This window comes from Diplotaxodon limnothrissa, linkage group LG11, assembly GCF_057381915.1.
Source record: "Diplotaxodon limnothrissa isolate DT_005_m linkage group LG11, D_limnothrissa_male_GT1.1, whole genome shotgun sequence".
Lineage (NCBI taxonomy): Eukaryota > Metazoa > Chordata > Actinopteri > Cichliformes > Cichlidae > Diplotaxodon > Diplotaxodon limnothrissa.
In genome coordinates, this window is record NC_140606.1 from 28,243,710 (window position 1) to 28,381,995 (window position 138,286).

The following is a 138,286-nucleotide window of genomic DNA, read 5'->3' on the forward strand; positions in this document are numbered from 1 at the left end:
TCACCTGTGGAATAAATGCTTTGTGTGGTGTGCAGGATTCAACAAGCTCAACATTTGGCCTGCTCATGCACACACACACACACACACACACACACACACACACACACACACGCACACAGAAACAGAAAAACACACACTCACAAACAGTCTACCCCCACCTGCACCTGTGGGCACAGGCTGACTTTAATGCCAGATATGGTTCAGTCTGTGTCACCAAGTGTCTGAAGGTGCCTGTACTCTGCCAAAACCACACTCCCTCAAACACACAGCTGTACACACACAGACACACACATGCACGCACGCACACAAAGACACACACACTCCCCCCCCCCACACACACACATTGTGATTCTTCCAAACTCTAATTTCAAAGTCTTGCTCCTCTTGCTTTCTGCTCTATTTGCCTCTCCTCTCCTATCCTCTCCTCCGATATTGTACACCTTCCCAAGGCTAGTTGGCATGGTGACGCTAATGGGATGGCCGTTGCTAGGAGATGCAGAGAGCGGCCAAAAAGAGCATCGTCACGGTGAGAAGAAGGCGATCCCTGGATGGGCTGCTTCCACTGACGCTCTTCTCCAGCTTGGGAATAACAGGATTAAATTCAGCTTGAAAAATAAAAGAGAATGAGAAACTATTAGAACGCAACAACAACAGGAGAGAGACAGAGAGATCTTAATTATAATCATGTCAGATGAGAATTTTTCTGTACTTTTAATCCAAGGTTTTATTATTTGGTCATTCAGACGCCGTCTTTAACATCGGCAGCGCTCCTTATATTAGCTGCAAAATTTCTATGTCTGATCTTAGACCATGTTAAGGACAATTTTTTCCAACTTTCCGATGTATCACCACTATAACCACATGCCACTTTATTAGGTACAAATGTTCAGCAATTTGTTCATGCAAATATCTAATCTAATAATAATATCTAATCAACCAATCACATGACAACAATTCAAATGCATTTAGGAACATTAGACATGGTCAAGTAGTATTAGGTAGTTTCTTTGTACATTTTGGGCTCCTTAACATCAAATGAGCATCATTTAAACACCACAGCGATCCTAAACATTGCTGCTGGCCTGACAATCCCTTTATGACCACACTGTACATATCTTCTGATGGCTGCTTCCAACAGGATAATATGCCACGTCATAGAGATCAAATCATCTCAAACTGGTTTAATGAACATGAAAAGGAGTTTATTGTACTCAAAGGACCCCAAAATCATAACCTGAAATCCATCTCAATACAGTAGAGCCCCTTTGAGATGTGGTGGAACAGGAGATTCGCATCATGAATAAATGTCAGTGCCTTGTTAAATAGATGCTCTCTAGGCAAAAGAGGTTCAACCCAGTAATACCAAGTGGCTGGAGTACACAATAATACACTAAAATAACAGATAATATAAAATATTAGCAAGAGCCTCTACTAATTGAGACTTCAGCTAAACTTCGGGGTACAAAATTTAGGCACTTTTTCCCCCTCAGGTGACGTGGCTGGGATGTGTTATTCTGTATAGCAAAGTATCACAGGGTGCAGTACCCAAACACACTGAGCCTTTCAGGATTTCTGTTGGTGTGTTTTTAGTTTTAAACAAGCATTGTTATTTCAGCTAACTGCTATCTCTTGTTACCTGGCCTCTGTACCAGGACTACAGCTGGCTTCAAATGGAGCACTTTGTTTTACAGTACACTCCACTGACACAAAACAGTCACAAGTCCTAAAGAAATATCTTGATTTTTGAAACAAGAATACCATGCTTACGCAATCCACAAAGCATAAGTCTGCATTATGTTGTTGTTCAAAGTCTGGCTCTTTGTCTCAGACGACATGTTGCCCATCCCTGTCTTAGATCATCTGACCAGATGCTCCAGGTGGTTTCAAGTCCAAGTTACAAACAAAGAGGTTTTGTACTTTTTCAGCTGGCACCTCTAAGCATCGGAACAGACTACCCGTTCATATCAGATCTGTCCTACATTTTTCCCCTCTAAATCCTCGCTTAAGACCTACCTGTCTGACAGAATTGAGACCCGTATGTAATTGGGTAGGCAATGTAATAAAGCGATTACTCTTTAGATTATCTATTGCCCAGTTGTCTTTTTTCCCTGTGTTTTGGTGGCATACTTCTGCAACACTTTTTTGCTGCTTTGAAGCGTTCTCTATAAATAAAACTCGGCTCATCCTTCAGTGGAACATTTAAAAGCGTTTATCTGGCTTCCTAAATGTGCTATAATCTGGTTTCACAGCACAACTTTTTCTCAAATGTGACAAAAAAAATGATGACAGCCCAAGAGAACAAAAGGCAGCTTTCAGTCTTACTCCCACTGAAATATGGTCAGTCTGCACTAAAAACAACACAAAGACTGCAGCTGTTACCAGACAGCATTCATTGTTCTAATAAGGTGACACATTGCCCATCATACCTGAGACATAAATCTACTGTATGCACTGTAATAGCCCCAATACCCCTGCACTTACACCTGGAAACAGGCTAAAAATAGGTTTCTTGAGGGCAACACACCAAACTTTGATGTCTAGTCAAAGTGAGAAACACATGACCGAGCAGACAGTTTGCTACAAGCCTGCACCTATGAGACACACGCAGGGGCAGACACTCCCTCTGTAGTCATTTGATTAATAAGACTGGAGACCAGACAGGAGCACAATTTTCTGTCTGTACAGAAGGTCCCTGATGCTGATTAGCAACTATTGTGTTTACGGTCTGATGGCATTGAAATAAAGCAGGGCTGCTCTCAGTGTTTCCACTCGTCGCTGTATCTATCTCCAGAATATTTCCAGCTGCTCCGTGGGTCAGACAGGAGAGTAATGACTCTCTGACACCTGGTTTTAGAGATGGGCTTCTCTGGTATGCTTTGCCAGCCAGTCTAATGAGGTCCATGCAGCAGCGGAGCTCAGGTTAAATGCTTTGACCGTGGTGTAACTGAGTATGCAGCTGAGGGGTCAGGACACTGTGCGGCTTCAAACTGTTGTTTTGGTGCTGACTGACAGAGGAATGTGGTTTTGTAGACACCAACAGCAGACGGCAGAGCATCTCGTACAACTGGTTCCAAAGTGAGGCTCTGCTAATCGCCCCATTACACAGAGACACACAGACACTCATAGTCTGCCACTGCTGTTAATAACCGTATAATTATTGGCGTACAAGTTGTTTGTGCAAAGGTCATGTGAGGTGCATTGTGACCTTCTGACATGCTGGGCTGAGCTAAACATACAAACGTCTGCATGTACATATTACAGTGCACAAAAAGCAAGTAGCATCTACCTAATAATTAAGCTCAGACAGCTGTAAGTGTCTATAAATCTGGAAGTCACGAAATGCAGTGTTGTGCAAAAGTCTTGAGCCACCCATCATATTTCCTGGGAAACTTGCCAAGACATTTTTGAAACATGTGTAAACCGAAATGGAAATATAGTATATTAGGCAAAAACAACGTTTTTACAGTTCTAATGAGCTTGAAAATCACCACCTTTATACTTCTACACAGCCTGAATTCTCTGAGACAAGCTTTCCTGTCATTTCTTCAGGAATAGTTTTCCAGGCTTCTTGAAGGACATTCAAAACTCTTCCTTGGATGTTGGCTGCCTTTTCTTCTGTTCTCTGTCAAGATGATCCCACACTGCTTCAATAATGTTGAGGGCTGGGCTCTGGTGAGGCCAATCCATGATTGATGGTGTTCCACTGTGTGTTTTTCTATTTAGGTGTGTGTTTGCAGCACAGGCAGTGTGTTTGGGATCATTCTCGTGCCAATCAGATGCTTTGCAGATGGTATTTAATTTAAATCAAATCAGAATCAGAAATTTCTCATTTGGATTCATCACTCCATCAGACCTGTTGCTCCCATTTTTGTGTAATTTGGCCTTTTCTCCCTGTTTCCCTTCCATAAGCTTCTTTAAGAGTGGCTTCATTACAGCCACTCTTCCACTGAGGCCATTTCTGATGAAGCTTCAGTACAGTAGATGGAACAGCTGAATATCTAGATGCATCTTTCCTGTCAGGTCTTTGCATGATTTCCGGATGCTGGTGTAGATACTATTTTAGAGCTGTCACTTGTTTGTCCACCACTTGTCCAGTTTCCTCAGTTTTTTTTACAGAAAGCACTACACACCCGAAAGAGATATTTTATTCTGTCAAACTATATTATCTTTGACATTTTTCATAGACTCAGATAAAGAAATGAAAGGAAATCGTGTGTTTTTGCTACAGGCTGCTAATAATAAAGAGTCTAAAGATGTGCCAACACACAATACTGGTTCATCCCTTGAGTTAAATAAATAAATTGAGTGATTAATAGCTTAGTGATAAAGGACTTAACAAAAAAATCATCTGACATTTCCCTCAGACAGAAAGACTGTACTGAAAATTAGTGAAAAATCAGCCAATGCCCAAAGAAAAACTTTGAAAGACTTTCAGGAAGCCTGGAGAACCATTGCTCACGGCCGCTTTTTAAAAACTGCAAGAAAGTCTCCTTGGAAGCCAAATATAGAGTTGATCGTCAGCTTCAGGAGACGTGAAGAGGAACCTGCTCCGCTTTGCATAAGTGGAAACATTGTAGAGAGAGTGCCCAGCTTTAAAATCCTCGGCACACTCATCTCACACGGACTCTAAACACAACCTCTCGCGTGAAGAAGACACAGAAGCCATTTGACTTCTTAGAAACACTGCAAAGAGCAAACCTGCTCAAACAGCTGCTTGTGTCCTTCTACCACAGCTCGGTGGAGTATACTTAGCCTGGCATCTTGGTGTGGTATGCCAGCTGCACCGAGGCTGACAAGAAAGCTGTTCAGAGAGTCATTAAATCAACATAGAGGACAACCAGCTACCTTCACTCGAGCAGGTCTACAGACAATCAAGGTCCAAACGGCAATCTATCCATCTGTAGCACTCAGAGACAGGCTTCAAATTTCATTGTACTCCCATATAATCAAAAATAAAGGCATTCTATTCTAAAATATAAGAAAATAAGAGTAGCTTTTGCACAGTGCTGTAGCTTAGACTGGATTACGTCTGTCTAATCTGTGTTTGTGAAGGAGTGTGTGAGCTAAATCCTCTTTTATACACATTTTATACTACATTATGTTACTGTGGGAGTATAAATCTGACCTTATTCTGTATTTTATGAATACTGAGTAATTTAAAAAGAACTTTTACAGCATTATGCAATTCAGTAGAAACGTCCTGGCATAAATAATTTAAGAGTGACTTTGTTGACACTGTGAGATGTGTTGAGTCTTCTCAGAGCTTATAATTTGTGGCGCTCTTGCATCAGAAAGCCCTCATTAAAGGGGCACTGCAGTGATTTAGTACTGCATTTTTACATAGTACTGAGGCTTCAGAGACGCAGGTTAGAAAAAAAACAAACACACAAAAACTGTGACCGAGACTGTTACAAGAGCGCCTTTCATCAGATCCCGCCTGACTGGTTCATACACACGTCTTTCATCATAGTCTTTATTTAACAAACATCTCGCAGAGCCTCCGAAGACAATAGTCAACTGTCTGCAAAAGCCGCGCAGCTCTCTGCCTCTGACATGCTAAATCAGAGGCAGGTTACTTAAAAATAAAGAGGGAACGTTAGCTAAACAAACACTGGCTGTCCAAACAAACGCCACAAACAAACAGCTGTTAGATTGCTGAAGAAATTCAAAAGAAACTGACAGCAGACCGCATGCATGTATGCAAATAATTACGCTTTCCAGGAGTTTAACTGCAAGTAAACAGAATCATTAGCAGTGACATTTGGAAGGGATAAATGGTAAGCTCGAGTTATTCATGTTATTGGGCAAATAATAAATAAAACACATTTTAAATATTTACTTATTTGTTACACTTTGCTCCAGAATGCACTCGACCATCTCGCTTCTGTTTTTCTCGTGTAATCTTAGCTTTGTAAACCAAATATTTAAGGCGTGTTTAAAGGTTGCAATTGTGTTATTCAGCTCTCCCATACACCACAAAAATGCACAAATAGGTTTGCACGTTACAGCAAACGTGTAAGCTTGCCAGATAGAGATCGTTTAAACTGGTTGAGTGCAAACTGTCTCACAACTCTTTCTACAAATTGACCTAAAAAACAGTGACAGGTACTTTCACACCTAAGTCCAGCTAAAACAGTTGTTTTTCACTTTTGGGGCAGTTCGATCGGAGAGGTGTGATCACGTACAGATAGACCCCCGCTTTTTTTTTTCTTTTTTTTTTTTAGAAAAAAGGTCCTCACAACAATCCGAAATAAGTTTATTTGTGATGAGCACGGGCTCTTGACCTCGATGCAACTACCGGGTGACCTGGAGTTTGAGCTCCTGTAGCCAGGTGTGCTGTAATGTAGCAGGGCTCACAAACTGCCGTCCTAAACACTTGACTTTCCTCTCACCTCTGCTTTGCCAGCTATATCTTAACACCCAGTGGGCTGAACTTTCACACATCCCTTGCAGTGGCACATCATAATTACCTGCTACCTTTTTTCCTCAAAAAGAAACCACAGCATAGGGAGAATTTACAAAATTTACAAACTGCAGGTATGAAAACGTTGATCTGTAACTGTGCTGTCTTCTGATGCCAAGTACCTTAAACACACTGTGCTCATAGGAATAGTAATTGCTACAACAAGCCCCATTAACAAGAACACGCTACAGATTTTTCTACTAATGGCCAGAGCTGATCATCGGATGCAGTAATCTGAGCCAACAGGGTGGGAAAATGAGCGTCCTCCCACTGAAAGCCTTCAGTAATCGCACGGTTGCACGGGGAGCAGCTAGCGCCATTCCATCTGCGTTGTAAATGAGATCTAAATGAAATCTAATGCTAGTGGCCGTATTCAGCAGGGAACCACATTGATTGAAAGGGGAAGGTGCCCAGGAAATAAACTGCGAGGAGAGAAGGGGGGAGAAAGACACGGGTGGGTTCCAATACGCAACATTTGAGTTATTTCAACATTTCTACACACAATAATCAGGCAGATTTGAACTGCGCAGTCTGTGTGAAACTTCAGTAACAGTAATTAAAACTACGATGTGAGGACATCTAACCGGCAGCCAGGAGGACTGAGAGCGAAGGAGGAGAACAGGAAACTGTACCACTTCTTTGTCTTCAGCTCGTTTCGCAGCTCCCTGCTGATCTTCTCACTTCCTCTCACACCACTTGGGTTATCGTATTAATTTAATTGGCAACACAGCACTACAGGTGAAAAAGACCCATAGGGGCTGGGGTAATTTCTTTTCAGCTATTGTGTTAGCCGCTCACTATCAACAGTACAGCTAGAGTGCCATGTCCTCGAGCTGTCTCTATCAGTTTAACACATTAAATGTAGATATTCTTCTGTTGAAATGATCTTTAATGTCCTTTTCCTTCGCATAAAAAATCTGTACATGTGTAGCGAACAGATTTTATTTTGCAATAATCATGTTTTGCATTTACTGTATTAGAAAAGAAAGCAAGGAAGGACCAAGTACTGAGGAAATGTGATAAGAATATATCGTACATATTGTAATATATTGTTGCTAAGTAGCGAATGGGAATTTTTAGCTCTAAAAATTGTTTTGGCATAAAAAGATTTCAAACTTTTTTTAATATCACTGTGATAGTGTTAATGAATACCATAAAACCTAAGATAAATATCGCTTCGGGGCGGGAAAAGTATTAAACGAGGGAAAAACTCAATTTCACACATCAAAAGGTGAATAAACTGAGTTTAGGTGGCTTTCTCCTCGACTGCATTGCTACTTGTGCTCTCGGAGGAAAAACGGAAGATGGGAATTAAAAGGCAGAGGCATGAGGAGGGCATAGAGAAAGGAGATGGAGTGAGAGTGAAATAAGATGAAAGAATGATGAGAGGAAAAAGAAGCGAGGGAGCGGTATCTCACAGAAACTCGCATGACCTGCAGCTATTTGCCGCAGCCAGTCATGAGTTTTCTTACGACAATTATTAGAACAAACTGACTTACACGCGTGCGCGCATGCGAGCGCGCGCACACACAAACACTCAGGCACACGGGGAGATTAACAACAACGCAACGCCATATTTTACAAGATACCTTGGAGGAGAGCGTGTGATAGCTAGACAGGATTATGATTGATACCAGCATGCCTGGTTGTGTAACGGCTGCTGGATAGGTAGGCCAAGCTACCTGCATGTTGTTACTGTGTTGCTATGCTGTTGCCACAACACTAAAAATCAACAATATGAACAGGTGATCCCAAAGTCTGTCATTTTTTGATTTACTTCTTCGCTTCTCTCTTAAATCGCTGCCAACAGATTTCACATTATACACACGATCAATTTAATCATATAACTCCAAATCGGAGCAACACAACGACAAACAGGAAGCAGTTCCAAACGGGCAGGGGCTATCTGAATACGGGATATCTAAAGAGGCCCCGCTTTTCTGAATGAATTTTATACTTTTTGTTGTAAATTTTCAAGAAACTCTGTGTTCTCTGCTCATCTGGGTGAAAACGGCATGAAATGTGTGAAATGAATATTCATGTCGTTGTTTAGCAGGATCAGCAGCTTGCCAAGCCAGCTGGCGCTGTGAAGTTAACTGCGCTGAATATCATTTCACTTGGTTAGCCACTTTTGATGCTGCACAGTCGCACTGCCATCTATATCAATATCATTGGTCAGCCAGCTGACGCGTTCAAAGAATAATGCTGATGATCTTCTACCATATGCGTTTTTTAAAAAAATTGCAAGCAAATCCAATACAAGCGTGTCGTATCCATGTTTGCAATAATCCACTGCTGAAAATACAGCGAGCAGCATTAATAGGAAGTTGTTATTCCATATTTTCAGTCACTTAATATTTCAGACTAATAACTAATACATTGTTGCTTGTTTATGAATTTATGAACTCTGCTTTAACTTCAATGAGACGTTGAAGGCAAATAATCTGATTTCCTTGATTTGGTACTAAAGTGATCAAAATCAGAGTCTGTCGCTGTTTTTGTGAATCGAGCTGCAACAGACAGATGTGTCTTACACTTCCTGAACTTCCTGTGTGTATTACTCACCAAGCTCATCAATTTTTAGGCCTGGTCTAAGCGTGTAGACTCCATCTGTAGGCCCTGGCTCATCGTCCACATCAGAAGCTGTGTGTGTGAGAGAGAGAGAGAGAGAGAGAGAGAGAGAGAGAGAGAGAGAGAGAGAGAGAGAGAGAGAGAGAGAGAGAGTGAGTGAAAAGTAATTGAGCTGAAAAAAAAGGGAGCAGGGGTTAAACTATTGCTCCAACCAAGAGGACTTTAATTACTTCCAACATGACATCCAATAGAGTGGCATGACAAGGGTGCAGGGTTGAAAAACCCCACAGCATGCCGACTGACAAGCCACAATATCACAAGAAGCCCTGACAAAAAGATAGAGAGAGACGGGGAAAAGAGGGAATGTGAGGAGAGGCAGATCAAACTGAAGAGAGTCAGTGTGTGAAAAGGGATGGAGAGTGATGGAGTTGTGGGGGTGAAAGAGGGAGGAGAGGTTAATACTACAAAGGACCGGACAGGCCAGGGATCAAAGTCTGTGTGTGTGTGTGTGTGTGTGTGTGTGTGTGTGTGTGTGTGTGTGTGTGTGTGTGTGAAAGTGAGTGAGAGTGGGTCGAGAGATTGAAGGGTGGCAGGAGAGCGAGAGAGGATAACACTACATATACATAGCCACCCACTGACCGCACACGGCAATAAATGGATTCTGACAGGGAGAGAGGGAGGAGGGGTGGAAGAGAGAGGGAGAGGAGTGGAGAGGAAGCAGGAGGGGGTTGAGGGCCTTCAAAGCTGAAGCTGCTCCCTTTTTTGCTGCTGTAAAGAGAGGGAGAGAGAGAGAAAGTGAAAGAAGAGTGAGACGGGGAAGAAGAGAAAAAAGAGGAGCTGGGACGTGGGGGGCTATGCTGTGAGTGAAAATGCTGCAGGAGACTCAGCAGCAGTATTAATAGCTCTGCCTGTTTTAGGCTGTATTTAGATTGTGTGTGCATCTGTATGCAGAGAGTGTGTGAGTTCGTTGGGAGCCTGGTGCTTTCCAGATGGGCAGAGTGGCCAGATGGGTCCAGGTAAAGCCTGCGAACAAGTCCAAGCATTATAGGTCAAACATCACCCCCCCCCCCAAACACAAAGCAGGAGACTTACCCGTGGAGCAGCAGACGTACACTCGTAGTCTCAGACAGGCGCGTCCGTGGTGATGAGTGGGCGTGGCTGCACAACAAAATAACACACAATAAATTAAATGCCGTGTGCACTTTTGTTACAGAGCTTGTACTTAAATATAGCCAGAATTAACCGTTTGGGTCACTATTATCATGCATTTGTTAAATAGAAAAACAATCAGCCAGATGTTATGTTACTACTACTTGACTAATCAACCGGCTGGCAATCAGCGACACAAAACAATGACTCGAGAAGGTGGGTAGAATGTTTTATTGCATGTGGTCTGAAAATGTTAGGATGGCACATGATTCTTGTAGATTTGCTCACTTACCTACCAGAATCCTACGTTAATATTACCAAACCCACAAATACACACAAATATGTACAGGAGTAAATGAGTACTGCACCGATTATACAGTCAGTAATATCTGTTTTGGCACTGTTTTATGACAGGCTAAAAGTTCATTATTTATACAGTGGCTTGTTGGCACAAGGTGCTGCAAGTTAATTTGATTAGCAATCAACAAAATGGATGAGCCTGCACGGCTGCAGGGCGATATGATTAAATGTGAGGCTGCAATTTGTCATCCCCATATTACTCGAGGACATGACTTGGATGATCGAGCCGAATATTCAAAGATAAAAGTTATATGTGTAATATTGTAACGAGCAGGGTTTTTTTTAACCTGCTGCTCTGACCTCAATAACATCGTTCTTTAATATTTATATCTAGACATTTACGACATTAGTGAAATTTCTTTTATAAGATATACAGGAGGTTCGATTCCACTCACAGATGTAGTAATACTCCTGGCCGACGTGGAACTCGTAGCCCAGCGAGAAGGCGCTGTAGCGCTGGAACTTCTCGGAGAACTTGATGGGCGCGTGGGGGGCGTGAGGCCGGTTACACTCCCACCGCTTGAAGCCCATCTGGGGATCACAGCTCCTGTAACCGCGGTAGCTGACCATGTAGAGGACGTACTGCTCTCCGGTGCCCACCATGCGCTGGCTGTCGTTGTAATGAGGGCAATAGATGTCCAGGTAGTCGTTGACGTTCACCTGCATTGTGTAGCCCTCCCTACGCAGACTGGACAAGCAGAGAAGCAGCAGAGATTAAATTATTAAACACTCAAAACAGCTACATATAAATATTACTTGAAATTCTGGCACTTTCTGTCATCATTTACATCATTTTTTTGAAATCAGTGCCATTGCAAAGCTGAACAGAGGTGTTGATGAACACACATTTTACACTCTTTATATTATGAGTGCTAATTTTTGAGTATGTTCGTACACAGATGACACAAACAAACATAAACATGCTTTGGGCATTTCCTCAACACTCAGTATCACATACATCACTGCACAGCAGCAGCAGCGATGTAACATCTCAGATCACTGCACGGGATTTTGTCTTTCGGATGCTTTCTGCTTGAACAATCACCGGGCGTAACACAAATCTTTGTTTCAGAGGTATCGAGTTATTAATACCAGTAAGCAGGTGTGTGCTTAAGGGGGCGAGGGTGTGTATTCGTGGCTGCGGGGCTGCTGCATGCAAAGAATGCGGAGCTGGCTCTTCAGAATGGACTCAAGGCCCCAGGGCCACAGCTCCTTCTCCTGGTGTCAGCGCAGCGTTGTCCCCTAACCCCACTGCTCGTACATCAACCTGAGCGCAACGTTGCACTCACGTCAACCGTCAACGTCCCGGCAACGTTTCTTACCCCCCAAAGCTCATATATCAGCGTCAACCCTAAAAAAGATTCAGCTTGACAGGAAGATAAGGTCTGATTCTGTGTCTGGGAGCTTGTGTGCGCGCCTATGTGTGTGTGTAGTTTCTGTGACAAAGTGAAATAGGTTCTTTCCTGACATCCAAAAGCCCCTTTTTTTCTCCCCATCACAGACACGGGCCCATATCTGTGAGACTGAGACAGGCTGCAGTTGTAAATCATGCACACTCCGATGAGCATGTGCGTACACACATCCGCTCTCGTTCACTCAGACGCTCTAGTGGTGACACCATAAAATCACAAGGGGGCAGCAGTGTGTCATCCTCAGCCCGACTCTGCCTCGCTCCCTCTTTGCCAGTTCTAGGTCATGTCTCCAGGGAGATTATTATTCAATTATTAAATGAAGATCGAAACACTGCTCTCAATGTCTCCTTCTCTCCATCACTTCTTACCGCTCTCTTTAAATCCATCCTGAATTTCTTTTTTCTCTGACCTCTTCATTTTTCTCTCATCTCTTTCTTTCAGAGCAACCTAAGACTAATTGTTCGACATTCATCCTTTACTCCTTTTGCCTCGTCTCCTATCCACCCCTCTCACTTTCACTCATTGCATCACTTAATAGCCTGCAGAGGAGATTTACTTTTTCTGGCATTAGTGGTAGAAAAATGCAGAAAATGCTTTAAGGGAACTATATTTATAGTGAATGCAAAAGAGAGAGACATGGAAAGCAAGCGAGAAAGGACTCGAGTGAGCGATGAGTTTGGTTCCACTAGGGAGGTGTGAATGCAAATTGAGTAGAAGAGGAGTGAAAGCCAGAATAGAGCAGACAAAGAAAAAAGAAAAAAAAAGAAGCAGCAATTGGCGAGTTTTATGATACCAAAGAAAAGCAAGTTTTGAAAGATGAAGTGATAATGGCAGAAAAGAAAGTGAGAGAAAATGAGGGGGAGGGCATCTCAGGGCATCTTGAATAATCTGAAAGCAAATCACTCCTCCAAGATAAAAGATGCCACAGGATTCCCACTGTGTATGTCCTGGTTTGGTGTGTAGTAGGTACGAATGAGCATTTCTCCGAGCGTACAGCGCTGCGATTTGCCAGCCATTTATTTGATATCTTGACATCTTTAGGAGCCCCATCTCTGACACGCACACATGTACGCACATAAAATCCTACATAAGTGACTTAACAGCAAAACCAATCTTATATAAAAGTGGCATCAGATCATATAATAGCCTTTGTTTCACGCCGTGGATAATCGGAAAATCAGACCAATTTCAGAGTGAGATTAAAGAGCAGATAGAGCATTGAGGGGGCTTGCATGATATATCATATATCACAATAATTATACGGCTCTTGCATAAGCAGAAAGACTGATTGCATTAAACAAAAATGATCCAAATTCTGAACTATACACAAGGATTTTTTTATTATTATTACTCGATTAATGACCAACTACGTGACACAGAAGACACGAAAAGCTGAAGAAAAAAAAGCAAAAACCACGCACAATAAATGCAATGTGGCATTTTGAACAATTTTAACAACACAATCAGATTTCATTATATGTTGCTCATATAATAAAAAATACAGTGTGTTTGAATATTTGCTTTAAATGTAGTTATGAATTATGTGAACTGAGACTCTCTCATCAGAAGAATGACCCCGATGAATTTGACAAGTTGAGATAAATTTTAATCAGAAAATATGCAGGTAATAAAAATGAGCCAATAAAGCATGTTTTGGTTTTACTCGAGTGCGTTACACAGTAAGGCATTTTTACATTTTAGTCGATGCATATGTCAGTAAATATAGAAACGTTTCAGTATAAAGCAGTTCAGTTTAACTACGGCTCAAAAGATGTCCAATAATGTGGCCAACAAATAAACAAAAAGCTTTTAAGCTATAATTTACTGCATGAGTGCGACACTGCATTAGAATCCTGGGTCAGCATTTCCAGTATATGCAAGACGCTGTTAACATGCTTTGCTCACTATATTTTTAACCATAATGGTACACACTAATGTACTCATGTTTTTAGAGAAATGTGTTAATTCTTCTATAAAACACTTTTTTTATTCATTTTTATTTACCAACAAAAAGTCGACTCACAGTTACTGAAATATTGACGACTATCATTCATGTACCAAAACATTCTTTTGAGCAAAGAAGCTGCGATAGTCACGTACCAGCCATATCGTTCCTGCCGTCTGCTTCAAGTCCAAAGAAAATGCAATAAATATTTTAATTTTAAAAACAGATTTCCCTGAGAGTCGTGAGCGAAAGTCGCTCTGGCTGAGAAGACTATCACAAAATGTTCAGCCTCATTTTGGAATTTTCTTTTATTCCCCTCTATGATACCGGAGTTTATTAGATCGTAACGCTTCCTGAAATTCCAAACAAAGAGAGACGCAGCGATACAGCCCAGCAGGTTATGAAAAGTCAGAATGTGCTGCTTGCTGATGCTGCCTCCTGATGCCTCAGTTTCCTTTTGTGTTGAGGCACCACTAATTTCCTCTCTTACAAGTGATACCTGGCTAGGTGACGCTGATAACAGCCAGAGACCTGATGGGACATTTCATCGGCCTGAGCAAAAGTTTCCAAGAGCAAAAGATCACTTGTATACAGATCCGCCAGAGAGATGGAGCGATGGAAAGACGGAGAGAAAGATGAGAAGATTTATAGCATGAGACGAGGGGTAGTTGGGGTTAAAAACAGCAGACTCTAGCAACCAGAGAGCCAAGGGTGATAGCTGGAGGGAGTGAGAGCGAGCAACAGCTAAGAGCAAGATCAAAGTGGGCCTGGATCAATGTCACTACTGTAAAATCACATCAGAGAGTGTGAGGGAGATACAGAGAGAGAGAGAGAGTATGTTGCCTGTATAAATCAGTCATAGGCAACATAATGCCACAGAGTTACCCTCTATCTACTTATTATCTGTGTGGACTGTTGGAGCATCATATATCAATAAAGCACTTGACAGTAAGCGCCATCGTTCCTTTTTGTAACAAGAGCTAGTGGGACTGGCTTACTGTGCTCTTCTGTTGGTTACATGGAAGATTTTGTGGACAGCGGAGGACAATAAGGATAGGTAGAAGCTCAAATATTTAATTCAGCGAGAGGGTCTCCCCCTTAGGACCATGTTTTTTGTGAGAACAGCACATTGGTCAATATGCTGCATAGTGTATGGCACATCTATGTGATTCCCATTACGTGGGATACGTGTCCAGGCATAGCTCCACTATTTCACTGTACCAGCAGTGTTTGATTAACTGCTGAAAATGCTCTCATTTGTTACAATTATTCTAATGCAGGGTATTTTAAACAAGGGATGGTGTGAAAGCTCGCTGATGCCCCGGCTAAGGTGGAAAATGTTACTTATTAAGCATATTTTTCTTATGGCTTATTAAACCTTGCCATGACAGGTAAGCAAATGTGGGAGAACGTTACTTTGTAGCAAAGTTTAAAATAAAAGCTCAATTTCAGCAGTGGGCTTGAAAATTGCCATGGAAACAAAAGGAAAGACATTAAAAAACACAATGTAACAGTTAGCAAACATTGTTTCTGGGAATAAACTGTCTTTTTTACTGAAGACACTTTGCCACGTTACAATTAGTTGTACATAGATATATAAAAAAGAATAAAAAAAGAAGAAATCAAAGAATATAAAAGTAATGCTGCTTTGTTTTAGTGTTCTTAGGCTGTGGATCGCCTGGTTTACCATCACGCTATTACAGAAGTTTGTGGCGCTGTCATTACAGTTGTTCTATTAGTCACACCAGTGTTTTTTCTGACATGATTTTATACACCAAGTCAAAATGCTTGCTGCGAAGAAGGCCATCTGATTGATTTTTCCTTATTAGGGGAATCAGATTTACTTTTAGAGATATCTCTGAAAATGCAACCATGACAGACGCACAGTAATTTGGAGACGTTACATTCTGCCCCTTTCAAAACTATGATAGTGTCAAGATAGTTAAAGAAAGGCCAAGTCTGGCTGTAACAAACTTTCCCTCAGTAACTCTGACTCACTTAGTTTCTGAACTAGAGCTTTTGAACTTTAATACAACATGCTCAATCCGTTTGCTATAAATGACACAAAATGTAACATTGTGGGTTCATGTCAAATACATCACACTCATTTGAATATCCGTCGATGTGTACACATGGTAGAAAATTTTCAGAATAAAAGTTGAGCCGACTTCACGGATGTTACCTCAACTTTGTGAATGTTGTCTGAATGTCCTTGTTAAACTTCCTGGAAAGAAAGAGTTTGTTTTCTCCTACTCTATATCGATTAGATCAAATTTCACTGGGGGGGATAACCTCATGTTTTGCTTGGATTCTACCAACTTGGTAATACATGCTGGGGGTTAGCTGAAGCCACAGTAAATACTTCAAATAAGGGTTTACAGTTTTTAAATTCTTTGGCAACTCTTACTCTTACAATGTACTCTGGAGTCCACTGTCTAAGCTCTCATTTGTTAACCTTGGGTGGACATCCCAGACCATCGGGAGTTCAGTACCAAAATTTGGCAAAGATGTACATCTTAAGTTTCCTGATGGTTATCAGTGTAAAACATTTTAATGTCATCATGTTGCCAACATCCACCTAGCAATGGATGAGTTAAATGACCTGTCTTTTTTTTTTAGCTTTTATGCACCTATAATGCCTTGAACAAAAGAATTATATAACTTTTATCATACACCATTTAATTTATATCCACAAAAGTTAAATTATACCTTATATAATATGCCATAAAGCTCCCTGGCAAACAATTAGTAGCAGAAGAAAATGACCTGTGTTTACCTTTTATTACCTACGACACTATTGGTTTATTTCATCACAATAACATCTCATTTATAGCCACAAAACTTGAATAAGACATCCACAACCACCTAGCAATGAGCTAAAATGACCCATTTTTAAGCAACAACTACCCTTGCTATTTTGTTGCCAGCAGCACATAAACCAAACAATATTGTCACACAGTTAGATCTTTAATAATAACACTACTCTGTAAAATATAGTGTTACAGTCCTATTTTCTTTTTTACCTAAGTGGGTGTTTTCACCTTTGGAAGGTGGGGAGGAGTGAGGAGTGAGGAGGAAGACAAAAATTTCTCATTTGTCGGTGATTGATGGAAATTAACGTGTTGCAACTCTCTCCGAGTTGTAGCCATGCACAGCTGCCTACTCTCCCACTCTCCAGTTATTTAAAATAAAATTTTGATCTAAATAAAAATTTAACTTCAGGTGCATCAGAAAGCGTCACAGCTGTACCGTCCAATGATAAAAACAACCATCTCCCTGCACGCTGGAGAGATGGTGTTATTTTATTACTTATTAAAGTATGTTTATGTTTTTAAATGCTGACAACAAGGCAAAAATAAATCATTTATGCTTTTTCCCCCTTTGTAGTAATACATTTTTTAAAAAGGATGTCAGACGCTGTATTTTATTAAGCTTTTTAACAACTTTTTTCTTTTTCCATCAACCTTCTTTGACGATTAACCATTTTGAAGCTGTGCTTCAGCAACACAGCTTTCTATAGTAACTCGGCACAGTGAATGCTAACTTATCTTTGGATTTAAGTATGAAGCATTCAATTTAATTTTTCTAATCATTTGCTGATCAAAAGTGGAAAACCACAGGTGGCTGATTGGGTTGTAAGACTTTAAGTGTGCGTTACTGTTTGCCAAGATAAATCAAGGTTAAAGAAATCAAAAGAGACACACCTGATGGGCACAAGGTAGGGCTGGATTAAAACTTGTCCAGCAGTGTTACAAATGATTGCCAATCAGGACTTAAAAGCCACTTTGCCTCCAGAGGCCAGACTTCTTAATCCCATCTCGGCTCGCTACAGAGATGCTAACATTGTTGCGGGAGGACTCCAATCAGCCAGCGGAGTGGTCGGTGTAATTGAACGGCTCCCCCGGTGAATGGAGACTCCCAGAGATCTGTAGCATCAATGAGGCCCTCATCAAAGGCAGACACGAGTCTTTCCCACTGCCTTGTCATTCTACTCTGCCTTTCCTTCTTTTCTCATCACCTTCATCTTCAATCTGTTTCTGTCTACGTTTAACACCGCATGAGAAGAAGCGCGCAGACAAATTTTGATTAAAAACTTGCGTAGAAGCTTGCTCAAATGATGCCGTCTCATTAAATACTGGTTGCAGATGAATTTATCCCTTTATTTGAATCCAGCTGGATTAGTTGAAGAACATGTACAGTATGTGTGTGTGTGTGTGTGTGTGTGCCTGAATGTGTGTGTAAAGTGGTGTTTGATAGGGTGTAAGGATTGAAATGGTTCTAAATTCTCCCCGTTAAAATCAATAGCTGTCTTGAGTGTGTCCAACAGCCTGGAATATGCTCCCTTTTCTCAAGGCCACTGCACACACTTCCTCTCTCACACACATACAGCCCAGGCCTGCTGAGCGATGTTTCATCGTTGGTAATTGATCAAAATATTACAGGTAACAGGATTTATTCCCAGGTGGCCTCACACACACACACACACACACACACACACACACACACACACACACACACACACACACACACACAAAGCACCGAAATGATCACACAAGTAGCATTGTCCAAATCACTCCCTCTTTTGCTTAATTTCTCAGCTCTCATTTGACTTTTTCGCTGTCCTGTCCGCTCACTCCGTCTCCCTTCTTCCCTTCCTCTCGGTGTCTGTGGATATTGACTGCACGGTGAGAGAGAGAAACTGTCCCAGCAGCACAAAACCTAATGGCGAGCGTTATTAGCCCTTTGAACCGAGCCGTCTCGCTCGCACACAGAGCCACATTCGGCGAACACACTCCCACACCATTATGTATAATAATAAGCATGTTCTCTTCCACACGTGTGTTTCTGCAATCAATCATACATGCGCTTTTTGTGGCTCTTGTTCAAACACTCGTGACACAGATGGATGAATGTGAGGAAATTAAAATGAACAAACGCACATGGAACACCAGATGGCAAAAGCCGAGGTCGGAAAAAAAAACAAAAAGAGGGAAAAAAAAAAAACACATGCTGAATAAGACAAAAGGCAAAAAAAAAAACAGATCAGAGACGAAGGCGGATAAAAGCGTGAACGACAACACCAGGAAGGAGGAAAGACAGAATACTTCAATTAAGAAAAATGTTGTTTAACCTGTGAGTAAGACCGGGACTTGTGGTCTTTACCTTAATTTGCGTGTTTATTGATTTTGTTTTCAGCTTTAATTTATTGTCCATTTCACCACCATCCCACCCACACAGCCTATTTTACGCTCCAAAGACTTTCTTCACTTTAAGGCTTCTTTTATCTCCCAAACCCCAAGTGTCACCCTCCATGTGTCTGCCAATACAAACCCATCTTTCCGTCTTATTCTGTCACTTTGTTGCCATCAATCCACCCTGCGTTGCTCTATCCCTCTGTTTCCCCACATCTCCCTCTGTCTCTGTTCCTAAAGCCCTTACATGAGCAATAGTGATCCCATCAGACACTGGGCCAGCAGAGGCAAAGAGACGCACTGAGAGCAGAGAGTGTATGTTCCCTAAGCTCTCCCATGATTGATAGTGATCCTGTCTGATGGCTGTGTATAGACTCAGCACTCAGTGAGACATTACCCTCTGACCCAGCTATTGATTCTTGCGTTCCCCGCCCCAAACACACAACTCTAGCCTTGACCCCCAAACACTCATGCTGTGTGTACAGTCCTACAGATTGATAGTTTTGCGGTGTCCTGTGAAACCTGATCAATCTGCTGCATAACAATCGCTCTCCCTGCCTGCCTCAGCCCACTTCCTGGCCGAGTCACACGGCACCAATGTCCTGTTGACTGATGTGTTTGGGTCAAGGAGGCTTGAATATCAGGGCTGTGGGGAAAAGAGCTCCAGCACTGGGATAAACGGTTCTCAACAACAACAAAAACATTACTCAGATCCCTCTCTTGAGCCACTTTAATAAGGGATCCGGGGCAAGAAACGCTGCTTGCCAGGCGTAGGGACAATGTAGAATGAGAAGAAACGCCATCCATCAAGCAGAGCAGGGTCAGGCAGATAATTCTTTATCTGCTTGAACTTGTTTTAACCTACTTGAACTGTAAGGTGGGTGGGGTCTACCATATAGAAGCTGGAGCTACTTAACCAAACTCTTTAAAACTCAGTGAGTTGATTTTCTGTGCCATACCCAGCTGTGCTGCTCTGTGAGACCAACTCGGGTGATGCAAGAAAAAGTATCCCTCAACGAGCACTTCAAACAAGGTGAAACAAAAGCTCAGAAGAATTTAAAACCCTTATATGACCCTCAGCCAATATCGCAAACTCAAGTTAAAACCAGAGAGACTATATTTCACCATTGTAAGTCAAAGGAGGCAAAGCCACAAAGAAAAAAAGAAACCGAGAGAAGTGCCAACCGAACTCCAGCTTAATGGGCTGCCAAGACAAAACCACAGCTGGCTTTCAACATTAGTCTCCATGACGACTGAAGAAGCCCTTGCTATGGTGCTATTGTAGCAAAAAAAAGAAGAAGAAAAAAATAGGAGAGGGGGCGGACTACAGGGGTTCATTGCTTTGTGCAAAAAACCCATCCCCTCTTTATCCACCATCTCTAATGGCTAATTAAGTACCACTTATTACTCTTTGCCATTATCACAAATCATCAGCTATTACTGTGGCAAATTTGGTTTCACACTGTTTTTAGGTGGAGAGTTTCTTTTGTTACGTCTCAGTCCGGCTGCAAAATGAACATAAAAATAAAGGCTAAAAGCAGTGGGAGAGAGCAGGGGTGTGTTTTTAACGGCTACAGGCAAAACTCGAGTCGGTCACGTCCTTTACGACCAGTCAGACATACAGTGCTTCACTTGTACATAACGGGGGGAGGGGATTGCCCCAAAGAGAAGCGCTTTTTCCCGAAAATGTACAATTAACTTACCAAGACATGGCAACATATTTTAATTTTTTACGGACAAACCGGATTAAATATTGATATTTTTATTAAACACAAAGTCGAGCTAAATGGATTCAGCTGACGGGGTTGACTTGCCAGATTTACTCCTTTATGACTCATCGAGGTGGGCGCTTATAAAAAATATATGAGAGAAAAGTTGAGAAAAGTTTACCAACATGAGATGGAGAAGAAACTGATTGGGAAGGAGGGATAGGCAGAGCAGACAGCGAGAGAGAGCTAATTATGTGAAATGACACAAGAATGATGATGATATACCCACACAATGATAACACAATACAGTGAATAAACACATAACTCATCCTATTTGCCTTTTAGGGGTATCTTTCCTCTTCTATTCCACAGATATTGTCATATGCCCATGATTACTGCCTTGAATTGTGCTGGGCATCGCTGTGCTGTGATACGAGGTTTAGATGGCACTATTGCAGTTAGTATATAATGTGTTTCTCTGCGATTCCCACGTCTTCTGAGTACTATGTCATTATAACAAAAAGCCCCCTGTGACCTTTCAATGTTCTCAGTAAAAAAGAAAATAACATCAGAACAAGCACATTTTAAAGGCAATTATAAGCTTTGTTACTCTCAGGGTAAGATACATCAAAGTGGCGAGACACATAGTGGACTTGGTTGGACAAGCAGGCGCCAGCATGAAGTATTTAAGTGTTTAAAAGCGTCTGGGTATTCTTGTCAGATAGGAGATGACATTGAGCTCTAACATTTCTATTAATGCATTGTGACGGGGAGAATTAATTACATATATTCGCATATACTAGCTCAAAAAGGCCTGAAATTAAAGAATGCAGACTGAAGCGCGGTGCTAATCGAAACAGCAAGCATTCAATTAGCCGTTTAGGAAAGATGGAATCAATGGAGTAAAACAATGAACGGAGAGAAAAAAAACCTGCACAATGTTCTGCCTCACTTGATCTTGAGAGTTTTCTATTTTTATTCTTTATCAAAGCTGAACATAAAAGACAAGCGGAGCACAGATGTTTCAGCGTTAAGACCTTCTCCAGTGTGCGGGCCAAAGTGATAACAGAAACAAACGGATTTTGTTGGGTGATAAATGAGCTAAAAATCTATCAATGCCAGTTTTTTAACTCAACTCGGTGACTGGTGCGGAAACAGAAACTTTGACTTTGGGGAGTATACTTAATCACTCAGCGACTGTGTGCAAGGAAGTGGGGGTGGTCTCTGTTACTCATTGCAACTGTATATGCTTTGCTTCACTATATGCTCAATCATTCCCCCTAATCAGGCCTGAGAAATGCTGAGAGCCAATGGTCAGCTCTGAATAGGGCCTGCTGCACAAAACCTCCTCGCACTCGGGTATAGTGCTTTTCAGAGAAACGCCATTTTAATTTGCAGGACAATAAACCAGTAAAGTGGACTATTTGCACAGTATCACTGCGGTGTTTAGATAATCAAAGGGACACGGGCTAGCCTCGTTTGCCATAGTAATGTAAATGCACTGAAGTACAGTGAGTGAAACTGATAGTGTAGGATTATGAGCTAGAAGCCTTAGATCGTGTGGATTTTATAAGCTTATCGTGCATCTGTCTGTGCACGTTTGCAGTTGTCGTTGTCTGATGATGTGGCTGACTCTCTCTGCTGAACATGAGCAGACTCTGTCAGACTCGACAGTCTATCAGTGCAACATCCGTCTCACATCCCCTCCTACATCCCCCCAAAAGCACACACACACTATCACTCGTTCTGCCCTACTCTCCCTCCTCTGTCTGTCCATCCTTATCAGCGTCCTTCCATCCGTCTCCTGTTCAATTTTTCATTTCAGGTTCAATCTTTCTGACGTCTGCTTACTCCTCCTCTGACGACACCTCTGCCTCCCTTTCTGTCTTCCTCTGTCAATCTGCCCCCACCCCCCCAAACACACACACACACACACACACACACACACACACACACACGCTCTCTCATGAAGTCGATACACCTCTCGATGTGGCGGCGACCTGCCAATCATCATGTGACAGTCTGTGCTTTCATCTGGACTTTGTGTTTGTGTGTCTCCCAGGGGTTTACTGAATGCACACATAATAATCACAAAGTTCTTCACAACAAAACACAAGAAATAAAAGTGTAACATATAACAACGTAAAGCAATAGAATTCAACATAAAACAACAAGTTAATTAAGGGCTTGTCTGTATAAAAATGTCTTCAACTGCTTTTTAAAACAGTCAGTGGCGTCTATACAGTGTAATAACAGTGGAAGACAACCTTGGTGCCACTGCCTGAAAAGCCTGATCACCACAGGTTGTGTGGGGCTAGCAGCAACCTCTGGAGCCAACACTGGATTGATATGCGATCTTCTGCTGATGCACAGTCTGAAGGCGATCCAAAGCTGATTTGTTGAAACGACTACAAAGCGCATACTTGGACACAAGTGTACAAGTAGGGATGGGTACCGGTGTCCGGTGCCATGATGGCACCGGTTCTGACATAAACGGTAGTAACCAGACCGAAAAGCAGCGCACATTTCGGTGCTTTATTTCGGTGCTTTTTTTTCCTGAGCTGTGATACACTTCTAGCCAATCATTTTACGTTTCCGAGGATAGTAGGCGGGCCCAGGTACGTACGTTCTTGTAGAGCAGAGCTACAGATTAAAAATGTCCAAGGCGAAGCGGTCAAAAGTCTGGCTGTACTTCACAGCAAAATATGCAAACTCAGCAGCAACAAGCTGATACTGTGATACTGTCAAAGGAGGTAACACCTCAAATCCGATGAAACACCTGGCGACGCATAGCGTTTTTTTTAAAAGCCCAGAAATGCGCCGTATTTGATAGCTTGCTGCGAGACCTCACACCGAGCGCATCTACTGCGGGTGGGTTGCCTGTTATGCAACATCCCCCAAAAACACGAAGAGGAGAGTCCTGGCCCCTAGCCCTGCCAGTGTAGCAGAAATGATGACGGATGATGATGGCAGCAGCAGCCGTTCTTCTCTGCGTGAGTAGCTAAATGTTGTTCGTGTGTAATTTACGTTGAGTAGGCTAACCACGTTATTACATTAATGCATGTAAGGTGAACTAGCAAACATCATCATAGCTACATGCGGCTGTCTTCTTGTTTAATGGCAGATACTCCCTTCACCCTGGCCAAAAAGGCTAAAATAACCAAAGAAAAAGTGGAAAACAGTTAAACATGAGAGGTTTTGGACAAAGTTTGTGTTTTTTCCATTGTTTAAGCACTGCTTCCAGCCAAGAGTGATACCATATATGCCCCATAGCTGCAGAAAAGGCTAACATTGTTATCTTTTTACAAAAAACAGCTGAACATAAGAGGTTTTTGGACCAATTTTGTGTTCTCCATTCTTTTGAGCACCGTTTGAGCACCGGCACCGTTTCAAAAGTACCGATTTGGCACCGGTATCGGATAAAACCTAAACGATACCCATCCCTATGTACAAGTGGTTCACAAATGCAGAACACCTGCATTTGAAAGGAGTATAAGACTTCTAAAAAATAAAATAGTATCATAAACATGGGAAAAATATCAAGTTTTCTTTTCCTTCTATGTTCTTGTGCGTGTACTTCATGTGACTTCACATCTTTTGCAGAGACTGATGAGAAAAAAAACCAACAATACATCATGGTGATATGGTTTTTCTTTGATGAGCTTTTCTGGGTTTCAATCTTTTCTCTCATTCTAACTACTGAACTCTTCATCTTTTTATTCCAAAAACAAACTGCAGTTGCTGCTGGAGGCATAAAAAGCATCACATTGCATGTGCCCAGAGGTATTTCTGAAGAGAGAAGAGAAAATGAAAATGGAATCAGTTCAATCACTATTGTGTGTTTTTTGTGTGTTTTCTTATGTGGGAATGGAAAGAAGCAAAGTTAGCATTTTTATGTAAAGACTTCAAGTCAAGTGATGTCCTTTGCATTAAACGACATGCAAACGTACACCTGGTAAACCAATGTTAAATCATGTAACCGATGGCCACATGGGTCCGTTTGAGATCTCGTGCCTTTGCCCAACTTTAAGGTTTATGGACATCTTTCTGAAATGTGTTGTATTTATTCGTACTCGGGCATTTATTCAAAGGGGACAAAGCTGTGGGATGGGTATATGAGCTCTCATAAAGTCAGCCCACGTCCCAGTGCAACATCCTGGCCATATAAGCAATGCCTGCTCTGCTCTGCTGCTGGAATATGAAATATGCATGGGCCATAAAGAGCATATGGACCATCCGTCTCAATACGCGCCACAGAAAACCATCAAAAAGATCATTAAACCTAACACACACTGGTGTGCACGCACACACTTACAGTATGTACACACCAAATGGCACACAAACATGCACTCCCACGTTGTGCATAATGGTTTATCAGTTTCAACACCAACTTTCTGCTGACAGCGCACACGCAATAACAGTCAAAAGCACGTACACACAGCCGAGCAAATACTTTTTAGGAGAGGGAAGAGATTTGACACTGATTCGTGTACATTTTTCACTCGAAGTTCCTCATGTTGATGTAAAGACATTACAAAGAGCAGCAACATAACAACAGGCGAAAAGAGTCCTCACACAGAGAAACACAAGCAAATGTCTCGACTGTCTCAAAGACATAAACAAACACACATCCACATGCATGTGCCACCCCACTAAGCTGTCACACTGTCTTTATTTTCTTTGCCACACTTCTGTCAGGCTCTGTCACTGTCAGGCTCTCCGGCCCTCCACTGCAGGGAATTAAAATTTAATATAAGCCACGCAGGGAGGGGAAAAGAGTGAGACACGTGGACAGACAGACAGGCAAACAGATAGACAAACAGACATGTTAGCATACCGGAAGAAGAAGAGGAGAAAGGCATAAAAGAAGCGAGGGCGAAGAGGAAGAAAATGAAAATTATTTGGGCAGAAAGTCCATTTTCATTTATTCTAAAACTAAAAACACAGCCTACCACAAAGCACTAGTGCATCCAAATCTATCCATCTCTCTACTTTCATCTCATCCCTTTTTTCGTGCACATCTCTCTAATCTTTAACTACACTATGTGTCAGCGAGGAGTCTGACACTAAGTCAGCGTCAAATTCCATCATCCATGCAGACAGAGACGGGAACACACACAAACAGGACAGCTACAAGACGGGCTTCGTTTCCATCTAATCTCTTTACTCTTTCAGTCAGCCTTCCTTCATCCAGTTTCCCCTAAAAGTTGTCAGCTCAGGTGAGCATAACATCAATCTGCTAATGGGCACTGCTCTCTAGTTACTGCACTCTGCAGGCTAACGAGAGCATTCCAGTCAGCAGAAAGCTCTCGCTTTATTTTATTTGGAAGAGCGAGGTGAGAATACACGGCCGACAAGATGCGAGTGTTTGTTTTCAGACTTTATGTGTATGTGTGGAGGTTCAAAGTTGTAGGAACTCCTGGTTGGAATTAGAGATGGCACGATACCACTTTTTTATGTCCGATACCGATACCGATATCATAAATTTGGATATCTGCTGATACCGATATGAATCCGATATAATGTTTTTTAATCAACAAAACTGTTTTTTTTTTAAATATCTTGCTGCATTTTGTATAAGTTCATACTCAAGTTTAAAACAACAACTACACTAAAGCTATTCTGTTATACCTGTATGCAAAAAAAAAAAAATTTCATAGTTCAGCAATACTGATCAATCTAATAAACTTAAACCTACACCATCCTCCCTATTCTGGTATTTTAAAGAGTACTTAGCGTAAATATTAAGCAACCTAACTAATAGGGTTCCAACTCCCAGCAACAACAAAAATAAATAAATAAAAAATAGGGAACCACCCCTCACACTCCACCTCATGATGCTTAATCAACGTAATCAACCTTAATTTGATGCAGTGTGAAAAAAAATGCACAGAAATCAATTATTTTTCAAGAAATATTAAATAGATTCAACATCTTTCTTCAACAAAATTGCAGACTGCACAGATGGTACCTTCCCAAAGGAAAAAGTACTATAGCTTACTAGGGTATATATATTAGACTTAATAGTTACTATATACAGTAATTGACTTCTATTCATTTTGCATCAAATTAAAACTTTGGGTGTCAGATAATTATTTATTAAAAGCTAGACATTTTAAATGAGAATAAGAAAGAAAAGTATGTCTTTGTGCCCCCTTTTCCCTGTTAATGCCCTATCGGCCCCCCTGGCTAAACTTTGCTAGATGCGCCCCTGCACAGTTACCAGCGTCAGCTACGTAGAAAAAGATCCTGGAGTAGAAAGTAATATTAAATAAATTCTAACAACAGCTTATCAAGCTTAAATGTGCTGCTGTTGTTCAGCCGCTGGTTTCCTCTTTCTGGTGCAAAGTGGGCCAAAAGCAAACTAGAGACACGGACTCGTGACAGAAAAGCCGATCAGCTGATCGTTAAGCAGTTTCATGATTGAAGTAGCAGCAAGAAGAGGCAGTCGCTCCATATATCGTTTGGTAAGCTTAACGCAGGAATGCTTTACAAACATTCAGAGATGGACTTACACACTTGCTATACTTCTCTCGGGATAACTTTGTCGGAGATGAAATGCCGGGTTGCTAGCGAAGCTCCACATGCTATCCAGACCACCGACAGGTCCCGCATGCCACAGCCGCTCTATCACGTGATGCATACTGCTCCGACGTGCTAACGTTCTGAGGTGAGTTACGGCGTGTTGCAAGTTTTGTGAGGTGCTTTCATGATATTTAATGGATCGGATTACATTTTTTATTTTTCTCCGATCCAGTAATTTAGGTCAGTATCGGACCGATACCGATACGTAATATCGGATCGGTCCATCTCTAGTTGGAATTCACACTCTCTACAATTGGGAACGTGGGAAAACACGCATACACAGGAGGGTACAGTTAATATACATGACAGGTTTTATGATCCAAAGAACAATTTTAAATATTTATTGTCCAATTCTGAAAAAAAAAATTGTTGCCACTTTGATATTGCATGGGGCGATCGTGGCTCAAGAGTTGGCAGTTCGTCTTGCAATTGGAAGGTTGCAGGTTCGAGCCCCGGCTCCGACAGTCTCGGTTGTTGTGTCCTTGGGCAAGACACATCACCCTGCTCATGGTGGTCAGAGGGTCCGGTGGCGCCAGTGTTCGGCAGCCTCACCTCTGTCAGTGCGCCCCAGGGCAGCTGTGGCTACAATGTAGCTTGCCATCACCAGTGTGTGAATGTGTGTGTGAATGGGTGGATGACTGAATGCAGTTTAAAGCGCTTTGGGGTCCTTAGGGACTAGTAAAGCGCTATACAAATACAGGCCATTTACCATTTAACTTTAAATACTGTAGTGTACTGCACTCTGCTTTTTTTGTGTAGTTTATTTTTACTGATGTACTTTTCAGTTTCCAGAGAAATCTGCTATAGTTTGTTTTTTGGGGGGTTTTGGAAAATGTTTAGTTTTAGGATAGTTTGCATTATTTTCAATTAAATTTGTTTAATTGTTTTTTGTTTTTTTTTAAAGGTGTGTATTCACAAGAGCTGAAAAAAAAACAACAAAACCCCAACCTATGAACATTTATTAAAATAAGACAAGTAATGAGATGCTCCATCGCAGTATGTTTCATAATACTGACAAAGACTAAAACTAAAAACAAGTAAAATTAATGATTGATCAAAAACTTAGAATCATACACTTGCATGATTCTTACAAGTGTGGTTTGTATTGTCAACATATAGAAAGTACTGTATAAAGATTTAAATATGATGCTATACATGTAATATATGTATATATATAGTATAAAGAATAATACAAAATAATTATATTAGAAATTATGTCATGTATGTCAAAATGGATTTTGAAGTAACTTTGCACTTGTTTTTACTCCCCTACAATCTTCTTGAAGTGTATTTAAAAGGAACAAAAAACAAAAAAACAAAATGAATATATACAAAATACAATACTATTTTCTTAAAATTAAATACTGCCCTAAAGTAAATACTGTAACATTTTCACTGCAATTAAAGTGAACTTACTGAACCCGAACAAACTAAAAAAACCTGATGAAAAACAATTATTTAAAAGAAAAACATGTCAGAGGGACTTGGTGGAATTATTTATTCCAGAGAAACAAGACAACATTAAGACATGCAGGGACAGCCAGTGTGATTGTTTCTGACCAAATTTCCAGTGTCCCCAACTCCTATTCCCATTAGTGCACATTCCTTGCACAGAGTATATGTGGATCTTCATGCAGCCAGGAGAACATGGCCTGGTTGATCATTCTCACAGGAGCTAACTGAACTAAGTCTGTTCATTCTTCATTAAATTCAGGTCCAACTGTACTTTTACACTGATCTTGTACTCAGCTGTGTTATTCATCGAGTCAAATACCTTCTTTATATTCAGTCGAACATACACAAAGCATAGTTTTAACCCTGATATCACCAGACACTGATGACACTGATTTCCTTCTTGTCATTTGACTTTAAAAAAAGCTCTGACTCATAGTAAGCTGACTTTCCCAGACTTTACAGCTATCCAGGGATGCACTACACCTCCGCTTTCACTACACTATCCCCCACATATTGCCAAATGCTAATTTTACATGTGAATGCAACAATAGTAAAGGAAAGTCATTGGTATACTGCTCCTTTCTGGGTTTAAAAATATCTCTTTTGAAACCAGATGTGCCACCTGCTCACCTCAGCTGCTGTGGAGCTCTCTTGACACAAACCGACTCCCTTCTTGTAAAAAGCACTTTGATTTAGCCAATTTCAGGATTATGAAAAGACGCTGGTATGTCTTGGGAGACCGTTGTTGTGCTGTTACGGAAGGTGCTGTGTATGTGCGCACCTGGCTAAGGTTTGATGCCGTACGTAGGCGTGTGTAGTCCTTCAAAGATGTGTGTCAGAACACAAACAGCCACAACTGACATCCAGGAGCGGAAAAAAAGGAGAGAGAGAAAAAACAAAAAAAACACACACACACAAGAGAAATGAATCAAGTGTTTGCTATTTGACGTTTTTGTCCCCTCTGGCAAGGACTTTCTCCCTCACTCTTTGTCCTTACTCCCCTTCAAACGCGCTCTTTTTCCAGTCTTTTCTGTCTGACATCACCTGCTCCTCTCGTCTTCTGTGCCACTGTCCTCCCCCTGTCTCTCTCTGTGTGCCACTACCAATCTAGCCACCATAGTGTAAAGTTATAATCCCTTTCCTTTTCATTCCTGTCGTTTACATCCTTCTCTATCTTTGTAATTATCTCTCCACCCTGTCCCCTTGTCGCGCCTCCTGTCAACCATCTATCTGCCTCTATGTAAAATATCTCCATCTGTTTTCGCTTTCATACTCCATTTCGCATTCCCTGCCCTTCCTTATCTCACAGGACTGACCCCTTCATCCTTCCCTTCGTTCCTTCTATCCCTCCTCCCCTCATCAGCGCCCTCCTTCTGCTTCCCTGCCTCCGTCTTTCCGTCCCTCCCTCCCCCCGCTCACGGCACGACTGAAATTCAAACCCGAGCTTTATTGACGGCCCGTGCGGTCAGTGATTTGCTTAGCGCACATTCCTGTCCGGGGCCATGGAGGTTGTGAGCAATCTGGTGTTGGGTGTTAAGAAAGAAGATAAAGCGGCATCAGAGGCCGCGGTGACCGACTCGCCCATCCATTAGTTTGCTGTAATGTTTATCATTACCGCTGAGCTGAGAATACCAGGAGCCGGCCGGCTCTGGCTCTTCTGTCTGAACTCTGAACCTGGTTCATCTCTCAGAGGCAGACTTAACTCGCTCATCGGCTCATGTGCAGCAAACGCCACATGGCACCATCTGTGTTTTCTCTACTCTCCACCACCTCCATTTTTTCAGTTATAGCAAAACAAAGGAGCGGCAGTGAGACGGTAAAAGAAGTGATGAAGGTCAACTTTTGAGTGGACATTTGGGGAAGTGCAATAAATATTAGAAAATGTAATCTATTACTGCCAGTTTAGTTTAGTCCTTTATTTTAAAATTTGTTAACACTTGACTTGATTTGAACTTACATGTAATTTCAGGATAATGTAAGCGTGGCAACATGAATTTGCACTGTTTGGCAGTAACAGCAGCGAGGCTCCTGGTTCAGACCTCCTGGTTGGCTGTGGCCTTTCTCAGTTTGTAGTTTCCCCCAGGTTTTCCCTGATAGTCCAGAGAAAAGCGTGTAAGGTTAATCGGTTATTCTAAATCGGCTGTCGATATGGATGTGAGCGTCTGTGCCATTGTGTTACCCCTGTGATGGACTGGCGACCTGTCCAGAGTGTGTTATCTGCCTCTCATGCCACGTCAGCTGGGACAGACTACAGCTGAATAAGTGGATAAGTAAATGGAAGGATGGATGTATAGCATGATTCACACTTTAAATTGCATATTTTAATATAGAATTTTCAGAGAAAATAATTTTTTTAAAGGGGAGAAAATAGACAAAATTTAGCTCTATAATATAAGAATCTTTATCTTTTTTACTTTAAATTGCAGGAAATTAAATATGTAGTGATTTGGGAGTGCAGGTAGGCCAGAGCGAGATATTTTTACTGTTATCTGGTGTGTTAAACAAAACCCTAATTGTTAAAAAATTGAGAAGCATATGCTGGATGAGGCGAGAGAGAGGGATGTTTGTTTGCTTCTACATACATTACAGGTGCCACAACTGTTCCTGTCAGCTGACCTATTGTCGCATGAGTAAACCATCCCGTATGCACGTGCGTTAGTGTCTTCACGTGGATTTCTTTGCCATGTGCGTATCATCTGTGAGACCATCTTGCGGACGAGGACAGCTGCTTCAAAGATAGCAGTGTGAGCTTTTGTTCTGTCTCTTCAATCAAAGTGCTTCCCCACAGCTCGGCCTGCCAGACAAAACCAAAGTCAGCCAACACTCGCCTCAAAGCTCGGCTCAATCGGACTGAGAGGCAAACAGCGAGGGACAGAAAGAGACAGAGAGGAGGAGAAACAGAGAGAGAGAGACCTGTAGGTGAGGAGGCCACAAGGTCTGCTTCTGTCTCTGGCGCAATGTGATGAAACCGGCAGGCAGCCAATCAGACATGACGACGAGCCAACCCGGGGAATAACCTGCGGGTCAGCCAGCATGGCGACATGCACACACACTGGCATGCGCGCACAATCGGCAGCGTGTGCTCGTTTGAATCGCGGCATTGTTCGCAGAGGCCTGAGCACACTTTTCTTGATATCAAGTGTTGCATGTAGACAGTAATTGGATTGGTTGTAATTGGTTGTGGTCGGCTGGTTTGAATAGCAAACGCTGGCTTTGCATAAACACACAAATTAAATCCTTGTTTATGATGTGTGCACATATTTTTGTGCTGATATATGTTTGCGTTGGGGGAAAAAAAAAAAGCAGTCCTTAAGCTAATTTTCTATTGGAGACTGAAGATGCTAGTGGTGAAAATGGGTGAAAAAGAAGAAGAAGAGTGAGTGATGTGTGAATCACATGAGCAAGAGATGGAAGGAGCATGTGAGGGTGGTCAGGGAAAGAGACAGCAGGAGGCCAGAGAGGTCAGCAAGAAAATGAAGGGGAGGGCTAAGGCTGTACTGATGTTTCTTGCGGCATGAGGCTTCATGCGTGGCTAATGTGCTGCGTGTCTGTGTGGCCTCTTGTCTGAGGGACTGCTCCGTTTCAGTGGGTCATGCTAGCAATACCAAGGAACAGACTACAGTTCATTAATATGTAGTGTATGTGTGTGAGTGTGTGTGTGTGTGAGCCATGCTGGTGGCTCTGACAGTAGCTGAACGCAGCAACAGACAGCCAGGACATGTCTCTCCCTCCCTCTCATGCAAATGGGCAAACACAGCCATCAGCAGTGCATTTGGAAACACTAAATGAGACAAAGAAACTCCAGAGGTGCGCGAAGTACACAACACTTTGGACCTCCCACTGAGTGTGGATCTGCAATGTCAGCTTTTATGTCTCCGCCTGTCTTTTATTACCCTCTTGTCTCTCTCTTCTCTTCTTCTCAACTTGTTAAAACCTATTCGCTACCTCACTCTCTCCTCCCTTCCTCCCACACTCGCTGCAAGGATCCCTCTCTGTGAAGAGAGCGAGCAGCGATCACCAGCGCGTCTCACGCCGCTATACTTGCGCCTATATTGGGTTGTTAATACGTCTCACTGCTCCCCATCGCCGTCCATTACAGAGGGTTAAATGCGCCGCTTAACAGTGACATAACACTGTTACTCGATGTATGGTATTTTGCATTGTGGTGGCGCACTGATAACACATTAGTCCCATTTTTACATAACCACTGAGAAAGGAGCAAAGTGGGGCAGGCAGAGAGGCAGCAAAACATTCAAGTGTGTGTTTTGTCTCATGCATACTTTTGTGTGTGTGTATTGGTCTGCGTATGCGCGTACGTGTCAAGGGTCAGCGAGACAGGGAGAAAGAAGACAGACAGGCAGGCAGGCGGTCTGGATTACGAGAGGAGATGAGGGAAGAGCCTCATCTTTGCCACACACCATTCTCTAGCTCTGTTTACAGAAAATAGAAGGATCTACTGTCATCTACAATATTTCCGTTTGTTCTCAAAAGAGTTAAGCTTTTCAGGATGCAGACGTCTTTAATTGGAGCGTGTGACACAGACAAAGATGCTTCACTAAGCAAAGACCTCCCACTTAACGAAACCTGCGTGTGTTGCACAGACTTGTTTGCAGCATTACATCTTTTTGAATAATCTTTCTGGCCATATGAGCAGGCAGAAGGTGCAAGGATGAGATGCAAGACAATGTTAGGAGGCAACAACTACAGTTTAGAAAGAAGCCAATAAGACAAACCAGGAGGGATTGGACAGTGTTGCTATATGTAGTGTTTATAAAGCAATTTGTTAGTGATGCACAACTCGATGTAAATATGTACTTTTAAAAGGAAAAGGGAAAAGAATCCATTCGTTGACTATTATTTGTATTTCTTTTGCTGATTATTCAAAACGCCACCTAACTGTCATTGAGAAACATGGAGCCATTAGTGTAGTAGCACAACTATTTGCTAATGTTGTATCATCTGCATCTCTAACCTGTGCTTGCTTTTTCTGGACCAAGAGAAGTTTGACCTTTGTTCAGCACAGGTTTAAAAGATGATTCCATCTTTTCTTCTCACTTGTTGTAGTCTTTTCCTTTTGTCCAAAGGCTTTTAATGTTTTCCTAGTATTTTGTAATGCAGCTGTAGGTCAGATGATTACAGATTTTGAACCCCATTAGCTTCCCATTTCTGTAGAAAAAAAGAGCTCCTACCAAATGAAGGAACAGTCTGTAGCATTAAGACTGGGACAAAGAAGGAACTGTTTTATAAACTAATTAAGGTTCATCAAATTTTATTGAAATTTTATTTATTGAAAAATGTAGGAAGACAAAAAAATTCACACTTTTTTAGTCAAATTTGTTGTCTTTGTTTTTGCTCATCTTCCAAATGTGACTGCTGATTTTGAGTTTTTTCCAGTCAAAGTGCGTCCATCACAACTTCCAGATAAAACCAGTCGTTAGTTTTTACGATGAGCAGGACGCTGCAGTTTTTAGCTTTTCACTGACACAAACAGATTACCTACACTAACTGAATCAGATGGCTCCTGAGGCTTTCTGAGCTGTTTGTTATTTATTGACCTCAATGAGGCTGAGAGGTATTTCAAGATGTGCTTAAAATGTATGTAATCATGTGCATTAAAGCAGAATTAACAATGAAGACAGAAAAACGTAAGATATAAGTAAATCAAATTCTAGCCACATTAGAATCAAGTTTTAATTGAGAATGTGTCAAGTGAGAGGAACATTAGCGTGTGTTTACACAAGCATTAGCACTTCTCCTTATTCATTTCACAGTGCACAGACAAAAATGCAGAGAAGTGACAAAACAGATTTTTGGTTATTGTTATTTCTTTCTTTTACATAACGCTCATCAAAAGAGTGTCGCTTGTTGCAAAGTACATGGAAGCATCTGTGGGTCTAAAAAGTAAAGCCAATGCAGAACCTGCATTATATGTAATAACCAGCAGAGGGCAGCTCCTCTGGCTACAAAAAAGATAAGAAAACAACCCTTTGGGTATTGTTTTTGACCTCACTAAAACACTTACCTGATATTTATGGTCCCATTGACCAGTTTCAAGACCTTTTTATTACAGCTGTTTTGTAAATGATGGTCTCCATTAGAATAAACAAAGGATAAAAGGACGAGAGCGCACCATCCGCTCCGAGCTCCCTGACCTGCACTCAATCTACAGCAGGCGGTGCTGGACCAAGGCCAGGAAGATCGTGAAGGACCTCAGCCATCCCAACAACAGACTGTTCTCTCTGTTGAGGTCAGGAAAGCGATTCCGCTCCCTGAAGACCAACACAGAGAGACTGAGGAGGAGCTTCTTCCCGCAGGCGATACGGTCTCTCAATCACACCACCACACAGTACTGACCCACACATATGGTTCTTACACACACACTGGACTTTCTGGACTTTGGTTTTGCACAACACTGGTCACTATATTCTTCATTTCCGGTTAATACTTGTACAGCTGCTGTTATTGTGTATATATTTATTTATATTTAGATTTCTTCATACATTCTTATATAGTTCTATATTGTGTATTGTGTATTTTGTTGTACAGTTATTTTATTTTCAACTTTAATTTATATATTTATCTTTATCTTATTCTTCCCAGTTAAATTTACCCTTCATTCTAATTTGTGTTGTACAGTTATTTCATTTTTAACCTTAATTTATATTTTATTCCTTCCTAGTTAAATTTACCCTTTTTAATTTTTCATATTTATTTCCTATCTTATTCATAGCCTTTTCCTTTTTTGTTTTCTTTAGGTCACGAGCAGTTGTCCAAGCATTTCACTACATATCGTACTGTGTATGACTGTGTACGTGACAAATAAAATTTGAATTTGAATTTGAATTTGAGAACGCAGATTATGTTTTCAGGAGGTACACTCTGTAACTGAATAGTACTGTACAAGCACACAGTGTCCCTCATTTTCTCAGTCAGATCCACTCTTCAGTTGTCACTGCCAATTTCAAAATGATCAAAATACTTGGCTCCAGAATTCACACTGGAATTTTACTAAGGGTGATGTCAAGGGTTCTACCAGAAACACAGAAATTTCAGATATCTGTACATGGTGCTGAGTTGGACTCCTGGCTAAAGGCAGTGAGCAGAGGGGGAGGGGGGAAAAGCTGCTAAAAAGCGTTTAAGCAGGTGCTCTTAGTACCAAAGACATTAGTGGGTACTATCCACAATGAAAACCCATAAAAAGAGCAAGTACAATCATACCACATCGAGCTGTAACATGCAGGGGAAGGAATATTATGTTTTCAGGTTTTCGATTTATCCATCTATCTTCTTGTTTTGAATCAATCTCTTTAACGTCTTTAGAGACTTCTCACTAAATTTGGTACAAATGCCCTTAAGCTATGAAGCTATGATGCTATTATGAAAAACTCCCACACAAATATCTAATAGGATTAAAAAAAAGACAATTTATACCCTAAAGGTCAAAGTCCACAGCTGGATGGAAAGAGATTTAGGGGTGTTTTTCATATCTGCAATGTTTATGTCTGTTTACACTAAACTCTGGGTTGTGCACTCTCCCGTTGTGCAATTCATTGTGCAGACGCGAACATGGTCATTGGACTCGCGTGCAGACCAAAACAAACCCACAGAGACCCTTTGGAGGAGGTGGTCTCCATATGGTTCCAAACAAACTCTATAATGGTTTATTTATAGTGAGAATGTGATCTGACCTCAAACTAACCCATGTAGCTTGTGTACACTGCAAGATTGAGCACCTTCCCATAGCCAGGTGTGTTTTGCATTGCGGGATGATGGCAGAACACCATAGACATGTACAATACACAGACGACAGCTAGCTGTAAAATTAATGTAAACCCTAAATGTTATCCACTAGACCAGAACGTAGCACCTTCTTCCTGTATTTACTTTTGTTGCTCTTGTCCCACATCTGGGCAATAAAGCAGACTGAAGGCTCTCTTGTGCGGTTTGATTTGCTTGGACATCGGTTGGTGTTTTTGTCAGTGAAAAGAAACCAAATTTCAAGGAAAAGCTCTAAGTTTACAAACTCATCAGCTGATTCTGACTCAAATGTACTACAGGTGTGAGCGTGCCCCAAAACTGCAGTTTTGACTGGTTGGTGGAGGCGTACAACTGCAACTGTTTAAAGTGAGCTACATCCTGCTAACTTAGCTTGACACAAAGACAAAACAAGGGGTAACCGGGAGCCTAGCTTGGTCTAGAGATGCAAACGTCTCCTAACGTCTGCATCTTTTATATTACACAGTTTTCTGCTGACTGTAGCTTCAACCAGCAGACATAGCAGTGGTGTCAGCGCTCTTATCAACAACGTGAACAAGCGCATTTCACCACATGCCACACCGTACCGTTTTCATTAACAGTATTTGTTACTCAATCCATATCCCCTCCTACACGTTCTCGTAAATCTAAAGTTTCAACCAAGCAGACGCCCTTTAAACCCACAGCCGCACTGCTGCCAGGATACTGCAGCAGTGTCATTATAAAATATCACACAGGAGGTCACTCTGCTCTCCATATTTAAAGAATTTATTAGGATCATTATTCAGGAAGTAAAAGTTAAAACTGATGAACAAGGATTACGATTTCTGTCACTCTGTGACAGGGAGTGGCAGTCGTTAGCAGGAGATATTAATAGACAGGCTATTAGCTTAGGTCAGAGCTTTGTGTCAGACTCTGTTACAGTTACACTGACTTTCTCTCTCCCTTCTCCAGCTTCCTCTCCCCTTACTTCCTTTCTGTCTTTCCCAAAACATCTCCTTACTCCTTCTTTAGCCAGCTCTTGGTTATCCCGATTTCCTACCTTGACTCGTTTATGGCTCCACTCTGTTCCCGCCCTACGTCTCCCACCAACACACAAACACTCTCTCTCTCTCGCTTTCATACACTGGCTCTCTCTGTCACTTTACTCGCACAGTTTTCCTCACTACGGGCCCAAACCACTTCCCCGCGGCGTTGTCTATCTAATCCTGTTTTCCATCATTCTGCGCTCCCCTCTCTTTTCTCACACTCACACCATGCCATTTCTCACCATAAATCCTCAAACCAGCACGCATCATTAAATAACACACTCTCACCACTCAAACCCATCTTTTTCTATCTTTCACATTCACTTTAGCCATGACCGCACTATTGCAGGAATATGTGAACGCACTGGTTCATTGTTTTGCTTTGGGGTTTTTTTTTGTGCGTACACGCATTTATTGTTGCTTGCAAACATCTTACCACCTTCGTCTTGTTGTCTTTTTCTTGGCTATGATGTAATTATGCTCCACCGTTGCTGTTGGTACAGAGTGTCAAACATTTAAACAAACTTGCCTTTTCAAGGATACACTTTGTTCTCGCGCCTTGTGACCTTCTATTTAATCACATTATGTTTCACTATTGACTGCAAATAAAAACACTTAAACCCTGACACGTGTCACGACTGAATAAACTCCTGTATAACTATTTATTGAAATAATTCACACGTTATTTGGTGGTTTAAAGTTGGAACAAATCCCTGTAAGATCGACACACTGTCCCCTCTTCCTTAACCACAACCGACTCACGCCCCCCCCCCCCCCAACCAGGTACAAACAAATGTTAATATAGCATTTGTCCTATCACACTATGGAAATCAGCCACTGTGCTGATAGAGCGGTTGATTTCCACACTGCGTGGTCAGATGCTTCCAACGCCGCGTCTTTCATGTAAACACGCAGAGGGGAAACACTGTGTGAACTTCTCAAGCTGATAACAACCTTTGTGTGACTGATCATCCTGATATCCTGGGTTTGTTTAACTCGGTTCGTGGCACAGGGCTCAGGTCTAAGGTCTCCTCATTATTATTTTAGACATAAAATAGAACATTGTGGATACTTTAGCCCCCTGCTACTGTTTTTACAAAAGTTTTTAAAAAGTAACAAAAGAACCAGTCATTTAAAAGCATTAATACCTGTCATTTACATTCACTTCCAACTTTTCTGATGGAGGCTTTATAATGTGTGCAGCTCAAGAAGCTCAGAAAGCTGCCATTAGTGCAGCTTTTCACCACAAATATCTAATATTTTTTACAGTCAGATGCCAGGTTCTTTTTACAATTTGATCAGATAATCAAATTTATAAATGTTCCGTGCTAGTGTTACAGTGAAAGTACAGTTTTATCAGTCTGTTATCTCACTATTTTAGTCCAAATAGCTGTATTTACTTAAACTATCTCCTGGGATTTTTCTAAAAAACGCCCCATCTCACGCTCTCACCACTCTAACTCATCTTTTTCCTTTCTCTCATCTTTTCACATTCACTTTAGCCTTGACCACACTATTGCAGATATATATGGAATCACAGTTTGTGTGCCCATGTGCATCTGCATTTATTCTTTTGTTAGTTTTCCTGCCTTGTGACCATCTTTTAAATCACTGTTTGTTTCATTGTTAACAGAAACTAGACACATTAAATGTCTGCAAGCCTAAAGCACACTGTCTGCTCTCACCACAACCCCCTTGACCCACCTCAGGTACAGTTAAATGTTAATACAGGACTCAGCTGGAGGTGTGGAAGAAGATAGATTCCAGGAACAAGACCTAAGCTGACCCCTCGCCAGGCTTAAGTACAGAGATTTCTACTTGAAGCTCTGTGTTGGTATACCTATATTTATTTAAAAGGAGAGTTGTTCAGAGTTCAGATTGTTGGGTTGGATTTTAAACTCCAAATATACGTCTATTTTTCAAGTAATCACTTTCAAGTAATTTCATTGTGACTCATTTAAAGATTTCGTGGTTCCTGTGAGTTTTACATTCAGGGTTTGAAGCCCGGAGACCTGCCTTAGGCCTGTAGAACCAGGCAGGATTTCCTCTTATCAAGTAAGAAGGTAACTTTAGGGTTAACCCTGGGTTTTCTGTACTACAAAAGTGGTTCACTTCTTACAAGGGTATAACGGTAACTTGTAACTTGAGAGAAAAGGTAAGAGATCAACAGGTATGAATTCACTGCCTTTGGATCAACCAATTCTCCAGGAAATAATGCCACCATTCCTGGAACATCCCTCAGACATCAGAGTTCAGGAAGTAAAAGGGTCTAAGCTTTCGCTGATGTGCATCAGTTATAAGAAGCAGCAACTTGATTCATTTTTCTCCTGTTTGATATATATATATGATGCTAAAACAGGGCACCTCATTGTACTTATAAGCCTTTTATCAAATTTGTATATAGACTATACTGAATTTCATTTTTATACTGAAATGCACTCAGATTATTAAACACCACCAAGGCTGCAGTAGAAAGAATAAAAACCAACTCTGTCTTTTAATGCTAATTTATTGATATACTCTATTAGAATCCATCAGAGCTGTGATGCTGACTTGGCTCTAGCAGCTGTGTCGTTTTCAGTCTGTATTATGTGTGTAACTTCTTCATATTTTTCCCAAACTATAGTTTCATCTTTCTTTGTAAAATCAGCTGCTCTGCAGATAGAGCAGCTGATTTCCACGCTGTGACGGGTCAGATGCTGCCCACGTTGCCTCTTTCATGTGAACACACAGGGGCAACCCTCGGTGAACTTGTCAAGTTGATAACAACTTTAGTGTGACCACTTATCCTGATTGCCAGGTATGTAAAGCCAGATAACCAAAAGACATCATGGGTATGGTGAACTCGCTTCATATTACCAGGTGTATGCATCAACGCTTCATTATTTTTATCATTTCTTTAGATGTTATTTATTTACATATTTGCTCCTCGGGAGGCTCAGAAAGCTTGCATCAGTGCTGCTTTTCCCGAAAATATCAATTTTTACAGTGCATGCCAAGTTATTCTAACAATTTGATCATATAATCAAATTTCTAAATATTTTGTGAAAGTATTGCAGTGTTCTTAAAATACAATTTTACTGCTCTGTGCACTATTTTACTCCAAATAGCTGTATTTACTTAAACTACTTCGTGGGTTTAATCTAACAACTCCCTATCTGACACCCTCATCATTCAACCCATCTTTTCATGTCTTTCTCTTTCACATTTACTTTAGCCACAGCCACACTATTGCAAGTATATATTAAAAGCACAGTTTTCATATCCACGTACATTTGCATTTATTGTTCCTTTCTAAAATTTGACCACCAGAGTCTCATCATCTTTGTTGTCTTTTTGCTGGCCATGACATAACTGTGTTTCACTGTCACTGTTGGTACAGAGTGTGAAACAGTAAACAAAGATGGCTTCGTGTAATGCTTTTTTCTCCTGCCGTGTGACCTTCGATTTAATCACATTTTGTTTCATTAACAGACACTAGATACATTAAAACCTTGAGATATGTGTTGTAACTGTAACTGTAAAGTCGTGTGTGACTATATATCAAAATAATCTCCAATTGTTGACCCTGGGAAAAATCTCTGCAAGCTTAAAATTCACTGTCTCTCTGCTCTCTTTCACCACAAACCCCCTGACCCACCTCAGGTACAGCTAAATGTTAGGCTGTAGCTTGAGGTGTTACATTCCAGAAACAAGACCCAAGATGACCCTCTCACCAAGCTTTCTTTTATTTTAAATAACTGGTATAGAGCGTATCTTCACCCTCGTGCTGGGTGAAATCCACCAGGGTCATAAACATTTGTGTTGGAAAGCCTGTACTTGTATAGGTACATTTATTTAAAAAGGGCAGTTAGAGTTCAAATTGCTGGCTTGGATTGTGAACCCTTGCCACTGTTATCACATTGTGCACAGTGTTATTGTTCAGCCACTAAATTTCAAGGAATTTTATTTTGGATCAATTAAAGTTACATTTTGTGGTTCCAGTCTAAGCTCTCGGGCAGTAGTAGATAAAATCCAGTGTCAACCTTCGGGTTTCTATACCACAAAGGTGGTTTATTTCTTACTGCAATACTATATGATCCTAAAATTTGTACCTGTGGACTTTACTCTTATAAAATTTGCATGTAACTTAAATAGATCTCTGATATTTACACCTACACTGACCGTACATTGACCACAGAATCTCTCCCCACACCAGTATGCAGAGGGACATTAGTGACATTAGCATCAGTCCCAGCAGCACTTGGCTCTACCAACTTTTCTGATGGAAGCTTTATGACCTGTGCAGCTCGGGACGCTCAGAAAGGTGCAATTGGTGCTGCTTTTCCCTGAAAACAAATGTGAATTTCCACAGTATTTTTACTTCTTCAGTAACTCAGGTCACTTCCTGAGACTCTCAAAAAGTGCCTTACAATGATGAAAATGGTAGAAAGAAATTGCCACTATGTTGAACTACATATTTACATTATACATTTTAAAAAAAGATTGACTTTACTTGTTCAGCGAGGATAAAAAAAAGCTTTCATCTCGTGCCACAATTGGCTTCACCCTAACACTGTCTCCATTTTATTCCCCAACAACGACCTTTCCGTCCATCCCTATATCTTTAAGAAATTCCCTCATTTCTTCCCAATCACCTTATCTCTTCTCTTATCACTTCTCCATTGTGGAGCTGTGACCCCCCCCCCCCCCCCCCCTCCCTCCCCACAAGAGAGAGAGGTTGAGAGAAAGACAGCTTCAAAGGGTGGGAAAAGAGAAAGGAAGAGAGAGGCAAAGGGTAAAGTTTCGATTTCACAGGAGACAAATAGGCTGACTTTACGTAGGTAACCTCTGTAAATGGGTTTTCGATTTCTAATTTTCAACAGATCCCAATAAACAACTACATAAAGACACACGTGAGAGCAAGAGGGGGGGGGGGGGGGGGAGAGAGATAGAAGAAGACGAAAAAGATTAAAGAATGAGAGGGAGAGACTTTTAAACTAACACCTACATAAAAACTGGCAAATCACCACAGAATTTCCCGGTGGTTTCTTAGTCTGGTCAGTGACTCAACGTTTACAGTCAATCTGACTCCTACACTTAACATCACATAAACATATCACCAATTTAAACACAGATATACACATACGGCTGTCGCCCACGCTAAATATGGTTTGAGGTCGGATCTTAATTAGTCTCCCACCATTTGGCGGTTTGCACAATCTCTTGGAAGAAGATCTCGCAGCCTGTTTGTGACATTATTCATTCAGCAACCACTGACCTATGCTCAGAAGACCTCAGAAATTATGCATCCAAAAAAAAATAATTCAAAATTCAAATTTTATTTGTCACGTACACAGTCATACACAGTACGATATGTAGTGAAATGCTTGGACAACTGCTCGTGACCTAAAGAAAACAAAAAAGGAAAAGGCTATGAATAAGATAGGAAATAAATATGAAAAATTAAAAAGGGTAAATTTAACTAGGAAGGAATAAAATATAAATTAAGGTTAAAAATGAAATAACTGTACAACACAAATTAGAATGAAGGGTAAATTTAACTGGGAGAATAAGATAAAATATATAATTTAAAGTTGAAAATAAAATAACTGTACAACAAAATACACAATATAGAACTATATAAGAATGTATGAAGAAATATAAATAAATATATACACAATAACAGCAGCATATACACAATAACAGCAGCGTGATTTAAGTAATGAAGTGAAAACAATGTCCAGAATGTCCAGTGTGTGTAAGAACTGTATGTGTGGGTCAGTACTGTGTGGTGGTGTGATTGAGAGACCATATCGCCTGCGGGAAGAAGCTCCTCCTCAGTCTCTCTGTGTTGGTCTTCAGGGAGCGGAATCGCTTTCCTGACCTCAACAGAGAGAACAGTCTGTTGTTGGGATAGCTGAGGTCCTTCACGATCTTCCTGGCCTTGGTCCAGCACCGCCTGCTGTAGATTGAGTGCAGGTCAGGGAGCTCGGAGCGGATGGTGCGCTCAGCTGACCGCACAACCCTCTGTAGAGCTCATCTGTCCTGCATGGTGCTGTTCCCGAACCAGGTTAAGATGTTTCCCGTCAGGATGCTCTCTATGGTGCAGGAGTAAAAGTTCCTGAGCACCTTGGAGGGCAGTTGGAAGTCTCTCAAGCGTCTGAGGTGGTAGAGACGCTGACGGGCCTTTTTCACCACGGTGTTGATGTGACAGGACCATGACAGGTCCTGCGTGATGTGAACTCCGAGGTATTTGAAGCTGTCCACTCTCTCCACTGGGCACACGTTGATGACAGGGGTCTGGTAGTTCCTCTCCTGCTTAGTGCTGAAATCCACTATCAGCTCCTTTGTCTTACTGACGTTTAGAAGGAGGTTGTTCCTCTGGCACCAGTTCTCCAGATTCCTAATCTCCTTCAGGTAGGCCGTCTCGTTGTTATCAGAGATCAGGCCCACCACGACGGTGTCGTCAGCAAACTTGATGATGGTGGTGGAGCTGGTAGTGGCCACACAGTCATATGTGTACAAAGAGTACAGCAGGGGGCTCAGAACACACCCCTGGGGGGCTCCAGTGCTGAGAGTGGTGGAGGCTGAGACATGTCCGCCCATCCTTACTGCCTGTGGTCTGCCAGTTAGGAAGTTGGAGATCCACTGACACATAGATGAGCTGAGTCCCAGATGCTCCAGCTTGGTGGTGAGTGTGGAGGGAATTATGGTGTTAAATGCAGAGCTGTAGTCTATGAAGAGCATTTTAACATAATTCCCCCTTCTAGTGTCCAAGTGAGTGAGTGATGTGTGGAGGAGATGAGAGATGGCATCGTCTGTGGAACGATTTGGACGGTAAGCAAACTGTAGTGGGTCCAGTGTGTCTGGTAGTGAAGAAATGATGAAGTCTCTGACCAGGCGTTCAAAGCACTTCATCACTACTGAGGTGAGGGCTACAGGGCGATAGTCATTGAGAGAAGCAGGGTGGGGTTTCTTCGGGACAGGAACAATGATGGACTCTTTGAAGCATGTGGGGATCACCGACTGAGATAGAGAGATGTTGAATATCTCAGTGAACACAGGAGCTAGCTGGTATGCGCAGTCTCTTAGGATACGACCTGGGATGCCGTCTGGTCCTGCTGCTTTCCTGGTGTTCACTCTCTTGAAGGCTCTCCTTACTTCATGCTCGGAGATGACGAGCACGTTTCCGGTGCTGGCAGTATCTTCCTGTCTGCAGCCGTTAGCGCCGCTAACACTAGCATTGTTGGAGACCTTAGCTGCAGCCTCGAAGCGAGCATAGAAAGTGTTCAGCTCGTCTGCCAGAGTCACGGCCGCGTTCGTCATACCGGTTGTTGGTGCTTTATAGTCCGTTATTGTCCTTAGTCCCCGCCACAGGCTCCTAGAGTCACTCTGTTGGAGTTGTGACTCTAGTTTCCTCCCGTAGCGCTGCTTCGCCTCTTTCACCGCCCTCCGCACGTTATATGACGCGGCTTTGTACGGGTCCATGTCCCCCGTCATGAGTCCTGTGTTGTAGGCAGCGGTGCGGGATCTCAGAGCGTCGCGGATGGTTTTATCCACCCACGGCTTCTGGTTGGGAAACGTTGTGATAGTCTTTGTCTCCACGGTATCATCCGCTAGTTTCCCGATGAATCCCACAACCGCTTCCGTAAACACGTTGACATCATCATCGGAGCTGTTTCTGAACATGCCCCAGTCTGCGTCATCGAGTGCGTCCTGTAACGCGGCCACCGATTGATCCGTCCAGCGCGCGACCTTCCTCTGAACCGGAACTTCCTGTTTCAGCCTTTGTTTGTATATTGGGATGAGGAAGATGGCGGCGTGATCAGATTTACCAAAAGGAGGGCGGGATTGTGCCTTGTAGCCGTCCTTGACCGTAGTGTAGCAGTGGTCCAGTGTCCTTTCACCTCTGGTGGGGCAGGAGATGTGTTGATAAAAGTTCGGCGCTGCGCGTTTGAGGTTGGCGCTATTAACCCTCCTGCCATCCTTTAAAAAACTCACACCCATCACCCTAGGGACCATTCTCAGCCACGCCATAAAAAGACCATATATCCATATTTTATTCCACTTTAAATTAGCCAACCTTGTAAAACTACTTCTCCCTGAAATATTCATGTAAAGTTTTAATTATATTTTCGTTGTTTTAACCCTTCAAATCCCAGTGTTATTACATGAGCGCCCTGTGTTATAAGCCCCAAAAACCAAAAAACGAAACTAAATATTTCCACAAAAAACCAGTTGAAGTAATATGTGATTGTCATTATAAATAGGCCTTTAGATGGACCAAAGATTGGCACCAACATACATTTTGACCTGCCATTATTTTTTTTGCATTTTTTTTGCAATTTAAAAATTAAAACTTCAAGGCCCTGAGTCTTCATTGACATCCAAGAAAAGAAGAAAAAATAAAATCATATGATGATAATTTGGGGTTGAAAAATAGCGTTTATAATGGAAGTCAGTGGGCAGAAAATGGTCCCCAGGGTGATGGGTGTGGGGATTTCTGCTGCTCAGCCATTTTAGGCTGATTTAAGGAATTCACACTGGAATATTAACATTGACAGGTAAAAACTATCCTGTGGCAAGTTTGGTTATATTCCACTGAACACAGTGGAAATGGCAGCCATTTAACACATAGCAGTGGCACAAAAAGGTCCCAAGAAGGCAGGAAGGTTAAAGTCCCCCGTCACAATAAGCGCAGCGTCCCGGTGTTGTGTCTGGTGCTGTGTGAGTGCCTCATGCAGCTCGCATAAGGCGGTGACCGTGTCCGCTTGTGGTGGAATATAAACGGCACTTATAACGACCGATGTAAATTCCCGAGGTAGATAAAAAGGACGACACATGATGGACAGTAGTTCCAGATTTGGTGTGCAGGAGCGTGTGAGAGGAACAACGTTCGCACTGTTGCACCAGTTGTTGTTCACCATTAAACACACGCCGCCTCCCCTTGACTTCCCCGAGTCCCGTGTCCTGTCCATGCGGTGAACCGAGAAGAACTCGGCCGGCTGGATGGCGTGGTCCGGCACCGCTGGGTTCAGCCATGTCTCGGTGAAGCAGAGGAGATTGCAGTCCCGAATGTCTCTCTGGAACTTTACCCTGGCCCTGAGGTCGTCAAGCTTGTTCTCCAGTGACTGGACGTTGGCGAGCAGGATGCTAGGCAGAGGTGTGCGGTGTGCACGAGCTCTCAGCCTGTTCCTGACGCCGGCTCGCTTCCCTCTAGGCCGCCGCCGCTTCCCTTTGTTCTCCCTCAAGATCTCACTCGGCCAGCTCGGATCCGGAGTTAAAAACTTCGAATTGTGAGTACATTGTAAACCAATAGAAACAAGAGTGTCACTGTCATACCTAATGTACCCAATGGTGGTGATTTTGCCGATTTAGAAACGCTGAAAACTAACTTAAAAAACAAAGAAAAAGAAAAAGTGGTCGGAGCAGTCGTGACGGCAGCCGACCTCACCGGCGCCATCCTATGATTCAGATCGACACAGCATTGAACAGTTTGTAATTGAAAGGATGCAATGGCATTGCTTATCTCATCTCAGTACTCTCTTCTAAACTAACCTAACCAAGTTAGTAAGTAACAATTAAAAAAAAAAAAATTTCTGTACAAAAAAAGAAAAAGTAACATACCACAACTGAGATGGACACTAGCATGTATGCTGGCTTTAGAGAGAGCAATGCTACCACACTGAGCAAAATTACTGTACAGAAAAACCATTTTCAGCCAGAAAATGAACAAAGAGCGCTGCAACAGATGCTGCGGCCCCCACAGATCTCCGATCTCAACATCATCAAGTCAGCCTGAAATTACATGAAAAGACAGAAGTGGTCGAGACAGCCTGTAGAAGAATTTTGGGAAATTCTCCAGAAAACAGATACAAGCTACCTGGAAAGTAGCGCCGCACGCAAACGTACATCAAAGAACTGCTGCTACATTAAATGCAAAGCAGAGCATCAGTTTGTTTTCTGTTTTACTGCACTTTCATTGAGAAAAATTAAAGTGTCCCCGTGTTACTTTTTCAGCGGTTGTAAAAGAAAACAATACTCAGATACTAATCACTACTAAAAATTCCTATGTGATTACATACTCATTTGTGGCCACATGTATAACAACAATGATACCTTCACCTCCAGCTGACACACACCTTTGCACAATATGACTGCACAAAGGTGTGAACACAGTCCTTCCTCTCACTCATTGCTGAAGCAGCTGGACAAACCTTTGTCAGGAATTTCGGGAGGTCAGTTCGAACTACAGTGGAGTACTGTACAAGTATAGATGTAAACCTGCCCACACATGGGGTTAGCTATGGTTAGCTAATAAACTATTAGCAATTAGCTGATAGCTACATAAGCTATTACTAAGGAAGCAGCTAGTGGCTATGGCTAATTATTTATGTCTAAAAAGTTTATGTTTATCTTAAATTCCCACACCAAAGCTGAGAAAAGTACACCAGCAAATGCGTATAAAGAGTGGCAGCCTACCTTCCCAGGTCCATTGGAAAGCAATAAAATATGGAGCCAAGTCAGCAGAAGCGCAACCTAAAAGTTTCATATTTTAAACCACTTGTCTCACACACCTTAAAGTTATGATACTTTTTTGATACCAATGATTTTTTGCCATACATAAACACAAAAATAGTGTTGCAAATAGATATTGTTATTTGTTTTTGTAATCTTTATTTAAAATAAACCCTTTCATCATATCAAAAATAGTACAGAGCATTGAGTGTACCGGGGTGTTCAGTAATGATTTTGAAATTCTAGTACTGTGACAACCCTACAGTATATAAACGACATGGCCCTTGAGTGTGAAGAAAATCTTCCAAGGAGTAATTTTTCTAAGTTCTAAGTGAGAAACAAGCTGTTTGATTTAGAAATAAGCAATCACTCACTGGTCAGCTTTACAAGCTGAAAATATTGGGAAAAACAAAACAAAATAAATATCAATCCATCTGTGATTTGAGAGGTAAACTGCAGACAGGACACTCAGCAGGACCGTTAAAGTGCTGGTTTATATAAAATACTTGATTTTACTTGAGTACCCAAAGGAAACCAATGCAGAAAACAGCCAAAGTTGCAAGCTTCAAAGGGAGCGACAATAACAGCCTTCTTATGTGTACGTCTCACAATATTATGCAGCAGCTGGGGAAGTGTTGCAATTAAATTTTACCACTGAAAATATTTGGCTTGTACTGAATGGCAAAAAAAAAACTGCTGGCGATTTACATATCAAGTAATTATTTAAGTCATTTCTCAAGCAAACATTTGCAAAACATTTGCTGCTTCCAGCTTCTTAAATTAGCTTTCTTTTATTTTCCATCACCATAAATTGAACATCTTCAAATTCTGGACCTTTTATTAGAAAAAAAAAATGCATAAACAAGAAATGGAATTTGGCTCTGCATAATTGTAAATGGGGTTTTTTTCTAAACAATGTTGCTAAAAAGAGACTGATTGATAACAGCAATTGCTCTAATAGGGCCATAATTACTCAGAAATCACCTCCCTCTAAAGGGGATTTCTCTTTCATTCATCCATCTATGAATCAGCAGATTTACAGTCATATTGACCTTTTTTAGTCAATGAAGAAGAAAAGAAGAGCCAGAGCTCATCCTCCCCTCCTAATAAGCCTGATCTGTACTTTTTTGTTTATTTCGTCTCGCTCAAAATTGCTTCTAGGTGCGGCTTGTTCAAAAAGTAATTCTCCTCCACCATATTTAATTGTTTTATTGTATCATTACTTCATGTTGCCGCAGCATTAATGCACTGCACATTTTACTATGCCTATTAAACTGTAATGGCTCTACAAAGCAATATACGTCGTGATCAGGCGCACACACACGCACACATACACAAACACTATCCTAACGTACACAGACTATTAAGCGCCAATGTTGCCAGAGAGTGATATGAGGCAATATTGCAGACGAACAATCTGATGAAGTGTGCAGAAACAGTCATTAGCTGAGTCGTCGTCCTCATTCAGTTTACCACACACTTAACATCTTAACGAAGGAGCTGCGTTACTTCCACACTTATAATCACTTGCAGCAACACTACCAAAATACAACGCGCGTGCACGCTGTCTGTCACCGTGAGAGCACGCAGTCATTTTTAAGTCATTTCTATCAACTTCTGTCAGCAAACTGGAGAAAGACTGAGAATATGCGCATACATTACGCTGCATGTAAGTGCGAGCTAGCGAGAGAAAGTCTTAAATGTTTCTGAGAGTGTGAGAGGAAGTAATAAGATGAGGGGAGTGCGTTTGTCTGCTGAGAGAGGGATGATGGATTGTTGAGGAGAGGCAGGTGAACCTGTATATCTCCCTACAGCGCCGGTCATAAAGCATGGGAGCAGCCTCCTCTCCAACAACACAATGAGATCAAATAACCTCCAGTGCCTCTGAGCATAGGCGCACACATACACACGCGCGCGCACGAGGTGAACGCAGCATCAGTGGCTGGCACTGATATTCAAGTTTCGCTCTGTTTTGAAACATCCATCATATTTCTGAGTAGAAAGGAAAGCAATGAAAGCATTAAGGCGAACACCCTTTGACGCACCCCTCTGCCTATCTCTAGCAAAAACACATATATGCTTACACGTATATGCACGGGGGCGTGTGCACAGCAGCCCATGAAGTAGCAGGTGAACAGAGGTGAAGTAAGATGAACAAGCATGAGAGAAGGAGAACAAATCTGAGCAGGAAAGGGGAGAAAAACAAGGCAAAGGGCTCAAATGGAAGAAGGGTCGCTTGATGGGAGAGACTCTTCTGGGCTTGATGAGGAGGGAGGGGAGGAGTGTTAGGATCCAGGCAGTGCGTGATTGTGCGTGTGTGAAAAAGTGAGAAAAAGGAAAGGAATGGCATCAATCTTGCTGAATCTGAATAGTCACTTTCTTTCATAAAAATAAACCTATGAGCAAGGCATTTAACAACCAGCATCTATCACAAAGCCCTGACACCGCCACAGTCCTACTCCCTTTCTGTCCCTGACAGTCATTAACAGGCCTCTCTGACTTCTCGCTTTGCTTTCTTATTGTGCGTGTGCTCCCGTTTGTGTGTGTCTGTCCACATGTAAAGCTCCCCACTGCTATACAATGTGTGTGTAATTTCACGCCGTAATCAGCCACAGACCGGAACACAAGGCAAACAAAGCAATCGGCACAAAAACACGCCGCAACACACACACACACATGCAAGCATCGTGTTGCAAACACGCACTTCAAGCAACGGCTGGCGAGATCTGGCAGGCTTTGAGATTTTTGCACTTTGCCCTCTTCTGCAGATGGCCAGTTACATGATCAGCTATGGTCTGCTGCACTGCAGCCACTCACCGAACTGTGCAAACACAGATCATGAAAACATCCACCAGCACTGGACCTGGGGCTAATTTGGGATTAGGGTGTGTGATGCCTAAAACAGCCTAAAACATGCTCACATTGATATGGAAATGCGACCAAATACCCCAAAAAAACAGTTACTTTAATGGTGAAAAAAACCTGTTTGTACATGCGCACACACAGATATACATATGAATGGCATGCGAGGGATCTGTCCCAGAGTTTGGTTGCGCCTATCAAAGCCTCGTCTCTCCCAGAGACCAGTCGGGGCCCAGCATTGCACACTTAGCATTAGAATACATCAATGGCACAGGATTGGAGGCACGCAGGCTTTCATACTCAGAAAAACCCACCTTCAGCCTCTATCTTCCCCTTTTTTACTCCCTCTTTGGTTCATCCCACCCCCACTGTTAGCCCTCTCCTATTATCTCCCACTCCTCTTACTCCCTCCTCCACTCCACATCCTACCGCGTCTTAAGACTCCACTCCCCCCTCCTCTCCAGAAGGAAGCCTTTTTAACCGTGACCAGAACTCAGAGCTGCATGGACCGTGACCACATAGCCATACAACACCAGATAGGCTGTGTGTGACTGTGTGTGTATGTGACTGACATAAAATAGTCATAGTTAGGGCTGCCACTGCTCAGTCACCCTCAGTGTTGTGAGCGTCTGAACAGGCTGCTTCAGATCCTGTTTATCTGTGTGGGATTCACTGTCGGGCCATCAGCATTCACCCCCAAAACTTCACTGACTAACTGACAAACTCCACTTAATGGAATCAAACTTGGCCCATCAAATGTGTGTCAGTGCATGCATTTGTGTGTGCGTGTGTGCGTGTTTGTCCCATCACTTCTGTCTGTCGATACCAAGAGACAGCCTTCAGCCAGAGAACAGAGGAGAGAGAGGGGAGAAAAAAAACAAGCCAACTCTCCTTTTCTCTCTAATTACAAATGACAAACCTGCTACCAAGAGTCGGTCTGGCACCTGACGACGCATGATAACCTCTCAGCTCTCTGCCAATATTCAGTAACAGACTGGAGGCTATCTGTGTGTGTGTGTATGTGTGTGTCTGTGAACATGTTGACTGACAGATTAAACAAGAACACCAAATCAAACAGTGTCCTGCCCCGTGGCTCTGATTTCCAATGACAAAGCAAGAAGTCTACGGCCAATATCTCACCTATCTTCCTCCTCTTTCCCTCTTTACTGCCCTTTTAGTTCATCCTCCACTTTACTTTCATCGATTTCCTCCTTGCTTGCTTACTTCCTTGCCCTCTCCCTCTCATACTCCGCACCTTCTGCTCGCAGTTTAAAAAGTAACCCTTCTTCTCGAGATCATCCATTTCCTCCCCGTTGCGTAATAATCAGGTTATCACTACATTGTGGCTTGTACTCTTACTGACTACTATCTCTAATCCCATTATAATGATCTAAAAGGCCATATACTGCGAGTGCCATGTGATATAATAAGTTTAGAACACGGGGAGGCTGTAACCTGCTCTCACATCATGCGCTCTCATTTTTCACACCCTGCTCCACTGTGTTGTTTCGGTCGTCTTCTATCTGAAGCAAACTGCACAAAGATGGTAAGAGCAGAGATGATGTACCAAAACCTTCATGTAGAATTTATTCTCTTGCGTTCAAGCATAACTTTTTATTTGCGAGAGCCACATACACTAAGTTTAAACTATTTGTTGTTCAGTCATATTGGAGTAAAAATAGAGCAACTAAGAAAACTTTAAGGTTGCCTGGTGATTACATTTGTTTGTTGCTGTCAGAGAACGACTGCAAATATCTTCAGCAGCCAACTGACTGCCCAGAGGTTCAGCATGTAACTGGACGACCGCTTTAAATCACAAAGCACCTGTACAGGTTGGTTCGTGGGAGGCAAGCTGTCTCCAAATGATTGCATCTGACTCTGACTGCAGTAACTCGTTTTGGTGAGGAATTTCTGAATTTCTCTTTCAAGTTTGTGAGGTTCTGTCTGGACTCTGGATGTAAATAGTTATCGTGTATTTGTCTGTATGTAGACAGGAAGAGATTTGTAGCAGATCTCAACACATTTCTGATTTTCACCAATTTATCACAGTTAATTACAACATGTAGCTGCCAACTCGACCCTGTTCAGTCACAAGCTAATAGCAGACTGACGTTTCAGTCTGAAGTCCAAATTTTCGACTTTGAAATTCAAAGCATCCGCACCAACTCCAGGTTAATCCAGGTTAATCCAGATTAATCCAGGTTAATCCAAGATGGCCGTGGTGAACGTAAACATTAGTAAAACTTTCATCTGAACCAGCATTGTTGTGTGTTGGAGACTTGCTAAGTCTGGTATGCACAGACCGCTGATCAGGCAAACAAACAAGTATTGCACTTTATTGGTAGTGATACATGAACGCCTCTCCGTAGCTAAAAAGATAAACAAATTCTATTTTTCTTACTTCTGAAACTTTTTTACTGGAATGTTTTTAACTCGAGAATGACATCACTTCTTCTGCACCATGTGTCTTATTGCTATTTTATTACTATCTTGATCATTTCAAGATGGCAACTGAATTCAAGCGATCCCAGACCTGGCCGCATTCTTCAAAGCAAGAATTTCAAAGGCAATGAGTGTGCAAGATTTTTGCACATGGTCGCAATAATTTTAGCCGTGCAATCTCCAAGTTGTTGCTGTGGGGCTTTGAGTCGCATAAGTGCGACACACACTGTTGTCTCTTAATGTGGATGTTCAAATTTGTTCATGTTGTTTTTAAGAAACGTTTTGTGTTTTTAAACAAACTTAAATGTTGGCTGAGAACTTTCTATAAAAAACATTTTGTGCAAAACTGGCAGAAATATGATTAGAATCAGAAACTGGTCTGAATTGAGCAAGAACTGGATGCCTGTCTTTAGATTTTTCAAGTATTCAAATCTCTGCCAGCAGACACATATCAGTTGGCACTTAAAAAGTTCAACATTCAGCCCCAGAATATAAGAGCAACTTGAAATATGAAAAGAAAGAGTCAGGCAGAGACAAGGAAAAGGGCTGTTTTCACACATTCCAACTGCAGACAACATCAAGAGTCCGAGTATTGTCTGAAGTTGCCCTTTCTCACATGTAGCACACAGCATGAAGTCCGCATCAGACGCGTTCTCACTACTGAAATATTAACTTTAATTTAGGCAAGGGGTGGCACCTGGGTAGTGTGTGCAGGAGGCACACATGACGCCCCCTCGCTTGCTGTGAATTCAGCAAACAATTAGCTGCACTGCTCCCGCATGAGCGTTATTGTACACAGACTTTGTACCACAGAGCTGGCAAGCTGAAGTCTGTTTAAAGTCAAATCTAAGACACATACAGATCCACCCGGCAATGCCTAGAAAAGCCCAGGGCTGCAGTGCATGTGTGAAAGCTGCATCATATACACGCCAACGCTGGCCTGAATGCACAGCAGACATGGGTTCACGCTACAGGGGTGAGCTTACACTTCTTCCCATTCACACTTAGTATTGAGTTAGCATTGACACCCTGCTGAATAGTCTTGTGAAGGCACAGGACGATGCTAACCGGCAGGCACTATCACTAGCCGCCCTGGTCCTTGGCGGAATAGCCGGGGAAGCATTGATATGGTAATGCTGGGGACATTTCAGGGCCAAAGCTTGGGACCGTGGGCGCTCTGTGATCCTCCAAGCCCAAAAAGGACAGATCTCCAGGGTATTGTGATTTCCCCAGTCAAGGCCCTGAGTGATCAGGATAAGCCCGTCCATGCCGCTTTAGTGCTGTCACTCAGCCGCTATTGTGGTCATGTGAACGGCCATTTTCATCACAATTGACCTCGGTTTTGGCAGTACTGTTCGGCAGGGCCCTCCTTTCTCTATTCTTTGGTGCCCTCCCTTTCCTTCTCCTTCACCCTCCATCAATGATTTTTTTTCTCTGTCTGGTTCTTCTTGTTGTATGCGCTCCCTGTCTTTTTTTTAAGTAACAACAATTGCCAGCAGATATGCCTTATGCAGAGTTAAACTGCTCTCCCGCTCTCTGCCTATCCTCATCCATCTCCAAAGCCACATCCAGCCTAAGAGGAGAGTAGCTTGGAGGTTCTGATTATCTCATCTGATACTATAGCAATGCGTGATGCAATACATATGTTGGGATTTACTGTTCACCTCTAGGGGAAAACACTCGAGTGTGTGCAGTGTGAGTGACATTTTACACACAGCGAGTGGGTGGTTGGGTGGCGCCGTTCTTTTTTCTTCAGTCACAATTTTGCAAACAGGACTGTATGTGTGTTTCTATGAATTTGTGTGTGACGGAGTGTGTTCTCTTTGTTCCATTTTATTTGATCAGGGCTGGTAGCAAATAACAATGTACCCCCTTGAGGAATCTATGGGGAGCAAAGACAGAGATTGCCCCTGTGTAACCAGTTTTTTCTTCGGCATATGTGCATGTGTTGGTGAAAGATAGTACGTGTGTGTGTGTTTGTGCATGGATGGAGGTGAGAAAGCAGAGGGGAAAATGGAAAGAACAGCAGAGGAGGAGAAAAGGGAGAAGTATGCATATGTATGGGTCTAATACATGTGGGTAAAATGTGTGGGTGGTATGCTCGTAGGCTGTGGGGCATTCACATGCCTTCTTTCTTGATTTCGTTCTGCACCCCAGTGCAACACATATACGCATATTCACACACGCACACACATATACACAAATGCACGCAAACACTAGAATGGGAGGAGAGTTCGTCTGGCTGCGAAGAACTCAGCTCCATCAACACAACACATCCTATTTCCCAACATCTCCTCCCACATCTCCCTCTCCCCCGCCACCACCTTTATTTCCCTCTCTCCCGGGAAGTGACACAGAATTCTTTTTAACTGCAGTACATTCATTACAACAACCCTGCAACCCCCACATCCTCCACGCGCCCCTCCACCCCCCAATCCTCTACCCTCCTTCTCCCTCGCCATCGCACATGTGAAATAAAGAAAGTGGATGTAGCCACCTCCAGCAGCTGTCCTGGACTTAAAGCTTTCATTAAAAACAAGACAGGCGCTCAGGACAGAGAACTTGGCTGAGAGATAGTACACACTCATTCATATGCAGTCTTACTACGGTGGCGCTACCACATTGCCGTACCTCAAAGCTAGGAGAAGAGAGTAGAGCCTACAGACAGCGTGGGTGTTAGCGTAGAGGCCAGGCAGCATTGCTAGCTCTCAGCCATCCTCCTCTCCCTCCACTGACAACCATCAACTCTTTTCAGTGTACTCATGTATGCACCTCATTAAAATATATAACATACATACATTAAAAAAAAAACACATCTGAAGTCCAAACTAAAGGTCGAAAACTCAAAGGTATTCAGAGAATCACACGTGAACATGCTTAAAAACAGAGCAAGCATAGACAATACATACATAGATTTATTAATATCCATTTCATGTAAATCAATAACTGCAGCTGCTTTATAGAAGCACTAGATTTGTATAGCTGTTATGGAGCTCCTCAGATGTATAAATCCACAAAACCACAATTATTAGTGGATTCCAGCAAGAAATAAATAAATAAAGTATTTTATAAATTGATTATATCTATTGGTTTTCACCCAGAGAATTAGGAGACCAAATATCATTAAAGCTGTGTATTGCATTGCTTTCTCTTCCAATACGTCAATGACACACTGGCGTCAAACATTATCTGATTGATTAAAACATGCTCGAAAATGGATTCCCCAGAAAATTCGTAACAGAGTCACAACTTCTCGACTCCTCATCATCGAGCTTATTAAATGAATAAGTGTAAAATGAGCAAGTTAACTAACTCACAGTGAAGAAAAAGCAATTCACAGGAGGAAAATGGTGAACAAATGAGAAAGCAAATCAGAGAGGCAATTAACTGACAAATTATTAAAACTGAATAATAATATAACGCACACACACACACACACACCTTCACAATAGATTGCAGTGAAGACTTAATACCTGCTTTTTGAGGGCATATTTTCCTTCATTTACAAAGATGCTGTTACATATTACAGATTGTGACGCCATCGCTATAGAGGACAATGTATCAAGATAATATTTGTCATCATCAGTTTCTCTGATGTCTTTGTCATCATCAGTTTTTGTCATCATCAGTTTACCTGTAGGGCGTTTGTAGACATCAGGGATGAAAAGATATTAAAAATTACTACTGGATTAGACACTAATATCCAGCAGTGTCGACACCAACACTCCTATCTTTGCCTCCTCCAGCTGACTTATACCTTCACGCAGCCTCTCCACTCAGTAGCAGCTGAACACTTGAACAGCAGTGAACCTTCACAAGACTGAATAACATTTTATGAGGAATTTCGTGAGGTTAGTAAAGCCTGGCCATCTTAAACATTAAGAGACAGCGTTAATTTATCAGGATAACACAATTATTTGTGTCTAAAAGGTGTCATGTTTCTCCTAAAATCCCAGATTGGAGCAGAGAAAAGTCTACCAGCAACTAGACAAAACCAGTGGCAGGCTAACTTAGCAACTCTGTTTGATCAGCAATGAAAAAATAGAGCCAAATCAGATTTTTGTCCCTAGCCTTTGCAGAAATATAACACTTGAAAAACACCTTTTTATTTCTGTTAAAAATAATATAAGAACAAACTATGTTATTTAAACAATTAAACCTTCTGGAGGCATTAATTTAATATATAGGCGCAAGTAACACACAAGGGTTTCTCCCGGGATAAACACACTTTTGAGTTTAAAAAAATGTTTTTAAATACAAAAATATAAGTGTACCTATCAAATGTACAATAAACATGACATAACAATTTTTTAAAATAAATGTGATATATATAAAGAACGCAATTGTCCCGTGGAGCTATGTCACATATGTTTCCGTTTAAGAAATAAAATTTTGAAATAAAATCATGACATTGATGACATCACTTGACTTCCTGAGACATATTTCCTGACGGTCTATAGAATGTATTGTAATTTTTCTCTTCTGTCTCATAATTTCATAAGACACTTTAAGTCACTGGTTTGACCCAATTTTTTTGTAAAAAACAAAGAAAATAAAAACAGCAAAAAATTATTGTCAATAATAATAATAATAATAATAATAATAATATGTTTTTGTGTAGAGTATGTCTCACAGGTTTGATGCCTTTTAGCAGCTATTTTGTTAAAAGCATTTTTCCTGAAAATTTGTCACTGCTGTTACTTACTTAATGGTAACATCATTGACGCCCATCTATAGAAAAACTTTATCAAAAGCTGTTCACAGAATATTATAACATAATCCTCCTTTTGTCAGGAACGTTCAAACAAAGTGTCTCCAAACGGTTTACCTCGATGTTACTGTGTGTGTGTTTTTTCCTGTCTCAAATAAAACGTGTCACAGACACTGACATGATAATAAAGTTAAATCAATGAAATTATGTTAAACTTAAGGAATGAATCATTACTTATTTTGAAGTATTTTCATAGTTATAGCAAACAGATGGCTGCATACACCTGATTGGAAATGGTAACATATAATTTATTTTTGTATAATTTTTAATATTCTGTGACTCTGGCTACGTGTGCTAAATGTTTAAAGTAACACCAGTGACAAAAAAGCAGGACATGGTGTCTATAAATAAGTAGGGAAATAAGATTTAAATCTGTCATTTTTGTAAATACATAAAGTCAACGAGTTATGTAATAATGCAGTCGAAGTTAATGCCAAAAAACGAAAGCAATTCTAAGACATCTTGGTGTCGCAAAAGCAAATATTTTGCAGAATGACGCAAAAGCAGAGCACTACCTCAGACGGCCTAAAAATACTCGTTTTTTTTTTTTTCCTTTGTTGCACTAGGAGAGTGTTAACGTGTTTGTCATACACACACCTTACAGTTAGATGTTTTTTGCACTTAAACACAATTTTGTCATTGATGTTACGATTTGTTGGATCTTTACGAAAAAACGATGCGTCTTAATTTTCTGTCAATTTTTTCTCCACTAGTACTGAAAACTTTACCAAGTTCTGAGTATTTTCCAGCTTATCATTACTGAGTTTGAAATTTTAGCATCTTAAATTGAACAATACAGCAATAACCAATATAAAATTACAATTTAAGGCTGCAGATTATGATTCGAATCATCAGCTAATCTCTCAATAATTCATGTGTTTCCAACACAATTTCCATCAGCCTGAGGTAATGCTTTGAGGTAAGTTTTTTTTCAGTCTTCTCATCAGAGATACACATAATGGAATATATAAATAGATCACATTTTAAAACTCTAAGGAAATTTGTGCTAAAAACTAATAAACTCCTTTTTTAGCCTACAACATATTAACTGTATTCTTATTGCTGACCAAAAGTAGTTAAAATAATTATTTTTAATCTTAATGATTTACTTTTTTTTTAAATAAATGTGAAATACCTTGTTTTTATCCAAAACCAGACACATTTCACACAAGTCCTCAAATGAGAGACAATGAACTGATGAATCATTGTGGATTAATTTCTGTAGAATGAACTGTTTTGGTACAAAGCCACATACACACAAACGCATACCAGTTAAAACTAGTACAGAACCGCTGCATCACATTGGCATTCACCACACAAGTGCAACCTGGACAAGATGTGAATACAACAAGAGGAATCCCTCATAAAGAAGCTCTAATAAATGCATACACTTAATACACACACACACACGCACTGAGAGCTCATTGTCTGATGTGAAGAGAGACTTGAGAGTAGTAGGATGATGCAGAGGAGGACAATGAGGAGGAGAAGAGGAAGTGATGCCAAGAGGCCGAGCCAACAAGTGAGATGAAGAGGTGGAGGGAGGGCCGAGCAGCAGATACACGGCGAGAGAGAAGAGGAACAGGCTGAAACATCCAAGAGAAGAGTGCAGAGTCTGTAGGACACCATCGATCCAGCTTTGGCAGAAATAGACAACCAGACCAAGAGCGGCACAGGCTCTCTGAGGCACACTGACTGACAGCAGCATGGCTGGCCCTACACACATCAGAACAGCAGGAGCTTTTCATGCTGTACATGAACACTTAACACCCACACACAAGCATCCATGTGTACGCACAAACACATTAACAATGAAGGCACAGATAAAACCACCAGGAAATCACAGGCAAAAAAACGGAGATTGAGACCAACATCAACAGCACGCGCATGCTTGGCAGAACTACTACATATTTTCTGATAAAAAAATAAATAAAATCATACAGCTTGTTTTATGCAGCACCACCTGGAACCAGTTAACATTACGGCACAACAATCTTTTCAAGCTCATTCCAAAATGAATCCAAAACTTGTAGTTGTGATTTATGCACACAAAGTAAGCAAGCTATAGCTACAAATACAAACCTCAGCTTTTCCTGCGTCATATTCAAACCAAGTTTCCACTTTTGATCACGACAAATATGTGGTATATATATGTTCGTTTGGATTGTAGGGCCTCGTAAAACGATTAACAGGACACTTTCAAAAGCTACAATAATCGGACATGAAATCAATCAGATATGAGTTAGTTGGTTAAGCTTTTTCTGCTGAACATTTTTGGGGATTTTGAGCTAGCGGTCAGAAAACAAGCAATCTGGTGATGTCACATGTGACTCTGGCCTCTATTAAAATGTAACAAGCAAATTTCACTTGTCCTGTTATATCACACAAATTATCTGAGAATATTACAGTCGATTAGACTTCAGATAATATATTAATTGGTAATGGAAATGTCCATTTAAGTGATTTCAATAACAATGATCTTAGTGATATAATTGCATTTCGAAATCTTTTTTTAATTAGCACCAAGGCTGTATAAAAATTAAAAAAGAGGCTCTGTGTTTTCAGTATACCTGTCACATGACATTGATAATGAAAATAAATCACCAGCCCACCTAACCAACAGTACTCTTCAGTAGCCACTTGGGGACGGCTTAAACTGGGAGTCAAACCCATTAGATCAACAGGTTTAAATGCTCAAGCTTAGAGATGATATTAGCATGTTTACAACACTGTTTAACTCACTATTTTTTTTTATATTCAGGCTTAAAGTTGGGGTCACTCAGTCACACAGTGAGCGGCAGCCGATCCTCGTCTCAGTGAAGCTCTCCCAACAGTGTTTGTGGTTTTAGTGACTTCTGCAGTATTATTAATTATATCAAAAATAATATGGCCTGTTGGCAGGTGTTCAAGAAGTTTTTGCTTCAGTTTTGAAGAATGAAATCGCTGCTGTTGTTGCTCTGTTGTTTAACTCTGTACATTGCACCCATTAGCTTGCTATCCAAGCTTGCTATTACTAGCCAATAGCAGAGCACTTCTTTTTCTCTGAATGTGGCTGCTGCTGGCTCCAGAATAACAATATGGTGATGACGCCGGCACTAGGCTGGAATTTTCAGTGGCTGCATCTTTTATGTACAGTCTATGTGCTGCGCAGATACAGAATGAAGAAAAACGAACCAAAGTGTCATGAATGCAACAACCCTCATTTCAGCCTTATCATCATGCATACATTTTCTGCAGGTGGTTTTGGGACTAAAGCAGTCTGAGTGACTGCTTTGCATTGACCCATCAGACCGGCTGATTGTCAGCTTTACTGACTGGCTGCTGTGGCCATCAGGAGCAGAGTGCTTGTGCAGCGAACATTTCTGCCTCCCTCCCTGGCCTGGCTGGGACTGATTAAAGCCTTCTGCTGAAACAAGGTCATAATTCACTTAGCCATTTCCCAATTTCCGCATAATTACCCTCCTGCTTCACAAACGCTAACACGCATGAACACATCCGCACCCGCACCCATTCGCACTGAAGCTCAGACACAAACACATTTCCTCTCTGATTTGTGTCATTACTGAGAAGAGAGTGGTTAAAAGGTTTCAGAGTTGGCCTCTTAGTGACAGCTTAAATGGATAAAACCTCAATTAAAGACTCTCTCCCTCTCTACATGCTGTCTCTCTGTGGATGGAATAAGCATAATTCTGCGTCCTGTGCATTTTGCTGAAGTGAGGACCTTTTTCCCTACTACCAGGTGCTAAAACAAACCTTCACAGTCAAGACTTTCACACCACAATTCTTCCTGTCTTACGAAAACCTGTTACAGAGAAGCTAACTTCCCAATAAAAGCTCCCATCATTCCCTCACAATTCAGATCTGATGATGTTTACGTCTTGACGAGCCGATAACAATATTCATAACTGAAGCTCAACAATAAACATCAACATTTCTACCCAGCGAGCAGTGACAATAGAAACATTTCTCCTTCCCTGCTGCGCCTCTGTATTGTCCTGGCTGGCATCAGCTGATTCCTGGTTTGTGCAGAGTTGGATGCAAACAGCTGCATTTTTCACGTGGAACTGTACTGTCTTTATGCGGAGGAATACTAATTGTCACGTCAGTAGAGTTTATTAACGCTAGACCACTCCGCTCTGTTGTGATCAGGCTCAGCATATGGCCTCAGACTGCCGCTCTGCTGCTATCATTAGCCGCGTCACAAACACACCATTGGAGCATCTGGTGTGTGCGTGCGCGTCCGTGTGTGTCTGTGCAGGAGCTGACAGTCATTATTAGTACCACCAAAGCCCCTAGAGCGCTGGTGGGGAATAGAATATAGAGAATGCTCACATATACTTCACACATACACACACCAAAACAGCTTGTAAACATCGCAGCCTTGTTATTAGCACCTGATTACACTGCTGGAGCTTAGACAGCGGCTCAGAGTATTATGTACATATCAACAACAACATCAAGTGCGTGCATCTGTGTTTATGTGTGTGTGTTTTGTCTGCTCTGACTCCAGCTCGTCGCTATGGGACTTGTTCTCTGCGGACAATTTGCTCAAATTTAACACATGGGTGGGAAAGATAAATTCTTGTTGCACCCCATACTTTGCCTAAAATCTACAGATAACAAGGGAAGACGGTCATTCAATAATTTGGCCGTCAAGGAAAAAGGCAATTCATCCGCTTCAAACGGCACCGTTTTAAGTTAAAGCGCTGCGTGACTCGGTGACTCTGATGTGGCCCCTCTTGTTCTTGCAACGTGATTTCTGAGGATACTCCTCTTTGCAGTCACCATTTGATTTGTGCACACACTGCTTCTGTCCTGAGATAAACTCCAGGTTATGCTGAACAGACCTCGACTTTAAGAGCATTAACAGAAAAGATGATAATGTGTTTGACTGTGTGAACTCGTGTGTGCCATTGTGCAAGTATATCATTTACATTTTAAGGTACGCGGTGATTTGCATCTGTTTAAGCTTAGAACGTGGTCAAGTTTGAGTCAGTGGTACAGCGGTAAGAAGAAAGCAGAACTATTAGCAATGCATATAAGGTTAAATATTTTTGGAGTACGCTTAGGTGAGAGACTAGACGACCAGGGCTGTGCCATACCATAGAGTTCACAATAACTATGCAATATAAAAGTGTCATATTGCAACGTCATGGGTTTATGTTCAACAACAAGAAACACTCACAGATACAGAAAACAATATGACAAGTCCAGGCATGTCTGAGAGGAAGAGCACCTAATACGAGAGCTACTTCAGAAACCTCCAACAAAACATGCAAGTAAACTGTTCTTGATAAAGGTCGAAACAACACACCTGTTTTAGTGTATATACACCTTTAGGGCTACAACATAAAGTTACGTTGGCTATTGTTAAACTGAACTGTTAAGTCATGTTTTACTTTTACTTAAAATTCCCAGAAAAACACTACAGGGGTACTTTTGTGCTTTCATTTGAGTGACGCTGTGTCACTGTGTTTAATGCTGTGTCACTACTATTGTAATATAATGCTGCTGCCGGCACCTTGTTTCAATAGATTCACACTTCAAAGTAGAAACGGTGACATCAGTGACAGCATCTTATTGGAAATGAAGGATGAAAAATGCCCTTCATTTACTTATAAATTCTGCTGCCTGCAAGCATCAATCAATCACTGTTCATTTTAATTTTTTTTCTGTATCATCAGAAATATCATTATTGCAATTTTTTTTTGGTATCATGATGTAAATTTGAGACTATATGTTGTATACTATGTTGCCCACCTCTCCAGACAACGCAGAAATGGAAATGGTGAACAACAGACTCAATGCTTAAAAATGATTTGATTTTCTTGTAGTAAGACTCTTTCTCTGTTGAGGACCACAGAAGAGTTACTGTAATTCAAAAACACTGAGAGTAAGTAACGGGAGAGCTGACTCATATTTGTTCCTGGCTGTTTTTCAGATCCTATTTTGGCTGCAATCTCTTGTGCTTTGCTACAAAAGCAATCCCACTGTTACTATAACACAGTGCAGTTTAGCAGTGAGTGTTGGGCAGTGAGTAGAGTGAAGCGAGTGAGATGGAGGAAAGAATTTGCACCGCATTTTGAGATCACCCAATTTTCACACCTGGCCAGAGCCCAGGTGTGGCTGTCAGATTGTTGCTTTAGGAAAGTTGCATTAATTGGACAACACTCGCCCACCGTGTCTGAACACCTGAGCTTTTAATCACTTTAAGACTGTCCAGACAGCACTTCTGTGAGAGTATACAGTGGCCTTAACACAGAACACAGCAAGAAAAGCAATCACTCACACTCTTAGTCCCGTCTTTGGTTAGACTGCAGTGGCTGGAAGCACCAATAAGGAAACACATGCACGTTCCAAATGCCACACGAGCACCAACCTAGAAAATTTTTTTAAATAACAGCTTCTAAAGGAATTAATCTCATATTGATGCATGATTTGAGCCACACCACTGGGTCTGTTGCATGATCAAGCTTTTCTACTCTGTTATTTAAATCAGCTTTTCCTAGTCAAACTGTGACTATTAGCACAGAATTTCCAAAATAAAATATGTGCTTTCTTCATAAATATACATGCACATTCCAGTAGATGTAGACATATACTGAAGCAATTAAAACCAACTTTAAGTTACAGACTGGATGAAACACTACTATACTAGTGTGATTAGATCTTTTACTAAGGGCAAATCTGGAAATTATGTGCAACACGTTATTGATTATACCCACTGACCTACAAAGCTTCAATACCAATCACTGTTTGTAATATACAATGAAAGAGGTTTCTGTGTCCGAAATATGTGTTTGTTTTTATTAGTCAGTGTCATTAATCGCATAGGTCACTCATCCAAGACCCAACACTGACAATTTCCAAGTAAATCGATATCACATTATCAATACATACTGGTCATATGTGGATTAGCCTTGACGTTTTGGCCGGTTGACATACTGATCTATAAGAAATACTGATTTATTCAGTATTTCTTCACGACAAGGTTGTGTAAAAACGCAGATGAAATTTAAAACTGACTCGGTCTGCAACAATACAGCATTTATGTGCAGCTCACTGCAGCCCACCAAGCTACACCTCCACCTCCCATGAGGTTGACAACCAAAAATAAATTCTCAACCAGTTAGAAACACTGATAGGATTATAAATACAGGGAACCACATTACTATCAAACACATGCACCAGTTTTTAATTATTCCTGGTCATAAAAATAGGCATATTCTTTCTAGATCGATGGTTTACTTCTCTTACCGAGGTCGTGTAGGAAGATTAATTTAGCAAAGACTGTTTAACTCAGCTCTGAGGTGAAAGCATTTCTACTCCTCAACAACACAGTGTTGGTAATTCTAACAGGGAATCTAAAAGGCTTGATAACAACACCCTCTGCTAACCACTGAGCCACCAGAACAAGATCAGCAGTCACATAAATCAATACCAATCCTGGGTCAGATATTTGTACCTGTGAGACCTTTACTTTTTGCCAGGCTTGATCACAATTGCCGGACTCACAGTGACTCTCAGATGTGTGTTAGTAGAATTACAGCCGTAAAATTCCCCCACACCTCGACCCCCCAAAAGCTCTTTTTGAATCCAACCATTACAGTGACCAGTTAGTGCTAAACCCAAGGCCAAGCAAGCACGAACACTTAACATCAGTACTTCATTTTCACAGCAACGCTTCCGATTAGTCGATGGTGTAAGCGAGACAACATTTGAGGAAATGAAAGGGCCAATCGAGATGCAGAAAAAAAACCAAAAAAAAACAAAACATGGTGGGCTTGATTTTTCAGGGTTTTTGAGTGTTTCATGTGTGAGCTTTGAGAAAGATGCACGGCAAATGGCTTTAGTCAACATTTCAAAGTGTAAAAGAGGAGAGGAGAGAAGAAACAGGAAGAAAGTGTAGGTGGCGAAAGGTGAAGAAGAACTCAAAACAATGCAACATACTTTCTAGCACATGCAGTTCAAGTTTATTTGACAAAGCAGGAAATATCGCATAAAATCGACATTAAATTAAAATACCACCACCTTATGAGTGCTTTCAGGAGAATGAGAGAAAGACACACACCCTTTATATCTGGCTCATCTGCAAAGTTTAAAAAAAAAAAAAAAATTCATTTATTTTCCTCCTTTGCATCTCTTATTGCTCCTCTCACCTACCAAGCAATGACTGTCCAATCAGAAAAAAATGACTGCAGCATGCACACGCATATATAAAGAGTGAGGAGCAGCGCAGGACAGAGAAGACCACTGAATCTTGTTACGCAAACAGGAGTCATCCATCACACAGGTGTTCCCTATTGCTTTTAATTAATGACATCTCTGTGTGAACGTCTGACACCACGCATGGACACACACCTGTACACCATGTGGCCTCATGATTCCTTACTAATGAACAGTCTGATAAATATGTCTATAGCACAGTTAGAACCCTGTGTGAGGCTTTTGCTGCAAGGGTGCATCAACACACATCACAGCTGTGGCACCTCAAACATCACGGATAGATGGGTCGTACACACACATGCATGCCACGGGTCTGGTGATTGTGAGTAATACTCTTCTTTGTGCAGCTACTTATAAATGTAAATACTGTTGTCCCGAGTAGGGCTCAGAGACCGATAGTTTTGCGTTGCTGTCGAGGAGAGTGTTGATTGGCCTGCTCGACCCTCCCGTCTGTCTTAGAGTCTCCCTCTTTCTTTCTCAGGCACAGCCGCGTGTACGAACTCGCCGCGCGGATCAGGGCACCGGCCGGGCATTATTATCATCATTATTATGAAGGCCGCCCTGCCCGTGCCCTATTACAATTCAACACAGCATCCACCTGAATTCGTCCTCCCTTCTCCAACCAGTCTCACAGTGTTTCTCTCTCTCGCTGCCTCAGTCTTCTCATATTCCTGGCATTATTTCTCTCCTGCCTTGCGTGACGTGTCTCTGTTCACTCCGACAAGCCGGATGAATATAAAACAAGTTCCACCTTGGCATCGATTACCACACATGCACATGTGCATTGGTATGAGGAGTAAATTCTCCCTGCAACAGCTGGCTTTATTCCAGAGGTATGCATAGAGGTGACAGTGTCATGAACAAACACACGCACAAGCACGCACACACACACACACACACACACAACGCACACGTAATGCCTACAGTTTCTTATGTGTTTGTTTATCCGCAGCCTAATTGCTTGAAAAATATACAACTGATAAATTAAGAGATATCAGCAGATATCTATTATGCAAATCAGTTAACTGCTGTGTTATTAAATTACACGCATACACATGTATAGCCACGCACACGCTCGCGTACGCGCGCGCTCACACTCGCAGCAGTGGTTAATTGCCAGGTGGTGGAAGATAATGTGTGATTTAACAGGCTGATGGATTTGTTTTTGTTTCGGTCACCCATCAATGAACACAGACATCTGTAACAGGGCAAACACACATGCACACACTCACTCTCACACACACACGCAAAAAATATGCACACCGTTACACACACATTCATGCCCAGGGATATCAGTGACAAGTGACTGATAGGCGGTGGCACCAGCCTTTGTGCGAGACGCAAACGTGGGAAATAATCCATCTTATAGAAGTTAAAAAAAGTACACAGCAGCGATGTGCGTGTGTTTTTACGTGCACACACAAAGCTGCGCATGTAAGTGGGCGAGCTAGCATGCGCACAAATGTAGGCCTGCAGACCCACATTTCTGCAAGCGTGTGTGTGTGTGTGTGTGAAATAGTTAATGCTTGGTAACAGTCTCAGCCTGTCTCTTGTGGTTGATGAGTGGCTTGGGGTCAGAAGCTGGTTGAGAAACTGCTGGGTCCTGAGGCTTTACAATGTGTTTACCACTCAATCTGACAGCAATACTACAGCTTATTATTGGCCTTCTAAACCTCCACACTACACTGCAAGTTAGAGAAACTCCAGGGAGGCGGATCGCCAACGGCTAAAGACACGCCAGCCAACCTTACAAATGTCGGATGTTGTGCTGTTGAGTACAGAGATTAAAATAAATGCTGGAAATAGGATCTGCACTGCAGAAAAATGGTTCAGTAGTGAATGAAAGAGTAGATTAGACAGGCTCTCCTGCCGTTTATCTGTCTTTTATGTCCCACTGTCCATGGCCCCTTTGTCTCCTAACTCACTAAGTAGGCTGAATTGAAAAAGTTAGCCCCACTCACTGCTCGTGCATTGTCATTGTGCATGTGTGCAGTGAGAACGAGAAAGAGAGAAAAAGACGGGGAAGATCAGGGATGAGGCAGGTCCGCTGAGATGCGGCTTGTTCTTTAATTAAACACAGTCTTTTATAAAAGACTCACACTGCAGGGGCTAAGAATATTCTGCCACTGGGATGAAAACAGTAAAGGCAGGGAACCTGCCGAGAAAGAAAAGACTGACTGCTGGGCTCTGCAGTGCTCGAGTCCTGGACAGTAGGGTTAAAGGTTAGGCTGCTCCAGACTGCTTGAGTTCTTGCCCTGCTTTTTCTAAAAAGAAAAGAAAAGAAAAGAAAAGAAAAAAAAAGAAAGAAAAAAATGACCACACGCTGAATTTACAACAAAAAAAAAAAAATCAGCTGAAATTGCTTAATTGAGTTTGCACTTCACCAAGGTTAACGCAGCTCATGTTACATCGAGCTGACTGAACCGAGGTCTGGGGTTCACGTCTCGCCTTTCTTTTATGCCTTTTAGCGTGTTTCTTTTTCCTGCGTTTTACCAAAATCAACTTCTGTCTCTTACATAAAAAGCGAAGGTGGAATTTCATTAGCATTTATTATCAAATTTTTATAGCGGGGGGGGAATATAGAAATTGAATATGAGCACCTTCCACGCGGGCGGTGCTTGGAGAATAAATACCGGCTAAAATGCATTAGCAGCAACTGTGCGTGCAATATTACTCTCTAAAATGTGCAGAGATTATTTTCTTACTTTCAGGAAAACTAATATTGTTTCCACTCACGTCACAACGAATATCCTCATACCTTCCGCGTCTATTACTTCACGCAGCATTTTATGTGTAGTAATTCTGCTGCGAGGTATAAATACACCTGCCTCTCTTTGTTTTATTCCACGCTGTAAACTAAAATCACTGGCCTTGAGTAACCGTTGGCGGGCAGACTCATTCATTCACAACGCCGTATTTTCTGACCTTTCACTTTGTTTATGCTTTTAATAAGCACAGTCATAAAAGAACCGCTATTTATCCGACTGCTCATTCGAGGAGGTCGGTAAATTCTGTTGAAGAGGTAAATATCACATGCTGAGCTGCTCTGAGGGACACCTGGTATCCGAAACACTTTGTGCACAAAGACAGGATTCACTGCAAGATGGAGCGCGAAAAGGTAGGTGCGTGCTCTCTTCTGTACTTCTGACACATAAAGCTGTGATTTTCTGACATTATTGAGACAAGCCGACTATATTAAATCTAACAACTTACTAAAAATATGGCTTCCACGTTTCATCTGTGTTCATTCAAGCGCAGGACAAAGTGCCTGTAGGCCATGTTGAAACATGGCTGTTAAAACATGCAACATTTTACTATGAATTCTACCAGGAAACATAAACCCAGAGTGTGTTGCAGCAGACTGACGCTTCATTCTTAAGAATCCAGTGGCAGAGCCCTGAACTCAAGAGGACAGTATTAGAAAGGCAGCTTTCCAAAAAGAGGGGGGGGGAAGAAGAAAGACGAGAGAGAGAAAAAGCTTTTTCACTTGATTCGAGATAGGGGCGAGGAGCGAGGGATTAGGAGGATAACAAAAAGGCCAACGGACTGAGTGTAAACAAGAAAGGGGGTTAGGAAGGGATAGAAAGAGAGAGCAAGTTGGAGAGGGAGCGGGAAGGAGAGATTGAATAGTGACACTGCTACAACACAATGGGGTCAGGATGAAGAAGTGCTCCTAATTGAACCAGATAGAGGAGAAGACAGAGAGAGGAGAGGAAGGCAAGAGAATCACATGTGATTTCCTTCCTTTTCTTCTCTCTGTTCTCATCCACCATAGGTGTAGCAGAGACGGGGAGAGAAGGGGGGGGGTAAAATGTTACAAGCAGAGATTGGTGGCTGAGTAGGGAACAGAAACCAAATATGTCTGACCAGTTGTGCAACAGAAGGTGTTGAAAAGATGGTTTGGAGCCACCTTGACTTCACAGCAGGGGTCTGACAGAGCTGTTTGGGGCTCAAAAATAGCTTAGGAGAAACGTGAGAGGCCTGCTTAAACAGTGCCTGTGGATCTACATCATTTCTTCCATTAAGTTTAAAAAAAAAGAAAGACAGACAGAGAAGGTGACTGCTGCAAGGCTGATAGAGGCTTTAGAAGCAAGGCTCACAAGAGAAATAAACAACTGATGAAGTTCAAGTGTGATGGTACAAATACGTCAGCTCGGGCCAGACAGAGCACATCATTTTCTTCCCTTTAGAGGGGGCAGATTAAGAGAAATAGTAGACACACACAAACACAGACTGGTAAACATAAGAAAAATGGGGTCTTACTGTATGTTAGAGCTGTTCCAGTAAACGGTATGCCTGTTGGCTGACACCTGGAGCAGGTTCGCCCAGGTGAGACTTATTAGCACCCAGAGAGACAGCGCTACCAGAGCCATGCTCTCGGCTCCTCTCTCGGCCTCCGATCCTTTGGTCTCTCCGGCCACACTCTCGGTCCCTTCACCCCACCAACCAACGCGACTCAAACATCCCAGCAAATGCCTAACAAACGGGAGAGGGGGAAAACAGATGCTTCATGCATTCATACAAAACGTTCAAAGTCCATACCTGATGTAGTAAATAAGTGTTGGAAAAACTCAAAAGTCTATAGCGCTGTAAAGTAACTGAGAACCCTCCCCTCCTCCGTAAACCAGACCTCCTTCCCTCCCTCCCCAACAAATCCTGGGGGCTTCAAGTAAAAAAAGAAAAAAAAGAAAAAGAAACGGGGAGGGGGGGGGAGTATTGTCCGTATGTGCGGTCCCCCCTGCTTTTTCTGACTGAGCTGATCCTCTCTTCTCACCGGGAACTGCTGCTTGTGAACCCGCCAGAGGAGTGTGGGAGGACGGTACTGGGTCCAAACGGGAGGTCGGTCTTTCGTTGAGCACCAAACAGCCCGGTGCGCCGGGAAAGAGTTACGTGCTGCAGATGTGGAAGGAAAAAAACAAGGCTCAGGCTACTGAAGAAAAAAAAATGAAGGATGAAAAAACGATGCAAAAATCAAAGATACTGAGCAAGTCCACCTCTTTTTGTCCCTAACTGTTCTTTTTCTTCTTTATCAGGATGCTACTGCAGTTCTTTTTCCGTCCAAGGATCCGAGAAACGCAAAGCACACCACTGAGCTCTATTATCGCTGCAAACAATTCAAGCAGCCAGTTTCATTAGGTCTTCAAGACTCTTTCCGACAACCATCCTTTACGGTGAGCACCCTGCCCACCCGTCTCTCTCCCTTCTCTCTCTCTCCTCCTTCTCCGCCTCTCTCTGTTTGGTAGGCAGCACTCGTTCACTTTTTAACTCCACCCCCAGCGAGCGACAAAAGCGCATTCCTCCAATATCATGGCCGAGCTGCAGTCCATCAGGCATCACTGCAACTTTAAGTTTTTTCTTCTTCTTCTTTTGGTCAACTGTTCGACCTCCACCGATGGCGTGAAAGTAAAAAGCTCCGAATCTCCCTCGGTGCCAGAGAAGTCTGCAGCGACCATCTGTATTTATACCCCCTCACCGCACTCAAACACACACACCGAAGGACGTGTGTGTGTGTGTGTGTGTGTGTGTGTGTGTGTGTGTGTGTGTGTGTGTGTGTGTGTGTGTGTGTGTGTATCCTTGAGTTGTCGGATGTTTCCGTTTATTACAAAAGCTACAAACACGCATACACTGGCGCACTTGCAGGCCTGTTCTCCACAACTGCCCGTCTTTGATCCCCAGACACTGTAAGTCAGTTTAATACAGCGCTGTTGGAGCATCACCTGCTATTGGTGCAGCGCACGCAGGCTCGTCCGTGCGCTGCGGGCACTAATACACAGAAATATACAAACTGTACCCTTGCAGATAAGTCATGTGCCTCCGTAATATTAAGATTCAGCCTTTTTTTTTAATGCACAAATAGATCACATCCAGACAGTGTCTGATAGATTCTGAGTTCTTTGCATGTCCTGCAGGGACAAGGTGTAATCCCCTCCCCACCACGACCACCACTTTCACCTCCACTGACACGGAGGTGTCAGTGGAGGTGTTTAAGGTGTGTGTGTTTGTGTGTGTGTGATACAGAGAGAGAGACAGACCAGACAGGAAAGGAGACACGTGGAGAGAGGGAGAGAAAGAGAGAAATTGCAGGTAGGAGAAAGATTGTTACAGTTTTCTAGCTGCCTGCTGGGAATGAGTTGGTTAAGGATAAGTCAGAATGATTTATTGGGAGAAAAAAGGAGGGAAATGGGAAGAAGGGGCGCAAGAAAGAGAGAGAAAGGGATGAAATGCCATTGGGGAATCCCTCTGTCTTCTCCGGTACTTCCAACCCTTTCACGAGCTGTCCATTTTATCCCCCTCTGTCTCTGTCCATCCTTGCTTCCTCTTCTCACCTTTTTTCCCCCCTCAGATTTCGATGAAAATTCTCTCCTCTGTGTGCAACGTTCTACCTGGTAGTTTGCTTCTGTCCTTTGTTAGCTCTGTTTCTGGTGGTGTCCAGATCTCCTCTGCTTCTCTCTCCATCTCTGTTACATCAAGGAGGCTGTTTTTTTTAATAAGCACTCCTCTTTTTCCTTTTCTCCTTGCCCCTCTGTCTATCATTCTTCCTCAGCCTGTCCAGTTCATAGATCTTGTTAGACAGTGTAGTATCACAGCAGCACAGTCAAACATCTGGTACAGTTAATTAGTGAATATTTGGTCTCGTATTCAATCGTTCTGCCTTAAAAAGACTGGTGCTTGAACTTTGAGAAAATGATATTCTTTCAGAGCGTGAGGTTACTCTGTGTGCTAAATATGAACAAGGTTATTTTCAGCTCAGCATAAATTGTGCTTTCTTCTGAAGCCCCCCTCCTTTGTTTTTTTCCTCTACCTGCCCACTTTTAATTGCATGCTGCCACCATGATAGAAAACAGTAATAAAAAAAAGTTTCAAAAATAAAAACACACTTTCCATTTTCAGATTTTGTGCTAAGCTAACTGCTGACTAGCATCTTAATCAGCAGTCAGATATATTTAATTTTTCACAAAATAAGTAAATTTCCCAAGTTATTATCACACAGCCTTTATAATGTTGACCAGTTTTATTCCTGGCTATGATGCAATATTAAAAACTCGAGGGACACTTATTAACTTTTTCTGGGGGTTTAACTTCCATCTCATTGCCTCTTTATTGCAAATGAAATTTGTTCAGGTGTTATTGTGTAACCTTACAGTGGGGGAAATAATCTTTTGATCCCCTGCTTAATTTGTAAGTTTGCTCACTTACAAAGAAATGAACAGTCTCTAATTTTAATGCTGGGTTCGTTTCTATGGAAAAAGACAGAATAGCAACCGAATCGCCCTCGGTCTAAAGCTCCTCACAAGATCTTACCTCATGGGGCGAGGGTGATCGTGACGAAATGAGAAAGATGGTGGATCAGCTCACAACTACACAGGAGGAGCTTATTTGTGATCTGAAGGCAGTTAGGACCTAAGTCACCTAGAACACCAATGGTAGCACATTATGTCGTAGTAGATCGAAACCTTCACTGCCTGCAAGATCCTCCTGGTCTAGAAAGTGCACATACGTGCCCGTCTTTGCCGGTGAACATCTGAACGATTCACAGGAAGCTTGGGAGAAAGTGCCGTAGTGAGATGAAACTAAAAAGCACGCTCTTTGGCATCAATAAGACACCTCATGTTTGGAGCAAGAGAAATGCTGAATATGACCCAGAGAACACCATCCCCACAGTCAAGCACAGAGGTGGAAACATTGTCTGTTTTTCTGATAAGGGTACAGGATGACTTACTACTAATGGATGGGACCATGTGCCGTATGAACCTCATTCCCTCAGCCAGAACACTGAAGATGAAAATTACCCAAAACATACCACCAAAGTAAGAAGAGGAATGACTAAAGAAGAACAATAAGGTCATTTAATGGCCTAGTCAGCCTCCAGACCTCAGTCCTAGACAAACTCTGTGGAGGGAGCTGAAGCTGTGAGTTGCCAAGTGTCAGCCAATAAACCGAAAGAGTGTCTGTAAAAAGGAATGGGCCAATATCCCTCCTGAGATGTGTGCAAACCTAGTGACCAACTATAAGAAACGTCCTACTGCTGTGCTCGCCAATAAGTCATGATTTTCTTGGGGATCAAATACTTATTTCACTCAATGATATGCAAATCAATTTATAACTTTTATGTAATGTGGAAGTTTTTTTTTTCTAGATTTATAGATGATTTTCTGTTTCTCTCTATTAAAACGAAACTATCATAAAAATAGAGACTGTTCATTTCTTTAGAAGTGAGCAGAAGTGATCAAATAATTATTTCTCCCAGTCATTAAAAAAATAAACAGTTCAAGATGTTTCCTCCTATAAGGTGGGATGACACGGTTAAAAGACTAGAATATTTGTGAAGCGTGCATCTTTAACAGCAGCGTCTGTGGTTTATCCAATCTCTATTTCTTCAGTAACAAAAACACTGAATATTTTAAATTGGTTTATTGAGAACGGAAAAAAGGTGACTATAGAAGCAGGTGAGGAAATCTAAATCACCAGTTAGGTAAACATGCCCTTTATATCTCATCCTATAGCACATGGGCGACTGAGTGTATACAGGCTACAAGATACTGGCAGTAAATATCTTATATGACTGTGTTTTAAAGGAAACTATAGATCAAGAAGACAAAGTTGTCCCTCACAGAGGCACGGTTTTGGTCCTTTTTTGAATAATAAAAATTCGGTTTCTCGCTTTTCCATTTGGTTTCCCTTAAACAGACGCTGACATGCTCTGTTTCAGCAAACGCCCCTGTCAATTCTAATCATCCAGGTTGGATTTTTCAGGCGTGGGTTGCAGTGCTATTGGATTACTTTTGTATTGGGGTTATTATGAGAAACGACCTCGGGGCTGACTGCATGCGGTGACACAGAGGCTCTTATGACATTTCCAACCCATAGCCGGCCAACAACACATCTGTCAAGGGCTTCTTTCTGAAACCTCGAAATCTAATCGGAGCTTTCTCATAGCACTGATAATTGGATATTAGGCCCCTATAGGGCTCACATCCCTCTCCTGGGGCACCAGGAAGTAAGCACTGCAGAGATGAATTCAGCAGGGCTCTTGTATGTGCATGAACATCATGTGAATATACAGCAAAGCCTTTTTTTGTTGAATACTTTTGTTCTGATGGCATTCTTGAACTGGGAGTCTCTTTCTCACTCTGCCTCCTGCTCGCTCCGTTTCTTGGCCTGCTTCGCTGTTCACTGTTGTGTTAGTAAATTGTACTGACACTCCTCCCGCCTCCTCCCGCTCCCTCCCTCCCTGTCCCTCTCTCACCCGACTGACTGACACGAATTTTCAATTTCTCTGTTTACCTTTCACCGCTGTGCCTAAAACAACACTGGTACAGCCTAAGAGCAAGGAGGAGAAGACCGGGGGAGTGTGTGTGAGGGGTGGAGATGGAGATGAGTACGGAAGAGTGTCGTAGGAGGGAAAGAAAAGAGGGGGAGAGAAGGAAAGGTGCCACTAAGATTGGATGAGGAAGAGGGGGTGGATGCCAAAAAAAATGAAAGAGGTGCAAAAAGAGAGAACGGGGCTTTCTATGTGTTTTGGTTGGAGGGGAATCCAAGGGGGAAAGAGGAAGAAAAAGGAGTGAGGGGTTAAGGGAAGGAGAAGGGGAGCTGATACTTTCGAACAGTCACGCAAACTGATCCAGAGGAGGACGCAGGAGATGAGAGAGAAGAGGAGTAAAGAGAGGGAGAGGAGAGGAACTGAGAGAGTGGAAGCCAGGGTTGGGAGAAAAAGTTAGATGGGGCACAGAACATTAGGAGTGCAATGAGATATAGAGAGTCGGGGTGGCGGGTGGGGGGTGTAGAGATTTATAGAGGTACAGAAAGAGGGAGAGGACAGCAAGAGTGATGTGTGGAGAGAGGGTTTTTTAAGACGAGGAAGAGATGGAGGAAGAGGGGGTAGAGAGGGCGTATATAGAAAGAGAGAAAGAAAGAGAGAGCTCAGAATAGATACGCTCTCAACGGCATGAAATATTGAACGAAGGAGACGAACACAAGGAGGGGCGAAGAAAATGGAGGGCCTGATAAAGACAAATACAATCGTTTTGTGTGTGTGTTTATGTGTGTGTGTGCGCGCGCGTTGTTTTGGAGACAGAGGAAGATGAGAGGGAAGAAGAGTAGGCGACAGGAATATGAAGAATAGTCGCTTGTGACTGGAGACCATCACACACGCGTGTACACACACACACACACACACACACGAGTGCACGCACTGATGTTGCTTTGAGTTTAGATTATTCCCATGTGTGGTGGAGCTGGAGTGGAATTTGGTGGTGTTGAAAATATCACAGTGCAGAATACGTTTCATCACTACTTGCACCATCCCAACACACACTCAAGCGCCCATACGCACTGGCACGCATGCACCCCCACCCCACACACACGCGCGCACACCCCACTCCCACATCCTTTGATCTCACTTCTCACTGATCTTCTCCCCTTCCATGTCAAATATTTAGGCTGCGTTTGGCAGGTTTGACGAAAATTACCATGGAGAAATGATTTTATTTATTTAACTTCCACATCATCAGAAGTCAGTGTCAGTAGCTGAGAGAGGGATGATCCCAAATTTCAATGAGAAGAGACTGGCGCTAATCCAAAAAAACTGGAATGCTGAGGTTCCTGTTTCACGTGCTATTTTAATGCAGGGAATCACTCTTGATAGATTTCTTAGAGGAGAAAAAAGAAAAAGAACGCGAGAGATCCGTTTAGAAAAGTCGGAAGAAGTTTAGTTGGCTTCAGAAGATGCTACACCCTGGCATCCAGACACACATGCAAACACACGGCAATCAACACTCCAGCGATGAGTAAACACTCACGCTGTTTCTGTCATTTAGAGTCGAGTGTCGAGATTATGTCTCACTTTGGATAAATAATTGTAATTTTTAATTGATGCAGCGCCTTCAGGGAATCTTGATTTTCAGCCGAGGCTAAGAGGTGTATCATTTTAACGACAGCCTTCATGCAAATATCTAACCAGCATCTCACACATAGAGAGAGCGAGCACAATGGCAGATCTCTCTTCCCGCCCTCCCTGTCTCTCTCACTATCACGCTCACACATTCGTGCAGTCACTTACTCTGCATTTTTTTCTTAAAGCAAGGATCTTGACATAAATCAGATAGGGTGCGTCACTGAAGAGAACGATGGGCTCACTGTAGATAAAGAAGCAAGAAAAGGAGGAAGGAGAGATGCAGCAATTACTGCAGATGTACTGAGCTTACCTTTTCTATAGCATAACCATTTTAAAACTGTACAAAGGCCTCCGCTGTCTGCATGCAACATGTTAGTCAAATACACGTTACTTGCCAGGATTTTATAAAAGAATCGAATGCCAAATGAAATAAGTAAAACAGATATTCACTCATATAATTACTTCCCTAAAAAGAGAAGCTGGTATAATTTCATAGTTCACAGTATATACTTTTTAATTTAACAGTTCAAAACAAGTTGAAATATTTGTTTTAGTAAAAGAATGGACTTACAATCACACTCATAAAAATTAGTCATTGGATGAACTCAATTTGACTGATGGCAGGTTTTCCACGTAATACATTTATTTTGGTTCAACCAAATCTACATACATCATGACAATTTAATTAAATTGAGTCAGTAGAACACAATTTAAAAGGAAAAAAATTACATTAATAAGATGTGAAAGGTTTTGGTTGGTTCAACTCAATACAATGTCATTCATTTGAGCTAGATTTTCTTTCGAATTGAAATGATTATTTTAAGTTCAACTAAATCATAATTTTAATTACCAGAAAACTAATTTAATTGTTAAAATAATGACAAAATAAATTTGTTTTTTCAACTCAGTTTTATTCACTTGAATTAAAAGCAGAAACAGAATATTTTGTGAATAAACATACATTTCACATGGTCAAATTAACCTTAACAAAATCAAAGTGCTCACAAAAAAGTGCCTTACATTTGAAATGAATATCAAATCTGAAAAGCACACACCTTTGTATTACTAGGCAAGACTGAAAACAAACTGGAATTTGTAAAATCCGATTTCACGTAAGAATCATTGTATATATATTTATAGTGACACTTGCAGGTAGGTTTTCAGCAAATTCACAATGATAACCTACTAAACATTGCAATTCACACCATATTATGCCAGTCACTGAACATTTTAAACAACCCAAAAATACTTAAATACAAATATATAATGTATATATATATATATAAAAGATTTTCATTAAGAACATTTTGTGTTACCAAAGGGGAGGTATTTTAATAAAAAAAACCTTTATTTCTCTAATTCAAACTTTTACAAGCTTATAAGAATGGGAACACCAACTTTAAAACACTGGAAGACACCAAACTTGTCAACATTTGTTTTGTCTCTTCGAAACAATTTCCCTTATTTCATGACAATTGGGGACCTTTTGAAACAGCTTGTTTTAGGCACATTATTCCGGAAACCAGAGGATCGCTGTAACGCCAGTGACACTAGTCAGTGTCTCGATGCAATCTGCTGGGTTCCTTATATAGAAGACTTTTTACTAATTGGCATAATTAACTGAATTTCATTGGAGTGTTTACTTTATGAAGTGCCTTGAGATGACTGTTGTTGTGATATACCGCTATATAAATAAACTGAATTTAAACACTGACAGAAAGTGGATGAATGTTTTCTTTACATTTACCGTGTTTATAGAGGCAGTAGATACCTACATGGCAGCCCCAAAAAAATGAACAATTGAATTTTTACTGAATCTGTCCCCTTAAAAGGTGCTCTCCAGTACAAGTTTCAACAATGACTATTAAGAGTAATACATATTTCACAATTATATTGTCTTATTTGAATATATGAGCATTTTGCGTGCGATGAACCTAACTCAAATTGAATCTAGAAAAGAAAGTGTGATAAGCGTACCAGATACTCCTTGAACAGTAGGTCTGGATCTTCATTAAAGTAGATCACCAGGCTTTTAAGAGTATGCTCCCTCTTTATGTCGATGTCATCACACTAATGCAAGGGTGGGAAAAAAAGGGTGAAAAAAATGGAATTGATTGATTGCATTTAATTGATGGGTTTATCATTAGTACTGACCAAACTACTGATCGCCATGATATCCTTGATCTTTTGGCCCTTTGCTCCTTTGCTCCCCTCAAAAATTTGCATCAGCTTGTCTGTTAAGTTGTCCAGCTGAGCCAAGAACTTCGCCTGCAGGGGTTTTGTAGTGATCTGCAGGAAGTCTGCATTCACCTGGAAATAAAACATACATAAATATAGTAAACTAGAAGTTTAAATACAGACTGCTGAATCAACACACTGAAAGTTGCTAAACATTTGAACCATCAGTGAAGTTTGTCAAGACCTAAACTGTTTTTAGCTGAGTTTAGGAATATATCGCCACCTGTTGCTTTGGCATGTTCCTAGCAGCGTTTTCCTTCATTTTTGCGTTTACCTGTGGACGGGATTATTTTTTAAAACGAAAACGGAAAATCTCCGTTTTCAAAAATACCTGTGTAAGTGTGGACGTAGCCGAAATCTTTTATAATAATAAATAGGTTTGAACGTCACAGGAGTGCGCATTGTGCTGCCTGCAGTTACTCTTCCGGCCACATGGTTCGCTTTTGGTAGCACCCTCAGTAAACTATGTAGTGCTTTTAAAGACACCTCAAAACGATACTTTCTACTAGAAAATGGCATTATATAATAATAAACACAGAATACATAATTTTTAGATTATAAAAAGAAAACAGTAAGAAAGAAGTTAGCTATAGGACATCATCTTTCATTGAGCACAATGGCTAGCTGCTAATAAGCTAGCACACGTTCCGACTTAAAAGTTGGCAGCTACACAATTTCTCCTCTAAAACAAGGCACTTTTGAAAAGACCTGGCTATATTGTCAAAAAAAATAGTATTCAAGCAGAGAAGAGAATGGTAGCACCACCAAAAGTTCAAAAAACAACTGTTACAAGCTTCTATGATAAATAGCATTGCCATAGATTTAGCTGATAAAGAAATACACAATTGGATATATGAAAAAATAATATTTTACCTTACCTGAAGGTGTAGTTTTATCCAAAAAGTACAGAAAGGCCAAGAGCAGCTGCATTCATTTAGGTGATCCTGAAAGAGCGCAAAATTTTCAAAGAAGGCGGACCGTTGTGTAACTCAATAACTTTGTGTTCTTGTAACAAAGACTGCTTTGAGAGAAAATAATTTAGGTTCACCACACGAATAATAATTGCAGTAATGCTGGAGTGCTACATTTGCGTTGAATGAGATTAAAAAAAATGTTTAAGCTTAAAGAGGGGCTTGAATTTATTTCTTTGAGTTTACAAATACTTAATTGCAAAAATGTACTCCTCCTACCCCCAGTGCCCCAACAAACTCATTCATTTTGTGTTCAGAATCAGCCTCTGCTGGTTTAGAATAATTTTAGGTTTACACAAAGAAAATCAAATTAATTTGGTATTTTTTAATTACATTTATGAACAACTAACAAAATTTGTATGTGTTCTTTGAAAGGAGGACCTGAATCTGTTTTTTGAGTGCATAGAGCAGCAAAACTGTGATAGACCACGCCACAGCAAAGTAATGGCGCTCATTGGATTAGACTTTCATGGTCTTTGAGCACCATCCATTCAAATGAAAGGAATCAGTGTAGTCATTGTGGTGCAACATCTGTGCGTGATGAACCGAGCAGAAAGGATACAAGATGACCAAAGTTTAAAGAGTTCAAAATAAAAGTTAAAACAAATAAAGGAAAGTAGTCTAAATGAGTATGTGTTAGTTAACTTTGAATTAAGGTTTATTTTGGGGTTAATTGCCCAAATTAACTCAATTAAGTCAATGTATTTACATCTTCTTTTGATATAGGTGTCCCAAAGTAATAGCATAAGCAATTTAATATTAATCCTCGCAGCCCTATGAAAAAGAGCATCATTACTTCTTCCATGGCAGTGACTAGGGTAAGAGCAGTGCTAATCAAATGCACTTGGTTGACTGATCATTGGAAGGTGTGATCCCCTCTACAAAAGCAGAAGTTTTGGGAGTTTTCTGATCTTGAGCATTCAGGTGTTAAAGTTCATGACAGTACAATTAGAGAAAGACTGAATGAGTATGTCTTGTTCAGAAGGGTTGCCAGTAGGAAGCCTAGTTTCTGTAAAATTAATCATGGCAGCATGGCTTCAGTTTAAAAATCTGCATCTGAACAAAACTCGAGAATTTGGGAACAAGTTGAAACCTTTGAGACCAAAATGGAGAGGTTTGCCTTATTTGAGAAAATTAATTAATTAATACAGCACAGTGGTGGAGGGGGTGATGATTTGGGCTCGTTTTGCTGACCTTGCAGTCATTCACTCAACTGTAAACTCCTCTGTTTACCAAAGTATTTTACAGTCAAACATGAGGCCATTTGTCCAACAGCTAAATCTTGGAAAAACTGTGTCATGTAGCAGGACAATGGTCCCAAGTACAGCAGCAAATTTACAACAGAATGGCTGAAAAAGAAATGACTCAAGGTGCTTCAGTGGTTCAGTGCCAGGACCTTAGGAGAACTGTGAATAAGTAAATGCCCACAAAGCCTTTTAAAGAAGAGTAGATCAAATTTACTCCACAACGATGTGAGGCAAAGTCACACAGAAAATGATTACTTTAAGTTATTACTGCTAAAGATGGTTCTACAAGCTAGTGAGTCATGGACTGCAAAGAGTCCTGTGAAATCTTTCTTTTCCACAAACGTTCTTTTTTAAAATGCAGATAAATTCATGAATTTGTCATTCAGCACAAGGTTCTGTTAGGTTCCAGTTAAAGTGAATGTCCAGTACTGCAGGGTAAGTGTAAGGGCAACTGCAGCTTTGGGGCTATTTAGACAAACGCTCCTGACGCCTCATATATCAGAAGTCTCAGTACTGTGTACTTCTGCAGACAACACAGAAACACTGAAGACAACAGGCACGGACGCACATACACATACAGAAAGACATAAACAACAAAACCCCTTCTCCTAGACAGACACGCATGCCCCCCCCCCCCCCCCCCCACCCCCACCCCACCCCACCCACACACACATACACACACGTGCACAGAAAATGAACAGGTGCAGGTTGAAAAAGCCAGCTGCCACCCGTTCTTTGTAACATCTACATTTCATCAGCCACAGCAGCAGCACAGGTGATGCCGAGCTCAGTGGGCACCCAGATTAGGTGAGTGGGAAGAGCTTTAACATACACTGTCATCTAAGGTCAGATTTGCATTTTCCTTTTATTGTTAAAGGTTAGGTATTCCAGTGGCTAAGCTTATCTAAGATCAATGCCAAAAGGCACCTTCCACCCTGAAGGACAGCTTCCTGGTGCATCTGATGGTGGCATCATAAATGTGCAGGAAGTTGAAAGAACTGTGGGGAGATGTTTTTTTTCTTCTATCCAGGCCATCATGGTGGACACTCTGTGTCATCCAGGCCTGTATCTGTTGCTTTCTGTCTCTTTCCTTTCTTCCTCTGTATCTCCATTTTTTTCTCTTGCCTGTAGCTTCCTCTTTGTTATTCTATCTCAATCCCCTTATTTCAGCTATCTCTGTTGCCTCATTGCTTGGCTTCCTCTTTCCTCTGTCAGCCTTTATTTACCCAACGCTCTCTTCCTTTCCATCCCTTTCCTCTGCTCGACTGCTGTGAAAAAGCGCAGATTAACCTCTGACCCTCAGCGGGAGGTGGGACCTATTAGCTTGTAATGGCTATCAATGCGGCATGTGTGTGGGTTATCCATTTGTGTTTGTGTGTGTGTGTCTTGTCTGGATTTAGAAAGTGTGATGCCTATATGGCTGCCGGCAAATTTAAAGGATGAAATACATTCTGGGTTGTGATGGTGCATTATGGATGTAAGTGGGTTTTGGGTGTCTCCACCAAAGAGGATAATAAAACAATTTCTGCTGCTCTCAGCAAACATGCTGCATCCACAACATCCATATACACAAACATATGCAAACACACACATGCACAGTACAGAAAACATAAATACAGTTTTTTCCCTCTCTTGCAGTGACTTTGAATGACACCTGATTTGTGCAACAGTGAGTGCTAAGGTCCCTGTATGGCAGAATGTCTGACTGGGTTTGTGCGAAAGGTGTGGGCAGAATATTCACCATTCTGTATGCAAGTCTGCCAGGGCACTGGTGTGTTCATTTGTGTTCATGTGTATGCGCAGAGATGAGATTGGATTTTGTGAAATGCAGGCTCTGACTCCCAGCAGTCCTTTGTCACACTGACTGACTGCTGAAAGGCTGAAAGCGGGAAAGCCATTTCAGACTGTGGAGCTATGGCAGGTACTCCGATCCGTCCGCTGCTCTCTACAATAACACAATACAGACCAGTCATCAACAGCCCTGTCATCTCCATCTGTAAATGCACTTCACACACCCCCTTCTGTCTCTGCCTCTCCTCTGACTGCCATTGCAAGTTCTGTAACTGTCCCCTAAACTCAAATGGTCCTCACGCCGCTGAAGCAGAGCTGGAGCCACTGAAATCATTTATGTGACTCCTTTTAGCTTGTTTCCTTGCTTTGGTTCCCTCGTGTCATCCCCAATTTGTTTTACAGTTGCTGCTGAATTTGGCTAGTTGTTTTGGTCAGGGAGATGTCAGTCGACTTTAATGTATGAGTCACTTAGAGTAGCCATGTACCTCTGGTTCTGTCGCTGCTACTTCTTGAGCCTATTGATGAAATTAATGACCAGGGGGACTAAATGGCCCGTCACAATACATGGCCCTGGAGACTCACGGGGGTGGGCAGGCTTTTACACTAGCCAAGCACTAACAGAGTCAGCCACAAGAGAGACAGAGCATTAAAAAAAGAAAAGAGGACTACAGAGTATTTTCAAGGTGAGGTGGGCAGAAAGACATCAGACAGAAGAAGAAGACATGCAGCAAAAGAAAAGGATGGAAAGAAAGGGGGAATAAAAGCGGGTGGCAGAAAAGGAAGGGAGGGGAGGGGAAGCGAGATAGTGAGTAAGTAAAAGCAGGTCTGGTCCAGGTGGGGTTCAGACAGTCAGTATGTTATTTTAGGAGGGCAGAGGGAGGGAGGACGAGAAAAAGGGATGGATGGAGGGAGGGGAAGATGAATGTAGTTAATTAAGATGAGCAGGCGGAGGAGACAGTGTGGAATTACACAAACACTAATTAGAGTCTTCGTTAGGGGGCACAAAACGAGAGCAGCACATCCATCATCTCAACCCTCCATCCCTCTTTTCTCCCTCCTTTACCTCTGTTCTCCATTGCTTTTGCATGGCAACCATATTTCCTCTCACAGTCCTCCCTGCTGCCCCCACTGTCTCCAATCCTCCTCTGCCACTTTCCCTCCCTCCATCTTCCCTACCCTTCTCAATTTTTCCCTATCGATCCTGTCAGCAGTTAACTAAATAGGTGCCATTTAACACCTGGAATCATAATCGAAGCAACCTGTGCTATCCTCTTTCTTCAGTCGGACTTCTATTCTTTGTTTTCACGTAATTCCTTCTTTTCTTTTCTTTTTTAAATCACTGCTCCGGGAAGGATTTCATTTCTACTCTCCCACTTCCCTGTTACTTGCTGACAAACACACACACACACACATTAACTGTACCATGTCAGCACTATTTTTATTGTCTTGCCAAGCCAGTCAATGCCTCTTCTACTCTTCCTACTCCTGCTGCACTCCTCCTACACACTGTATACACACCACTGTAAACTACTTACCTCTTCTGATCTTGTTTTCTTTCCTCTTCCCTCTGTCTCTCTTGTTTTTACACAGCCTGTGAACACCACTCTTGTCCTCTTCATCGTTTCAGTGTCCTCCTCTGACTCATCTTTCATTCTTTTCTAACTGAGGAGCAAATCAGCTCCTCAGTGTTGTCGTCTGCACCACTGTCCCCCCGTGAGACCACAGGGATGGATGGAATAATGAGGGATAAGTGTGAATTGAGCTGAGGGTGGTCCATGCCAGTTCTGGCTTCTGGCACTCTTTTGCATGTCGCAAAATTATATTATATCCAGAGTGCAGTCACAGTGGAAGCATTTGCAGCAGTACTTAAATAAGCCAAGTATTCAGTGTCTTCACATATTTGACCAGTTATCTACACAGTTACTCAGAGCTGTTACTTCCAGGATTTACTCACTGACTCCAGCATGGCAGAAGAAAAGAGATGACATGCCAGCCGTCAATAATCTATCACAGAGAGCATTTAGTTACCTCATTTCAAGGTTTTCATAATACATTTGGCGTCTCATATATCATCTCTTTTTGTTGCCATGTGTAAGTGTCTCCAACATCAGACACTATAAACGTTTCAGCACATCTGAAAAGCTTTTTAATTCCATGATTCCTATAATGGGAATACCATAGCCCATTATTTTTATTTAACTCAACCATTAGGTGACCATTTTTTCACCACATAAATAAAAATCATCGTCATTCTGTTTCTTTATTCTAACTATTTTGTTTTAATACACTAATGGAAACTAACGGTTTTCAATAAAAGATCCACAATGTTGTTAATCTGATAACTACTGGAAGCTTTGGAATGATTGGTTTGGGAGTTAACAATCAAGTTTCTATTATAAATGTATAAGTAAGCACTGACAAATGACTGAAAACTTGACCTTGCCTTGTTTTAAGATTAAAAAAGTAATGTTTATGTTTTTATGTTTTCATTGAAAAAACATACATTCGTCAATTTATTAGGCACACCTTGCTGATATTGGCCTGGAAGCCCTTTATGTCATCAGAAATGCCTTAATGCTTTCCAAAAGGTGCTGGAAACAATCCTCTGAGATTTTGGTCCACACTGACACATAGGGATGGGTATTTATTTATTTAGTATTTATTTATTTATTGTCATTGTCAAGAACAATGAAATTGCGTTTGGGGCTTCCATACAACCCAAAAAAAAGAAGAAAATAATAAATACCCCTTAAAACCCAAGTGTACATATTTAACCCAGTGTGACTCCAATGCAATAAGACAATCCTTAGCAATAATGTTCGTAGAAATTCAGACAAAGACCTGAGAAACATGACAAAATACAACAATGCAACCCATTCAATATTATTGTACTGTGAGATATGATATCAGATATGATAGTTATCTATTTAAGAAAGGGGGGGGGGGGGGGGGGGGGGGCAGGAGGGGGAAGAGAATAAAGATATGATGCACCAATGCAGACCAGTTCATTGCTATTAAGAAGTTGGATATGGTTATTGTCCGTGAGAGGGGGGCAGAGAGTTCAGGAGCCTCACAGCCTGTGGATACAGGTACCGGTGTCCGGTGCCATGATGGCACCGGTTCTGACATAAACGGTAGTAACCAGACCGAAAAGCAGCGCACATTTCGGTGCTTTATTTCGGTGCTTTTTTTTCCTGAGCTGTGATACACTTCTAGCCAATCATTTTACGTTTCCGAGGATAGTAGGCGGGCCCAGGTACGTACGTTCTTGTAGAGCAGAGCTACAGATTAAAAATGTCCAAGGTGAAGCGGTCAAAAGTCTGGCTGTACTTCACAGCAAAATATGCAAACTCAGCAGCAACAAGTGCTTCAAGCTGATACTGTGATACTGTCAAAGGAGGTAACACCTCAAATCCTATGAAACACCTGGCGACGCATAGCGTTTTTTTAAAAGCCCAGAAATACGCCGTATTTGATAGCTTGCTGCGAGACCTCACACCGAGCGCATCTACTGCGGGTGGGTTGCCTGTTATGCAACATCCCCCAAAAACACGAAGAGGAGAGTCCTGGCCCCTAGCCCTGCCAGTGTAGCAGAAATGATGACGGATGATGATGGCAGCAGCCGTTCTTTTCTGCGTGAGTAGCTAAATGTTGTTCGTGTGTAATTTACGTTGAGTAGGCTAACCACGTTATTACATTAATGCATGTAAGGCGAACTAGCAAACATCATCATAGCTACATGCGGCTGTCTTCTTGTTTGATGGCAGATACTCCCTTCACCCTGGCCAAAAAGGCTAAAATGACCAAAGAAAAAGTGGAAAACAGTTAAACATGAGAGGTTTTTGGACAAAGTTTGTGTTTTTTCCATTGTTTAAGCACTGCTTCCAGCCAAGAGTGATACCATATATGCCCCATAGCTGCAGAAAAGGCTAACATTGTTATCTTTTTACAAAAACCAGCTGAACATGAGAGGTTTTTGGACCAATTTTGTGTTCTCCATTCTTTAAGCACCGGTTTGAGCACCGTTTGAGCACCGGCACCGTTTCAAAAGTACCGATTTGGCACCGGTATCGGATAAAACCTAAACGATACCCATCCCTACTGACACAACAGTATCACCACAGCTGCTGCAGAATTGTTGACTTCGCATCTATGATGAGAGCTTTTCATTTGACCATATACCAAAGGTGCTCTGCTGGATGAGATCTAGTGACTGTGGAATACATTTGAGTACAGTGAACCCATTGCCGTGTTCAAGGAACCAGAGCCTCCTGGAAGCAGCCATCCAATTATTGCAACACTGTGATCATAAAGATGGACATGGTCAGCAACAATATTTGGGGAGATTATGGCATTTGCTCACTTTGTATTAAAGGCCCCCAAGTATGGCAACAAAATCTCCCACATTATTACATCAGCACAGCAGCATGAACCACTGATACAAGGAAGGATGTTGGTTTCATGTTGTTTACGCCAAATTCTGACGGTAACAAAAATGTCATAGCAGAAAGACTCATCAGACCAGGCAACAGTTTCCCCAATCTTCTGTTGTACAATTTTGGTTTTCAAAATGTTCCTGTTCTTAGGTAACAGGAGGGGCAGTGCTGTAACCCACGTGCTTCAAGTTTTGACGAGATGTGGGTTCAGAGATGCTCTTCTGCATATCTTGGTTGTAACAAATGGTTATTGCATTCCTGTGACCATTCTCATCTGACCTCTTGCATCAGCAAGGAGTTTTCACTTCTTTGGGCCATTCTCTTTAAACCTCAGTGATGGTTTGCAAGAAAATCCCAGTACATCAGCAGCTCATGAAATACTGAGGCCAGTCTGTCTGATGCCACATTCAAATTCCCTTAAATCACCTTTCTCATTCTCATGCTCAGTTTGAACTCCAGCGGGTAGTTTTTAACATGTCTATGTGCTCAAATCCATTCAATTGCTGCCTTTTAAGTGGCTGATTAAATATTTGCATTAATAAGTAGTTGATCAGTACCTATTAAATTGGCCAATGAGTGTATATTTCCTTTATGTAGATCCTACCACCTCATAGTTTGTCTACATTTAACAATTTGCAATGTTTTAATCAATATAAAGGACATTATAGTGCTTAAAAATATACATCGTCTTTTGTTTTATCCTGGTGAGAACAGAAAAAAGATTATTAGAGATCATCCCATTGCAGCTAATTGTAGTAACAGACAGACAGCAGTATTTACACACACACACACACACACACACACACACACACACACACACACACACACACACATCAGTGACTCAACAAGAGATCTGCTGTATCATTCACTGTAATGATACAGCAGTATTTTGTTGAAGTGAGGCAGCAGTTTCCATAATCTGTTTAACTAAAGCAGTGGTGAGCACACACCAGCCAGGATAGCACCATCAAACATAAATATTGTAATATTGCTCTCTGTGTGAATATTTACCATATTATTATTTACTTCTCACTCCCTGACCTCTGACCCAAACCCAAACTTTACACGAGCAGGTTCAGAGACAGAGAGAGAAAACAGAACAGAGAGCTCCCAACTGTTTGAAGCTCCAAACTCAGGTCAAAGGTCACAGTGTGCTCACAGCTGGAGCCTGCTAACAAGCTACTGACCACCTGCCCATCAAGCCTAGGTGACCCCAGAATACTAGCATGGCAATGTACCAGCTACACCTTTATTTTTTTTTAAAGTGTTTAAATTCATCTATTAGTATAGGCTCGGTGCAGCAAAATGTAATGTATAATATGAACAAAACAAAAGGTAGACAAACATTTGGTGACGTGAGGCAGTGTCAGGTCTCGTTACAGAGACCAAGAGGGGAGGAATTTCAGTATTCTTGACAATGACGTTCTGCATCGCAAATAAATAGCCTATCATTTGGGGAAACAGTCCCACTTTGCTTTCTGGAAGTAAGATGCGTGAATCACATCTGTACTGTTAGCATTAAGCTGGAGACAACAGCTGCTAGCTTGAACTACCACAGGGTAAAAACAGGGCTACTGTAATGCCGACCCCATTTCCTCTGGTAAGTGGAATTTGGTATACCTGTATTTCACCGAGCAGAAGTGGTATCAGTTTTTCATCTAACTCTCTGCATCCATCCATCACCACTTTCCTGACTTAGTGACAGGTAGTTGGACAGCTGGAGTCTATCACAGCTGTCATAGGGCACAGGAGCACCTCCTGGACAGTGTGAGCGCCAGTCCACCACAGGGTTACCACAGAGAGACAGACACTCTCGCACATCCCTCAGAAACACCAATTGACCTAACTGCGGGAGGAAACCCACACAGTCGCAGAAGAAACATAAATAATACCCACACAGAAATGTGCCAGCCAAACAGTAGATTCAAAATAGGAACTGTATTTATATATAGATCATCGTAGAGTAGATCAGCTTGAGTGAGAGATTTCCATCTACTGGCCTCTCTTAACATCCAGATTTAAACTTAAAACCAATCTGTCAAAAGCTGCTCCCAACTCCTTATGTTCTAGCCTCTAAAAAAGTTCATATTATTCTATAATTGTTTCATACTTCCTGGCAGAGTAGTGTGTATATATATATATATATATATATATATATATATATATATAGATATATAGATAGATAGATAGATAGATAGATAGATAGATAGTTTATGTGACCCCTATAGGTCTGGAAGGTTGGAATCCCTTAACAGTCAGCTTTTGCAACAGCAAATCACCCAGTAAAACCAGCACTTTGTGCGTCACCCGGCCTCTTTCTTCCATCAGGAACCATTGCGGCACATTCATAATTCCTCCTGGCCAGCACAACAGCAGCATGCTAATTTACTGTGAAACCAGCTTAGTGTGTCCCATCACTGCACCTCCTGTAATCCCTGCAGGTGAGAAAGAGGGAGAGATGGGTTCTTGAGTATCTGATTGAGCAGCAGACAAGATGAATAACTGATATAAAGGTTCTCCGTCCCAGTGAATATACAGAATACAAACAGATGCACAAACACCAAGTGTCCTGCAGCCCATGCAGTCACCAGTTTCTCAGACTAAGCTAATCCTCCAGGAAATGTAATACGTGATTCAATTAGTAGCAGCACATAGTGCAAGCTACCTTCTGCGTATGACTTTTGTGTGCGTGTAGAAGTGTGTGTTTGTGCGTGGGTGTAAGCACTCCAAGCGCAGAGCTGAACTAAGTCCATTCATTAATGAAAAGCCATTTATTAATATAAGGTGATTTCCCACATCTTTTCCACATCCTTCAGCACGAAGAACAATTTATATCCTGAAGAGAAAGGAACCACGCACATATTCACAGGAAAAGGCCATCTACTACATTTAAATTCCGCTGGCTTGAATACTACATCAAAATGTGCGATTTAATATTTTTAAATAATGAAAATAAAAACCTTTAAAAGCACAAAACGGCAAACAATAGTCAATCCGCGGTCTGAGGCTAATATTCTCTCTAAATGATCTCTCTATGCTTTTCTATTACTCATTATCTTGTTTTCGTGCACTAACAGTTGTTTTCCACGCTCGCAGCAGCTACATGACGTCACTGTCTGTTTCCAAGGGTCAACTCCAGCCCGAGAACCTGCAGTTTTTCCTGATTTTAATTGCTCTGACTGTTGACAGCAGACATTAAGTTAAAAAAAAAAAAGCATTAACATTTAATAAGGACTGAAGTCAGTTTCTCAAAGTGGATGTTTTTAAAACAGGCACGCTGGATTACTATTAAACTAAGTAGATCCTGTTCCTACTGAACTGTTTTCTTTTAGGCGGATGATGAGGTAAATTACATATCAACGAACCGTAGGCAGAAAAACAGTCTTGTTCCATTTGTAATGCACTGTTATGATCAGCTGCTCTCGTTTTTATCACAATACTTTAACTTTGATCTCAGCAGGGTGATTCCTAAAATCTATTTTCGTACATTATAGCTAGACTAACAGAACTAAACAATGCCCTTAAAACTTGCATAATTATCCTCAAACTTGGCAGATAATAATTGCTTTCTTTAAAAAAAAACCTGCAGTGGAATACAGCCAATATTTTGAGGTCCGCTGGGGGTAAAGATGTAGGAGTGGGAGCAAGAGAGTTACTCTTTATTGCTCCATCTCTCTTTCACGCTTTCTGAATCTCTCTATTACCCTGGAAGTCTCTGGAATCTCTAAAATGCACACACAAGCACAGTGCAGTGTCCATCTGTGAATACTACATAATATACATGTAGATTGGGATAAGCGTGTGCGCGTGTGTGTGCGTGTGTGCTTCTCAGTGTGTGTTTGTGGCTGAGTTATGATTGATGTCTTTCTCCTTATATTAGGCATCTAAAGAGAAATGGGGAAGACGAAGGGAGGATGAGATGAAGGAGGTGGGGTGGGGGCACTTAAGGGCCTGGACCATTTAACCATTTAACCTCAAAGCTCTCTCAATGTCAGGCTAACACTGTCTCCTCTGTCCTCTGTCTTCTCTGTACTGCAGCTCGTAAATTTCATTTCAATTAAGCGCGATATTGCCAAAGCATGTTTTCAAAGCAAGAATAATGATTCAGAATGTAATAATAGTAATGAAAAGAACAGTCAGTTTTGGGGGTTTTTAAACATAGCTTTGCTACAGATGGTAATTATCTGAGTTATGGATTCATCTGCGGATTCTTGTTTTTTTTTTGTCCAGTGTTCACATCTAAAGTAGTTTTTAAAAAGGGAATAAAATGCAGTCGAGATTTTGGGTTTTAAATCTGACCAGTATTTGAAAAATTCAGATCAATTAAATTTTTACTGCACTGTTAAACATAAAAGCAGCACATTCTGACATTTGGCATGATGTTGGGTTTGTGTTTAGCTATTTCTTATTTTATTTTGTCATTCATATTCTGTTTATAGTGTCAGTTTTTGAGTCTTGTCTGTTTCTTTTCCCTCCTTTGTGATTGTACGCTTCGCCCTCATTAGTCTCACCTGTGTTTAGTCTGCCACATTTCCTGTTAGTCATTAGTCTTCTCGGTTCTCTCTTGCCAGATTGTGCAAAAAGGGTGCACTGTGAGACGAGATTAATGAGTTAGCCAGGTATGTTGAGCCTTAAATCAGAGGTTTCAGTGTCACTGGCTGGAGCACTATGGTAACTTATGCTGAACAAATGGTCCAAAGCAGATTACGTTTAGAGTGTCTGCTTAACATCTGCTGGAAGCGTCTCATTTTTCACTGATTCTTTTATTTAAAGCGTGCCTTTAAGTGGGATATAAAGTCTCTTCTGGGGGAGTATGTATGCAACCTGTAGAGCTTATACTCACTGAATGAAGCTGCTGTAAATTTTAAAGTAAAGCATTCTCACTGGAATTTTCATGCATTCTTTTCAAAATGCAGAAAATGTGTACGTTCTTGTCCTCCTAATCCACTGCTGTGTCTGTTTTACACAGCTGAAAATTAAGCTTTTAGAAAACAGCAGCATTCATAGGCTGTGATTTTATCTGATCTTCTCTATTAGGCTATGGGACCATGTCAGGCTGTCACATTAGAAATCAACAACATCAAGAGTGCTCCAAGTTGTAAAATAAATACATAATAAACATATATCTCAGTTAAAATATTGAGTTTACCATTCTGTGTGCTTGTGTTTAAATCACAAAATGAATTATTAGTTTTATTTACAGCATAAGTGTTGTATTTTATAGATCTGTGTCACCTTTCCTCTGATAACGGCTTAGATTGGAGTGGGTGTTGTTCGGTTGAACCATTTTTCTGCAGAAGGAGAGTCAGATGACAAGTCAAACACCCCATTTCATGTGAGCATGCTCAGACCCTGAAGCTGACAACCGGGGTTAAGAGTTGCTAATCAGTGTCGTGATAATGGGAATCTCTTACCTGTCAAGACAGTTGCGCAATGAAAACCTGGCTTTCAGCAATTGTTGTGATTTGGTGGTATATAAATAAAGTTGAATTGAACTGAACTGAATTGTGTACCACTTGCTTCATAGTATTCCCCTCCGTTTTCCCGTTTATATTGATGAGTTTAACAGCGACGCTGCGAGGAGTAGAGGTAGTGAAGGTGGATGAGTTTAAATACCTGGAGTCAACCATCCAAAGCAGCAGACAGTGCACAAGAGGGGTGAAGACAGGAGTGTAGGCAGGCTGGAGTGGGTGGAGATGAGTGTCAGTGGTGATTTGTGACACAAGTATAGCAGAAAGAGTGAAAGAGGAAGTATACAAGATGCCAGTGGCCCAGGGAAAAAAAGACAAGAAGCCAAGCTGGAGATGGAGAGACGGGATAGTGGGTACATAGTTTAATACCCTATTGAGTGACTTGTTTTTGATCCATACTGTACCATGTGCCTTATTTAGTATATTAGATGAGGAACATGTAAAAAAGGAAAATGGAAATGAAAGGATCCAAGAAAAGAAAATAGATTTGATTATTATCATGCCAATTATAGATTTTTTGTTGTTGTTGGTGTTAATATGTGATTTTGTTCAAACATTCAGTTTTGGCTGGGAAAAACGATAATTGTGTCAGGAGTTGGCAAACCTGGAGTCTTTGACACATTTGCTGGAAGGTGTTACAAAGTAACAAGGTAAAGAGATTTGACAAGGATCCATCCCCACTTAAACAGACTTTATATCAGTGATAAACGCTAAGTGGCCCAGTGTTGCTGCTGCTGTCTGCCTTTGAACGAAGATCCCCATATACAGCAAAACTCGAACTGCTCACTGAAGTGAAAAAGCCCCCCAAAGTAACAGCTAAATGCTTAAAGCATTCAGTGGAGATAGACAACATCCACGCACCCATTTACTTGCATAGGTTCGTGGTAGGACATCACAAAGGGAGATACTGCTTTTCAATAAAAAACTAAAAAAACAACAACTATGTTTAAGTACATCTGTCTCTGGACCTGAACAGCTGTCCATCAGCAAGGGGAAATATCGTCACATAACAGCTGTTTACCAAATGAAGCTTAGTAAACGCTGGGTGATGGAGCATGTCAACGACCCTAAATATTAAGTAAGTTGAAAACTGCAGATTGAAAGTTGTTTGGAGTGGCCAGAATCTGACCCAAAAGAGGTTCAGTCAGTTACTAAGTCCAAATCGTTGTTTCGAGACCTCTCTGCATCTGTATTTTAACATTTGAATATAAAACAATACAAGAGAAAACAACAACTCAGGAGTCAGAAAGTTGATGGGAAACCACTGAATTCTCCTCCAGGCTTGTAAGATGCTCTGACATGATTTACTGGTTCTGTGGCAACGTCACTTTTTTCCCTTTGGCGAGAACTTAATTTTTGCTCTTAAAACACTATCAAACACTTTAAAACCTTTTTCTCTTTGTCATTCTGTGTCTAACTCTCATTCTCAAGTTTATACATATTATATCGTAAGGTAATTCATGTGATCATCCAGTAAATTGAAATTGCTTATGGACGTTCTTATCCTACAGTCCTAAACAAAAGGAAACTCTAAGTGAAACTGCAGGTTGCATTGAGGCAATCTGTGTTTTTTAAGAAAAAAAAGTTTATTCAAAAGACAAACATTAATTGCAATCTCTGAGCTGTGGTCCATCAGAACGGCCAGATTGTGGATGTGTACTTTCATTGCCTTTTGGCTTTCATGTTCCTGGTTTCTCCAACTCCTCAATAAGCATCAGTTCACAATCATCATCATGCAGCAAGGCTTGACAACCTCCAACTCACTTTTAAGCATCCACCTCTTCATTCATCAGCTTATCAGCACATTTGTCGCTAACCAGGGGAAATATTTGTGGTTGCCTTGAAAACCAGTCACTGACCGACTGATTTGCAGTGATGGGAAATTAACCCTGATTGGCTGGCTTGTCTGACTGTAATCAAAGTGGATGAGGCAGAGGCGAGCTTCAGACCAGCAGGATGAGACTCTCATTATTTTCCCCGCTACGTTATTCTTCTCTCATCCCTTACATCAATTTATAATACCCCTCTCTCATTGCGTCTCTTCTCCCACTTTCCCAAGCCTTCTGCTCATCAAATCCCCCTCCTAGACTTTTTACATTCCCTATTTTTCATTTCCATGTTTTCTCTCTGCTTTTCTGTCTCTCTCTCTCTCTCTCTCCTCTCTCCCCTGGATATTTAGTTTGATTTATTGCCTCTTGTTGGAAAGGTTGGCGTTTTAATAACTCAGCTCCTCCTCACCCCAACGAAGAGAGGGAGAATGTGCGCGAAGAAGAACTTTAGTAAGCACAAAATAAATGTGCGGACAGACAGCAAGGTTTTTCTAGTGCTTTCCTTTTATCTCCCCAGCGCTCTCCTGCTCTTTCATGTCTTCCGGTTCCTCTCACTGTTCATGCCAGCTGAGGATATAAAAGCTAAACGTGCAGCTGAAATGGATGTCAATTTGAGCTCCTCTCTGATCTGTGCAGAGGAAAATACACATATGCACACACACCCAACAGCTGTAATGGACTGAGGATGTGAAAACTGACAACCACATAAAAAATGAACCATCTGGTTGGAGGCAGGGGGGAAGCATGTGACACCCTCCCCTCCAAAAAATGAAAAAAAGACTTTAACAAGAATATTTTTATGACGACGGGACAAAATTCTGACCATGACACGCTGCGTGAAAACAGGAAAAACCTGAGTTAAAGGTGTGAAACACATAAAGACACGGATGGAAAGGCCCGATGGAGAGCTGAGGAGTGTCCAAAAACAGCCAGTCAGAGACCAAGTGGGAGATTTCTAGTGCCAAACAGAGACTTTATTTAGATGGTGATTATTCACACTGGTCATTAGAGAACCATATCACTTTCCCCTCATTTACTGAAAGGCAGCAAGGGGAGAGGGGGGGTGCGATGAGAACGAGAGGGCAATCATTAGAAGATATCACTTTCACCCGTCTTCTGATGAGGGGAAGGGCAGTCTGAGAATCTGCATCCTTGAGTAATAAGACAATAACTAGCAATTAATAATTCAAATCATAAGCCATCAGCCAATGTACTGGGAGTTACAAAAACCTGTTAGCAGAGCGTTAATAGTCTTTTTCATTTTGTTTCCGGTGTTCACGTCTACCTGATCAGCCTCACATGGTAGTCTTAGCTTCAGGCTGTGCACTCTATAGTAAAGTTAATTGCAAAACATGCACCCATTTGATTAAATGTTTGCAGATGTTCAATGTAAACCTGCCAGACATTATGTTGTGATGTAAGACCAGCAGAAAGCAGACATTATATTGGCACATGCAAAAGTCTCCCTCGCCCTCTCTCTCGGTCCTTCACACACACAATGCTGGGGTCTGATTCTGCAGTAATAACTCACAGGGGGAAAAAAATCATTGATGGGGGGGGGGGAGAAAGGAAAGAAATCTGCATTTCTATCTTCAGCCCCTAATTCTAAGTGGTCCGGCCTGTTTGAAATGCTTCCTAAGGGAACAATTAACTTGCTTTTAGTTCCTATACCACATGAGCATGTCTGCCAAATCCCCATCAGATCCCTGCCCACAAAAAACCACACTCTGACAGGCAGAGATTGCATACACAGACACAAACTGGAAAATACATTTGGTGTTTAATACAGAATGCTGTGAACACTGCAAATGGCAGTGACACAGCAAGAAATTGGCGTAAAACTGGGAAAAAGAAAGGAAGAAAACAGCAATTTTGTTTGTACAGCTTGTGTTTTATCTACAAACGTGCATCTACTTAGATGCAGATATGCACTTAGTCAGCATTTTAGCTCTTCTGTGCTGATGATTAAAGAAAGACTAAACAATTTACAGTTTAACAAAATCGTAATATTCGGTGTACTAGGCCGTCCTGTCTGGGTAGACTCCCTGCATCAGAACCACAAGACTGATCCGGTATGGGACTTGTGTCCTCCAAAAGGACGCTTTAACGACATCCAAAGATCGTCACGGGACAGCCACTTTAGTCACCACCCTGCTCTCTCAACTTCAGCTGTATTTAAAGAGAAATGTCTTTTTGGCACTGAGGAGAATCGCTTGTTTCGCGATACCACAGCATCAACCGTGGGAGCTCCTAAAAGTGGAGTGCCTTGGCAGTAAATAGATCAAGACATAACCTTCACTCCATTTTTTGGCAGAGTATCAAACTGCATACACAAACAGCTATAGCCTCGTTCATCTCAAAGTTAATTTTGCTACAGAGAGTTCACTCAATCCATCTGAGATGAGCAGGAGGAGCGGGGAGGGAAAGAGTACAGTAGGGGACAGAAAGGGAGAGGATAAATTGTGGGGGTGTTGGGGGAAAGGATGACTGCTGGCACACAAAAAAGGGAGGAGAGGGAGGAAAAAAAGAACTGCAGCGAGTGAACTGGTGAACAGAGGGAACATAAGGACAGATGAATATGCAGAGCGACCCGTGTGTTTCCTCCTCGTGCTTCCATCTGACTTTACTAATCATCAGGGTTTGGTCAGATTACTCGTAAGTGTAATCAGTTACTGAATTACAATTAAATGATTTGGGGTTTTTTAGTTGTTATTAGCAATGAAAGACATCTTATGTGAATGCTTTAGGATCCAATCAAACATTTAAAAAGTTGCACCTCGTACTACAGAATAGATTTTTTCATGTTTTTTAAAGCTAATAAAATGTATTTTTGCAAATGTAGCATTTACACTTGATCAAATCAAGTTATCCTTACAAAAACAATACTTGCACAAACTCTAGAAATGTTGAACTATAGAAACATCTTTTTGTGACTCACGTTAAGCAAGAAGAGCACTTACTCAGAATGTTTATCTTCTACTTTATATGCAAAGAAAACTGTAAAAACTCCATTATCTATAAATCATATTTACATTAAAAAAAGAAGATTAGTCACCATCGCCTGTGGTGATTCTAAAGTCTGTTGGGGTCCTCTCTTTCCCAACTCTTACAGCAACCCTTCACAATTATATTATCAATAAATATTTTGACATTAACAAGAAAAATTATAAAATATAAACATGTTGAGATCTTAAAGTGCTGGTTGCGGACTGCGACTTGTACAAATGCTGTTATTATGTTCTCCGGGTCCAAGGATTAGCTGTCATTTGAATTGAGTGCAAAGAGAATCACGTGCTTGCAAAGTAAGAGTGCTGGGTGAAGTAGGGCCCCTTTAGAGAGATCATATATCTTCTACTGTTACCTCAAACACACATTGCTGCTGCTGCTGTAGCTTAAAGTTTGTCCGTCTGCCTCGTCTGGTGGCAGGCGGCACATCTGTCTCTTATGAAACCCGGCAAACTGACACTAGTGACTTACTTATTGAGTCATTGTGCAATAGCACAGATCAGATTTAAGACAGGAGCAAAAACGCAACATTTCGGGACCATTAATCTGCTTTGGTCTGTGGTTCCTGGTATTGTGCATACCGACTCGCTGTTAAGTGGTCACGACTAGCAGGAGCTCTTAAATGGAACAATACTGTAAATGCATTTGACACATCTAACTGTTTCTGTGTACACTGTATGCTGTGTGGACATCATCAGCGTAAATCATCTCTGTCAATGTGATTTTTTACATAAAGTATTTATTCAAACATTAGTCATGCTGCCTTGTATTGTTTTCTCTATTTGGACAGTACTGAAGAGAACCATACTGAAGCTTTATATCACTGTTGTCCTATGAAAAAAAACCATCAGTGCCTCCATTTCCTTAACCGCTTACACAATTCAGGGTTGCTGGAGAAGCACTGGACAACCCTGAACAGGTCGCCAGGCTATTGGAGGGCCAATTAAGATCGAAAAATCCACACTCATATTCACACCTGTGGTCAGTTTAGAACCACACATTAACCAAACAGGAGCTACTGTGAAAATTATACATCTCCAAAAAGCTTCTCATAAGTTCAGAAAACAGCCCTTTACAAGTTCACACCTTTTCCTGATCTTTTAACCACATTTCATGATCATGACAGAGGTTTGAAATGGCTAGACCTGGCTGCCTACTCTTTGCAGACATCTGCAGTTTTGCATTCAGAACATAAGACCAGACTCTGAGTCTTTGAACAAAAAAAAGGGACAGAGAGACGGAGAGGAGAAGAAAAACCCGATAGGAAACAAAGAAACACAGATGGGACACTGTAAGGAGAAAGAAGAGGCACAATTGGATTGCTCAGAGCGTTGTATTCAGTGGGGGCCACTTATACAGTCAATAGTAATGGATAGCACATGCCATATCAGTACAATAAGAGACCTTGCCTCTTTATCTGCTTACATGTAGTACATGGCAACAACAATAGCCACAAGTGCTGCATTGAAAATCTATCTGACATACTCAGCTCTCATCTTTTCTTTACAAATAGCAACTATTTGTCACCAAAAAAGTTGAAGCAGCTCCCCAGGCAACAAAAGAGAAAAATGAAATCAAGGAATAGACACAGATGACTGTCAATACACAAGAGGGCAAGAAAAGAGTAAACGCAGAGAACGACAGGTGGAGTTGAAGAAAAAGAGGGGAGGCGATGGGGGCTTAAGGGGAAGTAAGAAAGTGTGGTAAAAAGCATTCAATAAACACGTCTCTATAGTAACCAAGATGTAATTTGCTTGGTGAGAGAAAGAGAACGATGGCGATTGAGGGAGAGTGATGGAGAGAGGGGAATAGAAAAGCATTTACCATCGCTGCTTGAGTCCAGAGCTGTAATTACGGAACTGAGACGCAGCAACAGAGGGGGAGGAAAAGATTGGAGGTACACACAAGAAAAGAGCTGCGCACATAGTGCTTTTACAAAAGGATAAAGTGACAATGAAAGATACACATAAGTGATGACCCCATAAAATTGGCACTGTTGCAAATAAGTGTCGTAGGCGTGCAGAAGAAAGCCGGCGAAAAAAGCTGCTCTGGTAAGAACAAAACGACAAAGACAAATCAGAAGGAAAGTTGAGAAAATGATGCCTTTTGTAAGCACGTGTGGAGGGAGAGTGTTCCTATTCATTTGTTCACGGGTCACAATTATGCCTGGTCATTAAGCCAAAAAAACAAATTAGCCACTTGAATAATTAAGCAGAGATATAAAACTTGGTGCAGCCAACACAGAGAGAAATGCAGGGGTGGAAATGGGACAAAGAAGAAGATGTGGAGTAAAAGTGAGGAGAGGGAGGAGTGACAGGCAGAGACAAGCTATCTTATAGGGAAGAGCAGCCTTGAATGATGAGTGATAGACAGACCGAGATGTGCGTGAAACGTGCGGGCATATGGCTGATCAAAATAGTAAGAGACCAAAAATAGCAGCATTACAAAGTAGATGGAGAATGGGGCCAGTGTGTGTGTGTGTGTGTGTGTGTGTGTGTGTGTGTGTGTGTGTGTGTGTGTGTGAGTGAGACATAGAGAGACAGACAGTCTGTATGAGAGGAACATGGTCATACTGTGTGTGTGTGTGTGTCTGTGTCTGTGTGTCTGTGTGTGTGTGTCTGTGTGTATAGGGTAGTTGATTACAGCTCTGGTGAGCTTGGTGTCAGTCTGTATACGTAGAGATAACAGGATTAAGAGGCTACTGACACTACTGTACAAAAGCAATGGAGGGAGGAGAGGGAGTGATGCTAGGAGGGGAAGGGTTGCAAGAAAACTGGTGGGGGAAGAAATAAACGAAAAGGAACTTAAAGGGACGTTCCCATCAAATTCCTTTGCCATATGCCAATTGGAGAATTAGGGCTAGAGTTCAGTAGAATTTACAGTATATCCCGCTTCCAAGGAGTCTTGTAATTTTTTAAAAATGGTCTAAAGCAATACTTTTTCAGGCTTTCTGGAGGTCGTTCAAAGTTTTGGGCGGATTGTTTTGTTAAATCACTCAACACTGACGTACGAATGATTCTAGCATAAAAAAGTCACCTAACTCAAGGGATTAACCAGGGTTGTGTCGGCACATAAGAAACAACCTAGCAAAGAACCAATTTTAAACTGCATCTTAGGGGACTTTGTTATTGGCAGCCTGTCGTAAAAAGGTGTAATTTGTTCCAATTTCTTTTAGTTGAATCTATGAAAATTGTCAAATTAACACAATCTGACAGGCATAAATAGTGGCAAAAAGGTGGCATGCCTAAAAGGAAAAGAAAAACTATGAACAGAAAAGCCATATCTGAAAGTCATGTGCTTACAAAAATAGGGGGGGAAAACTGAAGTCTCAGTAATGGTCTCAGTGTAAGACGGGGTTTGTTAAGAAGCTTTTTATAAGGAAGGTAAACAGGAAGACAAGGCCAAACGACACAAGAACAGGACTGAAAATCAGTGGCAACAGGTCTGATGGAGTGATTAATCCATATTTGACGGTATAGGTTAAATCATCATCCATATGTACAGAGAAGGTCACCAGAGGTGATGGTTTGGGCCTCCATGTTCGGAAGATGATGGACTTCTGAACACAGAAAAGTACCATCAGCTTTTGACCCACCATGAATTACTATAGGGAAATAGTAATTGGTTGGTACTATTGGTACTAAAAGGAAACTTTTAGTACAGTACAATCATCTTTTTTAAAAAAAACCCTGACCCCCATCCCCCACACACACAATGGAGCACTATCAGTCATTGATTGGCCTCCTTAGAGCCCAGACCTCAAAATTATTGAAGCAGTTTGGGATCATTTTGCCAGAGAATAGAAATTAAATCAGCCAACATCCAAAGAAGAGCTTTGAATATCCTTAAATGAGCCTGGAAAACTTTTCCTGAAGACTACTTAAAGAAATTACGAGAAAACTTCCCTAAGTTTCAGGTTGTGCTGAGGTTTTCGAGTTTGTTTGTTTTTTTGCCTTATATGCTGTATTTGCATGCATGTTTGCACAAGCTTCAATAAATCACTCCTTTTCCTGTTATCCTAGCAAAATATCCAGAAATTTGTGGCTCCACACTTTTGCACAGTGCTATATAAAATTACAGACACGGGGGGCGAACAATCACAGATTTTTCCATATTAAGCACGTGTGGTCACTCAAGGGTTAATAAGAGTTATTAAAAGTCATGAAACATCAAACATGCTGTTTTTTTCCATCAAAACACCAAACAAATTAATATCCGTTGAAAGAGTAGTTTGTTTAAAAATAAACAGTGAATTCATTCTGGAAACTTGATTTGGCCTCAATAAGACTTTACCATCTTTCCCTTTGTTTTTCACCTAGTGTATCTATGAATGCATGTGAGGAAAAATGCTAATCACATCTAAATAAATTCTCCTAACACAAACAGCGCTGCAAACATGCACATAAACGATTAAAAATGACACTTACCCCAAACACTGGCAGAAATCTTTCACGCAAAAGGCCTTACTGAACTGGTTTTTAACAAACTTGAAACCTTCCTGCTGTACTGTATACAACTTTGTATAAACATACTGCAATATTATGATTTCCTGCTCAATGTTCAGTCAGTTTTGGTTATTTCCAGAGTTCCTTTAATGTTGTGTTGCTGGGATGTTCTTCCAGTTTTTAGCAGGGAGCGATAATTATACTCCAATCTGATCGGCACTGATTTGAGTGTAAATTGGGTTTAGGAATCTTAAGTAAATAAGAGTGTTATTTCAGCTACAGGGTTACCTGATATATGAAGAACTAGTGTATAACAGAGAATGTTTGCTGAAGTAAACTGTGCCAAGAGACAGGAAAAAATATATTTGGCCAGTAATGAGAAGATCAATGAAAGTGAAGATTGAGACAGATGATGGATAGAGACTGGGGTAAAAAGAAGTAAAGGATTTTGGTAAGAGTGCTGATAATGATGAATAGCAGACAGACAGAACATGAGACAAATATTAAATAGGAAAGAAGGGAGGAAGAAAAGCAAGATTTAAGGAAGACGAGGACACAAAGTTGTTGCCAGAAGTTCTTTTCCTGCCTGTTGAGTTACAAGAAGGATTAGTAGTAGCAGAATTAATCAGCTATGCAATCAACATGTCTCTTAAATTAGTGTATCATAACTCTCGATTTTAATTGGTGGTCCCATTAGGTAAATGAGACCATTTTTCTCTCCAATCTAATCCAAGTAAAAGGAGGGAGTGGGCCAATTTATAGTGTGCAAAAGAAGAGTAAGCTGCAGGGCTCCTTAAACTTATGTTCAGAAGACATTCCCAAATTGAAAATTAGAAAGATTTTTTCAGAGAAAGAGTGGAAGAATAAAATGAATTTTCACAAAGTATTATTAACCTCTGGCACTATTGCAAAATTTGTGAGGAACTGTCTGGTCCTATAGATCAATCAAACAGAGAGAGAGAAAGAGAGAGAGAGACCCCACAGAGTGAGTTACTCCTCTGTGGTCCACGTTTGCTGAGGGAGCGCTGGCTCACCAGGGACAAATTAGCCACACAGGAGCACTGAGGCATCATGGGAAATTAATGATCAGGACCTCCAGGAAGTGAGCTAATGAGTCCTAGTGCCACACACACACACAGAGACAGACACACACATGGTAGAAGACACAGAAAGCAAGACAAGAAAAAAGGAACTAGCCAAATGTGCACACAGCTATCAATGTAACTTTGGATGAGTGATAGCACTGAACCAACAGCTGAGTTAGTGTGACCCACACACACACACACACACACACACACACATTTGGAAAATCAGATAATTAGAGAGGACCACCAGTGGCTTTCGCCCATGGAGGCGTTGTGATTACTGTCGCTACACCCTCCCCTGGGGTGTTTGACAACAACCAGAGAATTAATACTTATCACAGCATACACACACACACACACAAACACCATCCAGCCAAGAGTGGTTGAACTAAATGTAGCTCTTGCAGACACCAGTTACGGAGATGCTGTGGCTCCCTGCTGTTATCCTGTGTTGGGTACTTGAATGCACCACTTCACCATACAGTGTTGGCCTACTTGGGGCTGTACAATAAGGACTGAAAAGAAATTTCAGGAGAGGACAAAGGACGCTTTCTTTTTGTATCAGTCAGCTGCTTACCTTTGAGCAGACACCCAACAACAAAAGTGGTGTTTGCTGCTGAGTAATGAGACTGAATAAGTGAAACTATTCGGTCCACTAAGAAGAACCCAGGTTTTCCTGAAAAACTGGAACAGTGACAATCTGTCTCCCCACACCAGTGGGCGCACCTCCCAAGGATTTAACTTTGCGCTGCAGTACAATAACATGGCCACACCCTTGTTGAGTGATTGGCCTAAAGTTTCCCCGGCACCGCCCTCGGCCCAGCCCATCCGCCCTTCCAGCGTTCCGTAGCCTGTTGCTGCCAAACCATCTGACAGTTTAAATTTATATTCTGCCCTATTACTGTACTCGAATCCCCAAGCTTTAAAGTCAGTCTTTTTTTTTTTTAAGTCATTACAGTGACTAGAGCTCACTCTTAAACCACGATGCGCAGTGTGGAGACGCGCTCAGCAACGTTTCTCTGTGGTGGTGCACACCTTCTTTGCAGCCTGTAATTGTTAACTTTTTTTTGTGAGGGACATCACTTCACGTTGTTGCATCATGGGAAGCTGCAGCAGCAGTTGACGCTAAAGTGCGAGTTTGTTCATGAGTTGCTGAAGCTCCTGAAGAAAGTTGTTCGCGGAGCTCCTTTGCGTCGGGTCTCGTCACCTGATTTTGCGCACCACTCCCAGCCGGTGCAGAACCTTTCCGCAGCGGCCAGGATGGGCACCTTGCTGTGGACACTCGGAACTCCGCCTGCTTGGAAAGCTACGATTGTCTTCTTCAATATAATATCAGCTGTTGTGGCCAAAAGGCACACCGTGTTTTGGAACTCTACAAACACAAGGTGAGGAGGGGGAGTCTGTGCGCGTAATGACGCTTCTCTTGGTACAAAACGAGAAGGCTGTTTTATTTTCATCACTAGTGACCAAATAAATGTTCACTGTTAAGGGGTCCAGATTTGGTTTAATCTACCAGTTTAGGTGAGAATAAACATAGCTGGTCTGAACTTGCACTTTCATGCCATTGCACAACATCTTTAATGATGCCTTGTGAATGACTCAGGCTTTAGTTGTTTAAAAGAATCTCAGCTATGTACCAGCTCACGTCAATGTTTACTTAAATGCAGTAGGGAGGGAAGCAGGTCAAACCTGCACCAAAAGCTATCAGGCTGTTTCCTTTAAATCAAGTAGTCTCAACTCTGTGAGTACAGTGGAACCCTCGGTCCACTTGAGAGAGACCTGAGTGATCTCACCTCCTTGCCGCAGCCAGTTATCTTTATCATATTGACCACACTCTAACCGTGGCTTTCACCTGTCTGCTGCTTCTTGGAGTTAGTGATTATGCTACTTATAGAAAGGCAGAAGTAAGGGTTTCTTCCTAAGTGTTTGTTCTGAATAGTGCCCTAGATAGCATTCTCAGGACACAGGTGTATATTAAAGTCTAAAGTGCTGCTGTGCATAAGCGAATATGTAGTCAGGTAAGGGGAAGCTGTGTGTGTGTAATGGGTTGATTGGGGCCATTAGCCAGGCAGAGTGTGGCTCACCTGCTGATCCAGGTGTTCCAGTGCTTGCTAATTGAAGGTTTGAGGTGGGAGACCTGCAGGGCCTGACGGGCTACTGCCCACCAGAACACATTCGCGACTCTCTTACACGTTTTTCTAGACTCTTGCTCTCTCAGAGGCCAGAGTCCCCAAACGCTCTTTCAGATGAACGACCTTTTTACTTAGCCGTTGGCCACAGAGACTGCTCTGTCAGTAACTGTTTTATCTTTATGATTTTACATTTGTAGATGCTCAAAATCTGACAGAAATGTGACTCCTGGGACTATTAATTTCCCCAAGAGCTCCTTTGTCTAGGGGGCAGGCTCTTGTAGTGGAGGTTATACCCGGTGTGTGCATGTGGGGGAAAACTCAGTCATGTAATTGGGATCTGACAGAAATGTGGTGGACAGAAACACTGAGGATTAGGAAGCACCTTCTTGTTCTCCAGAGATTCAGGGATGAATGGTCACAGCCTGTGGCATGGCCACACAGTCTGCTGCAACACCACGCAATCACAATGCCATCAGCATCACGGTGGAGAGTAACCCACTGTGGCAGAGAATCACTCTCATCAGCAACACCACCCAATCACAAAGCTATCAGTGGTGCCGTGATGCTGCACCAAGTCCAGAATCCCCTGGGTTTACCACAAGGATTTTCCTCTCCTCTCCTCTCCTCTCCTCTCCTCTCCTCTCCTCTCCTCTCCTCTCCTCTCTCTTCATTACCTCCCTTGTTACAGCCTTCTCCTTTCATCTTTTGTCTGCACTCCCTCACTCCTCCTTCTCCTCTTTATGTCTCACAACTCCCTCCAGCCCAGTGATGGATATTGGCTGTGTGATTAGTTGAGCTTCAGTCATTTTCCCATACCATATTTTCTATTAGCTGCCAGCCAACGAGCCAGCCAAGTTGTCCTGAGGCCTGTAAATGCAGCCAGGTGAGGGGAAGAGGAGCACAGGGACACGAGAGCCGTGATTTTGTTGGATCAACGTAGCAATAAGAGAGCCAAAGACTGCGTCTGACATTCTGAGCACAGACAGTCAGAAAATAACCACGATTGGCTTCCTGCTTTTTTTTTGTCCGCAGTGCTGCAACAGATTACAGTGTAACTGTTATTAATAACCGTGTAAAACCTCTTTTTTTTTGACATTTTCAGCATAACTTTGTGTTATTTCATCCATTCCCATTCTACATTGCCTTGTTTAACATCTTTCAGCTCACTGTTGTGGCTGAGATTTAGTTTCAGTGCTTTGATTCTTGCTAAAATGGCTCTGGTAAGTCCATCATCTATGGGCTACCTGGGCGACACAAAACCAGCAGCAGGTCAAAGATGGTGACCAGAGGTATACTAAGTAAGAGAAAAGCCTCGTTTTCTTTTGGAGTTGATGAAACGGGACTTAAAGAGAGTTAATCTTGGATCATCATTCTCCATGTTGCCAGACGCATGACTTGAGATACACACTAACATTCCTCTGTAAATGTTGTAAACACTATAGCTTTACAAGCTAAAAACAGTTCATAGTTTTGTGTAGAACTGGCTTTGCTTGATTTATTGGTAAAATATTGATAATAAATTTGACCCCATGCACCAACCTTCTTTGGAAATGTAAGAAATTGTATTTTGCACATTCATGAACTAACAATAAGTGATTGAGTGTATTCATGGCAACATTATTCCTGTCACATGTGAATCTGGGAAAGCATCTAAAGACTAGCTTAAAACAAATGCTTAAGCTGCTTATAACAACCGTAGCTGGTGGAAAAACGAACTCTTTTTAATATGAACGACAGGATCCCATCTCTGGCCTTCACCTTTCCCTACAACATCTAGATTTATAGTTTTAATGAAGCAAGGGCAGTGAAGTGGAGACTGTAGGGCTTCACTGCTCTGTTCTTTGCTGGCTAATATGCTTGTAACAAAGGCTCAATGAAACACTTTAACTGGCACACATTTAGCACCCCCTATATTGAAAAATGAAGCTCTGAAATGAAAGTGATAGACTGACTGCGGGGTCGGCGTTGAACATTGCAGAATCGGATACCCCTGCCTCTTTCTTTTGTGGGGCTCCAGTGGTTCGATCGCCCTCTTTTATGATTTTTTATGAACACGGTTTACGATCGCTCTCCATTTTATAACCGTGTCTCTCTCAGAGCAATAGTTCCTTATTAGAAGAGAAATTATTTTTTACTTCCTGGAGCAGTTAAAGGTTAGTATAATAATATAACCCCAGTGCTCAAAGCTTGAGTGTGTGTGTATTTGTGAGTGCTGACAGTTTACCTTAGCTCCCCCCTGAGCCACAAGCTCAGACTGGTTTATTGGTGTATTCAGCTTCTTCTTGTGTTCCACGGAGAGCTTTTAAACCTGTTGGGCCAAACACGTTGACCAGCCTATTTGCAGATACAGCTGTGTCTGCTTTTTGCGCTGCATGCATCCTCATAAATTCGCTCAGGAGCCGTCAGGAAGTTTACTCAAAGCATCAAAACTTTAGGGATTGAATTACACTTCTTGGGGGACAAGAAATGGCTTGAAAGATTGGGCTGCTCATACATCTGTAACGAGAATAAATGTCACCCATACCTGGAGCTTTAATCACCTACTCCATTTTCTGGTTCTTGGCACTCACTTGTACTATTGCTTTCCCTCCTATCTGCCCGGAGAGGATGAAAACTTGTTGCAACAGTTCCCCTGGATCACAGCTCAAGCTTCAGTCTCTGCGTGCCAGCTCCTTTGCTTTCTCCGCACCCCAATTTTTTTGTTTCTGAATTTGCGTAGAGGCAGACAAGCGTAGTTTTAATTGTAAATGACATTAACATTTAAAACCCGCGACAGAAACATCGTAACCAGTTTTCCTTACCTGCATCCTCACTTGCTCAGACTTGAACTCACTCTGAAAGTTTGGACACAAACTTAATCTTTATAAAACATCAGACCAGACCCCTCTGAGCTCTCGCGCTCCCTCTCTTTTTTTTTTTCTTTCTTTCTTTCTCCCCCCGTCTCTCACCCGCTCACACAAAGACCTAGGGTGAGCTCTAAGCCAGTGAAGCATGTTTAAACGGGGCATGAGGTGATGAATATTTGTATTGGTTTTCTGTATCTTTATTGAAAGCTGCCCTCATAAGTCCTCCGTGTAATCTCTGCTCTGTTTATGCATCATTTCCGTCTGTGTGCACTTGTGAATGATCCAGTTTAAATACCAAAGTAAATCACATTCTGCATACCATAGCTGCACTCACGTACACACACACACATAACTGATCTGTGGGATTGCACAAACAGACGCATGCAATATACAGTAAAATAAAAGCAGATAAGTTGTAATTGTGTCTTGTCAAGGATGATGATTGCACTTTTAGACTGATTTCTTTCTTCTCGTTATTTTATTCCTTCATCCAGCGATCTGTCTGCATCTATTACCCCTCTGTAGATTGGACATGCAAATGAATACGTTCCTCGGATTGCTTTCTCTTCTCTCTGTGTCTGTCTATGTACTAATCTCTATCTTCCCCTGGTAAATGATTAACATGGAGAACCTGGCTGAACTATAATCAACAAACCCACAGTGAGGTAATTACCACTTTATTCCCGGTCCTGCTAACAAAGCAGTCCCCCTCTCTCTCACTCACACACACACACACACACACACACACACACACACACACACACACACACACACATACTTTCTCTTCCTCGTTCTCTGAATATCACTTCATGTCTCTCTCTCTTTCTCATCTGTCATAGCTGCATCAGTGTCTCTCTCCCTTCTCCGTGTCAGTGCCTATTGTCTGACTTCGCCGCTGCGCTGTGGTCTGTGCAGATATAGAACCGCCTTTGCGAGTGCAATTGTGTGCATTATCTGTCTTTGTAAATGCGCTTTGTCTGTTTGTTTGTGGTATCGAGTCTATTATCTGGAGGTAAACTGTGGTTGAGTTAACTTCTGTGTACACTCGAGCTTCTTCATCTCTGTCAGAAAACAATGCAAGGCAGTGATTTTTAGTGATTTGAATGCCTGAGAATTGACGTTGGGTGTCGTCGTTGTTGTTGGTTGAAGTTCATTTCACTGGAACAATAGCTCTGTCAGAGGTGTGTGCGTGCCTGTGTGTGTGTCTGTGCGTGCAAGCTTGTGGCTCTTACTGGCTGGTTAGCGTAAAAGGGAAGTCTTTGTTTCCTTGAAGAGATGCAGTGTGATAAGTGTAAGTTCTGGAAAAACAAAACCCAGAAATGCACGAGGATACCCAGCCCCATTAAACCACTCAAGGCTTTGATTCATTTCTGATCTTGCACATAATTCATCTGGGTTGTTTTTCTTTTTGGGGGGGGGGGGTTGGAGGTGCTTTTGTCTATCTTTTTTTTTTTTTTTTTTTACTTTTCTCCAAACTTCCCTTCATCTCACAGCAAGTAGTGAAAATGGTTTAACAGGAAAAATCGTCTGTTCCGGTCAGCAGTATGTAGCTGTGGGAACATTTACCAACAGCCTCGCATCTAAATAGGTCATTGTTTTGTTTCCACTCGTTAGTTGATTTTAGGTGTGACTAAAGTGTTCGAGGAAAAAGGCGTAATATTGTCTGTGGATGCTTGGCTTTTTTTAAGGTGGGGCTTGCAAATAAGAGTATTGTGCAACTTTGAAATGCCACATGGCCTAACTATCTCCAGCAAGTCTTTCCAGAAATATTTAGAGGTATCTACCACACTGCTTCCCTCACCTTTCATGTGTACATCTGTGTGAAATCAGTAATCCTCTATTTCACTGTTTAGTGATATACCTTAGAATGAAACCAGCATAATCGTTGCACGACAAAACTAATCTTTGCATTTGAAGTGAACGCTGAGATACACATGCATAGGAAGACTCGAGCACACTGTGCTGAAAATGAGGTTTGGGGCCTAGCAGTGAGGATGTCTGTATTAAAATGGATCAGATAGTCACAGTGCAGCTTGGAGCAGTCGGAGCAGACATGGTGTACAAGCATGAAAGGACGGCCGCTCTCTCCTCCTGGTCAGGATATTTAGTCAATCGATACCAATTTAACACCCAGATATTATCGCCGGCTTCTTGCATTATCGCTAGACTGCATATGGACCCATCTCTTTCCCAATTTCTCTCCCCACGCTGCCCTGTTTCTCTGTGTACACACATACATCAATATTAGGTTGCATTAAGCTGTAATAAGTTGCATTGTGTGAATGTCTCCAAGTGGGGTGGAACAGCTGTGGAATGAAATGAGGTTCAGTGATGTCTGCAGCTCAGTTGGCACGGTGCAGCCCAGCTTTGGCACAAAATGGCTGCTGTGGCGCATGTGTGTGAAGAGGGTGGTTATGGTGGTTAAGGGCTGTTGGTGAGCACTGAGCAGGAGCGCATTCATTCATTCACGACACACAATGAGATGTCATTGTTGTAAGTGTCAGGCGAGCTGTGTAGTCCTTTGACGTACAAAACGCCAATTAAATTGGCACGCAAGAATTTGTAAACTGTGGGAAACGCCGTCACTCTGAGCTTGACCAAAACAAAGCAATCTGCTCGCTGTTTGGCCCATATGTGCATTTTCGAATATTTCATTCTCATTTTATTACGCGTGCAGGCAGAAACGCGTCCGCATGTACCTATAGCCTCTCGCTGTACTCTTTCTCTCGGCTCAGAGATCCTGCCAAGAGGCAACTTGGGAATTCCCGCTGACAGAAATTGAATTAGTATTGACCGAGGCAAAGCAAAAGGCTGTAGCTGGAATCAGGATTATTGTACCAGACAAGGTCCTCACTACCAGGAGGGCACTGAGACATGTTTGCCATCATATCTCTATATTCTTTAAAGATGCTTAAGTACATTCACTCCAGAAGTGTTTCTTGATAATTGCTTAGATGTTCACACAGAATCTCCAAGCCAGTTTCCTAGAAATTGCTCCTGCTTTTGTGTGTGAAAGCTGTGCTTTGTGCATATTTCCGTGCAATGACTCACTTGTTTTGGTCACTAATTGAGAGTCACAGTCATCAGGTGCAGACAGGACAGCCATTTTTCTTGCAAAACTCTAACTTTTTGCCTTGTTAGCGGACAACTTTTGTGTTTTCATCATAAATCTGCGACTTCAGGAGTGCTTCTCTCATGTGTCACGTAACCAGTAGAGGAGTAGAGGTCTATGGGCTTGATGTCTTTTTAAAAGTCTTAATATTCATGTGTTTGATTTTAACGCTGCAGTGTGTCACTGGATTAAAGTAAAGAGCCCCACAAATCTGTCTCAGGTTTAAATCCTCTCTTTCACGTGTCACAAAGTGTCTGCGAAGTGGTGCTTTTAAGCTACATTTATTACGATTTGGGGAAATATCATAAATGTGCTTGATGTAATAATAATAATAAGGCACTCTGGCGTTCTGTCGTGGGGGGTGTATAATGGAGGATTTAAAATAATTTTCTTTTATATAAAAATGAATTCTGTTACAGAATGTGTGAGGAAAATGCTTAAAAGCACAGAATAGCATAAATTCCCATATTCTGATTACGGGGAATGTTTTGTGCAAGCTGCTAACTCGCAGCTTTTTGATAAGTATTAGCAATTATGTATTCTGGTGGTGTGTATAAAGGATTTTTTTTTTTTTTAAAGCTATAGGTGTGGCTGTGTACACTTTATCTACACACAACAAAGAAATCCTTAGATTTAAAAAGATATGTAAAGGGGTGTGAACATGTGTGTGTACTTATGGGGTGTATGTTTCATTTTTGCTCTCTTTTTATAGTTGTTACAGAAAAGTTTCGAGTAACACTTTCAGCTACACATACACAAGTATTCCTATTTCCTAAAGCCGCTTTTTATCCCGTCCTTTGAGATTTCCAGATAGATCACATGACAAATGTTGTGCTGTGTTGATATTATGACTCTTCTGTATTATTAATTTATTTATTTTTAGGAGACTTTTCCATGGTGGAACAAAAACTAATATTATTTTGGTATTGCCTCCCAGAAGTGTGGTAGCACAGCATACTGTGCAGCGCTCCCCCCAGTGATGTAAAACGCGTGCAGAAACATTTCGCTTCTGTTTCTCTTTGCGCTGCCACACACACCACAAATGAATATACACGCTGCCTTGCCTGCTTCATTTTTTTTTTTCGTCAGCCCCGAGAGATGGTAAAAACATTAGACCTGCAGTGGAGAAAAGTGAGGGATAGAGAGTGCGTTAAGGAGACGATGGTAGTGAAAGAGTCAACAGATTTCAACTCCCAAAACAGCTCAGGGAGGCCCCCAGGGATGGAGGGATGAAGAGAGAGGGAGAGAGGGAAGAAAGGATGTCAGCAGGTATTACTATCACTGTCACAAGAAGGCGTGAGGAGCAAACCCTCTCTCCACCCCTCCCTCCACACACACACACACACACACACACACACACACACACACACACACACACACACACACACACACACACACACACACACAGGGGCTTACTCACACACTCACCGTGACGCAGCCATGTATACAGGTGTCGTAGAGAGGCTCACACACGCTACCGTCACCCTGCCTGCATATACGCTCGCTCATGGATGCTCGGACTCTGGGGAGAAGCCACGTAGGGACCACGCTGCGTTTAGACCTGACGCTGCTTTCAGTTTGCGCTACAGTCTTTACCTGATTGCCACCGAGACATAATATAATAACACATGCTTATTAAAGAAATAAACACCAGCAATTCTTTGAGGACTTCACTAAGATGAAGATATGGTTTTTGTTCTGTTTTGTTTTGTTGTTTGTTTGTTTGTTTTTTTGGGGGGGCATGTGCGTGCATGCAGACAAGATTTGCTTTTGTTGTTGCAATAACCTGTACCACATGATTTTTTTGGGGGGGAGGGGGGGTGCAGTGATGCACAGCTTGATGCTTGTCTCCTGGTACTCTGACTGCTATTTTTCTCTCCCTTGTTCCTTTTTTCCACCTCTTTCCTCAACATTTTGTTCCAATGAGATCTTTTATTTATGAGTTCAAGGAAATGTGGGCTTTATTTTTCAGAATTCCTTATTTGATCAACTCTGCTATGTAATTGTAGCTATATAATTGCCATCGGTTAACCCCCTACTGTGTTCACTTTTTAAATGTGCACAAGCACATATGTATCTCTTAATAATCTGTGTGTTATTAGTTTGGTATCTCACCATGTTGTGTTACTGTGCATAGCGTGGGGGGGGAAATACTGTGAAAACCAGCTCAATTTTAGTTATGCTTTATCCGCCACTTAGTTTTTTAAGGGCTTAACTTGTGTTTTCTTTAATCCTTTAAGTAAACTTTTATTTTTTTGAATCGTTGATAGTCTAGGAGTATCGGGAATGGTGGTTGCGTTTTGTGCTGAATGGATGGAAATAGCTTTGTCCCAAATCTCCATAGTTGTGGCCTTGTAGCAGTAGAACTCATGAATCTCATTGCTCCCCTATTCAGCTGGAAATGGAGTTCTTGTGCACGGTGCGCTTCTCAAAACACTGTAGCAGATGCTGCGCGTTTATGATCGCAGAATTAATCTGTGCGTTCCCCTAAAATACACCCGGTGACAAATGCCTAGTCATAAAAGCCGCAAAATCACTCACTCGCTGCGTTTGTTTATTGCATTTATCGATGTGATGGATTTGCCTGCAGAATGGAAATTTGGTGAGGGCCTTGTTGTTCTTCATCAAAGGTTCATAATTAACACCTAAACAAGTGAGTTTTTGTAGTATTTGTCGCAGCGCGTGTCGCTTTGCTGTTAAGAAACAAAGAACACTCACCCACAGTCACACATACCATGCCTCCTGTGTGTTAATCTTGTAATTTTGGGTCATTCTGGTTCATTACTTAAAGTAGCGACCAGTCATCTTTAATCCCAAATTAATCAGTTAATCCCAGTCCAATGCCAGGCTGTTATTAGCACCACGTTAGCCTGGCGTCTGCACCGCTTCTCTTGACCCTCACCATTTCCTTCCTTTCTGCTCCTAAATCCTCACCACCACCACCACCACCACCACCCCTCCTCTTATTGTGTCTGAACCTTTCATCAGTGTTGTGGAACACAACTGGCCCCTCTAAGAAATTCAGAGGCATCCGGCTTCAAGGCAGACTTTTAAATCAAGCTAAGTGTCAAGAGTATAAATTTTTATTTCACACTCTCGAGCTCATGTACTTGAGCTAAAAATGCTGTATATGCTCAGTTTAATAAAACATATTCAACAGTCTTATCCAAACCCTAGCCGAAACCCCATGCAGACTTGGCAATAATGTAGTATTTTTGTTCTCGGCTCTTTTGATTGTATCGGGCTCTGTAAGTGTCCTACCCCTGGTGGGAATATGTGTTCATGAGTGTGAGGGGCAGGGTGGGGCAGGGTGGGTGGCTGTGCGTGACTAGAACAGGACAAAGCTGGCTGCCTTGAGGGGAAATAAAGGGGACCCTCCATACCCCCGACACACAGAGCGATATGAATCTTAACCGTTGTGACGGAAAAAGATGGAGAGGGAGAGAGAAGCGTGGATCGGCTGTGATGGTGGGAAGGGAGAGGGAAGGGGGCAGTTTAGACTCCTGGGATTCCAAAGCAGTGACCGTGAAAGTGCTTAGATAAACAGAGAGGGAGGGAGGGCAAAGTGGGTAAAACGAGGATGGAAGAAGCATTCGGAGGAAGAGGAATGGTGAAGAAGGTGTAGACACACTGACTGGTGAAGGAAATGAGACCTGCTTAAGATGGGGTGAAAGACAGAAGATGAGAGTGAAACCAAGAATAGAAGTTTCTAAATAAGTTCACCGGGAGACAGAGACTGAAAGGGACCAGCTCACTCTATTTACTCCTTAACTCGTATGCCTCTCCAATCCTTCTCTCTCCATCGTCCCCCTTCCTCTCCTTCCCTCTGTTTAAATTATTCAAGCCTGTTGGTTGTATTAGAGCAGGTTTCCTTGACATGTCTTAACTGTGTATGTATGTGTGTGTGTGCATGTGTGTGAGTGACAGACAGAAAGACAGCTCTAGGCCTCCAACTGGCCATTCCTAAGGTAACAACCACCAAATAATCAGACACTGGGAAAGTGAGAAGGAATGCACACCTGGGATAAATGGACTAGGCTGCCTATCCAGCATTGACCTTCTCATCATGGCGAGGGAGGGGAAAAAACAGAGTACACAAATGGGAAAGAGTGTCTACAGCATCAGAACTGTGACCTACTTAGTAAATGATGGATTCTTAAAGCCAAGTCTGATTTATTGGCTGAGTGTATGTGCTTTATGAGTGCCCTTTTCACTATATTGAGTGCATCTGAGCAAATGTGTGTCTATGGGGTGTCGCTTGCATGTCCTCCTTAACCCACTTACACAGGTGGGCTGAAAGACCCGGGGCTCATGTAAGTGTAGTTAAGTATAGTTAAATAATAGATGAGAGTGTAGAGGGTATACTACAAAGACTGAATGGAAGAGAAGAAGTCAGTAAAAAAAATTACAAAATATTGGTTTAACAATGTTCGTTTATGCAACATGAGAAATGGCACCAACAGCAGACATCATCACAAAAAAAAACACATTCACTCCAAATACTGCTACAAAAATGGGTCACATTTGATTGAATGCCAATTTAGAGCATTTGAGTTTCATAAAAGTGGCACAGAAACAGAACCTTTCTATAAAATTTCAAAGCAGCCTTCACCTTCAGAGTTGTCAAATCCTCGTTTTATCATTCAAAGGACAGACAGAAACTCAGAATGTATGACAGCCTATGGATGCGGACAGTGACGATCCAACTATGGAGTCATTCTGACTATTGTTTCCATTTTAAACACATGTGTATAAAGCAGACTAACAGATACTTTTTCTTGTTTTTTTTTTAACTGTTAAGAAGCTTGCCAATGTGCCCTTTTACAATGCACCGTACAGTCTATTGGCATGGCAACACTGGCAACTCTGTATAACAAACCTTTTTATAGTCCATTTACTCAACTTTAGCATGACGGTTTCTGAATATAGATGGATCTGTCTGCTCTGGAACTGTGCAAATCCAAAGGGCCCAGCCAGCAATACATAAATATTAGACACATGATGTTGACACAGCAGATGAGCCCAGCTGCCACTTTGTAGCAATACGCTTTGATAGATATTATAAATAGTTTGAATCATTGGTCTTGGTGTCCACCCATCATAGTTGTCATTGTTCCCCACCTCTCGTCATATGTCATTCCTGTCAGCGTCTTGGCGGTGAGGTACTGTAGCTAGTTTATGTGTCTGAGCCTGGCACCTGTACAAATCAGCCCTGTATTTATTCTGCAGCTCCATTTAGACTGCAGAAACATGGAGAGCACTCATTACTCTGAGGTTTAGGCTGTCCGACCGAGAGATGCAGGAAAAGGACGGCTAGAACGACGGATGGATGGGTGGGGCGTTGGCTTGGAACCAGTCCCAGCTCCAGATTGGTGGTTGTCCTAGCAACGGCACGACTGACCTTATTTACCCCCCTTTGTACACCCCCTTTTCGTCCATGCACTCTGCTCTCGTCCCGTGCACATTTTTTTTTTTTTTTTTTAGCCGTGCGCGCGCACACTTTCACCATTACTCTTCTCTTCACGAGAGCTCAAACTCTTCGCCTTCTGCCTCTTTTCTCCCTTACACTAATCTTAAAAGTGTGGCCGCTACCGCTCAGGGAAGGTGAGAGAGTGGAGCCAGACTTTTAGCTGCTGCAGCGCTGGTGGGTATAGTGAGGCAACATTTCGCCATACACTGTTTCTGGCCAATTGGTGAAAATGAAAAAGAAAAAGGACCCATAGACTGCCAGACTGCACTCTTGGCCATTTATGCTGTAGACCGTAATTTCATACCTCAAAGGAAAAAAATCACTGGAAAGCTTATTTTTGGATCAGACTGGACCACACATGGCGAGTTGTGCCCGTGTATGAGAGAGGTCTGTCACAGAAGGGGATGATGGTTTCTGCAGACATCCTGCCATATCAAAATGGCTCCGATGAATTGGTTTCCATACTGATGGGTCCTCTGGGCCTGAATTGGGCAATTTTCTTCAGCTCTGCTGGCCATAGCTATGCATCCTGTTGTGCTGCTGAGTCTCATAGAACAGACACATATACACAAACTGAAGAGAACCTTTGCCGTAACAGGCAGAAAATAGACTCTGTCTTTACCTAAGGCTGAGAGTCCTTTAGGCCTGAAGCAGCAAGGCTGTGTGTTTGTGTATCTGTGTATTTTATCAGTGTCTGGGAATTGATAGCGAATGTGGTTCCATGAGGCAACCTGCTGATTCACACAGTTTGAATGAGAAGTGAAGAGGTATGAATACCCTGTGCCTTCTGGTCATTTAATAGAGCCTGGAGGGCAGGAAAGGTGCAACCAATCACTTCATCTAGTTTACTCACATATGCACACCCACAGCCATCATTATAAGCGCTTACATACTCATATTAAAGCACAATGCAGTGTATTTGAACATGTGGACACACATATCCTTTTGAGGACGGAGGTTTTTTGCCTGGGTGATGACACAGGAATTTCCTGGGAAATGTTGAGCAGTGGTGGAAAGCCACCTAGATCCTAATGCATATTAATGCAAAAGTGCTCAGAACTTGCATATGAAGATAAAACAGACAGAGACAGGAGGGGGAAAATGTAGCAGGAAAGTTCGCGCAGCACTCACATTTGGAGATTGGGAGTTTGTAGAAAAGCAAAAGGTCTGGTGGAGAGGAGAGCAACACTTCCTGCTGACCTTGAACAAAGCAGAGACACACAAATGCATACACACTTGTGTAGAGGCATACCAGACAGGAAAGGGTAGATAAGCACGGCAGCTTATTTCCCTTAAGTCTCTCTTTCCTCTCTGTGAGGAGTGGTTGATCAGTGTTTGGCCACAGTTTGATGACACTGAGAATCTAAAGAGGTGGGGTTTGCAGAGTGTTGAGGATGTGGGGTGGTAGGAGGGTTGTTTAAGGATTTCTGAGCCAGCTGGGCAGGCGGGGTCGTGGGGGGGGGGCCCAGATGGTCAGAGGTGGGGGGTGACATCCTTGTTTGTGTGCGTTGAGGGGAGTAAGCACCAGGTTAGACACAACATTGGTGTTTGGGCTCTGGACACAGTAAGGCTTTGTGTGAGCATGGAGGGGGGCACGGCTTTGGGAACGGGGGGTGGAGGGGCCCTCATTCTGTTTTCTTTTACGTTTATGTAAAGAGTAATCGACTGGGAGAAAGGGACATGGTGAACAGCAAGGTTAGAACCAAATTCTAACAAAAAGTATTGAGTATCAAAGTACTGCTCAATCTGCTTGAGTTTCTTCAAGAAGTTTCACCTCTCAGGCTTCTTCAGTTGTTACTGACTGGGAAGGACTCCCAGGCATCCTCCAAACCAGTTAGATAGAACTGAAGAAGTTCATTTTAGATATAACCTACCATGACCCAGCTGACTGAGAATCTCCACAATTTCCTTTTGAAAATAGGATAGCCTGTAGAGTAGGAGTTAACTGAAGCTTTGCAGACCTCAAGGAAAGACTCTTCAGTTATCTGGCTCATTCCCTTTTCTCTACTGTACTGTCTTTGGGCTCTCTTTGTCATGAAATCTCCCATACTTTCCATCAGTTGAGCTGCATTGCAGCTCGTCCTATAAAAGTCTTCCCAAAACAGACATATTAACTTGAAAAATGTATTGGTATTAGTTGTGCTCACTTTCAGTCATCTTTCATGTCTTCTGTAATCAAATCTGTCTCTAGTAGCAGTTAATTGTGATTCAGTGCCTGGTTGTTATCATTTGGTACCAAAACATATTGAAAAAAATCAGTTTGTAGAATGACATTTAGCAGCAATAACTTGAAGCAATAATTTTGGGCATGACTTTATCAGTCTCTCACATCATTGAGAAGGAATTTTGGTGTTTAGTTCTTCGAGGTTTTTGGGCATTTGTTCATACACAGATCTCTTAATGTCCCATCAAAGATTTTCAGTCAGGTTGAAGTCTTTAACTGGCTTTAATTAGGCCATTGCAGCACTTTTCTTTTCTTCTTCAGTCATTTTATTGTAGATTTGTTGCTGTGCTTCGGATTATCATCCTGTTACATGACCCAATTTCAGCCAAGATTTGGCTGTCAGACAGATGTGCTCACATTTGACTCTGGAACACTTCGGTATACATGATCATGAGTTCATGATTGACTCAAGAACAGCGAAGTGCCCTGGCCCTGTGCCTCAAAACAAGTCGAAATCACCCCTCCACCACCATGCTTCATAGTTGGTATGAGGTTGATGGTATGATGTGTTTGGGTTTCTGAGAGTTTTGGCTGAACATCTCTGCTTTGGTGTTGTCTCTCCAAAGCCTTCACATAAAGACCTAAGCTGTGTTGCCATGTGACATGTAGCTCTTTGCTTTTTGGGTTTTTCCTACAGTTTCTGTGGGCATTGCATGGGCTGACCTTGGGCTGATGGGACAACCACTCCTGACTAATGCTCAGTAAATCAGGATTAGCAGCACCTGGCTGCTACTTACTTTAATTCCGGTGGGGGCAAAATACAGGACTACATGCAGCAATGCAAAAATCATTTTTACATGACTGTATGTCTTTGTGAAGCCGATAGAAATTAGAAGTAGACTGTATGTAAAAGATGCATTTTCAAATTCCCGTTTTAACCCTTTAAAGTCTAAAACAATTGCCGGGAAACGTTATAAAAATGGAGTGCTTAGTGAACGTGTTGATGGAAAAAAAAAAACTAAAAAAATATATATATTTTTTTTTTTTTGCAAAATAAAAATATACATAAATTTAAAAAAAAATCCATAAGTAGCCACACCCTAAATATTAGCTCAATTCATTGTTTTTGTTTGTTAGTTTGTTTTGTTTTTGACTGTTTTTGGTGACTTTGGTGGTTTAAGAAACACTGGAATTATTTTTCAGACTCAGAGGTTCAGTCCATCTTTTACATACAGTCTGTGGGTTGATTACATATTGGGTAGAGCTAATTGCAGAGCTGCTGTGGCTGGTGGGGCATTGGTAATATTTTTCCGTATTTCAGGTTTATGGGTGAGCATCTGACCACATGCTGTATGGCATGGCCATAAAGCAGCGGCTCGGGTTTGAGTCCGACCAATCCTTTGCCGCGTGTCTTCCCCTCTCTCTTTCCCCGCTTTCCAGTCCACCTCCACTGCCACTATCCAATTAAGGCAAAAGCCCAAACAAATTTCAGTATATTTCAGCCTCTGCATCCTGCTAAGCAAGCTTGTCAGATAGCTCATTCGCTAATGAGTAAGTTTGCCTGAGAAACTTTGTATCATCGACTCCAGTATCAAAACTGACTGCAAATTCTGTACTTAATGGAACAGTTTATGCTACAGCAGAGTACAGTTGCATTAAATTTTATGGTGCAATAAAGCCAATATGACTCCATGGGTTTCCATTCCCTTCAAGGTTATGAGTCGCAAGACAGTTTGTAGCTGGTCAAGAGTACAGTGTTTGTGTTAATGTTCATTAACAGTAACAATAATTAAAAACTATGACAGTCATTATGGTTGTATGTGAATATTGAAGTTGCGTTATTCATTTTGAGTAATGACTCACCTTGCACCCACTCATCTTTCATCATCAAGGTGATTTCCCACCCATCGTGCAATGCACAAAGAAAAGAAAAAGGAACAACACTTTAAAAGCGTATCTTTCTTGAAAGCACCAAAGATCTGTGTTACTACAGTATCCAACATGAAGACTGAAACTGTGTCACGCTATGCCTAGCCAAGGTAGGGTGACCATGGCGTGCTGTGCCTAGTCAGCGTAGTGCCCAGAGTTAACAGTCATCCTGCTGTGATTGGCCAAAGAAGGAGTGAAGCTAGACCAAGCCTTCTGGCCTCCTATTGTCACCTGAAGGAACCAATAAGCTTTTACTAAGGGCTTTGTTTATTTAACCTACTGTACTCTGACTGTATATATACATTTCCTGCATTCATTCGGCATGCACAGTACAGTGTAAGTATGTTATTAGCATTTTCATTATAGCAGAATATTTGTATCCCCGGTGTTTATGTGAAGTACTTTCGTTAAGTGCTCTAGTATATTCGAGATGCATAGCATGCAGCTGCTGTGCGTGATCAAGTATCCTTTCTGTATTCCTGAAGCTGTGTTGCAAGATTGTTGCTCCTTTAATTATTCTCTCATATTAAAGGATCAAAGGTCTCTGCCACAGTGAACTCCCTGCATTTCATTATTATCGCACACGCACACTTTTGCCTTTGTCTGCACACATTTACATGGACACATCCGCAGCATGTCAGCTATGTTCGGTCTTTCAATTCCGCATTTGATTTCCTGTGATTATAAAGGGATAAATGTTGGTCTTTTCAAGTTCTTCACTGAAGAACCCAGCATGTTATTTTTGATTCTGCTCCTCTGTGAGATTTTTCTTTATCAACCACAAGCTTGCACCAGTCCTGAGAAGGGTGTCATTGATAGCCCTGTGGCATGAGGGACAGAGCATGTTTTATTCTCCTGAAGTACTTTCATGTCCTGGTGCTTGTGAACATGTGTTTGTGTGTATTCCCGCCAACGTGTGCCAAAATGCAGTGAGTGTGTGTTCTGTGCCTTTTCCCTCTCCCTCTGGACCCAGCCAATCCTCTTTGTTGCTTCCATAGGTTTCTCCCACCGATAGGCTGCTTCAGCGCTCTGTTCTATGACACCCACAGCTCCACAGTGCTCCCATGATGCCCCTGTGCTGTCACCACTCTGCTGCATGGCAGCTGGCAGGAGGGGAGGATGCTGAGTGTAATTAGGGCGTACCCAAGCCTACTAGGACCAGAGAGGGGGGGTGGAAGAGGCAAGAAAGAGGGCTGACAGTTTGACATCAGTACAGCACACCAACTCTGTAATTGCTGGCATACATATGGTGCAACCCAAGGTTGCAAGGTTGTGTGGGGTAGCGAGTGGGGTAATATGGGATAGAGAGAAGTCAAAAATAGGAGGGAGAATGCAGGCTGAAGAAATAGATGGAGGATGGGTTCACGTCATCCAGAGCGGAGAACAACAAGGGAGGAGATGGAGTAGAAGCAGGGAGTAAGGAAAAATGCGTAGTGGGCTTTTGGGTGGGGAAAACAGGACCTAAGGAATGCAGAAGAAGCTGGAGCTGAATGACATGCATAGCAGGGGGTGCAGCATGTTGACACAGCACACGTCTATTATTACATGCACATACACGCACACACCTGCACACACACTTCCACAGCTGGCGCACCTAAGCAAACATTTCTCTGCCCCAGAGGGGCTTTAAAAATCACCACGGGTAGTATGAAGAGTAAATGTAGTGTTGTGCTTGTGTGTATGTGCTTTTTTTGCGTTAGCGTTCTCTTAATTAGAAATTCAAGTGCTTTTCTATGGCTGTAATTAGAGCGCACAGGTAATAGAGCTGTCGCACATAACTGCGCACACAAACACACGTGCACAGAGGGGATATTGATCAGGGGAGAGTGTGTGTGCGCGTGTGTGTCCTGAGCGAGGGATCCTGATCGATGGTGTCCTGTCCTGTGGATAGATTGCCAATTCTGCACGGTCGCTATTGAGCAGGAAGCAGCTTTGGTGAGATTTGCCTCCAGGGTCTCACCTGCATCCCCAAGACACACACACACACACACACACACACACACACACACACACACACACACACAGTCACACATGCCTTTCTGCTTTTGTGGTCTCACACAGAAATACACACCTGCTGCACACGTGCTCAGCTTCAGAGTTAACACAACGCTCATTTCTATTCTACTTTTTGAGCTTTGGCCTCCTTCTCGCCGACACTCTTGTCATTTCTCCTCTCATTGCTCCATCCATCTTTGATACTCTCTGCAGATTTGTTGGACCGTCTCAGTCTCTTGCTTCCTGTCATTTCTATCCGTTTCATTTTGGCTTGCATCACTTCTGTCTCATTCTCCTCCTTCTCCACACTGATTTCTTCCTCTTATTTATTCTTTTGGTCTACTCTCTGTCCGCCTACTTAACTTCAGAGTACTCTGCCGTGCACCACCACCGCCATCCCCTCCCCATTCCACGCTCCTTTTCCCTCCCATGTTCCCCTTGACTGACTCCCAGCACTCCTTCCTCTCTCCTCCGCTCTGTCACCCCTCTATAAAGACTCCCACTGACGGACCTGAACCTTCTGCCCAAGCCACATTCTGCCCCTCATTCTTTGCTCCTGCACTCCATGCGAAGAGGAGACCAATTAAAGTCCGTCTCCTCTCTTCTTCCACTCCGTTGTTCTTCTCTCTGTGTGTCTGCACTCAGGCTCTCTGGGGTCACTAATTAAAACACTTTACTTTTCTCTTTACTCCACTTTTTGCACCTGTATGTCCAACTTCTTCCTTTGGCTTCTTTTTAAACATATTTTTGTTCCAGCTTTTCTTCATCCTGTCTCCAAAACTTTCTTTTCACCAACCTCCTTCTGTCTGCCTGTGGGACTCGTCTCATGTCTCTTCATCACTCACAGGCCTTTCCTCCATTTGTCACACGTTTCCCTTCCTATTTCTTGTCTCCCTCTTTGTTCTTTCATGAAGTCTTATGATATCTTTATGTTAAGTTAACCTCTCTTGCTTTGTCTTACATCTTCTTCCCTTCTGACTTTATTCTCATTCTTTCATTCACATATTAGCTTGTACATGGGAAACTCTTTATACTGCGGGCTGACAGGAAGTCAGAATCCTCGCTCTGAAAGATCGCACATTATGCAGCTGCTCTGTCCTAATGATGCTGTCTTGTCCAGAGTTGTTGTTATGCCAAACTCCAGTCAGCCTTGACTGACATGGTTGTACATGCACATGCACATCCGCTTACGTTTGTACACACATCTATCTGTCTATCTGTGCTGTGCAGTGGGAGAGTGGAAAGGAGAGGGAGTCGAGTTTATTTTACGCTGAACTCCCCTCAGTGGTCTTAATTAGCATGTGAGGAATTTTTGCTCTCTCTAGCTGACACTCAGCATCGTCACTGGTCCAGAAGTGTAGCTGTAGCATTTGAATCCCACCAAATTCTTGTATTAAAAAAGATCAAAATGTTGTTTTATTGCCTGTCACAAGTGTTGGATGTGCATTTGGAAAATTGTGGAATTCCTGTCCTTTCTCTCGCTCTTTCTCTACGTGTCTGCAGTCTATCACTGCCTCCCCCCTCCTTCAGTCATGTATCAGTCTCTAATTGCTACATGCAGTATTAATGCCGTTGTCGTTCTTCCTTCCAGGTTAACAGCAGGTGATCTGTCTGTCCAGCTGAATTTCAACGATTACCTGGACATCCACTGCCCCCACTACCCCAACGAGGAGGCCGTGGGTCACGGGCAGCCGGAGACCCTTGCCCTCTACCTGGTGGGAGAAGAGTCGTTCCAAGGCTGTGTAGAGACCAGGGGGGCCATCAAGAGGTGGGAGTGTAACACCCCTTTTGCTCCATATGGACCAGTGCGCTTCTCAGAAAAGATCCAAAGGTTCACGCCCTTCTCACTGGGGTTTGAGTTTCTGCCAGGGAGACACTACTACTACAGCTGTGAGTAGATGATGTGTATGTTTTTGTGTGTTGGGAGAGGGTAAACCGATTTAGAGAGTCAAACATATCACAGCTTGAGCTCAGTGTTATATGAAATTTTCTGACATGCCTGATGTTTGATGATCAGTCATGTGACAGATATAACAAATAGATACACCGTTAGTTATTTAGCAGCCATACAAAAAATTCCTAACTTAATTGTCTGATTTTTAGAGATATCAAAAGTCAAACATGTCTTAATATGCAACAATTTTGAAGCTTATATGCAGACAAATCGGTCTGCAAGTTGTTGTTGTTATTTGTTGCTTTGATTCTTGTCAGTTTCCAGAAATATGAATAAATGGATACAAATTTTTCCATTATATCAGTGCCCTGAGATTTTTTGTCCAGCCAACAAACACCATCTGATTTTTAGTTTAGCATAAGAAGAATGTTGCTTTGAATCTGAAGTATTTAATATTAAATAAATGTTAAGTATTAATATGAGTTAAGCATCTAAAATCATTAGTATTAATCATTATTTTGTTTCTATCTAACTCCTAATGGCACATTTCGGGGCATTTCAGCACTACAGTTGGCATTTCAGAAGCATCGATATGGTATTGATATTAATTCCCAGCCTTTGTCACGTGATTATTTAAATAAGATCAATAGTATACGTTTTTGCTGCGCATAATCTGTCATCATTTTTATGATCGTGTTTAAGTGAAACAATGAATATTCGCTCCAGCTCCTTACACCCTAATAAAACAGCCCCAAAAGAAAAAGAAATCTAAATATTTAATGTTTCAGTTCATCAGTCTGTGCAAAGACACCTGTGCAGGAGATGATGTGGCGGCCAGAAAGCCTTATTTAAAGGATAAAAAGGTTTCACTGTTGCTTAAGCCAACGTGTTTTTTATGAGTGTCGGCAAACTGCAGCTTTCTGAATGCCATTAATGTTATCCATAAATTCATGCTGAATGACATTAATATGATGTTTTCATAAACCTGTAGGCTGTTGTACAATTTAAGTGATGGTTTCTCCGTGACATCCTCCTGCAATCCTCTCCCCTCACTCATTTATTTCAAACCACTGGAGGGAAAAAAAGGGAGGGAAAGATACAGAAGATGGCTTAGTGGCTGTAAAATCAGTTGCCTTTTTTTTTGCTTGCTTTTTTACAACTTCTGGTGTAAGTCCAAGAGGAGGGAGGGCATGAAACGAAAGCAGAAAATGAAAGAGTCAAGCAAATGCATAGTACGGAAGGGTGACAACAAAGAGACAAAAAAGTGTAGGTGGAAGAAATCGAGATCAATACACGGTGACAGCGAGGGAGGAAAAAAAGGCAGGCAGAGAAGCAGACGGAGGTAGAGAAGCGTGGAAGAGTGACACGGGGAGAAAAAGAGCAAAAGATGGACACAGTCTCACAGTACGGGAAGGGTGGGGGGAGAAAGGGATGGGAGGATGGATGAGTGGAACCCAAATGGGAGAGAGAAAAGTGGGGAACAACAAAAGTGATGGATGGAAATGAAGGAAAAGAAAGAATCTTTACATAAATTACTGCTGCGGTCTGAGGGACAATGGACCATTGTGAGGGTATGAGACACGCTCACGCACACTAACACACACACACAAACGTATGTATGTACGCACATGCACACTGGGCTATTGTGGTAGTTCATGCCAGTTCACAGAAAAGCAACAATAGGTCTTACCCCCTGGTTTGGGTCACATCGGGCTTTGGGCGATTGTGTGTGTTTTGTCCACATCAAAGATAAGGCGTAAAGTTGGTCCAAATGTCTGGCTCTGGGGTGTGTGCACTGAATGGGCCCGCAGCACCGGAGACTGCATAATGGCATTAGCCCGGGAGAACAGTACAATGGTATTAGAAACACTAATGGCATTAGTTGGCTGAGTCTGAGCCGGGCCCAGCTCATCTCTCCCACAGACTATGACAGTGACAACCCACTGCCTCCTGGTCTCTGCCCTACTGCTCACCCTGCTGACCAAGACCCATTGGGTCTCCATATCTAGATCCCCAAAAACAGGAAACACCTTTACATCCTCTGATAGTCAGCTCTTCCCAACAGTGGCCAGAGTAATGGTGACAAAGAGAGCTTAGAACAACAGATCTCACTGCTTTGACAACAATCACAAGAAATTTGAAAAATGCGGCAGATAAAGGAAAGCCGAGGAAACGAACAAAGGACTTGACATTTGGAGAGTCACCAGTAAATTATTACAAATAGGAAAACGCAGAAACAGTTAACAAAAGCTTTGAGTTGAAACATTATGAACTGATGGACATAATTCAGAGCCCAGTGTCATAAAATTGCAATGCATTTTTTTTCACCATTTAACAAAAAGACTGGAGCGTGTCACTTTTTCCACTATACAGGGCCCTCAAAAACCACAATGGAATCAAAACAGCGTTGCTAATAACAAGCACACTCATTCCTTTTACAGTTTTTACTGCTCTTTACTGGTGGCTCCCTTAATTCTTCGTGGCACATTTTCAACGAAGTGCTAGGAACGTTTTGGTTCATATTGACGTGATAGCGTCACACATGCTGCAGAGTTCTTGTCTCTGTGATGTGAATCTATCGTTCCACCACATCCGATGTTGCATTCAGATCTAGTGACCGTGGAGTTCATTTAAGTACACCAAACAGATTTTCATGTTCAAGAAACCAGGTTAAGATGATTTGTGCCTTATCCTGCTGTAGTCATAAAGGGATAGACATGGCCAGCAACAATGCTCAGGTAAGCTGTGGTGTTTTAAACAATGTTTGTAGTAAGGTGTCCAAAGTGTGCAAAGAAAATATCCCTCACCATTACACCACCGCTAGCTTGAACTGTTAATACAAGCAGGATGCTTTTATTTTTACACCACATTCTGACTCTAACATCTGAATGTTGCTGCAGAAAGTCCAGGCAACATTTTTCCAAGCTTCTGTTGTCCAGTTTTGGTGAACCCGAGTGAACTCACTTTCCTATTCTTAGCTGACAGGGCTGGCGCCCGCTGTGGTCTTCAGCTGTTGTAGCGCAGGTGCTTTAAGATTTTACATGGTTGTGCATTGCATAGCTTTCTTGTAACAAGTGAGTTAAGTTACTATTGACCTCTGACATCGCCTAGAGAACTGTTGCTCACTGGATGTTTTCAGTTTTTCTCTGTAAAAGTTAGAGATGGTTGTGTAGGAAAATCCAAGTAAAGCATCAGTTCCTGAAATACTCACACCAACCGGTCTAGCACCAACAACAACCATCCCATATGGAAAAGAAAAAGTAAAAACTTATAAAAGACTTGCATAAGATGTGGCCTACTTCATATAGTGAATCATATCAGGCTTACATGATTTACTCATAAAAGTGGCCACTTTCTCATTACTTTCATATATTGTCTTAGTAAGTATCCAAAACTTACAAGTTTCATTTATATAATTTTTCAAGGGATCTTATATCTGTTTTCACTCTTGTATGCTTTTCATACAAGTTTCACACAAAACAGATACAAACTTTATAAGATTTATATATATCGTTTCCATATGGGATGCTACGTTCAAAGTCACTTTAATCGCCTTCCACGTTCTGGGGGTCAGTAGAAGCAGGTTGTCTCAAGCATGTCTACGTGCTTAAATGTGTTGCACTGCTGTCATTTGATCAACACAAATAGCTGATTAGATATTTGCATTAACAACGAGTTGACCTTCTGTGCCTAACAAAGTGGCCAGTGGGTGTAGATGGTTGTCACTCCATTTATTCCTATGAAAGTTGCTAAAGTAGAAATTCCCACCAGCTTTCTGACTTTGTGAAATTCGTTTTATCTGGGAAAAAATGTACCAGTGTGTGACGAGTAGATGCTGCAATTTATTCATTCAGTTTGACCGTTTACATGTCTGAATGTAGATCTAGAGGGTCTGTTAATAAACTCTGGATCCTGCCAGCTAAAAGTAGAACTTTAGAAAACACATTTGATGAAAAAACTGAATTAACATTTTGTGTTGAATAATGATCATAGTGAATTGTTTTGAGACTGGGCTATGGAGTAATTAACAAACTAGATGATCTTTTTTAACCATTAACTTAACATTAAGTTGCTCAGTTCATTTGAACCTGTGTTGTGGCAGTGTAGCTATATTTAATCTCCCGATGTGCTAACATTGGTTAGTAGAAACGTTTTAATCTATTGTCATTTCTGAGTGCCCCTTAAGTAATAATGTTTTTGGGAAAGTGCCTTTTGTCTTAGACTTACAAGTGCATGTAAGACAGATTTTTTTAACCGACTTAGCTTTAAAGCATATTTGGGTAAACAGAGCTCTGGTTCTTTGGCGTAGCAGTGGTAGCACACCAGCTGCTATGACACGTTGAAGTGGCTACTCTGTGAAAAAGGCCCATTATGCTAGCACAATGGAGCATCATATTTTGTAAACCTTGTTTCATTTTCAGTATTATTTGTTTTTCTATGAACACAATAAAAAAAAAAAGCTTTGAAAAGCTGGATAACTTGACATGTTTTAGAGAGGTGAAAGATGGGCGAACGAAGAGCGTGTTACATTTCTGTTAAAACCGCAAGGTTTGAACAAATTTTGGATTACTGCGCTTTCAAATTGCCCTTCTAGTTCCTGTTTGTGATGGAGCTGCTTCAGTCGTCATAAGCATAACCCAGTTCTGCAGCTCCACTGTCACTCTGTGCTGTACCACAGACTTCTCGGAGGACTTGCTGCGTCTTATCAGTCGAAAGTGTCGGTACAAAGTGAGACAAACTGTTGGTAATCGTACACTCGACTTGTGTGTTGGGCCTTGAATTTGTTGCGTTTTTATTCAAAGATAAAAAGCTTTTAACTGCAGTTTCCAGACACATTTGTTTTGCAAAAGCAGCGTTAGAGTGGCAGGTAATACCGCTGATGTTTGCCTGTGTTCCCATGTGAGCCATAATCTGAGTGGATCGAAAGTGTTGCGTTCTGTAATGGTTGCACTCTCGATTGTGTCGCATTGTTTTTTATTTAGTTGTGTAGATGAGTGTGATGAGTACACACAGGGAGTGTTTTTTGGGGGGAGATGTCATGAGTTATTGATATGGTTAAAACAGAAAACCTAAATAAATAACCTTGCTGTTCCTTAAGCTTATAATATGAATTCACCAGCAGGAGCACAGGACTTCTCAAAGAGTACATTTCTGTTTTGGAAGAGTTTCATTCAGCAAGTGTTAATTACATTTTTTTTAATATTGGCTAACCGATTGTTGGATTTATTAAGTGTGAAGCTTATTTACATTTTTTCTTTTCCTTGTTCTTTCCAGCTCTACCCACAGATGAAGGCCCTCCTCTGCCATGTATGAAGTTGCGCGTCACAGTGTGCTGTGCGCCCAGTGAGTACACTCCTCTTTTCATCTGTTGTTTCTTTCATGCTCACCCCCGCCCCACTTTGTACACCAAGACACTCTTTTCTCTGCCTCTCACATCTCTGCTACATGGGCTGTATAGCATCATGTTTAGACTTCTGCTTATCCCCTCTAAAGTACCTTCTGCTTTCTTCTCTTTTCTCTTTTTTAAAAATTTGTGCCGTAATCATTGAAACCTAACGCATCTGTATGCTTCAAAATATTTATCTTTACCATATAAATGAGACAACATCTTCTAAAACACATTTTACCCCTCCCCTACTCTCTCCCTCGCTCTCTTTTTTTAAAACTACCTTCCTCATTCTCTCTCAATCACTCTGTCCCCATCTGAAATTCCCAGAGTTGATCTAATCCAGAGCCCGCCTGGAGTAATGTTAGTCTTCCAGTCCAGTGAGCTGCCCATTCCGGTTGGGAATGTTGCCCAGTCACAGTGGGAATCCCTGTATAGTTGTCAGTGTGTGCGTGGGAGCCTTTCTATGTGTACTACCAAATGCGCTTTTTTTTTGTTTTTGTGGGTTTCTGCATCTATGGGCCTTTGCGTGCATTCTTCTGGAGTTCAATTTGTACAAGTGTAAGTGTGTGTGTGTGTATACGCCCACATGCGTGTCTCAGACGCCCGTCCCAGTTCCCATCCCAGTGTTATCTGCAGGGGGTTTGTTGCGCTAACACGCACTTGTACTAAAGAAACTGGTGTCGTGGTTGTCTAATCAATCAGCACTGACTAAATTCATCAGTTTGGGAAAAAAAGAGAAGACAATTAAAGTGGAATAAAAGGAGCTCCGGCCGTCTCCGAATGGTTCTCACCGTCCTGGTGATACGGGGAGTAATTTGCTGCGTTATTACCAGAATGAAGGCTGATGACTTTTTTTATATGCTAATTATCCTGCTGTCATTAATTAGAAATACCACAGATAGTTGTTCAGTGAGAAAATGCTAATGCAGTCTTGACCTTCTGACAGCTTTTCCCTGATCAGCCCGTCTGAGCCAAAAATAATCAAAATATTTGCAATCACCTGGATCGTGCATGCAGGGAGACATGAGTTTGACTTTACTGTAAGAATCTATTTACTTCATAGCAGAAAGACTTCCCCTTCAAAGATACACATATGTCAATGTACTGTTCCTTGTCTCATTTTTTCCCCTCTTAGCCTCTCATCCTATTTCTTAACCAAAACTAATCCCGACTAAATTTCAGGATCTCCGTCTCCTTGTCTTTGACTCCCCCCACTACTCCAACCTCCTGCTCTTTCTTTCTTCAGTCTTCTGTCATTCCTGAAGTGGCACTAATCCCCCCCTTCTCTCTGTCTCTTCAGCTCTCTCCTCCCTTCCTCATTTTTTATGATCTTTCGCTACTGGAGCAAAACTAATCTAGGCACCATCCATGGCAGTGTCTTACACGTCCTCCACCCGACTCTCCCACCCCACCCCCCCAGACCCCGCCCCACTCCACCTCCCCTATCTTTCCCGTGTTCTCTCTATCTCTTTGTTGTATCTCCATATCTACAGTTATTCACCGACTCCCCGTCTTCCCGTTTCTCTTCTTCGCTCCATCTCTGTCGCGCACACGCTGTGCGGCGAGTGCGTTGGGATGAGCATGCATGAGGCCGGCGAGATGGGAGCAAATTAGATGGATGAGAGAGGAGATGAAGGAGAGTTGTAGGATTTCTCTTTCTCTCTTTGGCTGTCCATTAGTGGCGGTTTACCACAGCTGTTGTTGTGTTGTTCCCTGTGGTAACACCTCGCATACTCCCTAGTTCCTTCCTGCTCAGGTTCCCTTTTATCTGACAGGTAGCATGGCAGCAGGGCACACAGTGCCTTTATACTCGCTGAGTGTGTGTGTGTGTGTGTGTGGCCGCTGGTGATGGCAGCTCCTGTCCTTCAGCTACATCTCTTATCTAAACTTCAAAACACGCACCTCCCTCCCTCCTCCTCCTCTTTTTACAGAAAGAAGCCCATATAATTAAAAGTTCAATACGGGGATGCCCCTGTTATGGGTGTTTGAATTTATTATAGGAGTGCACACACACACACAAAATGACCCACTGCCTCACAACACGACTGAAGGACAGAGTGGTGACAGTGAGCGAGTCCATCAGGTACGCTGTCATTGCTCCAAGGTCAGCTACCACTCTCCGGTCCCTCGATCTCCTCTCCAGTGTGTGAATGTGTGTTTATCGCCTTAATTTAACCGAAGAACACAACAAAGTAGGCAGGGCAGACTCGTTGACACGGGAGGCTCCTAATGATGTTGTGCACACATGGCTCTCCGCGACGTTGTTTCCCTAACTTGTTTTTTGTCGTGTTGTAAAGCGTGTTTCGGCTCTTTAGGCTTCGGTTCTGAATTTTAGCACAGCGATGTGTGTGATGATGTGATGTTTAATTGAGCAAAACTGTCAGGAATCACACAAGAGAAAGGACTTTGCTGAAAGCCTGTGTTGCATCAGAAAACAGGGCTTTGAATCGGCATCAGCAGACTGCTGTCGTGTGAAATCTGTGGCGCCCTGCAGCCCTCAATTGCATCTTTCATTGGCTCGCTTTGACTCTTACTCTACGCTCACCTTTTTTTTTTTTTTTTTTTGTTGTTGTTACGCTGCAACTTTTTCCCTAAAACTCATCCTGTTGTGTTTATCTCTCTTGTTCTTCTTGTCACTCTGTCTCGCTGCCTTTCTGTTTTTCAGCCGTCCTACTGTGAGAAACCATTACAGACCAACTCTCCTCTCTCTCTAATTGATTCCCTTTCTCTCTCTGTCTCTCTTCCCTTTTTTTCTGCCGTTCTCCTGCTGTGAGCAGTCCGTTACATTCATTTCAGTTTACAGAGCTTCACCATTTTCCCCACTTTCTTTCTCCCTTTTTTCCATCCATTTTTTTTTTCTAATTTCTTACTCCAGTGCCCTCCTTAACCCCCTCCCCTCCCGCCCAAATACCTTTGTACCCTCTGAACTCATTATACTCAGGGACAAGACTCGAACAGCGACGTGCACAAACCGCTCGCCCAGCCGAGCTCGCTCGGATCCCGAACTTCGGACTCAAAATGGACTTTCCCCGTCTTCATCGATTTGCGCGTTTCGTTATTCGTTCGCGATTTTATTTTTGTTTTTCAGTTAAGCGATTAAAAATCAGATTTGGTTAACGTTACCTCCTGCTCGTGTAAAATGGCGGCATGAGAGGAGAGGTGGGATGGTGGAACATTGTCTGTCTCTGCAGTGGGGCGTTATGCTGACTGAAGAACACACACACACACACACACATTTCCACCGCCATACACACACATTCACTTAACCATGGTTGTGCATGTACAGTTACACATGCGGCTTGTTTCTGACTGCAGTGCAGAGAGGGCACTCTTCTTGCAGTCACGCCACCATGGGCACCATTTTGTCGCGGGGGGCTCGCCATGACCATAATTGTGATGTTGACACAAACGAATGTCCGAACATTCGGCTTCTGCGCAAATGATGTGATTAAAGTCGGATCAAAACACACATATCAAACACACCCGGGCAAACACAAGGCATTTATGAGCAAATTTTATTTTCCACCTGCGCATTATGTGCGAGTTACACGTAACGCTAACTGTTAGTGTACCGTTGAGAAGTTTTACTCTTAAAATACAGGTTTTATTTTTTTAAAAACTAACATGAATAAGCTTTCCCATCCAAATGTCCACCTATATAAAGATATTAATATATTTTCATTGTACAATTTCAAGTTGAGAAGCAATTTTGTGGTCCTTGAAATGCGTTTAAATATTTTTATTGTACATATTTTAAATAAACAATTTTGAGAACATTTTCATGGAGCGCAGAAAGGCCGTTTAGATAGGAACTCTCTGCTACTTTTGTCTGTTTGCTTTTGGGGGGGGGGGGTTCCCGCTGTTTCTCACACACTTACACACACATACTCACACAAGCTCTGCACAAGGCCCAGACCTCTAATCCTTTGTTAACCCTTAGATGGTCACTGTTCGCACAGAAATAATGTAGTGACTTGTGTCAGCACAACAGTCACACAGGAAGAAACTGTGGGATATAGTGTTAGTTATCCTGGCATCATCGATACACATTCTGCGTGTGTGTGTGTGTGTGTGTGTGTGTGTGTGTGTGTGTGTGTGTGTGTGTGTGTGTGTGTGTGTGTGTGTGTGTGTGTGTGTGTGTGTGTGTGGTGCAGGTATTATTAATGTTGTGGGGTCTGAAATCTGCAGTCACGTTATGGGGACGCGTCTTCCTTATGGGTGCACACAAGCAGTTAAGTTACGGTTACATCTCCAGGAAATAAATGCAGTTTGTGTCTTGTGAGCGTTCAGGGTTGCAGTTCTCCGAGGTTGGTTCAAGGCCATAGATTCATTTAATAACACCTGCAATTGTGCAAGCTCATCCTCGTTCCCTGACCCTCCGTACGCTCTCACTGGTATTATATGGCGCTTCTCTATCAGGAGGGATTTTTAACCGTTTTCAGCCCCACTACCTGTATTTTTTTTGTCCTTTCTTTAAGCCCTCCCTGTTCCTGCATCATAGCATCCTCCATTCTTCCCTCCATTATTTCCTTTTAGTCCCCCTCCTGCTGAGAAAGTGACGCCCAGACACAAACAGCCTCTTATCCCGTCTCTTTCTCTCCCTCCCTTTTCTCTCTGTCTGACCTTGTTTCAATCTTTCCAACCTTCTTTTTTTTTTTTTTTGTGCCGTACTTTCTCACTCGAGTCTCCACTGCTCTCCCTTTCATCTTCTGTCCACTTCTTGGTTTCGCTCTGTCATTTTGAATTTTCTTTTATTTTTCCCTCCCTCTTTTTCATTTCCTGTATCCCCTCTGTATAATTTTGATCATTCTTACTCTTTCTAATTTACATAACACTATCTTTTCCTGTTGCCATGCTTCTCAAGCTCTTTTTTTATCCGACCTTTAGAAGAATTTGCATAGGGGACATATTTAGGGTTGCACAGCCAGTCAGTACTCATTTTTCATGGCGTTAGTCTTTGAGTAATGGTAAATACCTTCCCCTGGTCATTTGTCTGTTTCTTGCTCCTCTTGTTCCACAAAGCAGCAGCTTTATTGAGAAAGTTAAGCATGGAAAAAATGACTAATCAGCAACTTGTTTCTTTGCCTCAACTTTATCTAAATCTTTTCTCTCCCACCCCCACCCCCCATCCCACTTGCTTATTCCAGCATCAGAAGGTTCAAAACAAAAACAAGGTGAGATGCAACGTCTTAAACTGGAGTTACTTACAATCTTTCCGCCATATGTGCATGCTTACACGATTAACAGACAGGTCGCACCTCTGTGTCTTCTCTCATTTACTGCAATGTTCAAACACGCTTTAAACGTAAGATAAACAAGTCAAAAGAAGTGGAACAAAAGCGATTGCTGAATTAATGGACATTGATGTGTCGCTTTACCAGCCTCCACTGGCCTGGGAAGTTTCCACAAAGAGATTTTAACCAATTCGACCACAAGGGCATTAGTGATTTGTGGCGCTGATGTTAGTTGACAAGATGTAAAACACAATCAGTGCTCCAGTTTGACCTAAAAGTGTTTAATGGGGTTGAGGTCAGGGCTTTGTTTAAGCCAGTCAGTTCATCTAGTGCTACTCAGAAAACCCAGAGGCTTTGCAAAACTGTTGCTATTAATTTGAAGACGAGTTGGTATCTGAATTAACATCATATCCTGTCACTGTTTAGATCTCTCTTGAAAAGCAAGGACAAGCCCAAATCTTAGAAAACAGATTTGAGCAAATTTGTGTATATGTCGTGTATGAGTTGAAGATTTTTCATACATCTCTGTTTCAGAAACCGTACCTCTAAGTAGTGGATCCTCACTCAGGACAGCGTCACCGCCGCTCCTCCTCATCGTGCTCCTGTTGACTACCTGAACTGTCCGTCCTCATCGCTGACCTCCCACCAGTTCTCCGTGGGAATGTGGCGTACAAGTACGCCTCTGCACTACTTGTGAATTACACAATGCCATATTTGCTAAGCTATTGCAAAATGACACTTATTGCCTCGTGGCTGTTTACGTGTGAAAATCTGGAAAGAATCGGACATCTTCTCCAAAACGGGGCCACGGTGAGACAGGAACTGACATTATGAATCACAATGATTCATTTCTGATTATTTTGTTTTCCTACCTGTTGTGTAAGTAATACCACTTAATATCAATTCTACAGCTAAGCCTGACTGTAAGACTCATATCCCAGTCTGATTTCAGAGGAATAATGAGTCAGTCTGGACCCGTACCAAGTTTTTCTTTGTTTCTTGTTTTGTTTCTCATTTTCAACCTGGTGAAAAGTGGCCAAATAAACACATACTACTGTACTTAGCGGCTCAGGTTAGAGGTCACTAGTTAGCTGGTGACTTCTTTACTTTGTTCTGACATGCTGTACTTTGCTATGCGCAAATACCTGAATGATCCTTCATTGCCTCGTTTCTGACGTGATCGAGACACATGTGTTCTACTTTTTTAACTAATTAGATTTTGAAACAAAAGGCATTTTCGGAGGAACTGGGGAATATTCTCGAAGAGGGAGGCTGGGCTCCTGCGCCCCCTGCTGGGATTAAACTGGTTGTACTGGAGTTGAACTGGGTTTACCGTAAACCCAGAAACTGGACACTAGAATCTGGTGCTGTATGTTAATAATGGGACCTGGGACAGCGTTTGTCCTCTCTGATTTGCCACTCCACTGTTCTGCATCTGCACCCTTAATAAGCAGAACGGAGAGGTTTATGGGTAGCTGGACAGCATCAGCTCATCTCACTCCACTGAACACACTGTGGAACTGATTGGTTGATTCTCCTGTTGGTCCAGCAGTTGTGCAGATAAGGATACAAACTATTTGCTCCTTTAGTTGTTCTTTGTTTTGTTTTGTTTTTCACATGTTTTCCTTTAGCTTTTGCTGTATAGTTAATATAATCTGCCAGAAAAAAAAGATGTATTGACTATGCAACACATTTTAGTGAGAACTTACCTTTTTTATTTAACAACAAAAATTTGACTAAAAACAATGATTTTTTTTTTTCATATGTGTGCATTTACTGGTATATTTTTCAGTACGCTCTGCTGTGATGTAGTTTCTCAAGCTAAGTGATTTAAATGTTGTTTATTTCTTGTTTTTGCTTTTTTGTGCTTTTAAAGAAAGTCCTTCCAAATTATAGACACTCGTTTAAAAAATCCTAACAAATTAAAATTCATTTATTTTTCAAATTAGATATTTTTAAATTAGAGAAGACGTACATGTGTATTTTTCATTGAAATTAAATTAAGGTAATATATTTATTACATCACAAAATTATCTACCCAAAATATTTGAGTGACTTGTGTTAGAAAAATCTGTAGGTTAATTGTACACGTTATCCTAGCTTTACATATATATAATATTTGAGTGTCAACTTGAGTGTCAAAATGCTGTAAATCGCACCAATCATGTCAATGTTTTTTTTATATATATATCGTTTTATTCTTAAATGGGTGACAAATGTTTGAAGATTTTTTTTTAAATATCCTGGTCAGTGATGTAGTTCTTCCCCCAACATCATGTAGTC

General features: G+C 41.8%; 2 protein-coding genes across 2 annotated transcripts; one reads left to right on the forward strand and one right to left on the reverse strand.

The window, feature by feature from the left end:
• Positions 1-486: 486 nt before the first annotated feature.
• On the reverse strand, positions 487-70,798 carry efna3b (ephrin-A3b). The gene is made up of 5 exons (XM_085365629.1): positions 70,689-70,798; positions 10,939-11,231; positions 10,127-10,192; positions 9,029-9,106; positions 487-605 (listed from the first exon to the last, which is right to left on the reverse strand). The coding sequence occupies exons 1-5, from the start codon at positions 70,796-70,798 to the stop codon at positions 487-489; spliced, it is 666 nt and encodes a 221-aa protein (XP_085221755.1).
• A 34,248-nt stretch (positions 70,799-105,046) lies between these two features.
• efna4 (ephrin A4) lies at positions 105,047-136,620 on the forward strand. Its single transcript, XM_085365630.1, has 5 exons — positions 105,047-105,223; positions 125,078-125,376; positions 130,655-130,723; positions 135,917-135,943; positions 136,538-136,620. The coding sequence occupies exons 1-5, from the start codon at positions 105,099-105,101 to the stop codon at positions 136,618-136,620; spliced, it is 603 nt and encodes a 200-aa protein (XP_085221756.1). The 5' UTR covers positions 105,047-105,098.
• The last annotated feature ends 1,666 nt before the right edge of the window (positions 136,621-138,286 follow it).

Bases quoted from the DNA above. Each gene is read 5' to 3' on its own strand.
- efna4 (XM_085365630.1), top strand. From the start codon at position 105,099: ATGGGCACCTTGCTGTGGACACTCGGAACTCCGCCTGCTTGGAAAGCT. The intron at 130,724-135,916 runs GTGAGTACACTC...TGCTTATTCCAG, and splicing joins CACAGTGTGCTGTGCGCCCA to CATCAGAAGGTTCAAAACAA. The intron at 135,944-136,537 runs GTGAGATGCAAC...TCTCTGTTTCAG, and splicing joins AGGTTCAAAACAAAAACAAG to AAACCGTACCTCTAAGTAGT.
- efna3b (XM_085365629.1), bottom strand. From the start codon at position 70,798: ATGGCTCTGGTAGCGCTGTCTCTCTGGGTGCTAATAAGTCTCACCTGG. The intron at 11,232-70,688 runs GTAAGACCCCAT...CTGCTTGTCCAG, and splicing joins TGGAACAGCTCTAACATACA to TCTGCGTAGGGAGGGCTACA. The intron at 606-9,028 runs GTGAGTAATACA...TTATTTTTCAAG, and splicing joins CCTAAAAATTGATGAGCTTG to CTGAATTTAATCCTGTTATT.